The sequence below is a fragment of the Dendropsophus ebraccatus genome, chromosome 10 (assembly GCF_027789765.1).
Source record: "Dendropsophus ebraccatus isolate aDenEbr1 chromosome 10, aDenEbr1.pat, whole genome shotgun sequence".
Lineage (NCBI taxonomy): Eukaryota > Metazoa > Chordata > Amphibia > Anura > Hylidae > Dendropsophus > Dendropsophus ebraccatus.
The window spans coordinates 46,280,729-46,424,907 of NC_091463.1; the positions used below are offsets into that span (position 1 = coordinate 46,280,729).

General features: G+C 45.3%; 5 protein-coding genes across 6 annotated transcripts in view; 3 read left to right on the forward strand and 2 right to left on the reverse strand.

Moving 5' to 3' along the window:
• Positions 1-2,003: 2,003 nt before the first annotated feature.
• LOC138766406 (cis-aconitate decarboxylase-like) lies at positions 2,004-6,638 on the forward strand. The gene is made up of 6 exons (XM_069943988.1): positions 2,004-2,024; positions 3,264-3,318; positions 3,489-3,676; positions 3,907-4,011; positions 5,421-5,626; positions 5,717-6,638. Exons 1-6 carry the CDS (start codon positions 2,004-2,006, stop codon positions 6,636-6,638), a joined length of 1,497 nt encoding a protein of 498 aa, XP_069800089.1.
• Positions 6,639-21,293: 14,655 nt separating this feature from the next.
• ATP7A (ATPase copper transporting alpha) lies at positions 21,294-82,024 on the reverse strand. 2 transcript variants are annotated; one of them, XM_069986248.1, is made up of 23 exons: positions 81,897-82,024; positions 63,325-63,457; positions 54,965-55,439; positions 53,308-54,051; positions 50,777-50,977; positions 47,513-47,676; positions 44,670-44,831; positions 44,514-44,590; positions 40,036-40,258; positions 39,583-39,816; positions 37,247-37,338; positions 36,283-36,410; positions 35,077-35,231; positions 33,099-33,233; positions 31,465-31,659; positions 31,003-31,185; positions 29,184-29,391; positions 28,827-28,970; positions 28,597-28,739; positions 27,706-27,909; positions 27,263-27,380; positions 25,879-25,981; positions 21,294-23,514 (listed from the first exon to the last, which is right to left on the reverse strand). In XM_069986248.1, exons 2-23 carry the CDS (start codon positions 63,442-63,444, stop codon positions 23,238-23,240), a joined length of 4,485 nt encoding a protein of 1,494 aa, XP_069842349.1. In that variant the 5' UTR covers positions 63,445-63,457; positions 81,897-82,024; the 3' UTR covers positions 21,294-23,237. The 2 variants fall into 2 exon arrangements, with proteins under 2 accessions (XP_069842349.1, XP_069842350.1); XM_069986249.1 differs by lacking the exon at positions 31,465-31,659.
• On the forward strand, positions 70,420-81,350 carry LOC138766407 (trichohyalin-like). The gene is made up of 4 exons (XM_069943989.1): positions 70,420-70,482; positions 70,640-70,736; positions 75,996-77,569; positions 80,841-81,350. Exons 1-4 carry the CDS (start codon positions 70,420-70,422, stop codon positions 81,348-81,350), a joined length of 2,244 nt encoding a protein of 747 aa, XP_069800090.1.
• Positions 82,025-124,044: 42,020 nt separating the features above from the next.
• COX7B (cytochrome c oxidase subunit 7B) lies at positions 124,045-130,535 on the reverse strand. The gene is made up of 3 exons (XM_069986235.1): positions 130,425-130,535; positions 129,067-129,191; positions 124,045-124,227 (listed from the first exon to the last, which is right to left on the reverse strand). The coding sequence occupies exons 1-3, from the start codon at positions 130,459-130,461 to the stop codon at positions 124,150-124,152; spliced, it is 240 nt and encodes a 79-aa protein (XP_069842336.1). The 5' UTR covers positions 130,462-130,535; the 3' UTR covers positions 124,045-124,149.
• An 11,542-nt stretch (positions 130,536-142,077) lies between these two features.
• The window catches only part of MAGT1 (magnesium transporter 1), a 14,683-nt gene continuing 12,581 nt past the window's right edge, over positions 142,078-144,179 (forward strand). The window contains exon 1 of the mRNA XM_069943710.1: positions 142,078-142,225. Within this exon, the coding sequence (XP_069799811.1) occupies positions 142,139-142,225 (87 nt within the window). The 5' untranslated portion in view covers positions 142,078-142,138. The remainder of the gene's footprint in view (positions 142,226-144,179) is intronic.

Here is a 144,179-nt window from a genome sequence, read left to right on the forward strand (position 1 = left end):
AAAAAAAAAAGTAGAAATAGAAATGAATATTAATTAATTGTATTATAACATTTGGGTAACAATTTTTCCCCTCTTTTGCTTCTCCCCCTCATAAAACTATGCCAATTCAGATAACTTCACAAACACCTTTCCTGTTCTTTGTAAACTTGAAAGTCACAACGTACCTGAAACATTTTGACTGGTCTCTGTCTGAGTGTTCATACCGTGACCGATCTCCCCTCTCAGTGTCTATAATACTTGGATAGCCCCAGGAACTTGTATTTGGTCATGTGACACAGCTAAGAGTTAGAGCGCTAATCATGTACTTCTCTTGGCTCATTCTCCTGATCACTCAGACCTCAATCAAATCTATAACATATCAAAAGCTTTTTATGACGGGTTTGCTTTTTTGCAGTACATATGGCCAAACTGCAGTCCATGCTCCCTCTGTGCTGATATTTGGTCTTTACTTTTCTCTGTTCACTCATGCAAGGAAAGACACCTGTTTTTTGCATATTCAATTTTTTTTAAGGGGGCAATGTATCAATGGAGGCTCTTGAATTAGTACTCCATTGGATTTTTTTTTTGCTGATTTCCCTGAGATCAGTCATTGTTGTGTTTTGTTGCTCTACTAATGCAGGACAAATGTTCCACAACACTGTGATCTTAAGGCGAATTCGATTTTAACTAGAAATCACAGTGTTCTATCACCTTCACCATTTTTGTGCTGCGTTTCTATGTCCTGATATTAATTAGAATAGTAGGCTGTTTTACTAAAATGTACTAAAATATTTAGGAATTCATTTAATTTTATGCAGATACATTGAAAATAGCTCTCAAATAATTCAATTCCCTGTGATGAGGTCAGTCATTGTTGTGTTTTGTTGCTGTACTACACATTGCCCCTGAAAGCCGGAATCCTACTTCACACTGACAAGAGGCAATACCCCGAAACAGCTGTGGATGGATACCTGGTTTTGGTGAAAAAAGGTCCAGCCTTGTACTTCCCTATTTGTGTCCCAATACTCGCAACAGAGTGGGACTTAATAGACTATGTATCAGGGTGGTTTGGTGATCTGATCTCCCCACTGGCAACAAGTTTCCTTCCCAGCAGGGATATCTGGCTACTCCCTTGTTTTGAGACTCACAACTGAGGCTCTACGGACCCCTGTTTTTTGCATGATGAATGTGGACACCCAACAGCTGTACACTTGTGCAGTGCAGACTTTTGCCGCTCTGTGCACGCTCAGGAATGGCTCTCAATCAGTGCCAAGGCATTGGTACTGTTTGTGAGCGCGCAAAGAACTGGGGCTTTCTGTGTTTGGTCTCTTTTTTTGAACAAAGACCAATGATTGGCACAGGAGGAGCATGAACAGCAGTTTGACTAGAGACAACTAGTGGCAAAAAGGTATCATGTTCATTAAAACATAACTTTTTTTTAAAGTGTATATTGCAAAACTGCTTGAGATCACGACCCCTGTTGACTTTTTTTTTTTAAATGTGACATTGCCTCTTTAAGTGTTACATATTATTTACACAATGGAATATATTTGACCACTTAATCTGAGCAGCATTTAAACTTATATATAACCCATATTAGGAAACTTAGATACAAAGCTGGATATCCATTATCCAATCTACTTAGTATTAGCTACAACAGATTTATTAAGGGACTTTGGATATTTATGGGGCATCTGAGGCATGATATACTGTATGGCTTGTTGTATCAGATTATGACATTTAGGAAAAGCTGAATTCTCAGAAACAGAAACCTATGAGATAATGAATAAGGTGACGTGCTCAAGGATGAAAGCTTCTTATGATGTCAGTTACATTTACTTCCTACAAAAATTCCCACAATAATGCCTAACTTGCTTCCTGGGTGTAAGTAACTCCTCCTATATCCTTCTTAGCTACAAATATTTGGACTAAATATATATATATATATCACTGAACAGAACAAAAGACTAGACAGCGATACACCACCTCAAAATTCACAACTCAGAATACCCCGTGTGCTCAAGATGCTTTCCAAACTTGGCCATGTAAGATTTTTTTAAAATTCAATTATTTTTACTAACACTTTTTGTGCATGTAAATATACTGAAAAATAGTTTAACTTTCAGAGTTAATTTGTTGCTGAATTTCAGTTGTATTTGTTGCAGTTGTATTATATATGCATGTAAGGTATTTTAGTATTCTGATCTCTATTTTTAATACTCAACCTTAAAATCCTTCTCTTGCTTAACTAAAAGGAATATGTGTTCACCGCATGAGCAAATTATTATTATTATTATTATTATTATTAATGCAGGACAAATGTTCGACAACACTGTGGTCTTAAGGCGAATTCGATTTTAACTAAAAATCACAGTGTTCTATCACCTTCACCATTTTTGTGCTGCGTTTCTATGTCCTGATATTAATTAGAATAGTAGGCTGTTTTACTAAAATGTACAAAAATGTTTAGGAATTCATTTCATTTTATGCAGATACATTGAAAATAGCTCTCAAATAATTCAATTCCCTGTGAAGTTGTTAGTGGTTAAATAGCAATTTACAAATGCAGTTTTCTGATTTACAACAAAAAATATTTAGAAGCTTCTCTTGTTATACATATTGCATTGTTTTATTTCAATGTTAGAAATTTGTATAATATCCCTTTCATATTGCGACGTGGAGAATAATTCACTAAAGCAAAAGTACATTTCATGAAAGTCAAGTACCCTCTAGTGGTTGTATTATGTAGTGCACCCTATTAAAGCTTTTCAGAATAATACTTTGATGGCAAATCCAATAAATTTCCTGTATTTATTACACAGCTAGTCAAGACTTATACCGCACATAAAATAAATGCAATGCAGGATCTGAAACTCGCCTAACATGTCCACTTTTTTAGATACTTGCATTTCTCATAAAATAACAATTTTGGAGCAATGTGCCCTAGAACTCAGTTATCATGTTCTCTGATTCTGCTGGTGGAGATTTCAGCTACAATTGACACCTGTATGTGTGTTTGTAAGTTGTGATAAATGTGTTGCATGCTGAGGCCACACCCACTTCCCCACCCCCTTTGTGAGTACGGTGACGACCATGTGAAAAGCCACACATTTTTGCACAAACACCTTGATAAACTCTTCCTCCATAGTTGTATGTGAATTATAAGTATTATAATTATTTCATAAAAGTAGAGCAGACAGCTTCTTGAGTACATTTTATATTTAATGTAACATATAAATGAACGTACTGTAACTATTCTAGTTACAATGTTTCTTTTCTTCTAGAAATCCAAGACATTTCATGAACTCTCAAGACATATTCACAAGTCAGCCATAAAAGGTAAGTCATACCGACCTAATAGGTGCCTAGAACTGTATAAAAGCCGTATATAACAAGGAGAGACTGCTGGTAATCCACAGACTAACCGCATACAATGTAATAGACTGTGTATCAAGCACAAATGATATACTGTATATCACTATTTATTCATGCAATATCTTTATTTTTAGTGGTTATTGGAAACCAGGCAGAGGACACAGTAACCAACAGCTTTGCATCATTTATCAGCGGGGCTCGCCCCGACCATCTGTCTGATGTTGTCCGCCACAGAAGTAAACGCATGATATTGGACAGTATAGGTGTGGGACTGGTCGGCAGCACAACACACGTCTTTAACATTGTGCTAAAATACTGCCAGGTAAAGTAGTTACAATGTTCTGAGACTGGATACACTTAGTGAACATTAGAAGCTTATACTGAATAAGTAGTAAATCAGAATCAATAAAATTCTAATAAAATGATTATGTATATGTTTGTTCCCAAGACAAGTATGGACTAGTTCTATCCTTGTAATTGATAACCTTGGATTATTGTATTTCATCAATATTGTATTGGTAATATTGCTGTTTTTATTATCCATTGTTTTAGAATCTGCATTTCTCAGCATATGGTAGCTCTGCCTTCTGTTCGGTCTATGGCAAAAAAGGCTTGAAGCTCTCTCCCACCCTTGCAGCTTATGCCAATGGTGTTGCAGTAAGTATATATTAAAAATATACACAGTTATGCTGATGATTTATTGCTGTACCTTAGTGATTCTTCCTCTTCCCTTTCTAATGCAATGTCCATAATAAATGACTTCGGGACTTATTCAGGCCTTACTGTAAATTGGGACAATTCAGTGATTATGCCCATAGACTCAGAGGATAGTTTGCAGCTGGGTCCTACCGTCCCACTGCGGTGTGTCCACACCTTTAAATACCTGGGAGTTACTATTTCTAGGGATGTTAGGGCCTATGAAAAACTGAATATGACGCCCCTGATATATAAATTTCAGCAAAAGCTAGCTGTCTGGCGCAAATTGCCTTTGTCTGTGGTGGGAAGGGCGAATTTGGTGAAGATGATTTGGATGCCGCAATTACTATATATTTTACATAACTCTCCTGTGTGGCTTCCATCTCGTCTTTTCCATAAGATACATGCTCTTTTTCGCACCCTGATCTGGGGATCCCAGCATCCACGCATCAAATTAGACACATTACAGCGGTCCAAGACTGACGGGGGTTTGGCGATCCCTAATGCTGCCATGTACTTCCTGGCAGCTCAACTACAACACCTGAAGGGATGGGAGCTGGATGACGGAGGGGACCAAAATAAAGTACTGATTAGGCATCACCTACACTCTGACTACCTGTTTGAAACTCTGAAGGCCAAAAGGATACTACTGCTCTCCCCACAAATACCAACATTATTGCTCATCCATAAGATGTGGTGGAAACTTAGAGATCTATATGGTATCACCGGGTATACACCGTACACCTCCCTCTGGGACACTCCGTGGTTAGGGGACTTACACTTCCTGGAGGGATTTGCCACCTGGAGAGATGCCGGGATTCGGAAAATAATGCAGTTATATGATGGAGGGCAGTTGAAGCGTTTTGATCAATTACAGAGCCAATTTGTTCTGCCCCATACTCAATTTTACAAATATGATTGGAGGGTGTACCCTCCAGGGTTTTTGCGGTTGTACGGGGATAAAATCTGTTTTGTGAAAAAGTTTTTTCAATAAAAATTATTCTGATTCAAAAAAAAAAAATATACACAGTAATAGTAAATCTAAATATAATAATTAGGGATGAGCAAATTTACAGTAAAAACAAAGCGAACCATTTTGCTAGTCTTGGTGGCCCACTAACTTAGAACTCCGTCCTGCTCCGCTCCGTGTGCTTGTAAAAGCTGAATCCAGTCCTGAGAAAATTCTCCCAGCTTCCCAAGACTGGATCCAGCTTTTCCAGGCACATGGAGCGGAGCAGGACGGAGTTCAAAGGCAGCAGGCTGACAAACCAACCACTGAGCCTGGCAAAGCGCTTTGCTATCACTGTAAATTTTCTCATCCGTAATGATCACTATAAATTAGACATCATTTGATTTCCTTATTCACACAGACACACTCCATGGACTTTGATGACACATGGCACCCTGCCACTCATCCATCAGGTGCAGTGCTTCCAGCTATCCTGGCACTCTCTCAGCTGCTTTTGCATGATAGGAGAGTCACCGGAGAAGATCTCCTGACAGCTTTCAATGTGGGGATTGAAATACAAGGAAGACTCATGAGTTTCTCTAGTGAAGCAAAGAATATTCCTAAAAAGTGAGTATAATGACTGTTGCTGAAGAAAATTCTATTATATTATAATTATAAATAGAAAATAATTGCTCCAATAATGTTTTCTTAAAACAGGTTTCATCCACCTTCTGTTGTTGGCACCATGGGAAGCGCAGCAGCATCAGCTAAACTTCTTTCATTAGACAAAGATCAATGCACGCACGCCCTGGCGATTGCAGCCTCTCTTGCTGGTGCTCCAATGGCAAATGCTGCAACTCTTGCTAAACCATTACACATTGGTAATGCAACTAGGTTAGGCCTTGAAGCTGCCATTTTGGCTGCTAATGGCATGGAGGCCAATTCTCTAATACTTGATGATGTGCCAGGCTGTTCCGGTTTTAGCGCTTTTTATGGTGACTATCAGCCAAAGGCTCTCCCCTCAGCAGGAAAGCAATATGAGTTTCTTCTTGAGAAGCAAGACATTGCTTTCAAGTCTTTCCCAGCACATTTAGGAATGCACTGGGTAGCTGATGCCGCAGTCTCTGTAAGAAGCAGGTTTGAAGAGCAATATGGCACATTTGACCCATCCACCATCCAGGCTATTGTTCTCAGAATTCCAGTTTCTAAATACATTAATAGACCCTATCCTGATTCAGAGCATCAAGCTCGTCACTCCTTCCAGTTTAACGCCTGCACCGCACTGTTGGATGGTGAAGTTAACATCCAGTCATTCCATGAAGACAGAATGTTTCGCAACGACATCCAGAATCTCCTGAACAAAGTGGTGGTGGAGCACCCCCAGGACAATGAAGCCAACTTTGACAAGATGTATGGAGAAGTCTCCCTGCTGCTAAAAAATGGAGATGCGATTGTTGGCAAATGTGACACTTTTTATGGGCACTGGAGAAAACCTTTAAGCCGAGAATCTCTGTTAAAGAAATTTGTGTCCAATGCTGGACATGTCCTTCAAGAAGACCAAATTCAGGGTGTAATCCAAACAGTGGAAAATCTAGAAAGTGTCTCTGACAGCTCACAGTTATCTCTTCTGCTCCAGTAAATCTAGAAACTCCTATTTATTTATTCGCTTTATTCTGTAGCTGAAAAGGGAAAAGGGAAAACATTACTGAGCCAAATGCAACAAACTTAAAGTGACTGTCACCCCTTGACCGCTTACCGAGCTGCGGCACTGTTAAATAGATATTAATAAAAGCATTCAACTTTGTTTCCTGTGTCTTTCATAAAAAATGTCTTTATTTTGTCTGTGAATAGTGTCAAAGAGGTAGGGCCTATTGTTCTCTGGGCCCTAGCACCACTATACTCCCCTGTACTATATGCTTTGTGTGTGCCACTGATCATGCAAAGGGTCAGGCATACAACACAGTAAGGAATATCAGTGCTGGGGCCCAGGAAACGATAAGCTCCACCTCTGACACTACTCACAAGACAGAGACAATTTTTATTGAATATTAATACACAGACACGAAGCAAACATGTTTTCTGAATGCCTTCATTAAAATCTATCCAGCAGTGCCACCAGCTTGGTAGGCAGTCGGGGGGTGACAAACTCACCTTAATGTTTTAAGCAAGATTCTGGTCTAAAATGTGTGCAGGGCTGGTTTGGGGGTGAATAAACCCTGGACAGCAGTAAAATTGCCCCCAACACCAACAGTGAAAGTATTTTATATGCATTATTGATCAGCTATCATATGCAAATATATGTGTAATCCTTCCACAAGGATTATACATAAGTGTTATATGTACGTGTGTGTGCGTGTTAAGTATTATATGTTTCAGATATGAATATCTATGCTTATTTATATGTAAGTGTATTCACAGTTGTCAGTAGAGCTGCTAGACCAGGGTGCATATCAGTCGTTTACTAAAACTTGCCTGAGGATGGTGACAAGTCTGATTATCTTCTATGGGGCCTATTGCCCTTGTCTAGTAAACTGCACCTAGCTATGGTTTTTTATATCACAGTTTTGAAGACAGAACTTGAAGTATACTGTACCTGTCAGCACGGCCCCTGCTGGATCAGCAGTAAATTCCTTTCTTCATCCGGAGGTTCATGGATACAACCATTTAATAAGACTCTACAGTGTGTAGACACTCTGGCTGAGATTCGATAGAGTTCAATGAGATTGGCCGCTGTGATTAAACAACAGCTGTTGTTGCAAACCTGGTTTAATGAAAATATACTGTGTGTGAATGAGGCCTAAGTGTGCAGAACTGTATGTTCTATGGCTAAAACAATAAAAAGAACTTGACAGAACCTAGACAGATTCCACCTTAATTCAATCATGTACATTGTTTTGAGTTATTCAATAAAATATTCTTCATACAATATATAATACAGTCTTCACTCTTTTTGTCAATCCCCAATTATAAACTTATTTTCTGACAACTGTAGTCATTGTAAATACTGTGACACTTAACATTAACTATGTTTGAGAGAGTTGTCTGACAATCCTGGTCAAAGTAGATCTGACCACTGAGGTTACCTTCCCCTCACCCTTCTTTGTTTTGAATGGGGCATTGGGTCACATGTGAGCTGGTGATCCATTTATTGTCTATGGAGCTGCCAGAACCTGGTACAATGCTGGTCTACCTTTATGTTAGAGATAATCTAAAGTAAACAGTTATCCAAAACATTGCTAACGACTATGGCTCAAATGAGAATGACTGACACAGTTAGCCAATATCAGGTCAGTTATGTCAAAAAGGTATAAACTGCTATAGAACACTAGATGTCCAAAAATGAAATCAATCGGGCAGCTTCAATACACATGACTCAATTTCTAAAGGTAAAATTGGCTATAGCAATAAAAAAACAAAAATGCTGAGTGTTAGATTGGTAGTAGATTACTTGTAGCAATGTGCCAGCAACTTACCTCCTCACTGCTAAACGCCAAGGCCTGCTGTGAGAGTAGCAGCAGCCCCATGACATCACTTCCCCTGACGTCACTTGACTGACATCACCTGACCCACATCAGGAGCTGTTAACCCTCATAGCACCAGGGCCTATAGCGGGCAGTGGGAGAATGTGGAGGAATGTTTATGTGACAACATTGGATAACGGTCTGGAATATTCATAGAATCCATTTGCTTTAAATGAGACGTGTAAAAAGTGTTTATAAAATTAGATTATAAAATGTGTATACAAAAGATATATATAATCTTTGTCTATAAAGTAAATAAAGTACATATAAATAATTAAAAGGCTTGCTAGAATATAATAGTGGCCTGCTAATTTGATTAAAATACAATTGTGAGGTGCACTGGAAAAGGTACAATACAAAAAAAAAACTATAAAAAAATTATATAAAAAAAATAATTAAAAATTATATACATTTTTTTCCTTCCTCCTTTTTTCTTCTCCCTCCTTCCATCCCCCCTTCTCTTCTATATAACAAAATAGCATAAAGATTTATTAGGATAAGTGTTATCTATAGGCCTTTGGGACAAACTGAGGACTATGATAACATGTTGATGGATGAAATTACTAAAATGTCACTAAAGGGGGACATTGTAGCTATAGGTGACTTCAACATGCCACATGTGGATTGGAATATCCCTTGTGCACTTACATGTAAAGCCAAGAATATAATAGTGACCCTTACAGGGACATCTCTAAAACAGCTTGTGAGGTCACCAACCAAAGGAGAGAACATTCTAGATTTAGTATTTACTAATGGGGGTCAGGTGTCAGAAGTTAGTGTGAAAGGTTCCAGTGATCACAATTGTTTATGGTTTGACATACAAACTGACTACGTGCAATCTTATACTGCAACCAGAGTATTAGATTTTAGAAAGACAGATTTTCTGGTAATGAGGGGCAGGGGCGGACCTACCGCCGTAGCAGCCGTAGCGGCCGCTACGGGGCCCCTGGCACCAGGGGGCCCGTGGCCTGGGCCCCCCAGAGCTGACTGTCTGAAGCACCCGGGGGCCGAGCGGGCCTCCCGGGTGTTAAGTGTCGTGATTGACAGCGCGAGAAACCATAGGCTTCCCGCGCTGTCAATCACTCTTGTGACCGCAAGCAGCGTTTTGCTTGCGATCACAAGAGTTTCCGCCTGATGAGCAGCTCCCTGCCGAAGTCCCGGGCAGCGCCATCATTGAGCGCCGCGGCGGCTGGGACTTCCGGTTTGCGTTCCCTGTACAGGAAGTCCCAGCCACCGGGGCGCAGCCTGAGCTCAGTGATGGCGCTGCCTGGGACTTCAGCATGGAGCGGCTTATTGGTCGGAGGAAGAGAGAAGAGGAGACCGGCGACCGACGGGGGAGCGTGTGGTTAGGTGAGTTGTATTTTGTTTATTTTTATCAGAGGGGAACACTGGGGGCTATATGGGGGCTGAGGATGCACAACACTGGGGGCTATATGGGGGCTGAGGATGCACAATACTGGGGGCTATGTGGGGGCTGGGGATGCACAATACTGGGGGCTAAATAGGGGGATGCACAATACTGGGGGCTATATGGGGGCTGAGGATGCACAACACTGGGGGCTATATGGGGGCTGGGGATGCACAATACTGGGGGCTAAATAGGGGGATGCACAATACTGGGGGCTATGTGGGGGCTGAGGATGCACAACACTGGGGGCTATGTGGGGAAGGGGATGCACAATACTGGGGGCTATGTGGGGGCTGGGGATGCACAATACTGGGGGCTATGTGGGGGCTGGGGATGCACAATACTGGGGGCTATGTGGGGGCTGGGGATGCACAATACTGGGGGCTATATGGGGGCTGGGAATGGACAATACTGGGGGCTATGTGGGGGCTGGGGATGCACAATACTGGGGGCTATGTGGGGGCTGGGGATGCACAATACTGGGGGCTATGTGGGGGCTGGGGATGCACAATACTGGGGGCTATGTGGGGGCTGGGGATGCACAATACTGGGGGCTATATGGGGGCTGGGGATGGACAATACTGGGGGCTATGTGGGGGATGAGGATGCACAATACTGGGGGCTATGTGGGGGCTGGGGATGCACAATACTGGGGGCTATGTGGGGGCTGGGGATGCACAATACTGGGGGCTATGTGGGGGCTGGGGATGCACAATACTGGGGGCTATGTGGGGGCTGGGGATGCACAATACTGGGGGCTATGTGGGGGCTGGGGATGCACAATACTGGGGGCTATATGGGGGCTGGGGATGGACAATACTGGGGGCTATGTGGGGGATGGGGATGCACAATACTGGGGGCTATGTGGGGGGATGCACAATACTAGGGGCTATATGGGGGATGGGGATGCACAATACTGGGGGCTAGGTGGGGGCTGGGGATGCATAATACTGGGGGCTATGTGGGATGGGGATGGACAACACTGGAAGCTATACGGGGGGGGGGGGCTGGACATCATAAGGGGGCTTTATGGGGGCTGGACAACATAAGGGGGCTATATGGGGGAGTGGACAACATACAGGGTCATCTCTAAGAGGACTACACAGAAGTAATCTCGGCTCTACAGCTGTTGCAAAACTACAGCTTTAGCTGTCCAGGCATGTTGGGAGTTGTAGTTTTGCAACAGCTGGAGAGTCGAGGTTCCCTACCCCTGATATAGGTGATGCACATGGGGCCATCTATACGGAGCACTGAACATGGGGCAATCTATAAGCTGTCTACACAGAGGGGGGCATATACTATAAGGGATATATATATATATATATATATATATATATATATATATATATATATATATATATATATGTTCCTATACAAGGAGTCAGGGCTACTCACTGAAAGAGGGTACAAAGGGGCCATTACAGATGTGCAGTTTGTATACAGATGAGGATGGTGTCAGTGTGAGGAGCCTAATATGTCTGTCTGGCAGATTCTGTGGATTCGTGGCTCCGAGAAGTTCTCATAACGGCCCAGGACAGATGGAGAAGATGATGAAAAGGGAAGAACTCCGATCAGAGAAGACGTCCCCTGTGAGTCACCTGATGTAACTACACTGTAATTTATATGGAGTACAGAACCTGTGTAGATCTGGGTGTGTTGATGGCGTAGTGGTCAGTCAGGGGTGGGGGTGGATTTGGGGTAGGGGGGGCCCCAATCAAAGGTTTGCTATGGGGCCCAGCCATTTCTAGTTACGCCCCTGATGAGGGGTATTTATATAATGACATAAAAGGGTGGGATAAAACTTTGGAAGTGAGCGAAGTAAGTATATAGTCTTGAAAATGCCAGGCTAACCTCTTAAGGACACATGATGTACCCGTACGTCATGTGTCGGCTGTAGGCATTCAGAGAGTGGTTGAGCCTCCACCCTGCTCTGAATCCCGCTGCTCCAAGATGCTATGTCCAGCCAGGGACTGCGGCTATTAGCGGGCGTGGGGTGATTGCCGCGCCTGCTAATGAATACAGTTAAATGCAGCTGTCATAACTGACTAACTTATAGCCCCTCCGTTGTGGTCTAGTGGTGGTATTGCCCCCCCGCGATGTGATCACAGAGGGGTGATCCATTCATCTTACCTGGCTGGCCTCAGCGTCGGAATGACGCTGATCCTGGCTCAGTACTCAATAGTTCTGGGCTGAGTAATACAGCACTGATCTAATTGATTAGTGCTGTATTAAGTACAGTATACTACACTGATCTTAAAGGAGACCTGTCACCCCCCCTGTGCCAGGGTGACAGGCTCCCGACCTCCAGCTAGATCCCCCTATACTTACCTGATCCCGCTGAGTCCCGTTGCCGGAGCTGGTCCTGGGACGGAGATATCTCGGCGAGAGGCCGGCGCGCGCGCGCTCTGGAGAGAGGTCCAGCGTCCATAGAGAATGAATGGAGCCGGACTCATCTCTGATGTGCGCGCACGGCTCCATTAATTCTCTATGGACGCCGGACCTCTCTCCAGAGCGCGCGCTCCGGCTTCAGACCGGGATATCTCCGTCCCGGGACCGGCTCCGGCTGCGGGACTCGGCAGGATCAGGTACGTATAATGGGATCTAGCTGGGGGTCGGGAGCCTGTCACCCCGGCACAGGGGTGACAGGTTCTCTTTAATGAAAGATCAGTGTAGTTGTATTAGAAGTCTCCCAGGTTGACTTCTAATTAATGTTAAAAAAGTTTTTAATAATAAAAAATCTCCTCCCCTAATAAAAGTTTGAATCACCCCCCTTTAAAGAAAAAACATATTTGGTATCGCCGCGTGCATATTCACCCAAACTATTAAATTTTCACATTCCTGATCATACACGGTAAGCGGTGCAAAAAAATTCCCAAGTACAAAATTTCACATTTTTGGTCACATCAAGTCCAGAAAAATTGTAATAAAAAGCAAACAAAAAGTCACATATACGCAAGCAAGGTACAGATAGAAAGTACAGATCATGGCATAAAAATGACACCTCACACTGCCCCATTGTTAGGAGCTGAGCTGTGCGTTAAACTTCCGGAATGTGCAATTGCTGAGGGCACGCCGACAGTGTCCCTAGCTGCCAACTGGGTTGCTAGGGGTGCAGCGGCGTCTTCAGTTTCTGCTACGGCCGGGGCCGACCTGCCCCCAGCTGAGTAGCACAGCTCCCCTGAGTATCCTCCCCTTTCTTCCATGCCTTGCCTGTGATAGTTTACTAGTGTGTTTTGACCTAGTGCTCCTTCCTGCATTAGTGCACTTGGTGTTCTGATTTATGGCTTTTGGACTTCGACTACTCTACTGGGTTACGTTTTGTACTGTGCTGCCCTCTTGTTGCTGACTTGGACCTCTGACCTTGCTGTATTGTGTTGCATTTGTCTTGTCTGTCTTTCTGTGTTCACACTTAGTAAGGTTAGGGACTGTCCGAGGGAGTTGTCTGCTGCCATTAGGGCTTTGAGGCAAGTAGGCAGGGACAGCAGGGCGGGGGAAAGCTTCAGGGCGTCACCTGTCTTATATCTTCTTGGTCCCGCATCCTGACATCCATAGATCAAAAAATATAAAAATAGTCATAGAGCAATTTTAAGGAACATTTACATTTTTGTAAAAGATTTTAATTAATAAAAATCCCTTCCCCTAATAAACGTCTGAATCACCCCCCTTTCCCCATTTTATCAATAACTATGAACTATTAAATGATCACATTCCTGATCTCGCATGGTAAACAGAGTAAGTGCAAAAAATTTCCAAAATGCAAAATTGTGCATTTCTGGCCACATGAAATCCTGAAAATTTGTAATAAAAAGCAATCAAAAAGTCACATATACACAAGCAAGGTGCCAATACAAAGTACAGATCATGGTACCTTTCATTTTTCAAAGAGTCTGTGATGAATGAAAGGTGGAATCTGATTGGTTGCTAGGGGCAACTGGGCCTGTTCTACTTTACACCAGTTTAATTAATCTCCCCCTTAGTTTGTATTTACCGGCAGGCTCGGACTGGACCACCGGGGGGCCGGGGGATCCCCCGGTGGGCCCGCCCCCCTTTGAAGGGCCCTGTGCTGGAGGTGGGCCTCCTGTTAAGCCTCTCCCTATAATCGGGAGATCAAGGGGCCCTCAGCTGCCTTTCATGGTCCTCTAGTGATAGAAGAACGGCAGCAGGACCCCTTCTTTCTCTCCACTAGTGTAAACTCATGCCCCCCCCCCCCTCCCCCTTGCTCTGAAGTGGTTTGGTCCGGTCCTAATCCACCCCCGGATTGGCTCTCTTCCTACCTGTCACTAGAGGCTCCCTCTGTCCCCACAGGAAACAAACCCTCACATGTGGCAGCAGGAAGAGGCAGAAAGCTGCACAGGGAAGCAGCAGCAGGGCCCCCTTCATCCCTCCTGCAGTCATGTCTCCCCCCCTCCTGCTGCTCTGTGCTGTCGGTGCCGGGGAGAAGGGGTAGAGGCTGCAGGCTGCACAGAAGAAGGTGGGGATGGAGACTAATGGAGGCCCTGGAGTTTCCTGCATATAGTCAGTGTGAGTTTCTGTATATTTGTGTATCCTTGTCATCTGTGTAGAGGGTCTATCTGTGTGTGTGTAGTGTGGCTATATGTGTGTGTAGTGTGGCTATCTGCGTATGTGTGTGTAGTGTGGCTATCTGTGTGTGTGTGTCTGTGTAGTGTGGCTATCTCTGTGTGTGTGTGTCTGTGTAGTGTGGCTATCTGTGTGTCTGTGTAGTGTGGCTATTTAAGTGTCTGTGTAGTGTGGCTATCTGTGTGTGTGTGTGTAGTGTGGCTGTGTGTGTCTGTGTAGTGTGGCTATCTGTGTGTGTCTGTGTAGTGTGGCTATCTGTGTGTGTGTGTGTGTGTGTGTGTAGTGTGGCTATCTGTGTGTGTGTGTAGTGTGGCTATCTGTGTGTGTGTGTGTGTGTGTAGTGTGGCTATCTGTGTGTGTCTGTGTACTTTGGCTATATGTGTTTGTAGTGTGGCTATCTGTGTGTGTAGTGTGGCTATCTGTGTGTGTCTGTGTACTTTGGCTATATGTGTGTGTTGTGTGGCTGTGTGTGTAGTGTGGCTATCTGTGTGTCTGTGTAGTGTGGCTATCTGCGTATGTGTGTAGTGTGGCTATCTGTGTGTGTAGTGTGGCTATCTGTGTGTGTGTGTGTGTGTGTGTGTGTGTAGTGTGGCTATCTCTGTGTGTGTGTGTGTGTGTAGTGTGGGTATCTGTGTGTGTGTCTGTGTAGTGTGGCTGTGTGTGTAGTGTGGCTATCTGTGTGTGTGTGTCTGTGTAGTGTGGCTGTGTGTGTGTAGTGTGGCTATCTGTGTGTGTGTGTGTGTAGTGTGGCTGTGTGTGTGTGTGTAGTGTGGCTATCTGTGTGTGTGTGTGTGTGTGTGTGTGTCTGTGTAGTGTGGCTGTGTGTGTGTAGTGTGGCTATCTGTGTGTGTGTGTAGTGTGGCTATCTGTGTGTGTGTGTGTGTAGTGTGGCTATGTGTGTGTGTGTCTGTGTAGTGTGGCTATCTGTGTGTGTAGTGTGGCTATCTGTGTTTGTGTGTGTCTGTGTAGTGTGTGTCTGTGTAGTGTGGCTATCTGCGAGTGTCTGTGTAGTGTGGCTATCTGTGTGTGTGTGTTTGTGTGTGTGTGTGTAGTGTGGCTATCTGTGTGTGTGTAGTGTGGCTATCTGTCTGTGTGTGTGTGTGTGTAGTGTGGCTATCTGTGTGTGTGTAGTGTGGTTATCTGTGTGTGTAGTGTGGCTATCTGTGTTTGTGTACGTCTGTGTAGTGTGGCTATCTGTGTGTGTCTGTGTAGTGTGGCTATCTGTGTTTGTGTGTGTCTGTGTAGTGTGGCAATCTGTGTTTGTGTGTGTCTGTGTAGTGTGACTATCTGTGTCTGTAGTGTGGCTATCTGGGTGTGTCTGTGTAGTGTGGCTATCTGTGTGTGTCTGTGTAGTGTGTGTGTCTGTGTAGTGTGGCTACCTGTGTATGTAGTGTGGCTACTTGTGTGTGTAGTGTGGCTACCTGTGTATGTAATGTGGCTGTGTGTGTGTGTAGTGTGGCTACCTGTGTGTGTAGTGTGGCTATCTGCGTGTGTAGTGTGGCTATCTGCGTGTGTAGTGTGGCTATCTGCATGTGTTGATATTGGACAAATACGGCTGATAATTGTTTCGTGCAATAGGGCCTTAAGAGCCGGGTAGTGCCCTTGAAGTATGTGTCTGTGTGTGTTTGTTTGATTAGATGTATGTATGTAAGGTGTGTGTGTGTATCTGTGTTTGATTAGATGTATGTATGTAAGGTGTGTGTGTATCTGTGTGTATCTCAGTATGTGTACATGTGTACAATGTCAGATTAGTCCTTAATCCGAATGTACTATCAGATTTATGTAAAAAAAATTAGTATACTGTACTAACATGAAAGGTTTGGCATCGGTTATGTACAGTATATGTATGTAGGGTGGGCCCCTAGAATAAATTTCCCTGGTGGGCCCAGGGACCCCAGTCCGACACTGTTTACCGGTGTCTTATGCTGCACATTTTGGCATGCAATTGCTTATTACCAACATGGTGCGCAGTGAACATTCTGTTGTTATTTGTATTCACTTGCTTGAAAAAGGATCCTATGGATGGATCTGAAACGTTGCTGTGTATATCCATGAATTAATAAATCACTGTTTACTTTTACTATTTTGGGAGTGCTGCAGTCGTATCCTTATCGTGGAATATCTGCATTACACCGGTGGACCCAGGTGGGACAGCTAGCACCGTTATACAGTTACTTCACTGAGTGCTGCGGACTTATCTTGTATATACATGCCTTTATATATAATGTTTCTTATGTGCTCCTAGGTATATATAATCTCCCACCAGCTACGTTAGATGTTATTAACCAGGCGATTACGTTTGACACAGAATACCCGGAGGCTAGATGTATAGGTTTGGGGACTTTAATATGGCCCCTTCCCCTGACTTGGACAGGTATACAGGGCAAACTCCTCCAGTGGGAAAGATTCCCGGGCAGAGTATTACTTCCCCATTAGCAGCTGTTATGCTTGAGGTGGGTTGGCTTGATGTATACAGAGTACGGTACCCAAGCAGACATATGTATTCTTACTACTTTGTGGGGTGTGGATCCCTACCACAAATTGATTTGGTGTATTGCAATTCTATGCTGCATCCCCATATTTTTGTTATGTCTTATGAATAGAAGGCAATCTCAGACCACACCCCTCTATTGGTATCTATCTCTCTAGCCTCCCCGGTCGTCCCTTGCAGGTGGAGGGTTCATCCTTTCTGGCTGCAGTTAATTGGGCCTATGGGCCAGATACCGGACCAGTTGAACAAGTTCCTACAGCTTCATAGAGAGTATGATAACCCCTTACTGTTGTGGGACATCTTAAAGTTGTACTTGAGGGGTTGTTTGAGATCCACTATTTCCTATATTAAGCAGGAGACCATCCTAAGGGAACATGAGTTGGCAGCTATGTGTGCAGAGCTTGAGGATATTTACATTCGAGATCCCTCAGACAGTAATAGGTCTCTGTGGTTAACAACAGGGAGAGAATACATGCATCATTTAAATGATAAAATGAATAGGAAAATTTTCTTCATGAAACAAAGGTCTTTTGAACATGGGAATCAATTAACACACCTAGTGCATCACAACTTGGCTACCCCACCTATATTGAAAATGCAGTCAGAGGGACGTCAGATATTATTAGATTCTGTGCACATAGCGGGCAGATTCTCTCAATTCTATATGGATCTCTATGCTACACAGGTGGAGTACACTGATGAGGACCTAGTTGATTACTTAGTATTTTGGAATCAATATTCACAGATACAGTGGGGAAAAAAAAGTATTTAGTCAGTCACAAATAGTGCAAGTTCTCCCACTTAAAAAGATGACAGGCATCTGTTATTGACACCATACGTAGACCTCAACTATGAGAGACAAAATGAGAAAACAAATCCCGAAAATCACATTGTCTGATTTTGTAAGAATTTATTTGCAAATTATGGTGGAAAATAAGTATTTAGTCAGTAACAAAATTTCATCTCAATACTTTGTTATATATTCTTTGTTGGCAATGACAGAGGTCAAACGTTTTCTGTAATTCTTTACAAGGTTGGCACACACTGTTGTTGGTATGTTGGCCCATTCCTCCATGCAGATCTCCTCTAGAGCAGTGATGTTTTGGGGCCGTTGCTTGTCAACACGGACTTTCAACTCCCTCCAAAGGTTTTCTATAGGGTTGAGATCTGGAGACTGGCTAGGCCACTCCAGGACCTTGAAATGCTTCTTACGAAGCCACTCCTTCGTTGCCCTGGTGGTGTGCTTTGGATCATTGCCATGTTGAAAGACCCAGCCACGTTTCATCTTCAATGCCCTTGCTGATGGAAGGAGGTTTGCACTCAAAATCTCACGATACATGGCCCCATTCATTCTTTCATGTACCCGGATCAGTCGTCCTGGACCCTTTGCAGAGAAACAGCCCCAAAGCATGATGTTTACACCCCCATGCTTTACAGTAGGTATGGTGTTTGATTGATGCAACTCAGTATTCTTTTTCCTCCAAACACGGCAAGTTGTGTTTCTACCAAACAGTTCCACTTTGGTTTCATCAGACCATAGGACATTCTACCAATACTCTTCTGGATCATCCAAATACATTGGTCCCAGCTCTCTGCAGTTCATTCACTAGGTCCCCCCGCGTGGTTCTGGGATTTTTGCTCACCGTTCTTGTGATTATTTTGACTGCACGGGGTGAGATTTTGCGTGAAGGCCCAGATCGAGGGAAATTATCAGTGGTCTTGTATGTCTTCCATTTTCTAATTATTGCTCCCACAGTTGGTTTTCTTCACTCCAAGCTGGTTGCCTATTGCAGATTCAGTCTTCCCAGCCTGGTGCAGGGCTACAATTTTGTTTCTGGTGTCATTTGACAGCTCTTTGGTCTTCACCATAGTTGAAGTTGAAGTTCACCATAGAGTTTGGAGTCTGACTGTTTGAGGGTGTGCACAGGTGTCTTTTTATACTGATAACAAGTTTAAACAGGTGCCATTACTACAGGTAATAAGTGGAGGAAAGAGGAGACTCTTAAAGAAGAAGTTACAGGTCTGTGATAGCCAGAAATCTTGATTGTTTGTAGGTGACCAAACACTTATTTTCCACTAGGGATGGTCCGAACCGAGTTCCGTTTGGGTTCGTACGAACATAAACCCTCGGTAATGATTCCCGCTGTCTGCCCGCTCCGAGGAGCGGGCGGATCCAGCGGGAGGACCGTCTGGAAAACTGGGATACAGCCATAGCCTGTATCCCAGTTTTCCAGACATTCCTCCCGCTGGATCCGCCCGCTCCACGGAGCAGGCAGACAGCGGGAATCTGCTGCCGAGCGTTCGGGTTCATACGAACCCGAACCTCGGCAGGTTTGGACCATCCCTATTTTCCACCATAATTTGCAAATAAATTCTTACAAAATCAGACAATGTGATTTTCGGGATTTGTTTTCTCATTTTTCTCTCATAGTTGAGGTCTACCTATGATGTAAATTACGCCTCTCATCTTTTTAAGTGGGAGAACTTGCACTATTGGTGACTGACCAAATAATTTTTTTCCCCACTGTATGTAGCTTTGGACCTGAGTAATAATGTTTTGTCTCTTATTACTATTTTTTTTTCTATTTATAAAGGAGAAACTGGCCACATGAATTTGATCAAAATGATCATTCTCCCTAAGTGTCTAACTCCTTCAGCACTCTTCTGTTCCGGTCTCTATGTCCTTTTTTAGGAATATCACATCCTTGTTAACACCCTTCATATGGGGAAACTCCAGGGCAAAGTTACGACTCAACATCTTACAGCATCCCAAAGATAAGGCTGGTTATGCCCTGCCTGATATACATTAATACTACTTAACTGGGCAGCCTAAACTGCTACAGTCATGGGTCTCCTCAGATCCACTTCCTAATAAGAGAATATCACTACCTTCTAAGTATCCATTAATAGGGGTCATGAACTCTCAGGGTCCTAGAGGGTTAGTCTCTACTATTTATACTCACCTTGTTACAATAAAAGTAGGTAGTTCTCCTCTTCCAGCGTGAGCCTATTGGAAAGTATGTATTCTCTCTCTTACAACTGGGGATTGGCAGGAAGTCCTATCTTCCCACACTTTAGTATCCCCCGGCAGCCAATCATAAAATGACTCAATTATACATTATTCATTATAGTTATATTACCCCTATTCGGTTGCTTCGGATGGGAGTGTCATTGCTGTTATACCCCTAAAGCAGACTTCTTATCTGGTGTTGTCCATATATTGCTTCCTTCTGGAAGGATGTTCTTGGTTTACTCTCTGAAGTCATCACTAGGCTTGATCGAACAGTGGAAAAAGCTAGGTTCGATTGAACTCGAACCTAGCTGGACCTTCCACATTTAATTGCTGATGCCTTCCCGGTCTGTGTGGACAGAGAAGACATCCTGGGGACCGCCTGGAATTCAGGGATTCAGCCTGTGTAACAGCAATTAAATGTGGAAGGTCCGGCTAGGTTGAGTTCGATCGAACCTAGCTTTTTCCGCTGTTCAATCAAGCCTAGTCATTACCAGGAATGTCCAACTGGAACCTCTGGTGTGTTTATTTGGTATCATCTCAGAAGAATTCTGGTTGCACCATGAGAGGATTTTCCTTAGAGAGATGCTGTTTCTTGCAAGGAAAACCATAGCCCTCTGCTGGATGGACCACACTCCCCGACACTATCCCAATGGAAGAAAATAGTTAATTCCATTGTCCTGTATGAAAAGGTGGTTTATAAAAATAGGGATCACCCTCAGAAATTTGATAAAGTCTGGCAAGTGTGGTGTGAACACCCTTTTTCCGCATATATGGTACAAGGTAATAGGTCACAGACTCTATTTTAGCTCTAGCTGCCTTTTACCTTCTGTCCCCTTCTCCTTACCTTGTAGATTGTAAGCCCTTAAAGGCAGGGTCCTCTATGCCTATGTACCAGTCTGCCATTTACCTAATCCATGTAATCCATGTTTGGAGTTTGCAATGTTCTGTTTGTCACCCCCTATTTCTTGTATAGCAATCTGGAATCAAAGGGGTTTAAAAATAAATAATAATGGGGTTTCACTTACTTTTCAGGTGTGTGCTGTTGCCTTTAAAGTTTTCATCTAAAGATCGGATTTTTGTCTCTCCGGTTCTGGTGGTTTTATGTAGACGTGCATACAGACATAGGTCTGAGAGATGTAAAAACTGCACACATCTAAGTTTTATTTTTAGGAGATTTCCTGCATATAACTTTTAGCCTGGGTCATGCTTTTAGCCATAATTAACATTTTGTATACATTTGTAAACATTACAAAAAAATTGGACACAAAATTGCATGAAAGTGGTTGTATGTATAAAATGGTATTTTAATAATAATTTAATGTGCCAGGTGTCGACTTTCAGAAAATGTGTTGGTATGGGAGGGTTAGGATGGGAAAATGAAAGCAAGGAAAAATCACTGAACACTCATTTTGGCCTACAATTTCCCATTTTATACTATGTAAAATGAGGAAATTAGTTTTTCTTAAATCAAAAACAAAAGCATGGTCCTTTATATAATGCAAATGAAATAAAGTACAGTACATGTACATGTCTAACAAAAAAGAAAAACATAAAAACAATAAATATATTTTACAACCATCACTGCTATAATTCCACACCATTCCAAAATACGGGATGTGCTGTAGTTACTGTTCATTCAATGAAGAACATAAAGAGATTATACATTAAACTGTATAAAAATCCTTTTATTGTGTTTTATGAGCACTTAATCGGTTATGCAGAGAGCAGAAAAGGTCCTACCTGTTCTGCTCTACGGTGCGCCACGTCCTCCCTTTGGCTGCCTCAGAAGGTATCTAAGATGAGGGGTGGGTGCATATTGTGGGTGATATTCAACAGCTTCTCTATGTTACCGTTGTTGCAGTGAAATTGTACAATGGAAATTTTGAACAGGCGTGGTTTTCCCTGCATGCAATGCTCACAACATGCACCTGTTCCCCTCTTATCTCAGAGCACAGGTGAGCGGAACAGGTAGGATCTTCTCTGCTCTCTGAATAACCCCTTTAGGAGGGAGAGGTGTTTTTATGCAGGTTTTTAAGGCCAAGGCTAGGAGTGGATATTACAGCGAAGGGAGATATATAGGAATCTACCTCTGATTTTGTATTCCGGTCATGGCTTTGGCTGCAAAAACAGCATAAAAAAGGCTGTGCAAACCCCACCCCCCCATATGACTGCAGGCAAAATAAAAAATCCATCATAAATACACATTTCACTCTCATGGCCAACTTAAGATTTTTGGCAGTCAAGGAAGTTAACACTTTAAATATCTTATTCTTATAGCAAATTATAGGGGGCAAAAGCTTTGTCTCTCCAGCTTTAACCACTAAAATCCACGTAGAAACAAGGTATTCGGAAATAGCATGACCCGTTTGAAACACATCGGGGGATTTTATGTAGAAGTTCCAGGAGTTTTCTTTTATATAAGGAATTTAGTGGCAAGCTGCAGATAGTATGTTAAATGCTGCATACATGAAAACAGAAAACATATTAGACTACAGCCTCTTTTTTGTGATAAATTAGGTCAAAATAATCCTCCTTGGCATGAACCTATTTTTTTCACTCTATAATATCTTCGTAGTTCCTGGGAACTGATCAGGGTCTTTGCATAAACAGGTTTCAGGCAAATTTTGGGGGATCTTCTACAGAATGTGGAAAAAATAACTTTATCCACCATATATGTCATCTGACAAGGTGTAGATAAAGAATTGTGTAGGCACGAACAGCAGAATCATCATTGACTTTGCAAAATAAATGAAAACATCTTACTGTTTTCTGAAAATCTCAACAGTGATTGTGAACATAGATATTCAATTTAGGTCTGGTAGATAGAAACCACCCCAGTGACCCAACATCTGGCATTGCATGTGCAATCCCCCATTTAATAGGGGAATGTAAAGGATGAGATACTGCCCATTAACAATCATAACATAAGTAGGTTCTAATGTAAGGACATCATTATCAAGTGTCTTATGAATCTATAATAATAGTCTCAAGGCAATAAGGCACAAAAGCTTGCAAGTCCACTGCTTTAACCTTGCTACCACAAGGTGTCACTGCATTGTATTGATATGTTAGCTACAAAAGGCTCATTGGTACGTCACTATTGTGACAAGCGTCCTTGGCCCACCAAGTCCATCCACGCTAACTCTTAGGTATATTTTTTCCATTTATCTGTATTTACCAGATAGAATGATTTTTCAGTACATGTGTAGCCAGAATATTTTAGTGCTTCACAGAAAGGTATCTTCTTCTCCTCTTGGGTCTTCTAGAAGTAGTGTATGGTTGTCGGGATCATTTAGTGGAACACTGTGCTGAGAATGTTTGTCAGAAAGAAAGGAGTTGAGGGAAGCACGGCTGTAGTTCACAAAGCGGTCCAACATGCTAAGCTTGGGAGAGTTTTTCCGATTTTCTGAGATACCAATGTGAACGCTAATTTCTGATGGGGACTTTTGTCTCAGTTGACCTTGGGCTCTCAATTCCAGTTTTTCTTGACTTGGCTTTCGGTACCTGCAGAATAGACATGTATTTATTTGATTTTGCGAGCAGCACCCAGCATTCCCTGTGTATACAATGGCCTATAGGGAACCATTTAGGCTATGTTTACACTGAATAAATGTGGCGGCATGTCAATTCTTTGAGCGGAGACACGCAAGCCCTCTCATAGACAGGCTATGGCACACAGAATTTTGTGGCAGAGAGATCCGCCACATTTACTCAGTGTGAACTTACCCTTATGGAGAAAGTACTACTTTTTCCAGGAAGCATTGCCTATAAGACACCAGCTGCATATGTGGAAGGAGAATCAGTAATTCAAAGAAATGCTTTAAACTTTAAAGGCATCTCACTAGAGATGAGCGAACTTCGAGCATGCTCAAGTCCATCCGAACCCGAACTTCCGGCATTTGATTAGCGGTGGCTGCTGAACTTGAAGAAAGCCCTAAGGCTATGTGGAAAACATGGATATAGTCATTGGCTGTATCCATGTTTTCCAGACAACCTTAGAGCTTTATCCAAGCTCAGCAGCCCCCGCTAATCAAATGTCGAACGTTCGGGTGGACTCGAACCCGGTTCGCTCATCTCTACATTTCACCCATCCTACTCTGCAATAAAGGTAAGTGACTCTGTGCTTGGCTGATATGCTTAGTCATGTCTCAAGGCTCTATAATAAGTGCTGCGAAATCCGTTGGCGCTATACAAATAAATATTATTATTAAAATAAGTAAAACATTTGCTAACTACTGGATAAGAGGCACTAGTTAGAGTTTTCTTCCTTGTGCAGGGAGGTGTTATGTTATCAGAAATCCGGATTGGGTGAATGGGGAAAGAGCCTCATTTAAAGGGGTTATCCAGCGCTACTAAAACATTGCCGCTTTCTTTCAGAGAAAACACGACTCTTGTCTCCAGTTCAGGTGTGGTTTGCAATTAAGCTCCATTCACTTCAATGGAACTGAGCAGTAAAGAAAAGCCCAAGCTGGAGACAAGAGTGGGGCTGTCTCTGGAAGAAAGTGCAAAAGAAGATTCCGTAGAGCCTCATCAAGAAGTCTTGAAACACAGGACTAGCCAGATATCCCTCCGGGAAGGACCCAGCTAAGGGGTGGCTCCTGTAAGGAAACCACCAAAACTGCCATATTAAGTGGCCTTATAAGTCAATGTAATGACAAGGGAAAAACCAAGGCCAGGTAACCATCCACATACAGCTGTTTCGGGGTGTTGCCCCTCATCAGTGTGGAGCAGGATTCTGGCTAGGTGGGAGCAATGCCTAGTAGAGCCATAAGAGAAACAGATCACTGATCTCAGGGAGACCAGCCAAACAACAACATTGCTGGTTGCTAGTGAAAGCACTCAAAGCAGTGAAGTCCTAGGTGCATTGCCCCCTGGGAAACATAAATATGCAAAAGAAGAGCCTGTGGAGCCTCAGCCGGCAGTGTTGTCTTTTGGCTGGTCTCCCTGAGATCAGTGATCCGTTTCTCTTATGGCTCTACTAGGCATTGCTCCTACCTAGCCAGAATCCTGCTCCACACTGATAAGGGGCAACACCCTGAAACAGCTGTATGTGGATGGTTACTTGGTCTTGGTTTTTCCCTTGTTATTACATTGACTTATAGGTCCACTTAATATGGTGGTTTTGGTTGTTTCCTTACAGGAGCCACCCCTTGGCTGGGTCCTTCCCGGAGGGATATCTGGCTAGTCCTGTGTTTCGAGACTCTTTGATAAAGCTCCACGGGCTCTTCTTTTGCATATTTATGTTTCCAAGGGGGCAATGCACCTAGGACTTCACTGCTTTGAGCGATTTCACTAGCAGCCGGCACTGGATAACCCCTTTAAGACTGGCATATGAGTATGCTAGTATTTATAAATATCCCTCAAAAGATAACCACATAAAGGAGGAGACTACATGCGGTGTCCAGTGATTTACTTGTATCACTTTTACTTCTCATGTGCTAAAGGGGCTGCCTGGGCAAGGGATATTTTGGCTATATGCCCAGGGAGGGGATGATTTAAAACAACATTCTACATTCACCTCCCTGGCTCCTGCGCTGCCACCACACTGCAATGTCCCGCTGTGCAACCAAGATGTTCTCAGCCAACAAGCAGCTAAGGGGCCTATGACGTCACAACCCCAGAGTTGGGAAGTAGCTGCACAGCGCAGATAATACTTTATGATATCGGTGGCAGCACTGGAGCCAGGGAGGCGAGAGTAGGTTATTGTTTTATAGTCACCACCTCCCCAGGCCCATAACTAAAAAAAAATCCCTGCCCGGACAACGCCTTTAATGTTAAGGTAGATGAATAACATAAAAACCATGTGAACAGCAAAGTATTTAATTACAAACATCTTTAATAGCAACTTGGAGATGAAACATTACTTACAGTTTAAGTAGCAGGGAGGAGAAAACAACAGAGACTGAAGAAGCAGCCATAGCTGCAGATCCCATCCAGGGCTGCAAAATCAAACCAACTGGCATGAAGACTCCTGCAACAACAATGGTCATAGAAGCATAAGTAATAAATGACTATGTATTATCATGAGTATTAGAATACCTGCAATAATGCCTAAGTCAAACTCAAAGTGTAAATGTACAGTTATCTGCTTGTAGTGTCCATTTAATAAAAAAAAAGTCCTTTGGTACTGCACATCATAACAATAGCCAATAAAGTCCTGGAGAACTCTTTAGGATCCATGTAAAGCCATGTAAAAAATCCGGGAAAGCCAGATAGCTTTATCACAAATGGGAGGCCTTCTGTCTTCATATTATTACTCTCACAGGCAAACCTGCACTCTACCATCAGACTTTACATTAGTAACTTTGTAAGGGCTATAGCATAACTCTCTTTCTCATAGTATTGCATACAAATGTAAAATATATACCATCTGGCATTATGCACACCTGCTGTAGAGTCCTCCCAAATTATACATTGGGGTTGTTGTATGCTGCTTCAGTCAATTTTTTAAACACATAACCTGGGCTTTGTAGGACGATCACTGAGCCAGTGGCTCTCCTCCACACACTCAGAACAGCCATTGGTTACCTAGGTGATGGCTTGATATATACATAAAATCAGTATTACATAGCCTCAGTTCAGTATATGATTACTTTAGAGGGAATGTGTCACCATAAAAATTGGCATCATGTTATAGAGCAAGAGAAGCTAAGCAGAATAATATACAGGGTAAGTTGGAAGTTTTAGGACACCCTTTTATTTCAGTAACAAAAGGTTAAATTGCATATCTGAATACCCCAGCAAGTAATAGGTAAGGGGTATCTTTTAGGCTTTGTCTGGAACATTCCTGCCATCTTGAAAGCCACCATACTGGATCAAGGGCAATGGGAAGGTGGTTATATAGCATATAAAAGATGACCAGGATGGTCTCAGACACCAACAAAGATTTGCAATATTTCTTGTGGTTCTAAAGTTATCAACACAGAAAGTTGCAACAGCAACCAGGAATGTTCCCTGTAATGCACAGCTATATGACAAGTTCAATGTCTAGTCCCTGGTGCTGAATGCAGAGCTGGACTGAACACAAAGCAACTTTCTGTGTTGATTTGTCCGTGTGTCAAGTTATAATGAATCTTTTCCAACAAAGACATAGATGAATCTGCCCAGTCCTTCCTGGACTATAACCTTATGCTAATTGATTAGATAGAATTTACATGGTGAGCTAGTCACACTATGCTTGGCTTATAGGGAATAACAGCATTTCTTGTCCACCTGTTTGTAAATAGTGAATCTCCTTTATACATCTACATACCTGCAGCTATAGGGATACCGATGAGATTGTAAATCAGGGCAAAAACAAAATTTATTCTTATTCTTCTCACAGTCTTCCGTGATAGGTCAATGCTGGCGACAACATCCAGGAGATTATTCTGAATGAGATCGACAAGAGGAAGATATTTAGTGACCTCTCACTGACATATATGTGGCTTCTATTAGTGTGTGCACATCTATTAGCCTGCAATAATTTCTTGCCTAGCATTAACACAAATAGATGTACAGTGGATTAAACCACAGATAACTATAGAAAGACATAACAAACAATAACAAACAGACCAACTGCTGCTGACAATTGGCTACATGGTGGTGAGAACAGGGTGAATGGTAGCCTAGGAACCATATTCTCTGCCCAGCTGTGTAATTTAAAATTATGTACAATTGTTAGTTATGAGGGAATATGGAATATGTGAAACTTACTCGAATCAGCACCACATCAGCAGCTTCAATGGCGACATCTGTGCCAGTCCCTATGGCAATTCCCACACTGGCCATTGCCAAAGCAGGAGAGTCATTTATTCCATCTCCCACCATTGCCACTCGTGTACCTTGATCTTGCAGCTGCTTTACCTTGGCAACTTTATGAGATGGCAGAACCTCAGCAAACACTTTGGTTATTCCAACCTTGGAAATAAAGGGTAAAATGTATATATCATCTAGGTTTATTTTTAAGCAGAAGTCCGGCGAAAATTTTTATTAAAGTATTACATTGCTCCCCAAAAGTTATACGAATTACAAATATACACTTATGACGGGAAATGCTTATAAAGTGCTTTTTTCCCTGCACTTACTACTGCATCAAGTCTTCACTTTCTGGATAAAATGGTGATGTCATGACCCGACTCCCAGAGCTGTGCGGCCTGTGGCTGCTGGAGAGGATGATGGCAGAGGGATGCTCAGTGTCCCTCCAGTGCCCTGTGTCCCTCAGTGTCCCCCTGCCATCATCCTCTCCAGCAGCCACAGCCCGCACAGCTCTGGGAGTCAGGTCGTGACATGACCATTTTATCCAGGAAGTGACATCACCATTTTATCCAGGAAGTGAAGCCTTGATGCAGTAGTAAGCGCAGGGAAAAAACACTTTATGTGCATTTCCCGTAATAAGTGTGTATTGGTGATTTGTATAACTTTTGGGGGGGTAATACAATACTTTAATAAAACATTTTGCTGGACTTCTCCTTTAATCAATTAGAAACATGCAGAAAATACCTCATCCAGAAATACAACCTATAACTGAAATTACATTTTGCCAATAACAATAACAATGGGCAGACAGGGCCCATTCCCTAGTGGCATATGGGTTAATAAGATTACCTGGGAGGCAATGGTTTTTGCCGTTTTGCTGTTGTCTCCAGTCATTAATACTACATCCAATCCCATTGAACGCAAAGTATAAACTGCTAATGCTGCTTCTGGCTTCACAGTGTCAGCTATAGCTATTAATCCACAAAGGACACCTGAAAGAAAGCACAATGTCCATGACTGTACCATAAACACATCTGTTAGAATCAATATGCTCTATCACCACAGCTTATGTTGTTTACCATCAACAGCAACCAGGACAGCTGTTCGACCTTTTCGCTCATGTTCGGTCATAAGTACGTCAGTCTCATTTGTCATACAAAGGAAATTTCGATTCATCCATTCCCGATTCCCAATAAGAACAGAATATGTCTGATGTGAAGAACCTGCACAAGGCAAGATGTAAAAGGTTAAGGAACCAAATAATCCAATATGAGTTTAACTCATATAAGTGTCCAATTATTCAATATCAGATTTCTCTTTGGCTACATTCTCATCACTTCACATTGTCTACATATTGCCATTATAGTAGGCGGACGCTTTTAGAGGGAATGAAAAGAACTTGTAGTTTTATGGGCAACAATAATATGTGCACTCACTTGCTTTCTGTGAATCAGCAAAAGAATGAATATCAGAGTCCTCATGTTTTCCATCAATGTGTACAAGCAGAGCATTTTTGCTATTGTTTATGCATGTTGTTTGGTTGGTGTTAAAAAGGTGTTCAATGTTACTGACTTTGCATCTGATCCCACATCCAGGTACTGCCTGGAAATCAGAACAAGTGCCCAGGATGTCTGTGTTAAGGACCTGTTCAAAGAAACAGTGGTTATGCGACACTAAAGTTGACCATTCAAGTGAGATAAAACCCCAAACACTTCAAAACATCTGCCACAGACTTTTATTGCATGCAAAACAATAAATATGTAATGTACATTTTGGTAATAATAAATAGAGCAAATGTGTGAATTGTACCTTACATAGGGCACTTCCAATAAATCCATTAAAGGGAACTAATCAGCGCCTAATAGTGGTCTCCTTGCTGTCAATCATCCCCAGCAGAGCGTGCTGACAGGGAGAGAGCAGTGACCAGTCCCGGGTGACTCTCTACCTAAATAACTAGTTGCCGCCCTTCTCCTGCCCTTGCACGTAATAATAAAACTACTCTTTCCCTGATCTAAAGCTACCGCTACAGACACAGCTGTTATGCTGGTGGATCTACACAGTAGATCTTTAGGGTGCAGCTGGGAACCATATCAGCACAATTGTGCTGACTGCTTCACTTTAAACAATTTAAAACTATAACTTAGGCCCCCTTCACACGGCCATAAAATCAATCCGAATTTCTAATCAGGAAATCTGGACGTATTTACGGACCCATAAGATGGCATGGACACCCTTGAGGATTTTAAGTTAAGAGTGTCTGTTCCGGAAAATAGGTCAGGATTTTATAGATTCTGTCCTATCTTCCTGCACATCAGGAAAGCTTTCGGAATTCCTGATCGGTTGCTAGCAGGGTTCCCTTTAAGCTGCACGGCCGCACAGCTTGAAAGAAGGACCAGTTTACTGCCACCAAGTGCTCACTCAGCCCGGGATCTCGGAGCGGCAGCTGACAAAGCTCACTGTATCCTCCTCCGGACACAGATACAGTTGTAGAATGGCAGAGCGGGCGCTGCTAGTACCCGCCCCACCATTCATTCTCATAGACTGCAGGAACCTCTGTCCTGCAGCCTATGAGTAGCAGGAACAAGCTTCCCTGGGCTGGCGTGATAATATGACTTCATCACGCCTGCCCAGGGAGCCCGTCCCACTGCTGGAAAGAGGTCAGGAGCTGCATGGGATGTGTTAGGTGTTTTTTTTTTCTTTTTGGTATTTTTTGGGTCTGAAAATCCGTCCGGATTTCCCGATTAGAAATGTGGACAAATTTTCCGGCCGTGAGAAGAGGGCCTTATTTGGGCAATGGTCTTCCAATATGTTCTCTCTGCTGATTTGTCATCAGTTGTGCAAGGTTTCAAATGAGAGAACAAGATGTTTGTGAGCCTAATAGGATGTGTTCATACATTGCAGTTTCAATGCAGTACGGCTGTGGTTTTGCAGCAAATTGTCTTTCTTTGACCCATTCACTGCCTAGGATGTATGAATTACAAGGGCTTAAAGTTTGAGAAATGGAAAAGAGAGAACACAGTGTGCATTTTACCTATCCTTAAATATGAATTTTATGTTATGTTTTAGGTTTGATGCCAGATTGCAGGGAGGAGCGTAAACTGCTGAGCAGTACTTTAACAATGTGTCAGGTGTCTACTGTCAAAATATACTTTAGAATACAAAATAGGAATTACTTTATTTATAATTTAGGTTTTATTTAACTGTCAGCTAAAGGGTTACACACTATTTGTGCAATCAAAGCTTATGGACTCTTACCTCTTTACAATGCTTGGTGACTGCTGCTCCAAGGGGGTGTTCACTGTTGCTCTCTGCAGTCCCCACAATGGCCAGTAGCTTGTTTGAGGGCATCCTGTTGCTTTCAACTAAAAGCTTCACTTGCATAACAATAGGAGAACCATGTGTGATTGTCCCAGTCTTATCAAACACAACCGTTCGTACCTGAGAAAACAGGAAATCTGTATTTTTAAGTGACAGTAATCAGAAACAATATTTCAAGCACATAGCAGGTGTAACAAGGGACTGAACAGATCCATTTCCACTGTAGATAATGAAAGAAATGTAGGGAACCCAAGCAAAGAGATTTATGCCATGTACTTGGTATATTTCATACTGCATAGTGACCAATATATAAGGCCAGGTACAACACAGCTGAACTTAGTTATCTGTCTAGAGCAAGGTGTACATTTTTACACAGATTGGTATTATAAAATAGCTTACTTTATGTGCCATTTCCAGGGGTTCACCTCCTTTAATCAGTATGCCATTCTGCGCACCAACCCCTGTACCAACCATAACTGCAGTTGGTGTCGCCAAACCAAGTGAACAAGGGCAAGCTATACACAACACTGTGATGGCCGCTTGAAAAGCAAAGCGGACAATTACTTCTCCTTTTGAAATACTCTTGTTGTACCCCTGTGAAAAGAACTATGTGATAAATTACTGAAAGAAGACTAAGCTCTAAAATAAAATGTAAGAAGAAAAGTCCCTCAATATAACAGCAATACTAATAATTATTTCAAAAGAGAAATCTGCGGAAAACTAAAATTTTCCAGCAGGCAGGGGCGGGAGGAACCTAATAAATAATCCCTGCTAACCTCTCCCTGTGCCCCCAAAGTGCAGTGTCACAGGCTTCCGAACGCCCAATGGAACTCATTTTCCCTTAAGTTCTGATATCGTTATAACTTGGAGGAAAAAGACCCAAGCAGGTTGATGGCTTCCCCGCTCAGCCAATCAGTGACTGCAGCAGGGTCCTTCTCCAATCACTGACTGGCTTAATGGGCAGTCCATCAGTCAAGTTGTGAACATAACTGAAAAAGGAGATGCAGGAGCCCAGCAGAAGTCCTCGAATGGTAAGGCAGCGGGCGGAGGCATGGGGAGAGGTAGCACTTGTTTATTATGTTCCTGTCTGCCCCGCCTGGTGGAAAACTTTCATTTTCCCCAGACTTCTTAAAAGTAATAAGTGTCCACAGAAATCATAGAAGAGGGCAAAGATCAGAATAGTGTGGTGTGACCGGTATATGTAACCACGCTATAGCTTAAATTACAATAAATGCATTAGATTTAGGATGTGACAGATAATGTTAGTTGAACTACATTTATTATACACTGCAGTATACACATTAATGGATGCATATCTGTATGTGTACTGCATCCATGCACCAGACAGACCTAAAACAAAAAAACATGGTCTATATAACCGTGGATTAGAAAGTCTGATAACGTGCCCAAGCCACACGGAGAGGAGGTGCATTACCTCCTGTGATGCGGCGTCTCCCCGCTTTCTCTCTCTCTCTCTCTTTTCCCGCTGCAGTACAACTGTTCAGCGGGAGAGGAGAGACACAGCGGGGGGATGCCATATCACAGGAGGCGCATGGACTCCCTTTCGAGAGGCTCTGGCACCTGAAGGAAGGGGGGAGTGTTTTGGGGCGAGTTATGGGGTCCTTGGGGGGGGGGGGTTGTCAGTCACACTACAAGTGCCAGCAGCCCCGTCCTATGTGCCGTGAACAGGGCTGCTGGCACTTCTAATGGGGGTAGTTAGGAGGTTTTGGGGGAGATGGGTTTTATATACAGTGGACCTATAAAACGCATCCCCTGAAGCGAGCTGGGGTATAAAATGCACAGCGGAGCGCTTCTCCTAGCTCTGTTTAATGATGGGTCTCACCACTCAGACATTCACTGATCAAAAACTAGCGCATCAAAAGATCTTTTTAAAGTTACAGTACTCTTTTAAACACGGAGAGAGCAAAACATGAGCAGAAAGTGTGGATGACATCAACAGCCAGAAGATGTTGCTTTATTTTCCATTTAGATAGCAAAAAACAAGATAACATAAAGATATAGCTCATACTTACAGGAAAATACTTTTCCACTATTTCAAAGTCTCGGTAGCCAATAACAATCCAGACAAACAGGGTGACAACAGAAACTATGACAATGAAAGGAACAAAGTAACCACTGAGTTTATCAGCAAATTGCTGTATTGGAGCCTGAAAGAGAAAACATGGATAACACTCATACATAGGAAATATAGATATTAATATATAATTATAGATATTAATATATCAATATATAATTGAAGTGAATGAAAAAGATGTTCCTAACAATTGGTGAATGGACAATGTTACCGATCCACAAGAAGGGTAGTGGAGAAGAGGCTAGTGACTGCTGCCCGGTAAGTGTGACATCTATTGTGTTTAAAGAAGCAGTTCCCCAAAAAAATATTATTCCCCCCCCCCCCGGTAGCAGCTGGCACGTATACTCACCACAGCTGATCGGTGTCCCGCAGCCCGGCTTCGTTACGGTCCCGTGGCGCATTCTCCAAGGAAGCCCGTGACTTCCGGCATCCAATTACAAGGCAGAGAAGAGGAGTCACTGCAGAAGCTGAAGTGAGTGCGCGTGACTATATGTGCCAGCTGATACCGGGGGGGGGGGGGGGGGGGGGGGGTTGGGCAATAATATTTTTTTGTGAACTGCTTCTTTAATGTTATTAATTCCATACAGTGAATGGTGTATACCAGGGGTGGGGAACCTTTTCCATGTCGAGGGCCGGTCGGGCATTAATAAAATCATTCGAGGGCGCATACCGTGTGCGGCAGTTAGTAGCGTGGGTTTGCAGCACCCGGGGCAAGGCAAAGTATTGTTCCCCTAGTGCCCCTGCTATTGTAGTTAACCCCCCCAGTGATGCCTCTGGTAGGCCTAGTTAACCCCCATCAGGCATGTCCCTGGTGGCCTAGTTAACCCCCATCAGGCATGTCCCTGGTGGCCTAGTTAACCCCCATCAGGCATGTTCCTGGTGGCCTAGTTAACCCCCATCAGGCATGTCCCTGGTGGCCTAGTTAACCCCCATCAGGCATGTCCCTGGTGGCCTAGTTAACCCCCATCAGGCATGTCCCTGGTGGCCTAGTTAACCCCCATCAGGCATGTCCCTGGTGGCCTAGTTAACCCCCATCAGGCATGTCCCTGGTGGCCTAGTTAACCCCAAATAAAAAAAATAAACATCCCACTCACCTTACCTCCGCTCCCACGCTGCCCATGTCCTCTTCTGTCCCAGGTCCTCTGTGCCGGTCTTCTCCTGCAGGCGGCGCGCGATGAAATGACGTCATCGCGTGCAGCCCGCAGGAGACTAAAGACACGCGCCGCTCTGCTGGGGAAGAAGCCGGCATAGACAGCATCCTCCTGTGTCCGGCAGCTGTCACAGACACCGGAGGATGCTGTGTATGCCGGCTCCTTCCTCCTCCAGAGCGGCGCGCATCACAGGGGAACTGCGGGCCGCATCGGGAGGTCTCAGGGGCCGGATGCGGCCCGCGGGCCGGAGGTTCCCCACCCCTGGTGTATACAGTATTAATACCAGCTGCCAGAATTGCATTTTTGGGCACATCACATCCCAAAAAAAATTTAAATAAAAATTTGTGCCATCTGCACAAATATTCAGATTCACAATATATTCTATAGAAACATGCAGAGTGGCATTACAAAGAAAAAACAAGCAAACACATGGCTTTGTAGGCGGTCGTAGATACAAAAAGATCACAATTTTGACGTCTGTGACCTATGATATATTTAATGTCATACATCATACAATGTGCTTCTGCTAGGGTTTACCCCTTTTACAACTGCTCACTTGTTCGGTTTCTATTACTGAAAATTTATAAGTAGGTGATAACCCAACATTACAGAATTGACAATATGATCATAATTCATCCAGAAGGTAATGAATACTTAACTGGCAACCAATGTTCATGTATGCGAAGAAGGGGTACAGTCCACTGATAAACTGGCTTCAAATTGAATATTTTGGGGACTAAGAAAAGTGCTTATACAAGTAATTACCTTAGAGGTCTGTGCTTCTTCCACTAGTTTAACTATTTGTGAGAGGGTAGTATCTGAACCAACATGAGTGGCAGAGATAAGTAAGGAGCCATTATGGTTAATTGAGCCAGCGATAACACTGCTTCCTGGTTTCTTAGTCACAGGCATCGCCTCACCTAGAAAAGCACATGGGGTAGATTTAGATCACACAGTAAATGCTGCAGAGCAGGTTATGTACATTTTGTCCCACAAGGGCACATAATAAAAAGTCACATCAATGTGGTTCCACAATCTACTGTAAGTAGGTTAATGCAATGACTACTATTTTCAGTAGTTCACACAAATTAACACTGTGTAACATTCTAGTTATTGTGCAATTATAGTTTTGTTATAATAAACTCTCAGAGTAGATCTACTGCAGCCCCCTCCATGATGCACAGATATTTCTCTCTATCTCAGGGGACAGGATCAGTCCCCTGCCCCCAGCTCAGCTGTTTGCCAGCAGTACTTACATAGTCTTTTTTTCCCCCACTTCTTTAGCCAATTACAGAACGGCCCTCCTACCCTTTGCTATGCCATGATGGGTTAGTGCTGTAGTAGAGTGCCCTGCTTAGACTGAAAAGGATACCACTGTGCTGGATGATTTTTTAAAATACAGTACTATAGATGGTATGTGGAGGGAGAATGGAGGGAGAAGGGGTTATTGACGTACTGGATTTGCAAGATGGTTTGTGAGCAGAAATAAAAAGAGTAGCAAAAAAGATTTACATTACAAAAGCAGCCCTGTTTTAAGCAGCAAACTCCTGATATTGATGATAAGGATGAAGCTGCCAAACTAAGGAGAGGAGTGAGAGAGGATTACATTCAGGAGGCAGCACAGTGTACATAGTAGGAACGCCAGTATTTTCACAAGGAAGAGGAAGACTTTTATGTACCTGTCAGGCTAGGCTAGAAAAATTGAGAGCATTGCCAAGCTCAGGACACAGAATGCAAGTGAAACTGCCTTCCATATTGAAAAGAGGACTTCGGTGAACTGATATAAGCAGCAAACCAATGTAAGCAGCAAACCAAGTTTACAGAATATCTCAGGGATATTTTCAGCATTTCCATACACATACTATAGTCAGACTGTCCTAACAAAATCTCCAAGGTGTACTGGGGACTCAATTATGGCCATAACATTCATTAAACAACAACTAGAGACTTCTCCACAGTGTCAACAAGTACCTGTAATGAGAGATTCATCCACCGTGCTGTGGCCTTCAATAACTCGCCCATCCACTGGAAACTTTCCACCAGGTACCACTTTCACAATATCGCCTCTCTGAACCAATTCTACATCAACTTGCTCCTCACTGTGATAGAAGAAATTTCCATTAGTCTGAAGGAATAATACTCATTGCAAGAAGGTCATTGCAAATAATTGAGTAAATAAATAATTAGGTGCTATAATAAATAGGGTCTGCCTTTCACATAACATTGGACTAAAATTAATTCACATAACACAAGTGGCCATTTAAGTTGAACAGTTAATTTAGTGAACACTGGTGTAGCGATGAGGGTCTCAATGGTTGCCATTGCAACCAGGCCCACGGGCCCACCAAACCCCCTCACTACATGTCACTCTGCAGTTCTCCTGAAAATGACAACTGGTTCGGAAGAACTGTGGCAAGGAGCTCTATTACTATTCAACTGTATCAGCACATCACTGATACAATTCAACAGCCCAGTAGAAGAAGGAGGGGAGGCCTGTGCATTTAGACCTGACCAGAAAAGGTCGGAGCACTGGAGCACAGCAGGATCCAGGTACAACTACAATTTTGCACCAGGGCCCACAAGCTTTTAGCTATGCCCCTGAATGAACAAATGAACACATTGTTTTAAGATTCAGATATGCTAAATCAATATAAAATACAATGTGGACAGACAAATATGGCAGAGATATACCCTGATATGGGATGTGCTAGACTAAAAAAAGAAAAGTACTGAAGTATGGGGCTCTATGTGGCCATTCTGCAGACATCTGTCAGTAATGGCAAATGTAAATTTAACAGCTAAATGTTATATTAATTGTAAAACACTTTTCCAATCTGAAAATTATACTGATATCATGTTCAGACACCCCCCCCCCTTCCCAAAAAAACAACAACAAAAAAAAACAACATATATTAGCAAGTCCCAAGAATGTTACTTTAAGACAGAGTTGTCAGGCCCCAGGGTTACAATGGTAGCTTCAGTTGCTTGCAGTGAAATGAGTCGTGCCAGGGCTTCAGATGTTTTGCTCTGGAAAATATTTTACCACATTAGGATTTTTTTTTACATCATAATTGAAGAAGATCAATCTGAAAGGAGCCTAAATGTGTATTCCTCTGCAACTTTATTGCAAATTTTCTAAAGTGACACAAGAAACATGGAGGGGGGATGTAAGGACTTATCAAAGGTTTTCACCTTTTTACCCATTATTTTTTACACCAGTCATGCCAGTTTTTAAAACATGGGCAGCACAGTGTAAAGGGGATGCATATACCAAATACATAGCCCAAAAGGACACATCTATATTCCATCCAGCTAGGTATGTTGACAATTAACCCGCACAATATAACAATATATTTGCTAGATGGTTTCTATGTACAGTGGAGCCTTGGATTACGAGCATAATTCGTTCTGGGATTTTGCTTGTAATCCAAATCCACTCTTAAACCAAAGCAAATTTTCCCATAAGAAATCACTGATATGCAGACAATTGGTTCCACACCCCAAAAATAATGATTTTATATTTTGAATAACATGTAAGACAAATGAAACAAACATTTATAAACAGCTGAATATGTAATATTATAGGTTACTGTGCAGTATAGCAATCCGCATGTGGAGTAAAATGTATAATTAGTGCATAAACCTGAAACACAGCAGCAGTTTGTAGATACAGGGTGGAACTGCAGATCCCTATAATGCAGTAGCCTAGTACAACAGGCTAGAATAGAGAAGCAGGACTGCTGTCAGAGGTCTGTGTGGTCACATGAAAGCAATGAAGAAGGGGTGTGTGCTCAGCATGGACTCATCAGGACTGACAGAGACTGCAGGGAGCATGAAGGACTGAGCAGTACAGATGTGGGTACATACATGCAGCACTCTCTGTCCGGGAAGAGAAGGGTTACAGCTATGAAAAGATTACCTCCACAGTCCTGTCCCCTGATGTAAGCCCCAGCCTGAAGTGGATCTGCTATGATTTGGAAGGCAAGGGAGACTTCCTGGGTCAGAGTACAGTGCTGTAGACCCCGCTATATAGACAATGTCCCTCCCCAACTCGCGCTCCCACCTAGTACAGGGAGCTCTTAAACCAAAACAATGCTCTTAAACCAAGTCACAATTTTGAAAAACTGTGAGCTCTTAAACCAAAACGCTCTTAAACCAAGTTACTCTTAAACCAAGGTACCACTGTATTTCAATTGTTTTAAATATGTCTGTCTCATCTGGGATTACATTAATAAACATAAATAAATGATACTTTGGATGCTTGTTAATTATCTCATTGTGGGTACACATCTTTCCTCTATTTTGATTTGAAATCGTACAGCCTAGTATACCAGAGATATATTGCACCCTTCTATTAAACCCCTTCAAGACAGATCCCTTTGATGCACAAAAGTCTAGGTCAGATTAACGCAATGTTCCTCCCCACCTTCTAAGAGCCATAGCGCTTTTATTTTTCCACCTACAGGGCTGGTTGGGGTGTCATTTTTTGCGCCATGATCTCTAGTTTTTATTAATATCATATTGGTGTAACAGAAAAATTTTGATTGCTTTTTATAAAAATTTTTGTTTTAAGGTTTTTTTTTTAAATACTTTTAAAAACTTTTTATTACACTTAAAAAAAAACAACTTTTATTAACTGTAAAATATGCAATCATTAGATTGCATATACTGATCTATGCTATGCCATAGCATAGCATAGATCAGTGTTATCAGCGATGTATAGGGCCTGCCTGAGAGCAGACTCTCTACATGGATCGCCCATCTGACAGGACGGTGGTATGGAGCTTACCCCCGCCTGTCGGCACATGCGATCGGGGCCCCACAACCCATCACTCAGTGACAGATCCTTGATCTGTCACTGAGCACCTTAAAAAGCTATCACTGCTATCTACAGCGATCACAGCGTTTAAGGGGTTAATAAGAGTCAGCTATGGGATCGCAGCTGACTCATTACCTCCGGCCCCGAACACTGATGTGAGCGGGATCACTTTCACTGCAGTGGTCCCACTCACATCAGGAAGCGCACGGGGTATGTGCAGTAGGAACGTATATATACAGATTACTGACTGGAAGGGGTTAAAGTGGTGCCCACTATCTATACAAATTGTTGGGCCTATTACAAACTATGGACAAATTCACAAACACATAAAGCGTAATCCCAAATGTGCACCAAAGCTAGAACTTTACAGGAGTGAGTGCGCCTATGGCTGCAAAAAGGCCCCTCAACACTATGATAAATGTATAATCCTATCTTACATCATTACCGCTTACCTTGGCGACATGCTCAAGCCACCGACCCAACGCAATGAAGACAAAGAGCATTGGTGGGGTGTCAAAGAAGGTAATTGGGTTTACTTTGGCTTTTTCACACATTGCAACCAGAAGGATAACAAATGAATAAATAAAAGCTATGGAGGTGGCTAGAACGATAAGTACATCCATATTAGCAGTCCTATGCTTCAAGGCTTTGTATGCTTGAATGTAGAAGTACCATCCACCTAAAAACTAAAAGATTGACAGATTAAAAAAAAAAAAAAGCAGCGTGTAAACAGTATACAGAAAGGACGTAATATGTCAGGAGAGTAGACATAGATTTGCATTATGAAAAAGCTATTGAATGTATAGAAGGCGGCCAAAGTGAAAGAGGGAAAAAAATAGTCTGTAATTCCTTATATAAACTAGGAAATATTGATGATGGATGTGTTTAGTCTTGCAGTCATTTACCTGTACAGGAACACACAACAGGAAGGACAGCAGGTTCATGATTGACAAGCCTGGCATGATCTGATATTCCAGGACCATAGTAGGGTGATAAGTTGATATATCATCCATAGTCATGTTGTGGTGGTGAGGCATATTGTGACTGCTATCCATGAACATCATGTAGATCATTAATCCCATTACAGGAATGCAGAAGATCAAACTAATCAGAAATGATCGCTTCCACCTTGAAAAGAGAACACCACAGATCACATGTTATATGAATGGCGTTCTTTATGTACATATGAAGAAAACATTTTAGTCCAACTGCTGGGGCTCCCTATGACATATAAGACATATAAGTCTCTTTAAAGAATGGAAACTGTAGAATGTCTCACCGTGACTCCATTCATTTACTATGGGCGCTGCTGGTCCAATGTTTGGTTATCTCTGTGGCTCCAATAGAGAATGAATAAACCAGTGGTACACAAGCGTGACCTGCTGGTCAATTCTAGCCTGAGACTCTGGTTCCAATATCCACATTATACAGTACATAACACATTGCCGACATATATAACCAATAGGCTAGATAAATGTAGTGTAAACCCAGTATAATATGCAGCAATTTTTATCAAGAACACTGCAAAAAACTATCTTTTTAGGCTGGGTTCACACTATGTATATTTCAGTCAGTATTGTGGTCCTCATATTGCAACCAAAACCAGGAGTGGATTGAAAATACAGAAAGGATCTGTTCACATAATGTTGAAATTGAGTGGATGGCCGCCATTTAATGGCAAATATTTGCTGTTATTTTAAAACAACGGCTGTTGTATTGAAATAATGGCTGTTATTTACTGTTATATGGTGGCCATCCACTCAATTACAACATTGTGTGAACAGAGCTTTCTGTGTTTTTAATCCACTCCTGGTTTTGGTTGCAATATGAGGACCACAATACTGACTGAAATATACGTAGTGTGAACCCAGCCTAAGGCTGGGTTCACACTATGTATATTTGAGGCTGTATTTGGTCCTCATGTCAGGTCCTCATAGCAACCAAAACCAGGAGTGGATTGAAAACACAGAAAGGCTCTGTTCACATAATGTTGAAATTGAGTGGATGGCCGTCATATAACAGTAAAGAACTGCCATTATTCCAATACAACAGCCGTTGTTTTAAAATAACAGCAAATATTTACCATTATATGGCGGCCATCCACTCAATTTCAACATTATGTAAACAGATCCTTTCTGTGTTTTTAATCCACTCCTGGTTTTGGTTGCTATACAGCCTTAAATATACAGCCTCAAATATACGTAGTGTGAACCCAGCCTTAGGCTGGGTTCACACTATGTATATTTGAGGCTGTATTTGTGAGGCTGTATAGCAACCAAAACCAGGAGTGGATTGAAAACACAGAAAGGCTCTGTTCACATAATGTTGTAATTGAGTGGATGGCCATCATTTAATGGCAAATATTTGCTGTTATTTTAAAACAACGGCTGTGGTATTGAAATAATGGCCGTTATTTACTGTTATATGGCGGCCATCCACTCAATTTCAACATTGTGTGAACAGATCCTTTCTGTGTTTTCAATCCACTCCTGGTTTTGGTTGCTATGAGGACCTGACATGAGGACCAAATACTGCCTGAAATATACATAGTGTGAACCCAGCCCCCAAGTGTAAACAGTGAATCATAGTTAAAGCCTGCCTGCACAGGTCTGGTACCTCTAAAGCCGGCATTTAGCTATCACCACCAGGTGGTGACTGACTGAAAAGATATCATAGAGAAACAAAGTCTTGATTGACTGGGGTTGGAGCATTCAGACCCTGACCAATCTCTAAAAAAGCAGGGAGAAAAGCCTGCAGCTCAGCACATCTGTTCCTGCTCTCTGTGCACATGACCGTGACAGTATCATAAGCTTAGCAGAAAGTGTATTCTTTCCAGTCTGACACGTCACTTTCTGCTGCCACCTCTGTCCGTGACAGGAACTGTCAAGAGCAGTAGCAAATCCTTACAGAATACCTCTCCTGCTCCAGACAGTTCCTGACACGGAAAGAGATGTCAGCAGAGAGCACTGTGTCAGACTGGAAAGAATACACCAGCTTCTGCAGGACATACAGCAGCTGATAAGTACTGGAAGCATTGAGATTTTTAAATAGAAGTAATTTAACAAATCTGTATAACTTTCTAAAACCATTTGAATGGAAAACTATTCTATTTCAATTAAAGTAGAAGTCTGGCGTTTTCTAAAAGCCAGCAGGCTACTTGATTTCAAGAAAGAACTTACCTCTCCTTGCGCCCGCAGTGAGTGGCTGCTGGACCCCCACCTGGTGTCCAAGTCCCAACCTGGCTGATGGAGTGGCCGCTCAGCCAGTTGTTGACTGGGACGGAGCGCCGCTCCAGTCACTGATTGGCTGAGTGGCCAGTGTATCAGCCGGGACAGGCATTTTCCCCCTGGGTCGCGATATCACCACAACTCGAGAAAAAGTGACTTCCGTTAGGGGACCCGCGGCCGCTCCAGCAAAGGTAAGTTCTTACTAGAAATCAATTTCCTGCTCCCCCTGCAGGCTGCCAGCTTTTAGAAGATGATAGACTTCTCCTTTAATGCAAAGAGCAGCAACTGAAGCATCGGATGATTGACTGGGGTCCTTCTCCTGTACTTTTGGCAAACTGATGATTATGGCAGGCATTTTCCCTGGAGCAGCCTCTGCACTTTTGATGAATGGCAGTACATGTAATACAGGGGTCACTCCAGTCCACCAGAAAGAGAGGGGAAGGGGGTGTCGCCCATCTATTATGTCACTATGCCCTAACATACAACCTCTTTGTTTTTTATACAGGGAAGTTTGGGAACACATTGCTTCTCCTGGCTTCCAGAACCAGACATTTTGTTTACTATTTCACCTACTAGTTTAGCTGAGCTACAATAATGCACTGTAATATGTAGGGCTTAATGCTGGGGTTTCCTACATTTAGGCCACTGGATGTAATTGATCTTTTATCGCTAAACTTCAGATCACTAAACTCAACATCACGATTTTAGGCTGAAATTGATGAACTCTTGTGAACTATGTAACTCTATATTTACAATTAGAATGTCAGTTAGTCTTGAGTTGTTCTTCAGGAATAAACTCAATGTCACATGACGTGCGTGCGTGCGTGTGTAAGCGCAAGAGTGGAGGAGGGTGCAGAGGGAATGTCACATGAATGATACATTTCACAGCACTAATCCATGAGGTCTATTGTGCTGGTATACGTATGTATTAGAAAATGTTCTCTACATATAGAGAACACAGCTGGGGATGAGAAATGACAATGAGTTCCTTTGTATATATATTATACTTGTATGTACACAGCACAACTGTATTCTATTCTGATGCTACACATTAAAGTGATACTGTCAGCCCAGTTTTCCTGTGAGCTTTTATCATTGTTACACAGTGCCACTAAGGCAGGGCTTAGCATGCACTAAGATATGGGGTTTAATGGATGCTAAACCCTGTCTCAGTGTCACTATCCAACAACGATATAAGCACAAAGGATGTGGGGTGACAGTATCCGTTTAAATATTGTGAGAAAAATCAACTGTACAAGGCAGCTAAGTAACAGCTTCAGGTTCTCGTATATTACTGACAGACAAGGATTACACATACACAATTTCTCATAGATTGTCAGTATAACCTTTTTTACATAATCTGTAAATTTATGTTTTCTAGGGCTCCTTGGGGCTGCACCCAACTTCTTCAGCCACCACTAATCAATTGCAGAGAGTTTGGATTTGGACGAACACAAGCACGCTCGAGGGTCGCTCATTTCTACACTGGAGAAAAGCTATAACAATATATACTGCACAAATACTCACTCTTTCAGCACTTATCTGGTTAATGGAAATTCATAGGTATGCCAAATGTAATCCCCTGAACACTAGTCCGCTAGGACATGTACATTTCAATGTTAACATTTTTTTCCTTGCTTGTGCTGTTGATTTTCAATATAAGAAGCAGATCTGACGTTTATTGACAGGGTTGTGTACTTATAAGCCTTTCCTTTCCATGTTATTCTGTCAAAACCAAGACTGAGGACCAACAAAAGGAAAGATGACTAACCAGACATGTGGAAAGTGTCCCAATGTCTTTGCTGTGAGACGACACAATTAAACCACTTAAAGGGAATCTTTAGTACAGTTAGAACCATGGTTAGATACAATAGTGTGATAAAGCCTGTTTTACTATGTGTGGCTGATTCCTGAACGTAATAAATCAATGTGGATTATTGCATTCGGAGGGTTAAATGACAAATCAGAGCCTCCTCTGTTCTCCACCATTAGCAGAGTTGCTGCGGCCATGTATTACTGCCATTGCCTTTCTCTTGATCGCTGTATGATCAGCAGGAAAAGTGTGCTCTGACTGCTCTTATCCTTCAGGGAATCCCTGACTATGTTCCAAAGAACAATGACAAACAACAATTTCTATTATATTCATGTCTACATACCTCTGTATTTCTGTCCTATGATCCAGATGACTTCCAGATCGGTCCTTTTTCACTAAAGATGTACTAAATCCTAAGTCCTGAAAAATGGTTAAAAGTGAATATGTTTCATAGGCAATAGAGTGCAGATTTTTTACTAAAATATTAATTGACACTTACATTAATAATCTTCATGAGGTCTCTGGGCCCGATGATCTCTGGGTCATATTTAATGTGAGCTTTATTTGTTGCAAGAGCCACAGAGCTGTACTGAACTCCTTTAGTTTTCATCAGACATGATTCTATTTTATGGACACAGGATGCACAGGTCATCCCTCTAACCTAAAGATAAAAAAAAGTGTAAAAATAAAAACAAACAATTTTATTAAAAGGTTCATCATAGATATATGCTATATTATATTCTGCTAATGGAGGGGACTTCTCCTTCCTAGATTACTATATACAATGCCTCATCCTAGCACTTGGAGACCTTATGGTATCCACAAAACAATGGCCATCAATCAATTTAATTGCTCTACAGGGTAGGATTCGAATATATTCAGAAGATGCATGCTCCCTGACCTTCTATACACCAAGACAGGGAGAAAGCTATCAGTTAGTTAGGCATGAGGGTGGGGAATCCTTACAAGTCCTCCAGATAGGCCATCGGTATCAGACTGATAGGGGTCCAACTCCTGGCACCCCCGCCAAATAGTTGTTTGATGGGGTTAAAACCCTTGAGCAAGTGGTCAAGCCTCTTCAATGTTTATGAATCCTTGAAACGTAGCAGAGGCCATCAAAGAAGAATTAAAAAATTACAGGGGGTGGGGCAAACATAATTTAAAAAAAAAGTATAGTTACTGTTATGTTATGTCCCCCTTTCCACCCAAACTGATTTTTCTTTTCTCCCCTCTGGATTTCTCCTTAAAGCGTAACTGTCATATTTTTTTTTATTGCAGAAATCAGTAGTATAAGCGATTTTAAGAAACTCTGTAATAGGTTTCATCAGCCAAAAAAGCCTCCTTCTGTACTCAAGAAGCAATCTCCCAGCCTCCCCCCCTGACTTCTTATCTGTGCATTATCAGGCAAACACGTCTTCATTACAGAGAAGCCAGTGAAGACGGGTTCTGCTCTCTCCATTCTATCCTTATGGAGGGGGGAGGGGCTGGAGAGATGAGGGAGCAGGAAGAGGTGACATGAAGGTCAGCTGTTTGTAGACTCTCTGGGCACCTAAACCGCAGGATTCTGGGGTCAGAAAGGTCAGTGCTTATCTATGAACTTACTGAGAGAAGATTGCAGGGTGTTGTGCTTTGCAAGACTGCTCCGTGCTCAGTCACTCCTAACAGCCCCTCCCCTCTCCATAGCCACATAATGGAGACAGAAATCCTGCTGCTTCTGAGTGAGGGGGGAGGCTGGGAGATTGCTTTTTCAGTCCAGAAGGAAACTCTTTTGGTTTATAAAACCTATTACAGAGTTTCTTAAAATCGCTTGAACTGTTGATATGTAATGTTTTAAAAAAAATGGCCCTGGAATGACAGTTACGCTTTAACCCTTTAAGGACGGGGCCCATTTTCGTTTTTGCGTTTTCGTTTTTTCCTCCTTTTTAAAAGGCCATAGCACTTGCATTTTTCCACCTAAAAACCCACATGAGCCCTTAATTTTTTGCGTCACTAATTGTACTTTGCAAAGACACGCTGAATTTTTGCATTTGGTACACTACGAAACCAGAAAACAATTCAATGTGTGGTGAAATTGAAAAAAAAAGCGCATTTCTTTTATTTGGGGGAACTGTGTTTTTACGCCATTCGCCCTGGGGTAAAACTGACTTGTTATGCATGTTCCTCAAGTCGTTACGATTAAAACGATATATAACATGTATAACTTATATTGTATCTGATGGCCTATAAAAAATTCAAACCATTGTTAACAAATATACGTTCCTTAAAATCGCTCCATTCCCAGGCTTATAACGCTTTTATTCTTGGGTCTATGGGGCTGTATCAGATGTCAGTTTTTGCGCCATGATGTGTTCTTTCTATCGGTACCTTGATTGCAACTTTTTGATCGCTTTTTATTAAATTTTTTCTGGATTTGATGCGACCAAAAATGCGCAATTTTGCACTCTGGGATTTTTTGCGCTGACACCGTTTACCGTGCGAGATCAGGAATGTGATTAATTAATAGTTCGGGCGATTACGCACGCGGCGATACCAAACATGTTTATTTATTTGTTTACTTTTATTTAAAACCTGGGAAAAGGGGGGTGATTCAGACTTTTATTAGGGGAGGGGGCTTTTTACTATAAACAACACGAGTCGGGGACGGCGCCATCTTGGATGAGTCCCCGGCCGGCATCAGACAGGACAACGTCCCGGAGGAGCGATCTCCCCCACTAGACCCCAGGGAAAGGTTGCCTCCGATTAGCTAATTAGCGGGCACGGCGATCAGACCGTGCCCGCTAATAGCGTCGGTCCCGTCGGCACCCGGGACCGCGGCGCTTCAAAGCGGGGTCGCCGCGCGGCCCCGCTTTGAAGTGCTAATGAGGACATATGACGTACGGGTACGTCGTATGTCCTTAAGAGGTTAAAGAGGATGTACCATCAGGTACACTCTCTTTAAAATCACACATGAATCGTACGGCACCGGCACGGGGAAGCCGATGCCTTGTTCCTTTTTTTGAACCACGGCCAGGTTCCCGTGTATGGCGCCATTCAATTCATGGTTACTGGGCCGGAAGTGAAGCACTGGAGGCGGGCCGTTCTGCCCCAGTGGGAGGAAACCCCCGCCCCTCCATGACGCGGCTCCAATGAACGCGGCACCGACTTTCCCATGCCGGCACCGGACTTTCCAAAGATTAACTAGAAATAAGAGAATACTACTGTCAATCAATGCTTTCCAAAAATGTGAAAGTAAATAACCCGTTCATCAGGTTACAATACATATGGAATGTGTATTGTAACCTGATGAACGGGTTATTTAGTATTCCATAGTCCCATCAGAACAGATCGGCTTAGTTTGCTTACCACCAGCTCCAGGACACCATTTCCTTCATCATAGTCATCTAGGACAGTTGCCTCAAAGCCCAGTTCCTGGATGAGCTCAGCAATGCCTGAGGGCTGTATAATCATTGGGTTATATCTCACTTCAGCTTTTCCTGCCATTAAAGCTACTAAGACAGAATGTATACCTAAAAGGAAAAAAAAATGTAGTGCCACATCAACTAGACATCATGTCTCATGTGCATCTATGATTCAAACGATACAAAAACTTCACATTATACAGAGTAACTTTTATAAATGACCCTAGCCATCTACCTATGAATTCTGCAGTTACAAAATAATGCAGTCATGTATGGACATAAAGGATTAAAAAAAAAAAGTGTCCATTTACTTCAGAATATCTTTTGACATGTCACAGGAACAAATCAAACGTTTTCATTCATTAGGATTAGGGAGTGTTCAGATTGCCAACAATCTTTGAAACAAACCAAAGAAGTGAACAGTAATTTGCTTAAAGTGACACGGTCACCCCCATTTTTCATTTTTCCATCTTTAAAAACGTTTAAATCACTAATTTTGCTCTTTCCATACCTTATTTTACATGTTTAATCATGGTGCTGGTTGATGAGAAAACTGAACTTTGATGAGCTTGTTATTGCGCTACTGGGCGGGGCTTAGCCTCTGAAGCGCCACATCGTTCTGTCCACTACACCGCCGTTGACCCCGCCCCCTTGGCTACATCATCTCTCCAGGCGCTGAGTTAGTGCGCAGGCGCAGTGCAAGTAGCACGGCCGCACTGCGTCTGTGCACTAGCTCAGCGCCTCGCTGCTGGCTGTGAGGAGACTTTCACAGCCGCAGCGAGAGCTCAGGGGGCATCAGGACACTGACGGACATTCAGACAGCCACACCATTCATTCTAATGGAGCCGCGTCATACAGGGGAGGGAATTCCCTCCCACTGGGGGCGTCCCAGCCTACCTCCAGTGCTTGAGCACCGGCCAGTTCCGGAGCATAGAACAGCACCGTGCACGGGAACCGGGCCGCGGTCCGAAAAAAGTCCGCGGCACCGGCTTCCCCATGACGGCGCCGTTCGTTCCGTCAGTTCAGATTAAGGCCATGTTCACACGCTGTGAACACCCGGCCGTTCCGTGACCCCGCTTCACTGTGTGCTATGGGAAGCTCTGATGCGGGCGCGCGCTGATGCACCTGCATCAGTGCTCCGCGGCCGTAAAGATCACCCAGCCGGTACTTAAGTGCGCCCGCAGCAGAGATTCCCATAGCACACAGTGAAGCGAGCGGCCGGAGCCGCTCGCTTCACTGTGTGAACTGACAGGGCTTTCTGCGGCTGGAATTCACTGAATTCCGGCCGCAGAAAACTGACATGTCAGTTTTTTCCGGCACCGCATGGGATCCCGGTCGAAGCGCATACAATGTGTGTATGCTCCGGCCGGGATCCCATTGAAAATAAGCCTATGTTACACACCGCAAAACTACGGCCGTAGTTCTGCGGCGCGAACTACGGCTGTAGTTTTACGTAGTGGTACATCATCTTTAACGCTGCGAAATCGCAGCTTAATCCGCAGCGGATCCCTCCCCTGTGAATTTCAATGTGATTACAAACTGGCTGCGGGATTGTCATCCCGCTGCCATTATGTAAGTGTCGGCCCCATTAACCCCCGCCGCTCTGTATAATACCGGCACCATGATCCGGTCACGTCTGAGGCTCCCGGAGGTACGGCGCAACCAATCAGTGACTGTCATGGGGCCGTGCACTGATTGGCTGTGCGGGACCTCCGGGAGTCGGGAGCCTCAGACGCGGCCGGATCGTGGTGCGGATATTGTATTATTCGGAGCGGCGGAGGTTAATGGGGATGGGACTTACATACTGGCAGCGGGATGTCAATTCCGCAGCCAGTATGTAATCACATTAGAATTCAGAGGAGGGATCCGCTAGGGATTTAGCTGAGAGTTTACAGTGTTAAATCCGCAGCGGATACGCCCCTGTGAATTTACCCTAAAAGCAACTTTGTAGCTTCATTGTGCTGGGAGAATTAATCTGAGGTCAAGTTGCATATGAACTCACTGTGATTACAAAGTTGCTACACAGTTAGAGACTCAGCTGTCTGGGAAGGAAGGGGGAGGAGGGAAACAGAGAGAAAAGCTCACACAAAGCTTTTGTATCATCAGCACAAAATAGCATCTCAGAACTGGGAGAAGGAGACTATAATAGATAATAACGAGAATAAATAATGACGAGTATGGGAAGATTTGTAAGATTCACCATGGGCAGTAACATATGTCCCTTCCTGTGCTGGCAATGTCCCCCTTCCCTCCCTTACTACCTCCAATCTCTCTGCCCAGCCATGCCGCCCGGTCCCGTGCAGGAGGGTGAGCGCTCCTTATCTGCCGCTCATCCCACTGCACCTCCTTCTAAGAAGCTGCCCATGCTCTCCCATCCTCTATGAGCCCCTGCAGTTCCATACCTCCCTGCACGGTCCCAAGCAGGAGCGCTCATCCCGCCACCCGGTCCCGTTGGGGTGAGCTCTCCTGCGCCTCCTCCCGTCCTCTGTTTAACCCTGCAATCCCCGCTGTGGCACAGCACTCACCCCGCCTCTTGGTCCTGTTCGGGGTGAGCGCTCCTGCAACTCCTCTTGTCTCCTCTGTTCTCCTCCTCCTCCCGTCATTCTGCCCCGCTATGCCTCAGCGCTTATCCCGCTGCTCGGTCCCGTCATGGTGAGCGCTCCTGCACAGGATCGAGCAGCGGCATGAGTGCTGAGGCAAAAGCGGGGCAAGGGGCTGCAGAATGACGGGAGGAGGAGGAGAACAGAGGGGAGAAGAGAAGGTGCAGGAGCGCTCACCTCGAACAGGACCAAGCGGCAGGGTGAGCGCTGAGTCACAGTGGGGATAGCAGGGGCACAAAGAGGACCAGAGGAGGCGCAGGAGCGTCTATTCTTAGTCTATACTTTTACATGCACCCCCTGCTGGACCCTGCCGGAAAACATACACTTGAGACGTGACATCACTTTTTTTAGATAAATTGAGCCTGCCTGAACTACTAAACTGAGGGAAATAGCACTTTATGTGCATTTCCCATAAATAAAGTTTATTAGTGATTTGTTTAACTTTCCATATGTAATAAAATATAAAAGAAATATATATTTTGCCCGGAGTACCCCTTTACGGATTTGCTCCCCCTCCTTTAAATGAACCGTGCTAGTGACAACCATTTATAACAGGTTTTTAGATTTCTAGAAATGTTAATGTAATCTGCATCAGGGGCCACACTGACCGTCTTCTCTGCGGAGATTTCTTTCTATGTTGGCTACACAGGATGCACACGTCATACCGGAGACCTGAAGGAAACATTTGTTGGTTGTTCTGGTTTCCTGATTGCTGTGCTCGGGGGACTCCTTGCTGAAGCCTTCTTTTGGGTGAAAAGAATTGCGTTGAGGTTTGTATGCAGGTTCCAAAGTAATTTCAGGTAACAGGCCTAATGTAAGATGAAGAAAAATAGTCTATATCAAGCAAAGGAGTTATGTTACATACTAAGGCCACGTTCACATGCTGTAAGACAGCGAGCGTTCTGTGACACACCCGTTTCACAGAACAGCCGCTGTCTGTAAAGTACCATGGCTGGTACTGCAGTACTGTCCGGATGAACTTAATTTCTTTTGAATTGGAATGCAGGCACATTTGGGTGTGCCTGCGTTCCAATTACCCATTGCAGACAATGTAAAGTGTGGCCAGAGCCGCACTTTACATTGTCTGCACTGTCAATTTCATTTTTTTATTGAAATTGACTTGAGTGCAGCCCCATGAAATCCCGGCCAGAGTGTATACTGTGTGTATACACTCCGTCCGGGATTCCATAGAAAACAATGTTATTTGATTTTCCACTAAATAGCGGCCATTGTTGCAATTCTGCAACAAGGGCCGTTAGTTAGTTAAAAAATACATTGTGTGAACGTGGCCTAAGGCATTAAAATATTTATATTCTGGTTATCTAAAGTGGGATAAGAAAGGACCCTCACCATACATGAGAAGAATAAGGAAATATCTAATCAGAAAATTACTTCTTGTTTAAATTATGTTTTTATGTTAAACATATTTTTAAAGAAATTTTGGTGATTTTTTTGTTTTGAAGTTTCAATTTTTCTCACTATATTATAACATAATCCTGAAATCTTGCAGTTTTTATTCTCACCACTGGGGCCAAAACTAAGCAGACACTTCCTGTTCTGTCTGTGGTGACAGGAGGAGGCTGTTGTAAAGTGTTGTACAGCATTACAGCAACATGGGACACCAGTAGATAGAGGACACAACAGCTGCTCCCTGTGAAATAACCGCTTCAAAGTTCACAGAGCGCGCTCACTTAAAGGGGTAGGGCGGCGGTAAACAATTATTCACAGAATAACACACATTACAAAGTTATACAACTTTGTAATGTATGTTATGTCTGTGAATGGCCCCCTTCCCCGTGTCCCACCACCCCCACCCGTGTACCCGGAAGTGTGGTGCACTATACATACCTGTCACGTGCCGACTAGTCTCCGATCTTCAGTCAGCGGTGTCGTCTTCGGCTGAATCCCTCCGAGCGTCCTGAGTGCCGGCCGCCCTCTGCCCAGTCATCGGCTGCTCAGCCGCGATTGGCTGAGCATAACTGTGCTCAGCCAATCGTGGCTGAGCAGCCGATGACGCGGCCGCGTCATTAGCTGCTCAGCCGCGATTGGCTGAGCCAAACCGTGCTCAGCCAATCGCGGTTGAGCATCTGATGACGCTGAAGAGGGCGGCCGGCACTCAGGACGCTCGGAGGGATTCGGCCGGGCCGTCCGAAGACGACATCGCAGACTGAAGATCGGAGACAAGTCGGCACGTGACAGGTATGTATAGCACACCACACTTCCGGGTACACGGGTGGGGGTGGTGGGACATGGGGAAGGGGGCCATTCACAGACATAACATACATTACAAAGTTGTATAACTTTGTAATGTGTGTTATTCTGTGAATAATTAATCTCAAGGAGGACAGAGTGATCTTGCTGTAAAGCATGTCACTAAATGCTGTGAAAAAAACTGCTCCGGCAAGATGGCAGACCCCAATACAATGTACAAAAATTAAAATAAAAAAAAAATTACAGTCAGCAAAAGAGAAACAGATTAGAATAAAAGACCATGTTTTAGTACCTGACTAAATTAAGAAAATGTAGGTGATACATGCCCTTTAAGTAAAGGCTAGAGCAGGCAGAAAACCCAAAGTGCTAAAAAAGGATTGACAATAATGGCAAAATACGTTAAAGCCTCAGGCCTTATTCACATGTCCTTCCATATTCGAGTTAGAGCACATTGTTGTCTATTGGGCTATTCACACGATCAGGACGCAAACCAATGCTGGAAAAAAAAAACATGTCCTAGTGCGGGAAATCAATGGGATCCGCCATTTTATTACAGATTGTAACCTGTTTGGCTTCCGTAATTCCATATTTCCTTAAAAAAGAATACGAATGAGTTATAATTGATATGTAATTGATATGTTGGGGGAAAAAAAAGGATTTACAGAAATATGGACGCACTACATATGCCCAATTGTACGGGTGGATAATGGGAGGAATCTACGGACTTGAAAAAAAATACTGAACGTGTGCATAAGGCCCCAGACAAGCTCTAATAGCAGAGCGCTGATGTGACTGATCAATGCAATACAATAGCATAGCATTGATCTGTATAAGCAAATTAGTCTCCTAAGGGGACTTAAAAAGTATAAAAAAATATTTTAAATAAATGTATGCCCCAATGCCCCCTAGGTAAAGCATGTATACCTACCAGCTAGTGAGGCATCAAATCCCATATCCTCTATGGCTGCACGGATGGCTTCAGGGCTGGTAACACCTGGGTCATATTCTATTGTTCCATTTTTGTTTGCCAGGGATACACTGATAGATTTTACACCTGGCTTCTGAGAGATGAAACCCTCAATAGATTGCACACAAGAATTGCAAGTCATCCCTTCTATGTTCACTACAGCAACTTTAGATGTTATTCCCTGATGTGTCTGGTCAGAAAACATTTGCTCTGCATTACTGGTTCCTGAAGAGCCCTGAACAATGGAAGGGTTAATGCATTCCTGGCCATTGCAAAGTCTAACTCTGAAAGTGCCTGGTGACAGAGATTCTATAGCCCTACATAGTGCATCTGAAGTAAGAACATTTGGGTTATAAGTGATCATTGCCAATTTCTTTTCCAATGATACTTCAACACTGGACACCCCAGGATGGGAAGAAATGTTACTCTCAATGTTCACAACACATGATTTGCAGTGCATGCCATCCACCTGGAAAACAGCTCTGGTTACGTCACTAAGAGACTTTGGTCTTGAGTTTGCTACATCTCCAATACCATTAGTCTGAGTATTAGTCAAGCGTCCAATATCAATGATTCCCAGCTTTGGAAGAGGTTTGTTCTTAATTGATGCTGTAAAACCAGCTTCTTCTATTTGGCTCCTGATTTCTGTGGCAGTAATGAGGTGGGGTTGGTAGATTATATGAGCTTCCTGACTGTCCAGGGACACTGCCAAAAAGAGAAGAGATACATCAGTCCTCAATGCCTAAAACGTCGTCACATAGAATCTGAAAATAATGGCATTTTGTATGTGCGCTGTCTGAATTCTGCTCACTTTGGTTAGAGTTCAGACTGGTTGACAACAGAGGAACCTTAGGAAGGCTGGAGACACTTGGCTTCAGCTACCACACACCTCATCTAAAGCTGGAAGTCTATACGGTCATTTTCACACTGCATTGTGCAGTGTGCATCTAAGGTATACATCTGAAGGATATATACATTATATATCTGACTGACCATGTAGCATGTGTATGGAATAGTGCTGCAGATTGTACTAATCCACAAAGCAGAAAAATGTATAAGGTATACTATATTGTACCAGCTCTTCAGAGGCCAAAAAAACTGGTGTCCATAATGTACAAGGGATCTACAGAAGCACATTCTAGTCATAACGGTATTATCCAATGGTAGTCTACCGTTTTTTGCAGATTGTAATCCCATATTTTTATGCTTTTCTATTGTCCCACACTTTCAAACTTTTCAGAGCATAACAAATCATTTTCATTGATCTTCAATTACTATATAAATGCAATACTTACATGGCTAATGTATAGAATATAAAACATCTAAGGCTAATGTAAAATAAACCATTTAGGGGTATGTGACCTCTTTAAAAAATTCAGCCATGAGGAATGTCCAAGTAACTTTTGCATTTGAAAAATAGGAAGGAGATGAGTTAATAACACCACACATGTTGTAAACAAGATGAAGCCATCATGCTACAAAAATACATTGCAGCATAGTGATACCAACATTACAGCACATAAAAAAAAAATCTGTAATAATATGGTACAATAAGGAGGATTTTACTAGACAGATATAAGTACTTACTGGAGAAATAGGATGCAGGACATATTATTACCTTTAATACGTTGAACGCCTTTGAGTTTCCCAATCTTGCCTTCTATAGTACTGGTACAGGAATGACAGGTCATACCTTCCACCTTCATTTTCACCAGGACATCTCCAGTCTGATTGTCCTGGGAAGCTGAGGATTTTTTATTGGTACCCATTGTTTCTAGAGCGAGTCCTGGAAATTGCTGAATTATATTGTCAGTATTCAGGGCTATGGAGGGTATGAACGTCACACTGACTGCACCGTCAGGAGAGCTGGTGGCGTCCAGGACTCCTTTCAGCTGTAGGAGGTCAGTACAGATGTTCTCTGTAGAGTGCTCGGATGATGTGTAGAGAGAGGTGCTCTCTGTAGGTACAGGCTGAGGGTTGGAGGTGACAGGTGTGCTCTCAAATCCCATCTCCTCAATAGCTTCCTGCAGAGCATCTGTTGTCTGTAGTGTAGGGTCATAAATAACCGCAGCACTCCTACCTTCCAGCGATACCTGAAATGTAAACAGAGATGGCATATAGTGCCAAGCAAAACAGAGGAGCAAAATGCCAGCCGAAAATCCGGATAGGATACATGAGATGAACAGCACACGCAACCAGTTCTGTCACATTGAAGAGGAAAAAAAAAACTTCCTGTGGATTTAGAGTGTACCTATCACTTTACAGATTTCTGGCCTAGTATTGTCTAAATATGTTCCCAATGTCAGGTGTCTTGATACGTCAAAGCTTCCAATCTCAATCTCACATCCGCAGCAAAGGCTGGGTTTACATTTATCCGGTAAACTGCGTAGCACTGCTTTAAGCAGAACCCATTCAGATCCATAATAAATCTAACTGAAGCCTGAGTGATGGCTACTCATCAGGAATAACCCAGGTGACAAGCCCCGTTATCTGCAATTTATTGCTCCAATGCATCTAAAGAGAACTTTCTTATGCTACGTTTACACGAAACGATAATTAGCCTGATCGTACGATTAACGATGTCGGAGTAACGGGGTTTTTTTTCATAACGATCAGCGTTTAGATGGTACGATATATCGTACGGAAAATTCGTTTTGCGATCGCTTAAGCCTATCTCATCCATTACTTAAATCGGCGAACGACTGTTCACACGGAACGATCTGCGAATTTTTTGCAAACAATCAACGACAATTTGAGAACATGTTCAAGATCAAAATGAACGATTTCTCGCTCGTCGTTTGATCGTTCACTGCGTTTACACGATTATCGTTCGAATTCGATCGTTATGGCGCAAATTCACACGACAATCAGTAACTGTAAACGCAGCATTAGGGTCCATTTACACAGTAAGATTATTTGACAGATTATCTACCAAAGATTTGAAGCCAAAGCCCGAAACAGACTATAAACAGAGATTAAGTCATAAAGGAAAGCCTGAAATTTCTCCTCTTTTCAAATCCATTCCTGGCTTTGGCTTCAAATCTGGCACATAATCTGTCACATAATCTTTCTGTGTAAATGGACCCTAAATAGTCTTCATTACTATCCGATTGTATTGTATATACATCTCCTGTGCAGCCCTACAATGCAAAGCCTGGGTGTAGTATGTTCCATATGTTTCCCTAGGCCTCATTTACTGACCTACAGACCAATCACTGTACAGTTTCCGCAAAATGGTTTGTAATGTTTGTACAGAGTATAATATTGTAGACACATGAAAGTTATCCACCACCCACAGAAGGAGGCAGCCCTCCCATAGACAGCGATTTTCGCAGAGAAAAAAAAACAAACTAAAATCAATATGTCAACTGCTATTCACATTCCTGTTGGAGAATGTTAGCCAACTATAATATGTGGCTAGGGTACTGGCAAATTCCAATCATATCTTAGATCCTACAGACGAAATGTTAAAAAAATTTTACTGGTTTTATCAGCTGCTGTATGTCCTGCAGGAAGTGGTGTATTCTTAACAGTCTGACAGTGCTCTCTGCTGCCACCTCTGTCCATGTCAGGAACTGTCCAGAGCAGTAGCAAATCCCCCTTGGATCTCTCCTGCTCTGGATAGTTCCTGTCTCAGCTAGAGGTGGCAGCAGAGAGCACTGTATCAGACTGGAAAGAAAACAACACTTCCTGCAGGACATACAGCAGCTAATGAGTTCTGTAAAATTTGGGATTTTTAAATAGAAGTAAATAACAAATCTATATTCACAATTTACTTTCTGACCCCAGTTGATTTGAAAATACATTTTGCTGGAGTACCCCTTTATGTATCATATTGAAGTTTTCTTTTTTATTGTTTGTAGATGCTGAAAATGATTTGTGGAGCTTAAAGAGAAAAAAAAAGTATAAAATATGTAGCATTACAATAACACAAAACAAGAATAATTGGAGCAATGAGAACATCCAATTCCTTGTTAATATGTCGGTTAAAGGTAATTTAATTCTTATTGTCTCTGACATTTGTCTCCAGCATGCCCTGCGGGGGAAATCGGACTGCAATTACCAGGAAGCTGCTTCTGCTAGAACAATGGGAATTACATTAGAAGCAAATCAAAGCAGTGAAATAGCAAGCAAAAGCAACAGCGACAATGTCTATGTGACTTCACTATGAAAAGACTAAACCGTATCAGAACCGCTCAGAACTTAGCAGTCATATTGTCCAAAGTTCTGTATAAGCAGCTATCTGATGCCATGTGTGAAGGGAATTTGGAGATAGCAGATAACTGAGAAATGACAGGAGGTCCAATCACTGGGGCCCCCGCTAACTTCAGTATGTGGGCCCCAAAATCCCAGCTGCATTCAGCGGAAATCACATATGCAGGTTGTGATGAACTTTTTAAACCACATGTAGATGCAAACGCAGATGACCCAACAGAACTGCTTGTATAAGCTCTCATTATCTCTCACTTAAGGCCGTGGAATAGAAGGCAACGATCAGCCAACATCGTTCATGTCGGCTGATCGTTGCAGTCGTTTGTCTGCTGCCGTCACTCTGTGGAATAGGAGAAGCGGCAGCAGACGCTGCTGTATGCTATGGGCTGCATGGACGATCGAGCGATTACCCGGGCAGCCCCCGCCCGCAGCTCCCCCCGACCCTTCTCGGACTTACCCACTCGCTGCTGCCACGTGGAATAGCGGCAGCAGTGAGCAGGGAGCGAGGCGCAAACAAGCGCTGAGAACGCTCGTTTGCTCCTCAAGTCGGCCCGTGGAATAGGGCCTTTAGACTGCTGCAACAGCCTGGCCTTCCATCTAACACCCATGCTCCCCTCCAGACTATCCTCAACTCTGCTGCCTGACTAATTCACCTCTTTTGCGAAAGAATTTTTTTAAAAATTTTTGCATAACTTACAAGTATACTAACAACCAGGCACAATCCGCCCCGGCATTGAAAGCAGGAACACACCATCCGTCAATACAAATTATAGAATGAGCCAGTGTAACCAAGGAGAGATTCAGGGTGGCTAGCAGTGGGTGTAGTTCCAGAGGAAGGATTACCTGCCACAAGGGCACAAATCTATACGGGCAGGTAGTGGAATGTATCCAGATTTTCTTGAATTTCCATTCCATCACTATTATTTTTTTGGCGCAAAATAAAAGAAATCTGATGAATAATCTGTATTATTTGTTGTGCGTGATTTCATTAATAATGCCTAACAGACAGACAGAAGGGGTAAAAACAAACGGAAACTCAAAGTGGTCACACAGAAATGACAGAACTGAACGCCAGAAGGCCATACTGTGTGTAGGAAGGTTCCGACGTCAATCTGGCACTTAAAACACGTATCTGAGGACATCACCCCCATCTTCCTGAGTCTCACCGGAGTGAATTATGCTCTCTGCAAGAAACAGTACTGAATCAATTGGTCCCTTGCATTGACCACCATAGGGTAATAAGAATGCACTACCTCCTTCCACTGCAGATCATTCAGTGTCGGGATGTCAACCAACCACTTCTCAAAGGCTTTCTGAAATGGAGACTGATCATAAGGGCATAACATTAAATAACTTTGGGTCAGGGGTTTGGTGAGGTCTGTAGAAGCCAACAGCTTCTCGGCCGGTGTGAATTCCAGGGGGACCGTGAGGCTAGGTTCACACTGCGTTTTCAGCATCCGTTTAAAGCATCCGTTTTTTGCAAAAAACGCATGAAAAACGGATTGCAAAAAACGGATTCATTTGTGTGCATCCGTTTTTTTATTGACTTCCATTATAAAAAAAACGGATCCGTTTTTTTTTGGCGGACCAAACGGACCAAAAAACGTTGCTAACCCTATTTTTCTGGACGTTAAAAAAAACGGATCCGTTAAACGGATGCTGAAAACGCACTGTGAACCCAGCCTGAGGCTGCCAAACTGTGTCTGAATTGAGTAGGGCTAAAAAAGTGGAAAGGGCGCCATAGGGTGATAACGTAAACAACAGATTGTAGGTCGAACAAGCTGATAATAAAAATGCTCACCTGATGGTGTTGTGCTAAGAACACAACACACTGTTAATCAGTGAAGAGAGAGGTAGTAGCCGTAGCAGCCAGGCTCCAAGGGTAGATGCCGAGATCCCAAGCCAGGAGATCAGGGAATGGAGAATGGTAGATGAAGTGTCGGATCCTCGGGGTAGGCGGGGACCACAGGAGCCAGAATGACAGCGCTTCACGGCTTCAGGTTTAATGAAGTAAAACGATGAATTTTAATGGTCTCATAAACAACGCGTTTCGAGGCATAGATTGCCCCTTTGTCAAGTATGACATGATGTCTCTCCTACTTGACAAAGGGGCAATCTATGCCTCGAAACGCGTTGTTTATGAGACCATTAAAATTCATCGTTTTACTTCATTAAACCTGAAGCCGTGAAGCGCCGTCATTCTGGCTCCTGTGGTCCCCGCCTACCCCGAGGATCCGACACTTCATCTACCAAACTGTGTCTGAATGGCGTGTCGCAACTGCAGGTAGTGAAAAAAGGCTGTACGAGGTACCTCATATCATTCACACATGGTGGAAAAGGGGTGGAACACCTTTGCTGCAGAACACAGGTGAAACTAGTAACAAACTCCATGTTTATCCCACAGAGCCGCACCTGGGAGACCTATGAGCTCGGGCAAATGCGGTTTCAACTATAGGGGAGTATGCAGAGAAAAAGAAGGCGAGGACATCGGTTTAGGCACCAACGACCACATCCTCTGGACCATTGCCAACGGAGTAGGCCAAGATGAGGAGGGGGTTATGTATAAAGAGTTGTAGTTAAACCTTCATATGAACCAACCAATACCCAGCCAAGGCTACCGCTGCGTTACTAAGATCCAAATGAAACCACCAGTTAGCATATACCAACTGAGATGCCAGAAAGTAATGGTACATATGTTGGGCTGCCAAACCCCCTTGGTGCTTAGGCGCTTGGAGGTGAGCATACCCAATTCTAGGAGCCTTGCCAGTAGAAGGATCTCAGAATCCTGTCCAGATTGGTAATAAAATGTTTAGGGGAAATCACGGGGGATGCGTGGAACAAATAAATAAATTTAGGGAGGAAGATCATTTTAAAGATATTAATTCTGCCTAGCAGTGATAAGCTGTCTCCATTTTTGTAAATGGAGGTCCGTTGACACCAACAGAGGCGTTAAGTTCAGGGACATGTAGCTATCAACTGAGGCTGTGACCTCTACGCCCAAGTAACTGAATTGACGGGCCACCAACAACTGTTCCGGCAAATTAACGGGCAGGGGGAGGGATTGTGCCAGAGGCATAAGGATGGACTGGATAAATTACCAACGTGGTTAATAAGTGTCATCAGGGCTCAGAGGGAGGGACCTGTGTCTGCAAGGTACACAAGAGCATCTTCGGCATACAATGACACTTTTTCACTTTTTCAATAATAGACCCCTGCTGAAGGCCTTGGACGGAGGGCGAGGCACGGATGGCTGCCGCCAGGGGCTCGATAGCTAGGGCAAAAAGTAAGGGTGATGAATTTTATTGCATTTCAACAACAACAAAAGCGCCAAGTACTGTGAAAATAGGAAGTAGAATAAGCAAGGTAACATATGAGGAGCATGAAAAGAAACAGGTACTTTAAAGGACAACTCCGGCGGAAAATTTTTTTGGCTTATTTAACACACATTACAAAGTTATATAACTTTGTAATGTGGTTAAATACCCGGTCTGGCCCCCTTCCCCCACTTTCCGACCCCCGACCCCCCACCCCGGAAGTTAAAGAATATATACATTACCTATTACGGTCGTCACGGTCCTCTTCTCTGGTGTCGGGTGATGTCAGAGCTGGGGGCGGTCCGGGTCTTCTTCCTCCTCGGCGTCTTCATTGAGAGTGAATGGGAGAGAAAAGGCTGCTGGTGCACATGCGCACCAGCAGCCTTTTCATTGGCTGGAGCGCATCACATGGCTTCCAGCTTGCTCAGCCCTGATTGGCTGAGCTTGCTGGAAGCCATGTGATGCGCTCCAGCCAATGAAAAGGCTGCCGGTGCGCAAGCGCGCTGGCAGCCTTTTCTCTCTCATGGACCCGGAAGAAGGAGACATCGCTGGACGGCGGACGCAGGTGACGGTGAGGCGGCCGGCGGCCGAATGGAGTGGCGATCGTCACCGGAGGGATGGTGAGTATGGTGTCTGTGTGTGTTTGTGTTTTTTTTTTTTGGGGGGGTCCCGCCGGAGTTGTCCTTTAACCTACTTTCCTCCAGAAAGGTACCAGCTTAGGGAAACTCCAGAAAGTGTGTAGGAGTGCGCAGTCCTCCCCGCAGCTCCCTTCAGCATAGTGGCGATACGTCAGGAAAGATCTGGGTTAATACTTTATACCCAGCTTCTTGCACACGGGAAGAGATGGAGGAAAAGTAAGGGTGAGAACCTTTGAAGTCTGAGATGCAGAGAACCCAAGTCCGCTTCCCAAGCAGCAACATATGTGTGAAAGCTATCAGTAAAGTTTTGGCTTTGCTTTATTGAACACATCAGAATTTATTACAAAATTTAGTAATTTTTTATCAGGACCACTCAGTGTCCTGTTGGCAGGATGTCAGCCAACTACAGATATTACACAGTATAAGGACGGATCTGCGATTATATACAGTACAATTTTAAAGCCAATAGGTTTTTATGTGCTTATTCACACATCCGCATGTGGATCTATGCTTGTACCCATTCACATCGGCGTGCACATCCGCCAGCTCCATAGTGACCATTCTATGGCCGGGCCGATTCTGCTGTCCGCTGAAAGAATTGACATGTCATTTCTTTTGGCGGAAGGTGGAATCCACCCGCCCATAGGATGGGATGGGCGGAGATGCGCACCACCGTGAACAGGTATGAGTGACGGAATCCGCCGGAACTTATCCGTGCGGATTCTGTAGTGTGAACCCACCCTTATACAACATTTTCCCTGCAGCAAACCTCAGCAAGTAAAATGACATGCAGGCTGTGCTTTTTCCAAGAAAACGCAGCTTGCTAGAGATGCTGGGAGTGGGGTGGCTGCACCTTGAAAGGGGTTGTAACCGTTCAGACAACACCTTTTCCTTTATTTAAAAAATGATGTTATATGAAAGAATACAAACATGGGATCAGGTGTAGATTTGTGCATGGCTTCCGCATGCAAGTGTTGTTTAGCAAGGTCTCCCAGGTCTGCCTGGAAGAAACATGTCACCAGCAATGCTAACGTAACAATGGCTACAAATAAAATAAAGACACAGCTAAACCACTGTGACTACTATGCCAGGTATAGCAGCTCTTCAGCAGAAGGATCCTGGCATGTCTGATACTAATTTGCTTTTACTACCAATAGGCTGTATCCATGTTTTCCAGGACGCTCTAGGGCTGCATCCACCACTATCAACTGCTGCAAGCTCGGGTTTGGATGAAACCCCAGCATGCTCGAGTTGTGCTTACCTCTTGTAAAAGAAACAATTTCATCTCAACATTAGTTATTCCAGGAGGATAGGTTTCTCTTCAGTAGGGGTCTGTACTCAACTATCTTCAGGAATCCCACTGAGAGTAAATGGAGCAGCAGCCGAACATGTTCTCTGCCTTTCCTTTCACTCAGGACAAGAAAGCAATCACTCACTAAAAAACTTGCAAACATATCTATATGTAGACCCCACTGATCCAATACATTCCCTTATCCCGTGGGATCACTCCTTTAGTGATGTAATCAAATATTTAAAAAAAAATTGTGGGTGGCTGCTACACTACACGACCCTACAGGGGATAGTGGCAGTGCAGAGGGAGATCGATGTACTCTGCTGAGACAAAATAGAAAGGACAGTGCATGCACTATACCACTGCTCAAGGAACACGGGGCTTTATATTGCAAAACTACTTATTTCTAAAGTTTATTTTAGTATACTAATTATAGACAAAAAAAACAGCACTGAAAAAAAAACACCACAAATATGCAGAAGAACCGCTGTGGAAGTAAAACGACTAGTATATAAAAACTAACCTGAATACTGTGAACTCCATTGATGCTGCCGATCCTTTGCTCGATGGTCTGGACACATGAGTTACAGGTCATCCCCTCCACAGGGATGACAGCCAGCAGTGCCCGGGACTCCATCTCCATCCAGCGTCAATCACTAAAAGGGAAATAATGTTTAGAGGAGGAGACAAAGAAGGCAAAGCAGGGAATAACCTAAAGAAGACTATGACATTACATCAAGCAGAATTATTCCTGGCACAAGTACCTATATGTATACAGCTACAATAATATATCCTAAGAAGCAGTGTCTGACACTGCTAACTGGAGACACAATGTACCAAGCAGTGTTCTCTGAAGAGATCCTATAGTAACAGTCCTGGCTATTGATGTCACCACTGCCCTCCAGCTACTGTGGAATAAAGGCTAATCTCATTTTATCTATGCTCATACGTGCTTTGGTTACCTCTGATCTGCAACTCTGTGTCCAAAACGTAATTGGCCATTCATAAGAGCAGTCAATCTTACGTACCCGTTTATGGTAGATGCACATCAGAAAATAGCCTTCCGCTGGTGGTATACGTCTGCTGGGGCGGCAGTGTACACCACAGCGTACAGCTGCTTTATCCACTCAATTTAATGTGCCAAATGTAGCCTAAAAGGGACTCTGCCAGACACTTCTTGTCATCTCTATCACATATCTATTACAGTATCACAATTGTTTCCTTCTATGAGTCACCTAACCAGAGAGCACAGCAGGTCAAATAACCTTCTTATCGCTGTCCTGCATATTCTGCAAACACAAATCCAATCTCTGTCATCATGGCATAGGCTTTAAGTTGTAGTGTAGGATCCACCCCATTCTTTACCATAAAGACATATATGCAAAGCAGTTCTTCTTTAAGAGGTAGGTTTTCCTTCAAGACAATGGGGGAGATCTATCAAACATGGTGTAAAGAGAAACTGGCTCAGTTGCCACTAGTAACCAATCAGATTCCACCTTTAATTCATCACAGACTCTTTTGAAAATGAAAGGTGGAATCTGATTGGTTGCTAGGGCCAACTAAGACAATTCTACTTTACACCATGTTTGATAAATCTCCCCCAATGTTTATACTCTGTTACATGACTGGGAATAAGCCAGTCTAGTACTTCTGTAGAAGCAGAAGTTACTTATCTGCGGACAGCTGTTCCATAGTTCCTGACGCTCATGAGTACATAGCAGATTGATGCTGGCTGCAGAAAGACCTAAGTCCAGGGACCAAAGACGTAAGAACAAGTGTTGACTTTTGATCAATGCCTGTGCAGGGCCGGCTTTACTAAGAGCCGTGTGCTTCTTAGTAAATCCATCCAGGAAATGAGGTGGGGGGGGGGAAGGTGTACACCAGGCTTGGTAAATGTCCCCCATAGTGTTGAATACAATGCACACCAGTTAGGCTCCACAATGCTGTCATCGCACCTTATGCATCCTGTAGAATGCAGAGCTTAGTGGGAATAGGACTAGGTGAGTATTACTTTTTACCTATATTTCTGTGGTGCTTGTTATGTGGTCATTATGGTGTAAAAGGGGCATCCTACAGCAAGTGGGGGCACAACATGGGCAACCTACTGTGTGAGTGGACACTACAAGGGCATCCTACTGTGTGTGTGCGCATGGGAGGAAAGAAAAAAAGACAGGGAAAGTCCTGTTAGGTTTTAGGATCAAAGTATAGATGTAGGTGGATTGTCACCTTGTTGCCCCTTGGGTTTTGTGTGATAGCCCTAATAGGCCGAGGGTGCCGTTCGTCATGGAGGGGGCTGCCAGCCAGATGATCGAGGTGTTGGGATGCTCCCATAGAGGGGGCCCATTTCAAGAGGCAAAATAAGTGGAAAAAAAAGTCTGGAAGGTATCCTGTCACTGCCACAGAAAATGCTCCAAGTGTTAGAGTCCTAAAAATACTTATAGACTTTACTGGCATATAAAACCAATGTAAAACAGAAAAATAATTTAAAAAAAAAGTAGACAAAACACTGACGTGTTTCGGTAAACAAATATCCCTTTATCAGATTGCATGTATACACTGCTGTGTTTGTTTCCTTAAACATGTCATTGCTTTATCCACTTGTTTTTATTGTTTTAATATTCCGTTTTACTCTGGTTCTATATGCCAATAAAGCCTATACGTATTTTTACAACTCACAACCATTTGGAGCATTCTCTGTGGCAGCGCCAGGATACCTTCCAGACCACTTTCTTCTTATTTTTTTAGTGTGTGTGGGCATTATAGGGATACTATTGTGTGTGGGGGCACTATAGATGCATTATATTGTGTGTTGGATACTCAAGGCATAATACGGTGTGTAGGCGATCTATTGGGAAATTACACAGTAAGAGGCACTATAGTAAGTATATAGCATAATAAGGCTGGGAAATGAATGAGAACTAACCAAAACGTAATGTTATGGAATGCACATAGGGAATGTGGCATAAAAAGGACATGGTCTATAAAATAGTTAATCATGATTGTGATTTAGGTCATACGCACCCAGCCCTGCTAGTGATAACATGTTTGCCAAGCATTTCTACATCCCAGAAGACCAATAGAAGTAATAAGTAAATGGTCACCTGGCTACAAAATGGCTTTTAATGCAGGGCTCCAGACTAAAAAATTTACCTAGGAGCCATTGGCTCCTAACCTGAAAAATTTAGGCGCCAAATAGAATATTTGGTCGCCAACATTTTAAAACATGTAAAATTAATGTTATGTTAAATGGGACTTACTGTGTGCAGAGGCCACAGCAGCATCCTCCTTTAGATTCTTTCTTTTCTTAGGCCCCGTTCCCACTGAGGAAAGGTAGCGGAATTCCGCGACAGAATTGTCCGCCGCGGAATGCCGTTAGCCTCCCGCTCATAATGGGAGTCTATGGGAGGCGCGCGCTCCTGCCCTGTCCGCGCTGAAGAATGAACATGTTCATTCTTCAGCTCGTATAGAGCAGGAGCGCGCGCCTCCCATAGACTCCCATTATGAGCGGGAGGCTAACGGCATTCCGCAGCGGACAATTCCGTCGCGGAATTCCGCTACCTTTCCTCAGTGGGAACGGGGCCTTAGTTTGAAAACGTTCAACATGGAAACTTGCAACTTGACAACCATATACAGTCTGACTCAGTACTTCAGCCTCACTTGGCTAGCCTTTTAATGAGGCTTACTCTTCTGAACTTGAACTTAAAAGCTTGCAACTTGACAACAATATACAGTCCACTAGAATGTGTGAGGTGGTCTACAAGTCAGGTTCTGAGTCAGTGTATATACATACAGACACTGAGGGAAGTGGTACTGTGCAGTGTATATACATACAGACACTGAGGGAAGTGGTACTGTGCAGTGTATATACACACACACACTGAGGGAAGTGGTACTGTGCAGTGTATATACATACAGACACTGAGGGAAGTGGTACTGTGCAGTGTATATACATACAGACACTGAGGGAAGTGGTACTGTGCAGTGTATACATACAGACACTGAGGGAAGTGGTACTGTGCAGTGTATACATACAGACACTGAGGGAAGTGGTACTGTGCAGTGTATACATACAGACACTGAGGGAAGTAGTACTGTGCAGTGTATACATACAGACACTGAGGGAAGTGGTACTGTGCAGTGTATACATACAGACACTGAGGGAAGTGGTACTGTGCAGTCTATACATACAGACACTGAGGGAAGTGGTACTGTGCAGTCTATACATACAGACACTGAGGGAAGTGGTACTGTGCAGTGTATACATACAGACACTGAGGGAAGTGGTACTGTGCAGTGTATATACACACACACACTGAGGGAAGTGGTACTGTGCAGTGTATATACACAAACACACTGAGGGAAGTGGTACTGTGCAGTGTATATACACACACACACTGAGGGAAGTGGTACTGTGCAGTGTATATACACACACACACTGAGGGAAGTGGTACTGTGCAGTGTATATACACACACACACTGAGGGAAGTGGTACTGTGCAGTCTATACATACACCCCCCCCCCCCCCCGCACGGACTACCGCACCTGGCCGCCATCACAACAGACACTACCAATCAGCTGCCCAGGCCGCGGTCCCCCCACACAGATTAGTGGCCGGCCGCCACCCCTGCCGTCCCTCCGGTTGTACTCACCCACTATCCACAATCTTGGTGCCGCTGGGGTGCACTTGAAGAACCGCCGGGTGAGCAGAGGCAGGAGAGAGGCGCTGGAGGAGTGTGGCGCCTCTGAGGCCGTCCGTCCAATGAATGAAGGATGTGCGGGATGACGTCACTGGAGAAGCGTCCGTCAATCCAGCACGTCCATCATTCATTGGACGGACAGCCGCAGAGGCGCCACGTGCTTCGGTGCAGCGTGCGGAAGTCCTTAAAGAGACAGCCGCCGCCGGGGCCAGTCGCAAATGGCGCCCAGATTAATAAATCTGGGCGCCATTTGCAAGATATCAGTCGCATTGGCGACCATTTTGGTCGCCATCTGGAGCCCTGTAATGGACAGCTGGAATGAATACTGAAGTTGACCTATGCATTTGCAAAGTCTTCCAGCTTTCCAGGAAATGCAATGGTTGTGCCAGCTGTCAATGGTTTGGACCGTGCAAGTAACAGTAACCCTTACACAAATAACACACCCTGACGAAAAGTAAATGAACCTTGATATGTTAAAAGAATTTTCTACACAAAGAGTCCATACTCTCGCAGTTCCCTTCCTGGCTTTAACCCAGTTAACCTTTACAAGACACTCCAATCTTTCTCTGAAGTTGCGATATTTGCCTTAGAGGTCACACTTCCTTACAAAGCAGCCTGAATGTGAAAATGTCATCTGTGTCCACAGCTTCATAATAGTCCACGAGTATGGCTGCCGGCCAATGAGGCGGTGGTAAATAACGAGGTTTGTGGTTGCTTATTACAAGACTAGGCTGTAAAGAGGCTTATTTCTTATCTAGAATAAACACATTTACTTCAGTATAAATTACCAGTAATCTGCAAAAATTCTCCACCAGAAGGGAACTGGCTGAAATAACTTCCCTAACCTTCCCTGTGTGACAGTGCACTTGGGTCACGTTGCCCCGCACATGACATAAGAGGAACAGACCATCAAATGATCAGGGCGCCTCGAGCCCAAGTGTTATGAATGAGAACCCTTGTTATAGTGCGATTACAGGTTATGACATCTCTTTCAAATAAATCATTATAATTCCTTAATAAGTCACCTAATAAATGTGAATAAAATATGCCAGACATCCATGCTAAGAGCCTCATAGTTAAGCTACAATGCAATTTTATATTAATGAAATATTCAGTATTTGGGTTTACCTAGGTGCCCGCAGTGTGCTGCCGCATACTAGAGTTTGTTGCCTATCACTATAGACACGGATATTTGGGGGGAAAGAGTATTTTGCCATTTTATTATATAGCTACCTTCATCCATCCTTTCTTTTCTAGACAAGTAAGGACAAGTGATGACACCGTGTGTTATATCATTGGAATGCATTCTACTTCAGATAGCACTGCAGGTTATTGGGTCAATATGGGCTAATTGGTGACAAATCGTGGCCACAGAAATGAGGTCAGGGCTGGAAGTGGCATTCTACTCTTCTGATGGGGACATTAGATGAGCCGCAAAGTAGGTGACTCTATAGATTCATTTTCAAGATCTGATGACAACAAACAAGAGGATGGTTGGTAATGTTCAGTATATGGGGTAGGGTTCTTTACATTCTAGGAGCACCCCCCACCCACCCCGCAGACTCAGCACCAAATCCTACCTTCTATCTGATTGAATGGAAGGGCTTGCGCGCCTTCACTCTTTGCGCCTCTCTGCTCAAAAAATTGACATGTCAATTCTTTGAGCCAAGAGGCGCAGAGAACGGAGGCTCTCTTCTCCACATGGAATTTCAGCACCAATTCCGTAGTGTGAATGGGCCTTAAAGAGGCTTCTGCATAAATCATTTATGTTAAAAAGGAAAATATAAACTCACTACCTCCTATCCTTCCCATTCTACCTGCAGAAGCAATGGTGAGTAACAAAATCATATTCACACTTGTGTTACTTGGTGACAGCTTTCTCAGCCGGTAATGCCTGCTGGGTTTTGGGGGGGCCCCTTGGGTTTGGTCCTATGACATTGGGGTTGCAGGGCTATTCTATGGCCCCCCTTCCCTGCTTGTGCACGCTTTGCAGGGTTGGCGGTCACTGACCGACACAGTGGTGAGTTAGTGTAGGGACTCATGTGAACCAGGAGACCGGCATGTGGTACACGGGGCAATATGGTTTGATCAAATTATATACCAACATCCTGGCATTGGTTTTTAAATGTAGCCGAGAGGCATTAGTGTCAGCCATAGGTGTGATGTGCAACAGCTCCTTTTTCTCCATGTCGTATAAACTCACTAGTATTTACCTGCCGCAATCCCAACCAACAATGCAGTTTAGAGCCTCCTGTTCTGCATCAGGATGCATAAGATATTACTGCCGCAGCCAACCACTGGCTGCGGTGTTGCCCCGCCTCAGGCAGTGATTGGCTGGCCTGGTATTTCCTATTATCCTATCCTCTATTTGGCACTAAAAATACTGCTCCTATATACATTTGTATACATGTAATTACATGGAAGTTTATACAGTACTACAGTACATAGATTTCATGGATCCTCCCTATAGATAAAGGTGGACACAGGTATGCAACCTATGTGGATACACTGCATTCACTGATTTAAATATAACAAGAAATCATTCTTCATTCTGTAAGACATAGTGGTATTCTAGTTTCGGAAATTACTATGACTCTTTGTAGAATGAAATGTTGCACAATTTAATATATGTTCTGCATTAATTCTATACAGTTTTAAAGACCTTTGCTTGCGGTCATAGGTTGCTGTAGCTGGATACATAGGTGGCGATTCCAGTGCTGGTCTTCTTGTTATGCTGCTCAGCACCATTTTTCAGTAATTTCATAAAAAGAAAATATGTACATAAATCCATTGGTTCATATGTCCTCCTTCCTTTGTATATCGATATATGCGCAAGTAGTGATGTCTCTCTGTTCTCTCCAGATCTCGCACATGTGCAGTAACAGCCCTATGTCCACATATGAACATGCATAAGTGGGAGTATGTACGAGCTGGTGGGCAGGACGGTGTACTATGGTGCCGAGGAATACCCTCAGCACGCCAAGGTTAATTTGCATATTCCCTTTTTATTATATTATTCAAAAATGGTGCAGAGGAGCAAAGTAAGAACAGCAGCACCGGAATCACAAACTATCCTGCTACATGTACCTATAAGCTGGTTCATATGTCGTGTTCCTTTAATCTGTCCTTGTCATATGATAGACGTACAGGTGCAGGCCTAAACACAGAAGTTATCATAGATCTACTCAGTCAAGCGCCTGGTGCTCACAAGACCAGGACAGAGTCTCATCAATTACAAGTAAATAATGAAGGCTCCTTGGCTGTCGGCAGAGATCAGGAAAGTTTTAAGAAAGTAAAACAGACGTATATTCAAAAACCATATAACTTTCATTACACAAAGAAAGACATTTATTCACCGAATTTTACCGTAGAATAAATACCCCAGGTCCTGAACCTAAGAATTTAGCCCATATCTTGTCTACGACCCATCTGGTACATGGGTACTGAATTACAGCAGAAAGTTAGAAAAACAAGGAAGATGGACAATACACAGAGATGGGAGACTACACAGGGTAACCTCCCTGCAGGTCTTCCTCATTAAACAGAACAAACCAGTCCTTCCTTGTTTCCTCCATAAGTAAATATCAGTAATGGAATAATACATATTTACTGTACTCCCAATCATTGGCAACCAGCGAACTTGTGGGCCAGGAGCAGGGATATAACTCACCCCCGGGCATAGCACTTCATGGGAGTCCTGGCTTGACAGCCCATTTAATTTTTAGCCTTACTGTGATTTTTGGTTCTGCAAGCAGCAGCACACATGCAGTGGGCACAGAGTGGGCACGGTTATCTGTGTTCATGTCGCAGGAATGAGATTTGCAGACAGGATTTGGAAAAGGAGGGACAGGGAATGGAAGAGGGCCAAAGAAGTCTATCAGCCCACATCACATCACTGACACTTCCTCTTTGACAGGAGAAAAACACAATTTTTTTTTAAAATCTGGACTCATGGCCAGCTCCACCAAAGGTTACACTGGCCAACAGATGGGTAACATAACCTGATCTAGAGCTGACAGATTACCTTTAAAGTAATCATGTGACAAGGGGCAGAAGAGCTTAACTATTCCCCTTTGTATCAGCAATTGGCGGGGGTCTTAGCACCCAAACTCTGCCGATTAAAACCTTGGACATGGCACCGTAAACTGTTAAAAGGAGAGGTATGCTTTATTCTAATATTCCTGTACACAAAAATAATATGAACAGGCACAGGACACTATGTCTCTTCTATATGGAAAAAGGATGGTACATTTTGGCTCCTAATGCGGTAATGTATGCCAGTAGCACCAGGATGCCTCCAGCAGTGCTTCCTCCTGGGTGAAGTGACTAAGTAATGTGCACAGGGAAGCTTAAAGGGGTAGTGCGGCGTTTAACAATTATTTACTGAATAACACACATTACAAAGTTATACAACTTTGTAATGTGTGTTATTTAAGTGAATGGCCCCCTTCCCAGTGTTTCCCCCACCCCGAAAGTGTGGTGCAGTATACTTACTCAATTGCTGGCGACCTTAGCCACCATCTTGGGTCGACAACTTCATCTCTGGGAGGCCGGCCGGACTGAGCAGCGGCCGAGCAGCTGATGACGCTGCAGAGGGGGGCCGGCGTGAGGGACGGCTGGAGCGGTCCGTCCGGCCTCCTGAAGATGATGTTGTCTACCCAAGATGGCGGCCGGGTTGGACAGCAATTGAGTAAGTATAATGCACCACACTTCCGGGGTGGGGGGAACATGGGGAAGTGGGCCATTCACTTAAATAACACACATTACAAAGTTGTATAATTTTGTAATGTGTGTTATTTAGTGAATAAATGTTAAATGCCGCACTACCCCTTTAAAGTGTAACTTTCATTTCAGGTGACTTTTCATGATAAGTTGCCTGTGTATAATGAGGAGCAGAGCTATTCCCATTTTATCACTAATACATGGCACCCCCCCCCCCCTCTTTTGCCTAATAAAACCTTCATTTATGTAAGGTATTAATAATATAGCCACAGTGTAAAAAAAGATTAACTATATTTATACTTTAACATAATTATATATAAATGGAGTAGAAGTATAAATCCTCCAGGGTAGGAGTGGAAATTAGAGATGACTGAACTTACAGTAAGTTCAGGTTCACACCATAGGCTGTATCCATGTTTTCCAGGCAGCCCTTGGGCTGCATCCATCTTCTCCAGTCACTGGGGTTCAAATACCAAGCGCTCAGGTTACTGTAAGTTCGCTCATCTCTAGTGGAAACCACCTACCTACATCTGCTCCCCCTTTATCTCCACAGCAAGAAGAAACTGCAGCTTCACCGCCCTCCTCTCCCCAAGATAACACCCGGCTGATCTGTAGTAGGTATTGGTGTGGATACTGCTGGACTGGACAAAGCAAGAATAGTGTCCTTTGTTTTTCTTTACACACACACAGAGCTGGGTGTCTTTTGTTTTCAATTAAAGAACCCCCTTAATATATATATCTATTCATATATTTATATGTACTTATGACCTATGCAAGGAAAATCTGACGTACATTTTGAAGCAGTCAGCAGAATACTTTGTAAAAGCTAGTTGTGTTTGTTACTAATTGACTATGTACTTTGTCTGATCATCCATCATCCCAACTCCTTGTTCTCCATATTCTTTACTAAAAATAACCATAAAAGAGACAGTTTTAACATGTTTGAGGATGCTACCATTATAAGAGAACAGCTTGTCAAATATTTACTAAAGAGGGGCAATGAAATAATGATACCAGCCACCAGCCATACCATGTACGTGAACCATAAAGTCTGCTGACAACAAAGGCTGATTCATGGGACCCAATAAAACATGTCTTCCCTGTTGAACTCAAAATTGCACAAGCTCTGCTAGTAAATTATTGAAACTGATGAAGCCGTAATAAGAAAGTGTGCAACACAAACCAGACAACTATCTGATGATAGAATAAGTCTAGAAACATATGGGTCAACAGCGCTGAGGAAGCCACACAAAATAGGAACAGGCCTATGTCAAATCCTAATCCTGTCAGACAGCCATAGTGGGTGTGGAGAGAATATATATAAATCCCATAACCTGAAAGGGTGTGGAGGGATGGAGGTGAGACATGTCAGAGAGATGAGAAATAAGAGTTTACATGTACAAAGACAAATCAGGTTTACAGGCAGAGGGCGTCTTCTGTAGATGGAGGAACAGATACAGAGGGACCATAGGATTCACCTGACTATGGAGAATAAAGAGCTATTCATACTCATGAATCACTTCTCTGGTGGTCTGGGATAATGAGGGGCTTTAATATTACAAGTTAACATCCCCTTCAAATAAATTATCTGGTTTTATACAAGGTTTTTCCAGAAAATACAAATACATGAAAACAAAGCAACAAATGCCATGTGATAGAGTACACAACTTCAGGACGTCTTCACCACACTGGGAGTGATGGATAAGGTGCTCTGCCACCATGGCTACACAGTGGAGAGAGTGCTTGAGGCCAAAATGCTTCAGAGAGAAACCATCTCTCCAAGTCAGCCAATGAAGAGAGAGAATTTATCCTAGAAGAGGCCCACACCCAGCCTAGGGAGCTACTAACACATCAAGTGGTCAGAAGGCAGAAGCTTATAAACAGAACCCACAGTTTGCTCAGGCTACTGTGTACCCAAGCTAACCAAATTGTCAGGATGGCCGCTTATGAAGTTCAGGAAGACTGACTCCACCCAGAAGCTTTGATTTAGTAAGAAGTAATCTGCCCAATCTAGGCCTAGAGGAGGACCAAATAACAGGGCTGAACGCTTCTCTGTAATGTGCTAAAGTAGTAGGTCGATAAGTGTGGGAGGTTGTTCATGAGTCATGTGTCCAAACCAGGAGAAGATTTTATATCAGCAGCACATGTATTTATATTGAGGTCCCACTGAGGGTTCCAAAAACTTCAATAAAGAAGTAAAAACTTGCACACAATAATCTTTAACTATGAATTTAAAATATATAATTTTTTTTATTTGCACATCTGCACCTGGATTTACAGCTGCACATGTAGACGAAATCTGCATAAACCACATGATTTAGTGTAGCTTTGCCATTGCGGACTTACATAAAGTTACTCTAGCATATAATTACTAATTGATTACATTCAGTCCATTATATTCAATAGGCTCACTGCCAATATGCCCCAGCATACAATAGAATATCTCTCTGACAGGTTGACCACTTATACCTCCAACAACAAGATAAGCGAGATGTAAAGAGAGCCTGCACTGTATGTTTTCACGTATATCTAATAATTTCTGATTCCCACTCCAGGGCTGGGCCCCAGCCATCATCATTCTCCTTGGAAGTAGAGATTAGGAATGCAGGACGCACATAACAAGACACACCTCAAGCCTCAACAATAAATCCAAGGAGAGGAGAAAAACACGGACCGGCACTAATACTGACACGTACTGCGTTTTCGGCACACTAGACTGACCTCGTGGGAGGTTGGAGTTGTATAATGAAGATATAGGCGGTGCTCTGCTCACAGCAAACAGTCCATAAATCAATACGGCATGAAGAAAGTGAAATAGCGGCACTCACCCGGCTTCTCTTCAATCTTTATTGGGGTTCTTATTACAAAGCAATCCACTAGGACATCACATAGGTGAGGGAGGACGCATGGGGGTGCATAAAACACCTCAAGCCTCTGTGACTGACAAATGCAAATACACAGAGTGTGAAGATCCTGTAAACATGTCCGCAATGCATCTTTTCAAGCAGAACACCTAGGAACAGACTTTATTCGCTTGTCTTTAATCATGAGCAGAAAGTCCCATTTCAGATAATAGGTAGAAGCTGATGTTAGACATATTAGAGTCCATGTCAATAAGAAAAACTTTTGACACGCTGCAGAGACATGTCGAAAGTTCTCATCTGCCAGGATGTAAGTGTCTCCCACTGAGCTCTAGATATAGTTGGGAGAAGCATGCAGCTGAGCACTTCTCTCCCCACATCCTTGCAATCCATAGATCCCCATCGCTTTATAACAGAGCTGGACTTGTGTACTGAGACGGAGGTCAAAGTGAGCAGTGGAGAGACTTAAGGACCTATTACACTGGACGGTTATTGTGTAGAAAACCGCTACATCGTTCATATTTAAGCGATAATCTTCTTGTGTAATTGAACACTTGAAAAATTGTTCATGTGTCGTTGACAATTAATTGATTTAGGTCTGACCCTAACATTATTGTTGTTTGCTGTTCAGTGTAATTCCACATTGTTCATTCTTTTGCCGGAATCAGATGGAGTAAACGATCGTAGTAACGATTGTAACGAGTGTAATATGGTGAACAATTTCAGGTTAACGTTTAGGATGGTTCATCGTTAATAGTTAAAAATCGCTACATCTAATAGGACTCTTAAAACACTGACTTACAATGTGTGAACCCAGCCGGAAGGAAAAGTCACACTGCTCATTGTCCACTTGGCCCAAAGCTCCACAGTGTGTACAATGGCAGCGGGGCCTGTCAGCTGAGGCTGGCATACAGAAGAGGAAGGACGCCGGCTACAGAAGAGGAAGGACGCCAGCTACAGGGAAGGACGCCGGCTACAGAAGAGAAAGGACGCCGGCTACAGAAGAGAAAGGACGCCGGCTACAGAAGAGAAAGGACGCCGGCTACAGAAGAGGAAGGACGCCAGCTACAGGGAAGGACGCCGGCTACAGAAGAGAAAGGACGCCGGCTACAGAAGAGGAAGGACGCCGGCTACAGAAGAGGAAGGACGCCGGCTACAGAAGAGAAAGGACGCCGGCTACAGAAGAGAAAGGACGCCGGCTACAGAAGAGGAAGGACGCCGGCTACAGAAGAGGAAGGACGCCGGCTACAGAAGAGGAAGGACGCCGGCTACAGAAGAGGAAGGACGCCGGCTACAGAAGAGAAAGGACGCCGGCTACAGAAGAGAAAGGACGCCGGCTACAGAAGAGGAAGGACGCCGGCTACAGAAGAGAAAGGACGCCGGCTACAGAAGAGAAAGGACGCCGGCTACAGAAGAGGAAGGACGCCGGCTACAGAAGAGTAAGGACGCCGGCTACAGAAGAGTAAGGACGCCGGCTACAGAAGAGAAAGGACGCCGGCTACAGAAGAGGAAGGACGCCGGCTACAGAAGAGGAAGGACGCCGGCTACAGAAGAGGAAGGACGCCGGCTACAGAAGAGAAAGGACGCCGGCTACAGAAGAGAAAGGACGCCGGCTACAGAAGAGAAAGGACGCCGGCTACAGAAGAGAAAGGACGCCGGCTACAGAAGAGGAAGGACGCCGGCTACAGGGAAGGACGCCGGCTACAGAAGAGAAAGGACGCCGGCTACAGAAGAGGAAGGACGCCGGCTACAGAAGAGAAAGGACGCCGGCTACAGAAGAGAAAGGACGCCGGCTACAGAAGAGAAAGGACGCCGGCTACAGAAGAGAAAGGACGCCGGCTACAGAAGAGGAAGGACGCCAGCTACAGGGAAGGACGCCGGCTACAGAAGAGAAAGGACGCCGGCTACAGAAGAGGAAGGACGCCGGCTACAGAAGAGGAAGGACGCCGGCTACAGAAGAGAAAGGACGCCGGCTACAGAAGAGAAAGGACGCCGGCTACAGAAGAGAAAGGACGCCGGCTACAGAAGAGAAAGGACGCCGGCTACAGAAGAGGAAGGACGCCAGCTACAGGGAAGGACGCCGGCTACAGAAGAGAAAGGACGCCGGCTACAGAAGAGGAAGGACGCCGGCTACAGAAGAGGAAGGACGCCGGCTACAGAAGAGAAAGGACGCCGGCTACAGAAGAGGAAGGACGCCAGCTACAGGGAAGGACGCCGGCTACAGAAGAGAAAGGACGCCGGCTACAGAAGAGGAAGGACGCCGGCTACAGAAGAGCAAGGATGCCGGCTACAGAAGAGGAAGGACGCCGGCTACAGAAGAGGAAGGACGCCGGCTACAGAAGAGCAAGGATGCCGGCTACAGAAGAGGAAGGACGCCGGCTACAGAGCTACAGAAGAGGAGGGACGCCGGCTACAGAAGAGCAAGGATGCCGGCTACAGAAGAGGAAGGACGCCGGCTACAGAGCTACAGAAGAGGAGGGACGCCGGTGTAACGCCTGGAGTAGTGGATCCACTGGACCGGCACCAGCGATGTCACAAACCTCACCAGGGAGCGGAGTCTAAGGGGCCGCTGGTTTTCACCAGAGCCCGCCGCAAGGCGGGATGGACTTGCTGCGGCAGGCGACCCCCAGGTCGCTACCCCTGGCTTGGTTGCTGGTGTCGGCAGGCGAGGCGTGGCAGGAGATGGCACAGGCAATGGTCTGCAGGTGAGAGCGCACGTGACAGGCTGGACACGGGAACAGGTGGAGTGACAGGGAAACAGGAACCAGGAACAGGGACTTGGGACCAGGTAACGGACAGGACTCAGGAACAGGGACTTGGGACCAGGTAACGGACAGGACACAGGAACAACAGGGAGCTGGGCCAAACGCTATGGGAAGCATGTAGAGGCTCCAACACTAAGGACAGGGCATGCTGGGATTTATAGGGGAGTGATTGGGTGCAACTACCAATTAGGAGCGCACTGCCCCTTTAAATCTGAGACAGCCGGCGCGCGCGCGCCCTAGGAGGCGGGGACGCGCGCGCCGGCCGGCACAGCGGGAGACAGGAGCGTGGAGAGGTGAGGCGCCCCCCGGGGCCGAGGTGACAGCAGCGCCGGGTCCCCGACTATGGACACCGGCTGCTGCATAGGGCAGGTAGCGGTCGCGGCGGCGGCCCGGAACGCGGGACGCCGCCGCGGCCGTAACAGTACCCCCCCCCTTTGGCCTCCCCCTCTTTCTTGCCTGCAAATGGCACAGGAAGCCACAAAGTCTTTGACATCTTGGGATAGGCTGGGCCACCAGTAGTGGCGAGAGATCCGTTGGCCGGTCTTACGGACTCCCGGGTGCCCGGCCTCCAACGAGGAATGTCCCCAGTTCAAAATACCTCTTCGAAGCGCAGGGTGAACATGAGTCTTTCCGGGGGGTACTCTCTGAAGAGTGGAGGTGACGACTGGTACTAGGCGATCAGGCGGTATAACGTGGCAAGGGACCTTCTGTAAGTTCTTCCGGTGGTGAGAGGACACGACCTTAGTCTTGGGTACGGGGAGAGGGTACACCTCGGCAGAGAAGGCATCCGCCGAGTCTTGGTCTTCTGCCGGTAGGCCGGATAGAGGCTTGGCCGGGACAGGAAATGACAAAATACACTTGGTCTGAGGTGACTTGAGACACTGGTGGGAACAGTCCTGACCCCAACTGAGAATCTCCCCGGTTCTCCAGTCCAGCTGAGGGGCATGTTCTTGTAGCCACGGGAGTCCCAGGAGGACCGCGGGGGAAGAATGGGGCAGAACGTAGAAGGATATCTCTTCTTGATGTGAAGGACCCACCTGGAGGACTAAAGATGCGGTCTGGTAGTACACACGGTCGGTAAGAATTTCGCCCGTGACCGAGGAGATAGTCAGGGGCCTGGCTAGTCGGGTCACGGGTAGCCGCCATCTTTGGACCAATGTTGCCGCAATAAAACTGCCTGCTGAGCCAGAATCGAGGAAGGCAGTAGTCTGATGATTTTGTCCTGAGGGAGTCCGGATGGAAACAGGCATAGACAGACTTGGAATGGTGGCATTCGCACCTAGGGACACCTGTCCCACCGGACCTAGGTGCGAGCGTCCTCCGGATGTTTGGGGACGTAGGGAACATCCCAGCCGGAAGTGATCGGAACCACCGCAATAGAGACAGAGATTCTGCTCCAGGCGCCGGATTCTTTCATCAGGCGTCAGGTGAGCCCGTTCCACCTGCATAGGAATCTCAGGAGAGGGCTGGGACATCGAAAGGTCAGGATTCTGGAAAACCGGCGCCAGCTGGGGGTGGCGACGGGAATGGGTTAGTAAATGTTCATGCCGAACCTCCTCCTCCCTCTCCGAAAAACGAGTATCAACTCGGGTGGCCAGTAGAATGAGTTCGTTCAGGGAGGTTGGCAGGTCTCGGGCAGCGAGCACGTCTCTCACTCGACTAGACAGGCCCTTCTTGAAGGTGGCCAACAGGGCGGCCTCGTTCCAGTCCAATTCAGCTGCCAGGGTGCGGAACTGGATGGCGTAGTCACCGACAGAGGAGCTGCCTTGAGAGAGGTTGAGGAGAGCAGTCTCGGCCGAAGAAGCACGGGCAGGTTCCTCAAAGACGGAGCGAAACTCGAATAGGAAGGCCCGGAGATTGGCAGCAACAGGATCATCACGGTCCCACAGTGGCGTGGCCCAGGCCAGGGCTCTACCCTCTAATAGGCTGATGATGAAAGCCACTTTAGAGCGCTCGGTGGAAAACTGACTACTCAAAAGTTCAATGTGCATGGTGCACTGAGTCAGGAATCCTCTGCACAACTTAGAGTCCCCAGAGTACTTGCTTGGGAGAGCCAGTCGGAGTGAAGAAGCAGCGTCAGGAGATGGTGTGCGCTGGGCAGTAGTCTGCTGCTGTAAGGCGGCAGTGAGTTGCTGGATCTGCTGTGACTGTTTCTGGATTTGTTGAGCCTGTTGCGCGACCACTCTGGCGACGTCACGGAGATCTGGCACCTCGCCGGGATCCATGGTTGGAGCCTACTGTAACGCCTGGAGTAGTGGATCCACTGGACCGGCACCAGCGATGTCACAAACCTCACCAGGGAGCGGAGTCTAAGGGGCCGCTGGTTTTCACCAGAGCCCGCCGCAAGGCGGGATGGACTTGCTGCGGCAGGCGACCCCCAGGTCGCTACCCCTGGCTTGGTTGCTGGTGTCGGCAGGCGAGGCGTGGCAGGAGATGGCACAGGCAATGGTCTGCAGGTGAGAGCGCACGTGACAGGCTGGACACGGGAACAGGTGGAGTGACAGGGAAACAGGAACCAGGAACAGGGACTTGGGACCAGGTAACGGACAGGACTCAGGAACAGGGACTTGGGACCAGGTAACGGACAGGACACAGGAACAACAGGGAGCTGGGCCAAACGCTATGGGAAGCATGTAGAGGCTCCAACACTAAGGACAGGGCATGCTGGGATTTATAGGGGAGTGATTGGGTGCAACTACCAATTAGGAGCGCACTGCCCCTTTAAATCTGAGACAGCCGGCGCGCGCGCGCCCGAGGAGGCGGGGACGCGCGCGCCGGCCGGCACAGCGGGAGACAGGAGCGTGGAGAGGTGAGGCGCCCCCCGGGGCCGAGGTGACAGCAGCGCCGGGTCCCCGACTATGGACACCGGCTGCTGCATAGGGCAGGTAGCGGTCGCGGCGGCGGCCCCGAACGCGGGACGCCGCCGCGGCCGTAACAGCCGGCTACAGAAGAGGAAGGACGCCGGCTACAGAAGAGAAAGGACGCCGGCTACAGAAGAGAAAGGACGCCGGCTACAGAAGAGGAAGGACGCCGGCTACAGAAGAGGAAGGACGCCGGCTACAGAAGAGGAAGGACGCCGGCTACAGAAGAGGAAGGACGCCGGCTACAGAAGAGGAAGGACGCCGGCTACAGAAGAGGAAGGACGCCGGCTACAGAAGAGGAAGGGCGCCGGCTACAGAAGAGGAGGGACGCCGGCTACAGAAGAGGAGGGACGCCGGCTACAGAAGAGGAGGGACGCCGGCTACAGAAGAGGAGGGACGCCGGCTACAGAAGAGGAGGGACGCCGGCTACAGAAGAGGAGGGACGCCGGCTACAGAAGAGGAGGGACGCCGGCTACAGAAGAGGAAGGACGCCGGCTACAGAAGAGAAAGGACGCCGGCTACAGAAGAGGAAGGACGCCGGCTACAGAAGAGGAAGGACGCCGGCTACAGAAGAGAAAGGACGCCGGCTACAGAAGAGGAAGGACGCCGGCTACAGAAGAGGAAGGCCGGCTGCCAGGAGTGAATGTACCATTACATACGGTCATCAGACTACTGCCACAGAGTGATACTTGGCAGCAGAAACCAGGCGTGTACGGCATGACTGGCAAATTATGGGCGATCGGTTGTCACTACAGCTCAGTAACTCCATCGGTCCCATAGAGTGACAGTGTGTGGCTAACCTCTGCTCCATACACATAGGACCCCGGTGATCGGCGGGGCCGCACACACTTATCACTGACACAGTCACTGCAGATACCAATAGGACCGGTGCTCTCCAGTAACATGGACAGATGACTGAGGTGACAGACACATGGACATAATTGGTGATGATAGGATAACATGAGTCATTACTATACATGGCTGAACTCTCCATAGACAGTAATAGGGAACTGGCAGTACATACAGCGGATACATGGATAAGGAAAGCATGGTGCCCTGGCATGGGCAGATAGTACCCACTACACTGCAAGAGAACAGATCAGTGCCATGTCTCCCAGAGGAACAGCATAGGAAGGGGCCCCTGATGGATGACCCCAGACAGAAGCAGCAGTACCCAGAGGTTACCTACCGGGCTCAGAGCACACAGCAGCTCCGGGGGCACCGTGCCCATCTCCTCCTGCTACTTCTCACTCACATTCACATCCCACAGCCGCGCTGTCACTTTGTGCCAGGGAGATACTCAGATCCGGGATAGGTGAGATCTCGCGAGAAAAGCAGTCACATGACCGAGCTTCCTGTCTCCCTGGCAACGTGAAAATAAGGCGGGGCTAAAGTCCTCGCCACATGACGATGGAATGTTCTTGTGACTTGTGGTGTAGCAGCCCTAATGGTCATGTGCTATACACGTTGTGCTGCTGGTCATGTGCTATACACGTTGTGCTGCTAGTAGCAGGGTTCCCCCTGCTGTGCAGGTCGGTGTCCCCGAGCCTTCTGCTGTTATAGAACTACAGCTCGACTCTCAGGCATGCTGGGAGTTGTAGTACTGCAACAGCTAGAGGTCTACAGCCTGGGGAACACAGTTATGGATGAATCTCACTGATACACAGCTGTCCCATACAGGGGTTGCAGCTCATCCCTCCATATCTACCTATGTGCAGATGCAGTCAGGACTTCTGCCTGAGCTTCCATGTATCATTCTCCATTAGTAAGTTACTGGTGATCCGCCCCGCCATGTCTGCTTTTCTGGAGTCTCAGGACGTGCCCTTGTCTCCTGGGTAGTGCCCAGTATTGGCATGTACCTGCTGTGCCAAACTTAAGAGCACCGGGGCAAATTAGGCCACATGCAAATAGTAAATCCCCCCATTGTGTATAATATGGTCAGCTTACATATGGCGGGGAGACATTGTATCGGTCACTAGAAAAAGGCTGAGATCCGGGACCACCACCAACCAGAAGAACAAGTGGGAGCAGCACTGTCAGGCCCGCTTCACACAAAGAAAATCTATCAGGATTTCTTATCAGGAAATCCAGATGGTTATAACTGTATGTGCACCTTATCAGGAGCGCATGCAGTTAAATGTAGCACAGTTTGATAGGATGGGGAGCCATTGGCTCCCCGCCCTGTCAATCACTCTTCTGACTGGAGACAATAAAACCTCACGTGCAAGCATGGCCATAGCTATGAGATGAGATAGAGATCTGGAGGTGATCACCAGGGAGGAAAAAGGTTTCTTTAATATTGCAGACTATAGAGCTCACTTTCTGTGTGTAGTACAAACTAACAAATAAGACTTTTGCAAAAACTATGGCACAAATGTAACAGAACAGCCATGAAGGGGGAGATCATGCAAAATCAGAGATTGGGCTGTCAAGCTCTGTAACGTCTGGCACAAAATAAAATTATATTTCTTCTGCTTTGATCCAGCCACACTGACACTCCAAGGCAACAGTTAACCTTACATGTCTGTGTTCTCCGGATGCTATGCAGCTGTACATAATAGCCTATAACAGTTACCTATATAAAATTACTGGCGTGTATTCTGGTTCTATCCAAATGTTGTTGTCTGTTTGCAAGTTGTCATCTCCTTCTGACTTAGGGTGCTATTTGACCCTACCTAGCCCTTCTGGGTACCACACTTAGTAATTCATGTTCTACAGTGCTGTGTCTACTCCTGCCAGTCTTATGTCCATGTTTATTGCCCTTGTCTGGTAATTGTTGTTTTACAGTTCTTTGTTCACATCTGCAAACCATGTGTAGATGCCTGCCAGCCCTGTGCTCATGTTTCCACATTTCAGTCCTACTGCTGACAACCAGGTTAAAGTTCTCCTTCTATTAACCATGTTCCAGTCCTGCTGCTGGTGACCATGTTCCAGTCCTGCTGCTGGTGACCATGTTCCAGTCCTGCTGCTGGTGACCATGTTCCAGTCCTGCTGCTGGTGACCATGTTCCAGTCCTGCTGCTGGTGACCATGTTCCAGTCCTGCTGCTGGTGACCATGTTCCAGTTCTACTAGTAACCATGTTTCAGTTCTCCTACTAGTAACCATCTTCCAGTCCTGCTGATGACGACCCAATGTCTTACCCATGTCCCTAGTGTCCATGCTCCTGTCAAGTCCTGTAATCCCTGCTGCATCCAGTTATCAAATGGTGGCTATTCTGGGGATATGGTGCCATAGACTTTATACGTCAGTCTGACTGGTCTAGTCGCTGGTGAGATACAGCTGGAAAGTGATTACATTGTGCACAGCTTTTAAAGGGAACCAGTCAGCATGATTGTGCTGATATGGTTACCTTCAGCATCCTACCGAGCTATTGTGCAGCTCGCGGAACGTACTGGCTGTCACTGCAGCAGTAGCTTTAGTAAGCAGAAAAATAAGTTTTTTTTCTGCCGCGCGATGTAGGGAGAGATGTGGCAATTAGTCATCTGGGTTGGGAGCTGCCTGTGACTAGTCACGGCTCTCTGCCTTTCAGCGCGCTGTGCGGGCATGATTGACAGGCAGAGAGGCCAATAACGCGTCTCTGCCTGTCAATAATCCCCATACTGCGCGCCAATAGGGAGGGAAGACTGTCTACTGTTAGTTTAGACCAACTATTAGTTCGCTTAAAGTGCATAAGAAGTTTGCAGCCAGATTTTGGCACTGAAAATTTTCAGCAAGTGCTAGGGTGACACAGTACAGTGGTACCTCAGTTCTCAAACTTAAAGGGAACCTGTCAACCCCCGTGCCGGGGTGACAGGCTTCCGACCCCCCGCTACAGCGTCCTATATTCACCTGGATCCGGTCGGGTCACAGAGATCTCAGCCGCTGCAGCCCGGCGTGCATGCTGAGAGATGAGTCCAACGCTCATAGAGAATGACGGAGAGTCCAGCGCTCCGTCATTCTCTATGAGCGTTGGACTCATCTCTCAACGCGCGCGCCGGGCTGCAGCGGCTGAGATCTCCACGACCCGACCGGATCCAGAAGCGGGACCCGGCAGGATCAGGTGAGTATAGGGGGCTGTAGCAGGGGGTCGGGAGCCTGTCACCCCTTTAATTGGTTCCAGAAGGTAGTTTGAGAACCGAGCAGTTCGAGTACCGAGGTACCACTGTACTAACAAATAGGGGAAATAATATATATGCAGTGTAGACATAAACAAATGATCAGGTACATAAACATTATAATCCCCCCACACACACACACACTGCTCACCTAGCAGCTGCTGGTTCCCTGTTCTCCCGGTGGTTCCGATTCCCCCACCCGACCTTCAGCAGCTCCCGCACCCTTCTCTAGGCTGCTAGCGCCGATGCTCCAGGGTCAGCGGCCCTCTGCACCACAGCTGCCGGCTCTTGCTTCTCCCCGCTGCCTCTTCCGACTCCTGAAGCTGCGGGGATGACCCCAGCCACCCCGTCTGCTAGGTAAGCGGTTGGGGGGGGGGGGCGGCAGCAATGGAAATCCCAGCTCTGTGTTCCCTGCAGCAGAGTAAGAAAGGCAGGAGCGGGCGGCTGTTTAAACTTGTTGCATGCTCCTGATTCTCTCAGTTATGGGGAACACCCTATAAAGAGGCAGGGATTGCCGTCATAATGATGTGAACCTCCGCTCCTCTAACCTTGGTGTTTCCAAAATCCTCAATATCTGTCTACTGAACAATAGTTCAGCTGACCATTATCTCCCTGATTTTTTTTTGATACCGAGTAACCAGCAAAATTTCAAGGGGAAATATTGTTCGAATACCGAATTGTTTGAACACCAGGAACTAGAAACATAGAAACATAAACATAAAAGATTGTCGGCAGAAAAAGACCACTGGGTCAATCTAGTCTGCCCTTTTAGTATTTTCTTTCTTATTATCTTTGCAAAGATTGTATGTTTATCCCAGGCCTGTTTAAATTCTGTTATTGTAGATTTACCAACCACCTCTGCTGAAAGTTTGTTTCAGGTAGGGCTGGTAGGGCTTTGTTTCAGGACGGCTGGGAGGGAGGCGCGCTGCTCGCATCCTCCAGCTAATGAAACAGCCTGAGGAGGGAGAGCAGCCAGCAGCGTCCACCCGCCCCCATAGCAGGACATATACACTCTCTCCCTCCTGGCTGCACATGGAGTTCCCCGGAGGAGGCTGCAGGGACTGAAGGATTCGGTGATATGCCCTCCGACCTGCAGGGGGAGCAGTGGCGCTCCGGGCAAGCTGCTCCTCCTGCAGGTCAGAGCGGGACCGCAGCCGCCCGCCCCCATAACAACCACCCACCGCCCCGTAATGAGGGGAAAACGAGGACAGGCTGAGGGGTCGCAGGTCACTTGGAAGAGGACGAGCGTGACCATGACGCGTCCTATGGCGGGTGAGTGCAGCTGTGACTGACAGCCCGGACATAGGACACAGCCAGCAGAGCTCCAGCTTCTGTGTGAGGGGGTGTGGGACTACAGATGCTATGTCTTCCACTCTGTGCGGAGGCTACAGGACAGAGAAGAGAGGTGCGAGGATCACAATAGGGAACCCGTATCATCACCTCTGTATAATACATCACCTGCAAAAAAAACAAGCCCTTCGACCTGCTCTACTACTACCCCCAATACTGCTTTACTACTACCCCCATACTCCTCTACTACTACCCCCAATACTGCTCCTAATACTGCTCTACTACTACCCCCAATACGGCTCTACTACTACCCCCACTACTGCTCTACTACTACCACCCCAATACTGCTCTACTACTACCCCCAATACTGCTCTACTACTACCACCCCAATACTGCTCTACTACTACCCCCAATACTGCTCTACTACTACCCCCACTACTGCTCTACTACTACCCCCAATACTGCTCTACTACTACCCCCACTACTGCTCTACTACTACCCCCACTACTGCTCTACTACTACCCCCAATACTGCTCTACTACTACCTCCAATACTGCTCTACTACTACCACCCCAATACTGCTCTACTACTACCCCCAATACTGCTCTACTACTACCACCCCAATACTGCTCTACTACTACCCCCAATACTGCTCTACTACTACCCCCACTACTGCTCTACTACTACCCCCAATACTGCTCTACTACTACCTCCAATACTGCTCTACTACTACCACCCCAATACTGCTCTACTACTACCCCCAATACTGCTCTACTACTACCCCCACTACTGCTCTACTACTACCCCCAATACTGCTCTACTACTACCTCCAATACTGCTCTACTACTACCACCCCAATACCGCTCTACTACTACCCCAATACTGCTCTACTACTACCCCCACTACTGCTCTACTACTACCCCCAATACTGCTCTACTACTACCCCCAATACTGCTCTACTACTACCCCCAATACTGCTCTACTACTACCCCCACTACTGCTCTACTACTACCCCCAATACTGCTCTACTACTACCTCCAATACTGCTCTACTACTACCACCCCAATACTGCTCTACTACTACCCCAATACGGCTCTACTACTACCCCCACTACTGCTCTACTACTACCACCCCACTACTGCTCTACTACTACCACCCCAATACTGCTCTACTACTACCACCCCAATACTGCTCTACTACTACCCCCAATACTGCTCTACTACTACCCCCACTACTGCTCTACTACTACCCCCACTACTTCTCTACTACTACCCCCAATACTGCTCTACTACTACCTCCAATACTGCTCTACTACTACCCCAATACTGCTCTACTACTACCCCCACTACTGCTCTACTACTACCCCCAATACTGCTCTACTACTACCCCCAATACTGCTCTACTACTACCACCCCAATACTGCTCTACTACTACCCCCAATACTGCTCTACTACTACCCCCACTACTGCTCTACTACTACCCCCACTACTGCTCTACTACTACCCCCAATACTGCTCTACTACTACCTCCAATACTGCTCTACTACTACCACCCCAATACTGCTCTACTACTACCCCCAATACTGCTCTACTACTACCCCCACTACTGCTCTACTACTACCCCCAATACTGCTCTACTACTACCTCCAATACTGCTCTACTACTACCACCCCAATACCGCTCTACTACTACCCCAATACTGCTCTACTACTACCCCCACTACTGCTCTACTACTACCCCCAATACTGCTCTACTACTACCCCCAATACTGCTCTACTACTACCCCCAATACTGCTCTACTACTACCCCCACTACTGCTCTACTACTACCCCCAATACTGCTCTACTACTACCTCCAATACTGCTCTACTACTACCACCCCAATACTGCTCTACTACTACCCCAATACGGCTCTACTACTACCCCCACTACTGCTCTACTACTACCACCCCACTACTGCTCTACTACTACCACCCCAATACTGCTCTACTACTACCACCCCAATACTGCTCTACTACTACCCCCAATACTGCTCTACTACTACCCCCACTACTGCTCTACTACTACCCCCCACTACTTCTCTACTACTACCCCCAATACTGCTCTACTACTACCTCCAATACTGCTCTACTACTACCCCAATACTGCTCTACTACTACCCCCACTACTGCTCTACTACTACCCCCAATACTGCTCTACTACTACCCCCAATACTGCTCTACTACTACCACCCCAATACTGCTCTACTACTACCCCCAATACTGCTCTACTACTACCCCCAATACTGCTCTACTACTACCCCCACTACTGCTCTACTACTACCCCCAATACTGCTCTACTACTACCTCCAATACTGCTCTACTACTACCACCCCAATACTGCTCTACTACTACCCCAATACTGCTCTACTACTACCCCCACTACTGCTCTACTACTACCCCCAATACTGCTCTACTACTACCCCCAATACTGCTCTACTACTACCACCCCAATACTGCTCTACTACTACCCCCACTACTGCTCTACTACTACCCCCAATACTGCTCTACTACTACCCCCAATACTGCTCCTAATACTGCTCTACTACCCCAATACTGCTCTACTACTACCCCCACTACTGCTCTACTACTACCCCCAATACTGCTCTACTACTACCCCCACTACTGCTCTACTACTACCCCCAATACTGCTCTACTACTACCCCTACTACTGCTCTACTACTACCCCCAATACTGCTCCTAATACTGCTCTACTACTACCCCCACTACTGCTCTACTACTACCCCCACTACTGCTCTACTACTACCCCAATACTGCTCCTAATACTGCTCTACTACTACCCCCACTACTGCTCTACTACTACCCCCACTACTACTCTACTACTACCCCAATACTGCTCCTAATACTGCTCTACTACTACCCCCAATACTGCTCTACTACTACCCCCACTACTGCTCTACTACTACCCCCACTACGGCTCTACTACTACCACCCCAATACTGCTCTACTACTACCCCCACTACTGCTCTACTACTACCCCCACTACTGCTCTACTACTACCCAATACTGCTCCTAATACTGCTCTACTACTACCCCCAATACTGCTCTGCTACTACCCCCAATACTGCTCTACTACTACCCCCAATACTGCTCTACTACTACCCCCAATACTGCTCTACTACTACCCCCACTACTGCTGTAATACTACTCCCAATACTGCTCCTAATACTGCTCTACTACTACCCCCAATACTGCTCTACTACTACCCCCACTACTGCTCTACTACTACCCCCAATACTGCTCTACTACTACCCCCAATACTGCTCTACTACTACCCCCAATACTGCTCTACTACTACCACCCCAATACTGCTCTACTACTACCCCCAATATTGCTCCTAATACTGCTCTACTACTACCACCAATACTGCTCTACTACAACCACACTACTGCTCTACTACTGTCCCAATACTGCTCTACTACTACCCCCACTACTGCTCTACTACCCCAATACTACTCCCACTACCATTGCTACCACTACTCCCCACTCCTGATACTACTACTCCCAAAACTGCTACTACTACTACTCACACTACTACTACACCCCTCTTTTTCTATGCTTCTACTGTTACTACACCCCTTATCCACTATGCCTTTACTTCTACACCCATCATAATTAGCAAAAAAAAAAAAATCGAGATTTAAATCGAGAATCGAGAAAAAAAATAAAAAAATCAAGATTTTATTTTTTGGCCATATCGCCCAGCCCTAGTTCCAGGTATCTACTACTTTTTCAGTAAAATAATATTTTCTCACATTCCTTCTGATCTTTCCCCCAACTTACCTCTCACTGCGTCCTCTTGTTCTTGAGCTCAGTTTTTTTTTTACTAAAAACACTCCACTCTTGAACCTTATTTAGTCCTTTAACATACTTAAAGGTTTTAATCATGTCCCCCCTTTCCCTTCTTTCCTCCAGACTATACAGATTCAAATCCTTAAAGGGAACCAATCACTTAAAAAACGCATGTAAAGCTATGGGAATGTGCTGTAGCAGCACCCAGCACACTTCCCAAACATGCTTTTATACCCCCCGTCCCTGCAATGTACAAGCCAAAAACGTACTTTATAAACTCGGTGCCCTGTATGTAAATTACCCCCAAGTAGTCCTCTGGGCGGGGAGCTGCGGGCAAGTAGTCACGGTCCCTGGGCATTCTGCAGTGCTAATCACGTCCCTCTGGGCGTGATTAGCCTGCATAATTGTGGCGGCGTCATCGGAGGCGCGCTGTCTCTAACGTTAGCACGCCTACGTTCTTGCTGTGCCGCTCATGCGCAGTACAGCGGGTCCGGTCTGCGCAGGTGCAAAATAGCCTTGAACTCATTGCCGGATCTCCAGCAATGAGTTTGAGGCTTTCTGCACGTGCGCAGTACGGCACAGACCGGACCCGCTGTACTGTGCATGAGCGGCACAGCAAGAACGTAGGCGTGCTGACGTTAGAGACAGTGCGCCTCCGATGACGCCGCCACAATTATGCAGGCTAATCACGCCCAGAGGGGCGTGATTAGCACTGCAGAACGCCCAGGGACCGTGACTACTTGCCCGCAGCTCCGCGCCCAAAGGACTACTTGGGGGTAATTTACATACAGAGCGCCGAGTTTATGAAGTACGTTTTTGGCTTGTACATTGCAGGGACGGGGGTATAAAAGCATGTTTGGGAAGTGTGCTGGGTGCTGCTACAGCACATTCCCATAGCTTTACATGCGTTTTTTAAGTGATTGGTTCCCTTTAAGTCTTTCCTGATATGGTTTATGCCTCACACCCTCCACGATTTTGTAGCCCATCTTTGGACCCGTTCTATTTTATCAATGTCCTTTTTAGATGAGGTCTCCAGAACTGGACACAGTATTCCAGATGTGGCCTCACCAGAGCTCTATACAGCGGGATCACAATCTCCTTCTTCCTACTTGTTATACCTCTAGCTATATACCCCAGCATACTATTTGCTTTCCCCACCGCCTGGTTGCACTGATTACTGTAAACAATACAGACAGGAGCATACCTAAAAGGGCCATTAGCCCTAATACAAACATTTGGTTAGGGTCATCACTCCAACTATTTAGTATTAGGCCGCCCCCATATAGTATAAGGTCACCTTTGTGCAGCCTCAATGTAGCATGAGGCTCTTCTGCGCAGTAGGTTCAAATTCAGTAGATGCTGCTACCTCCCAACCTCACTAGGTAGCACAACTACAAAATACAGAACTGAGGGTCCATTTACACAGAAAGATTATCTGACAGATTATCTGCCAAAGATTTGAAGACAAAGCCAGAAACAGACTATAAACAGGGAACAGGTCATAAAGGAAAGCCTGAGATTTCTCTTCTTTTCAAATCCATTCCTGGCTTTGGCTTCAAATCTTTGGCAGATAATCTGTCAGGTAATCTTTTTGTGTAAATGGACCCTAAGATTAGGGCCCTATTCCACTGGACGATTATCGTTTGCATATCATTAACGATTAACGATCGCAAACGACCACTATTGCGAAAGACCTGAAAACGTTCACTCATTTCCATTGAACGATAATCGTTACTTATGATCGTAATTGCGATCGTTTTTTCTTCGCTATTTATTCGCTATTGCATTCGTATCTATTGCGAACGACCGAACGATGTCTTATTCAACGCGAACGATTTGCGAACGAGCAACGATAAAAATAGGTCCAGGTCTTATAAAGCGATCAACGATTTCTCGTTCGGTCGTTAATCGTTAACTGCATTTCAACCGAACGATTATCGTTTAGATTCGAACGATTTAACGATAATCTGAACGATAATCGTCCAGTGGAATAGGGCCCTAAGACTCATAAAATGGAAATGGATTTTTGGTGATTTCAAAACTGGGGCAGACAGTACTTCTACGCAGTTCTACTGCATGTACATTTTTTACCTGATGTTAAAGTTTCCTGCAGATTAGCTAAAGACCAGTGTGTGAATTTGGGTATTTGTCTCTCTGGTGATTTTTTAGGCAGAATAAATGTAATGTGTTCAGATAAAGTAATGGAAAAGTGAGAGGCAACAAGGTCAATGGTATCTTGTTAATTCCAAGGTGTGACTTATGTGTGCAAACTCATTATTCAAACAATTGATTACTGCACTTTGGGTACATAATATCAGCAATGTGAAGGTAGGACTGACACTGAACTAGCAAACACCTATTGTGCTTTATGCCTTATAGAGAAAATGATAATTCTGGAAAATATAGTATATTATATATTATATAAATATAATATATAATAATAATCCCTTATTGACAAGGCCAATTTTCATTTTTACACTTTTGTGTTTTCCTTGTGTTTAAAAATCCATAGCACTTTCATTTTTTCTCCTACAGACCCACATGAGCTTTTATTTTTTTGCAACACCAATTATAAATTGTAGTGACATGCTTAATTTTATAAATATTCAGCAAAACTGAAAAATCAATTATTAAGGAGGTGAAATTGAAAAAAAAACAAACAAGACTATTTTTCACATTTTTGGTGAGTTTCGTGTTTATGCCGTTCTCCATGTGGTAAAACTGACATGGTATCTATGTTCCCCAAGTCAGTACGGCTACAACAGCAATTTATGTAACTTTTATTTTACTGCTTTTAAAAAATTGAAACGTTTTAAAAAACTAAACGTGTTTAAAATTGCTCTATTACAATCCTTATCACGTTTTTATTTTTAGGGCTTTAGAGATGCCGTCATAATCTGTACTTTTTATCGGTAACACATTCGAATATATGCAACTTTTTGATCCCTTTTTATATAAGTTTTTCTGAGCTGTGATGTGACCTAATATCAACAATTTTGCACTTTGATGGGTTTTTGCACTTAGGCTGATTACTAGGCAATAATTTAATAGTTCGGGCTATTCTGCACACAGTGATAGCAAATATGTTTATTTTTTTCATATTGGAAAAATAGGAAAAGGGGGAGATTTAAACTTTTTTTTTTATACACATTTGTAGACCCCTTAGGGGGCTGTAGTGAGCAATATCATGAGTGCTCATATGGATCAATGCAGTACATATGTACTGCATTGATCCATTGAATCTGAACTCGATTATTAATGGATGCTGAAGGCAGCCAGGGACGCATAGAAGAGGAACCAGGCTACTTGTATAATGGATCGGCTACCAATCTTGCTGTGGGGGCCGATTCAGCCACTGGACCAATAATGACACCTATGAAAAGCTATTTAAATGCTGCTGTCAGTTTTAACAGTGCCATTTAAATGAATAAGTAGCTGGCACAGAGGATTGCTCCATGCCGGCTACTAGCGGTGGCCCCCAATTACTGATATCAGGCAGGGGTCGTCTGGTGACCGTCTTACCAGCACCATGACACAACTATACGTCCAGGTGCTGGAAGTGGTTAAAATGCCATATGAGGTCTTATTTAGTACTTAATACTTATGAGTACTTATTGTACTTTGTAACAACATGCTTAATTTTTTCATAAAATATGCGGCGAAACACAAAAAAAAAATATTTAGGGCAATTTGAGAAAACACCTGTTTTGCTAATTTAAGGGGGGGGTTATATTCGCAGTTATATTTAAGCTCATGGTAAACTATAACTACATACAGTTGGGTCATTATTTAGACTCACCGCCAGCTTCTGCTGTCCAAAAGTGTAGCCATGGCCCACAAGCTCCACATGGCCAGGGGACTTCACATGTGCGTCACTGTCATCTGGTCACTAAGTGAAGGTGCCTAGTGCCAGGCGGAGAAACTAGTCAGACAAGTGGCATAAAACAAGAAGAGGCAACCCATAGAGAGAGCTGCCACAAAAGGGGCACAACCATAGTGACACTGCCAGGAGCTGCACTGTGTCAGGGTCACTGTGTACCATGTGCTGCAGTGCTGTCCCAGACATAGAGCAGATCTGCCTCTGCACAGTAAATGCTTACGCAGTTTTAGTCTTGTTAACTGATTAATATATGAGTAGGAGGACTGCACTCAAAAGATGAAATAGCTAGCTGTTGGCACGTGTGAACACAGACTGCAGAGGGCACCATTGCAAAGTATGTGCCTGGGTCCCCCAAAACCTAATCACACCCTCACTCTTCTCCCTCTTATAAGTGATTACACTGCTGTTGCATCCAGTCACTCACAAGGGTCATCTTCTTTCAATTAATCTCAGGTGACATATTCTCTGATCAGAGTCATTCATCTTTTCTTCTCCATCCGGCCTAGGCCACCATGAAGACTTCTTCCAGCCACAACTCGTCACCACATAATCTTCCAGATAAACATTTAAGGCTCTTTGCTTCACCACCATCATCATTTCTATACAAGCTTCTCTTCTGTATTGCTCCACACAGTAATATTGCCCACTTATTGCCCTATATAATAGGCCCCTATATAGGGTATATAGGCCCCTTATATACCACTATATAGTAGTTAGCCACCCTCTGTGCTTCCATATAGGATTTAGATCATTATGTCCCTATGTGCCCCTATACAGTGTTAGCCACCCTGTGTGCCCTAGTATAGTAGTTAGACCCACTATGCGCCCAAAACAGTTTATATAGCTCCCCTGCTGTGCACACATATAGTATACAGGTTCACCTCCTATGTCTTAAAGGGGTGTTCCACTCAAACATAACTTCATATGTTGCTGCCCACAGTGAGGCTAACAAATCATCCCATACTTATTATTATTATACTTTCTATAGAAGGCTCTATAGTGTTCCTTTCCCAGCTTGGAGCTGCTGTTTTCTGCTGAATACACAAAAATCTTTGTGTGAGCTGTTCTCTCTGTCTCCCTCTCCTACCCCCACCCTTCTGAGAAGGCTGATGTAAACAAGTCCTTATCTGCAAGTTTGTAATGGGAGGATTAATCACAGTGAGTTCATCAGCAAGTTGCAGATTAACCCTTCCAGCATTACAAAAAAACTACAAAGTTGCAGATAAACATTAACATTAGCTGTCACGGAAGGGGAGGGGGGAAGTGGGGAAGACAGAGAGAAAAGCTCACACAGTGAGTTTTTTGTGTCTTCAGCAAAAAGCAGCAGCTCAGAACTGGGAGAAGTAGACTGAATAGATAATAACAAGTGTGGAATGAATTGTTAGTCTCACTATGGGCAGCAACATATGAAAAGTTATGTTTGAGCAGAATACCCCTTTAATGTAATATAGGCCCTTTCTGTCCTCCTATTTGGTTTAAAGTCCACCTTTGTGCCCCCCATATGGCATACATAGGCCTTATCTGTGCCCCCATATGGTATATATAGCCAATTTGTGATCCCATATAATATACAGGCCCTTTCTGTACCCTTATACAGTGTATATAGACCCCCTCTGTGCCCCCATTGTTAGGAATTTACCTGTTGGGACCTTGGCGCAGTCCTCAGGTTGTAAGTTACAACCGAGGCTGCACTTTTGGCCATGAATTGTATATATCCTTTGTTTAGATTCTGAGCTGTGTCTGAACTGTGTCCTAGGGTCCTATTCCACGGGCCGAGCAGGGCCCGATCAACGATGTAAACAAGCGCTGATCTGCTAGACCGGCGCTCGTTTACTGGGCCTATTCCACGGCCCCGATGATCATTAAGCGAGGGCTGCAGGGACATCGTTACTGCTGCTGAAATCGTTGGTCGCCGCCATGCACTGCTATTCTACCGTAGTGATGTGCTGGTCGCGAACAATGATTTTAGGTCTCAACCTAAATGAACGATCAGCTGATAACACGATCATTGGCTGATCGTTCTCTCTATTCCATGGAGCGATAATTGTCTGAATCTGGCTAATTGTTTTCCCTGCCCCACCTGTATCTGTTCTGCTATGTTTCCTCTGGTCATGTTATGGTTAACCTGGTCTTGCCTCAGTGATTGAGAGCCGGTGCCTCCAATCGCCTTCTGGACCAGATTCCTGGCCTCCTATTTAAAGCGACTCTGTACCCACAATCTGCCCCTCATTTATCAGAGCAGGGGTATATACTATGGGGGCATATATCAGAGCAGGGGTATATACTATGGGTGCATATATCAGAGCAGGGGTATATGCTATGAGGGCATATATCAGAGCAGGGGTATATACTATAGGAGCATATATCAGAGCAGGGGTATACACTATGGGGGCATATATTAGAGCAGGGGTATATGGTATGAGGGCATATATCAGAGCAGGGGTATATACTATGAGGGCATATATCAGAGCAGGGATATATGCTATGTGGGCATATATCAGAGCAGGGGTATACACTATGGGGGCATATATTGGAGCAGGGGTATATACTATGGTGGCATATATCAGAGCAGGGGTATATACTATGGGGGCATATATCAGAGCAGGGGTATATACTATGGGGGCATATGTCAGAGCAGGGGTATATGCTATGAGGGCATATATCAGAGCAGGGGTATATACTATGAGGGCATATATCAGAGTAGGGGTATATAATATAGGGGCATATATCAGAGCAGGGGTATACACTATGGGGGCATATATCAGAGCAGGGGTATACACTATTGGGGCATATATCAGAGCAGAGGTATATGCTATGAGGGCTTATATCAGAGCAGAGGTATATACTATGAGGGCATATATCAGAGCAGGGGTATACACTATGGGGGCATATATGAGAGCAGGGGTATATGCTATGAGGGCATATATCAGAGCAGGGGTATATACTATGAGGGCATATATCAGAGCAGGGGTATATGCCATGTGGGCTTTTTCATTTAATGAAATGCAAATTAATTATTTTAAAAAATAATATATTTTTTAATCTATTTAACCCCTAGACGACCCTGGGCGTATAGTTACGCCATGGAAGTCTGTCCCCAGACGACCCAGGGCGTAACTGTACGCCCAGGGCATTCCGCAGTTGCAGGGGTTAATGCGACCATATAAAGTAAAGATGGCTGCTGATTATTTCAGCAGCTATCTTTTGCTTACCTGCAGCCGCGGAATTGTGTCCCCCACGCCATCACGATCACTGTGATTGGCTGGCAAATTAAGGGCAGCCAATCACAGCGATTCTGATGCATTGTGGGCCGATATGATGTTGATAAATGCCTGGGGCCTTGTCCCACGTGACCCCCGCCCCCCGATCGCCCGGATTGGCTGTTTGCCGGTAACCGGCCAATCACGGGCTAAAATCTAAAATAATGATCCCTGCCTGCTCGCCCTCCTTTTCGTCAGGATCGGTGAGCAGAGAGGGTGTACGTGAGTCCCGTGTGCCCCGTTGCTCCCCCGGTACTGCCCCGTTGCTGCCCGGTGCCCTCAGCAGGGAGATCGTGTTAGCAGCACACTCTGTGCTGCTACCACTCCCCCTGCTTGTGATCCGCCTCCGCCCCGCCCCCTCTCTTGTGCCATCCGCCCCCACCTTCTCCCTTGTGCCATCAGCCCCCACCTCCTCCCTTGTGCCATCTGCCCCCACCTCCTCCCTTGTGCCATCCACCCTCACCTCCTCCCTTGTGCCATCCGCCCTCACCTCCTCCCTTGTGCCATCCGCCCCCACCTCCTCCCTTGTGCCATCCACCCTAACCTCCTCCCTTGTGCCATCCACCCTCACCTCCTCACTTGTGCCATCCGCCCCCACCTCCTCCCTTGTGCCATCCGCCCTACCTCCTCCCTTGTGCCATCAGCCCCCACCTCCTCCCTTGTGCCATCCGCCCTTACCTCCTCCCTTGTGCCATCTGCCCCCACCTCCTCCCTTGTGCCATCGCCCTCACCTCCTCCCTTGTGCCATCCGCCCCACCTCCTCCCTTGTGCCATCCGCCCCACCTCCTCCCTTGTGCCATCCGCCCCCACCTCCTCACTTGTGCCATCCGCCCCTACCTTCTCCCTTGTGCCATCTTCTCCAACCTTTGTGCCATCCGGCCCCACCCCTGTGCCATCTGCCGCCCTGTGCTATCTTCACCCCTGTGCCATCTGCCCCCTGTGCCATCTGCCCCCTGTGACATCCGCCACCTGTGACATCCACCCCCTTCATCCTCCATCAGCCTTTCCCCCCCCGTCATCCTCCTCTTCCCCCCGTCATCCTCCTCTTTTCCCCCCCTGTCATCCTCCTCTTCCCCCCTGTCATCCTCCTCTTTCCCCCCTGTCATCCTCCTCTTTCCCCCCGTCATCCTCCTCTTTACCCCCCCTGTCATCCTCCTCTTCCCCCCCTGTCATCCTCCTCCCCCCCCCCCTTTCATCCTCCTCTTCTCCCCCCTGTCATTCTCCTCTTCTCCCCTGTGCCCTCCCACTGTTGTATATATCCTAGGGAAATATATCTCCATTGACGAATCCCTTGTCAGCTTCAAGGGGAGAGTCCAATTTCGCCAGTACCTGCCAAGTAAGAGGGCAAGGTACGGCATCAAACTCTACAAACTCTGTGAGAGTACCTCAGGATACACTTACAGATTTAGAGTTTATGAAGGGAGGGACACCCACATCCAACCTCCAGAAAGTCCCCCCACTCTGGAAGTTAGTGGGAAGCTTGTGTGGGAACTGATGTTCCCACTACTGGATTAAAGGTTACCACCTCTACGTGGATAACTTTTATACCAGTCTCCCTCTGTTCAAATCCCTCAGAGCCCGAGCTACTGTAGCTTGCGGCACTGTGAGGAAAAACCAGAGAGGTCTTCCGAGTCACCCTGTGGCAGAAGTACTGCGACAGGGTGTCTTCAAGGCCCATTGTAGCGACAACATGTTATTAGTCAAATATAAGGACAAACGCGATGTCCTTATTTTGACTACTATCCATGGTCCTGGCACGAACGAGCACTCAAACCCGATTGTATTTTGGACTACAATCGGTATATGGGAGGAGTTGATCTTTCAGATCAAGTCCTCAAGCCATATAGTGCTCTGCGAAAAACAAACATCTGGTACAAACGGCAATGTACAACGCTTTTGTACTTTACCGTTGTGCCGGCCACCCTGGGAAATACCTCCAGTTTCAGGAGGCAGTTGTCAAGGCCCTGATTTTTTGTAGAGGAGAAGGAGGAGGGCCTAGTACTTCTGCAGCTGCAACTGGAGGTCCCCGTATCGTGCCAGGAAAGCACTTTCCTGGTGAAGTCCCTCACACTGGCAAGAAGGGCAAAAGCCAGAAAAAGTGTTGTGTGTGCTACAAAAGGGGGTTTAGAAAGGACACGTGTTATCAGTGTGATACCTGTCCTGATAAACCAGGCCTCTGCATGAAAGAATGCTTCAAGACGTACCATACGTCTATGGAGTATTAATTCCCAATTTTCAAAATTCCCAAATTTGTCCTTTCCAATTCGGGTCACTGGCCACTAGAGATGAGCGGACCCTCGGACTTTTGGTCTCTCTCTCGTCATGCCTGTGATCCCGGCTGCATAGTTGCGCTCCCGCGAATATGCGGGCAGGATATTCCAGGTAATTCAACATTCCTGGCCACATATTCCCGGGAGCGCAACTATGCGGCCGAGATTACAGGCATGACGAGAGAGCGCTAATGCCATCAGACCAAAAGTCCGAACAGTTCACTCATCTCTACTGGCCACATGTAGGGTTTATTTTTATTAGATTTTATATAGGGGACATAGGGTCCATTTACACAGAAAGATTATCTGCCAAAGATTTTAAGCCAAAGCCAGGAATGGATTTGAAAGAGGAGAAATCTCAGGCTTTCCTTTATGACCTGATCTCTGTTTATAGTCTGTTTCCAGCTTTGGAAACAGACTATAAACAGAGATCAGGTCATAAAGGAAAGTCTGAGATTTCTCCTCTTTCAAATCCATTCCTGGCTTTGGCTTAAAATCTTTGGCAGATAATCTGTCAGATAATCTTTCTGTGTAAATAGACCCATACAAGGCATAATTAGTGGAGGGCAGACTTTCCATGTCGGCATCACATGCCGATGTGGAAAGTCATACTGGCCTGACAGTTGAGCTTCTATGTTTCAACTGTCAGCCAATGCCGTGCCTATCTCCTAATGTAGACCTCAAATACACATAGGCTTACAATTAGAGTCACATTTTGTTTTTGTTTTTTTCTAGAAGGGACATACACGGCATAATTAGGGCATGTTCACACTGAGCAAAATCGGGGGAATTCCAAAGTGGAGCTCCACTTGCCTCAGTGTCAAACAGTGTGTGTATGGGAGGGCTCGCGCATCTCAGCTCAAAGAATTTACATGTCAGTTCTTTGAGCGGAGGCGTGCAAGCCCTCCCATAGACACACTGGTTTACACTGGGGCAGGTGGAATGCCATGGTGGAGACCTCCGCAGTGGAATTCCAACGATTTTGCTCGGTGTGAACGCAACCTTTAGGGCCAGTTCACAATGAGTAAACACGGTGTAAATCCCACCGTGCTCAGTGTGCTGCTGTAAGTGAATGAGAGGGCGCACGCTGAGCGGAGAGGACAGGGAGCAGACCAGCAAGCACCCTCTCATTCACTTACAGCAGCACACTCAGCACGGTGGAGAGGTCCGCCACGGAATAACGCCGTGTTTACTCAGTGTGAACTGGCCCTTTAGTGGAGGGCAGACTTTCCATGACGGCATCAAATACCGACGTGGAGAGTCATACTGGCCTTACAGTTGAGCAGTGTGAAAATTGGGATTTCTAATTTTCAACCACTGCAGCACATTCAGTCCAGAAAAATAAATTTTTGAAATGCTCATGCACCCTACACCTCCTAAATACATTTCTTGGGTGGTGTAGTTTCTGTAATGGCGTCCTTTTGCTTGGGCATTTTTCTATTTATTTTCCTGAGAATGTCTGCAACTGTCAGCCAACTCCGTGCATGTCTAATTTATGTTTCTCTTTTAACTCTACTTATGTGCCTGTCACCAGTGAGGTCCTTGTAGCATGAGGGCTCAAAAGGGCATTCCGGCCTCAAAAGGGCACTCTGTCCTTTTGGAGGCTTGTCCTGTGCCCACATAGCAATTCATTTCCACACCTATATGCAGAGTGGATACCCCCCACAAGTGAGGTCCATATGCTCACTACACCCCTTGTTAAATTCCTTGAGGGGTGTAGTTTCCATAATGTGGTTATTTGTGGGGCATATCTACTGTCCTGGTAACCTGGGGGCTTTGTTAATTTAACATGGCTTCAATCATCCTTTCCGGCCTCAAGAGGGCACTCTGTCCTTTTGGAGGCTTGTCCTGTGTCCATGTAGTAATGTATGCCCACTTGTGGGGTATTTCCCCCTTTGGCGGAAATTGCTCTGCTCATTCCCCCTCCACCCCACTTTTAACCCCTTGATAAAATGAAAGATTTCAGGCTAGACCAACCTTTTAGTCTAAAAATTTTTATTTTTTATACTAAAATGTTGGTCTAGCCTAGAATCTACGAGGCTGAAGTTGGTTTCTTATTCGGCCAGTTTCTTATTCGGGGCTGAAGTTGGTTTCTTATTCAGCAGTTTCTTATTCAGAGGATTTTTCTTTTTCCTTTTTTAGCCATTATTTTTACAGAAAATTGATAATATTCATAACCTGCCCATAAGTGAGGTGCCCTGAGGAGATTGGTGATAAAAATGGCGAAAAAGACCCCAAGGTTGGCGTAAAAATGGGCATCAAAGTGAAAACTAAAATTGACTTCGGGCCACTGATCTCACACTGATAATACACAGAGAGGGATGCCCCGCATCACATCCAAGAGAGTCCAGCCTGGCCCAAAGTTGTTCTGGGTATACAAACTGGCATCAAAGTGGGCACATAAGCATTTTTTGCTATCTTGAATAGGTAATAGGTGTTTTCAAAGGGTTAAATGAGTTCGGGCCACTGATCTTACACTGCTAATACACAGAAAGGGATGCCTCGCATCATACCCATGAGAGTCCAGCCTGGCCCAAAGTGGTTCTGGGTATAAATACTGGCATCAAAGTGGTCATATGGGAATTTTTTTCTATTTTTAATAAGTAACAGCGGTTTTTAAAGGGTTAAATGAGTTCGGGCCACTGATATCACACTATGTACACACAGAGAGGGATGCCCCGCATCACATCCAAGAGAGTCCAGCCTGGCCCAAAGTGGTTCTGGGTATAAAAGCTGGCATCAAAGTGGGCAGACGGGCATTTTTTCCTATTTTGAATAAGTAACAGGTGTTTTCAAAGGGTTAAAGGAGTTTGGGCCACTGATCTCACACTGAAAATACACAAAGAGGGATGCCCCGCATCATATCCAAGAAAGTCCAGCCTGGCCCAAAGTGGTTCTGGGTATAAAAACTGGCATCAAAGTGGGCACATAGGCTTTTGTTGCTATGTTGAATAGGTAACAGGTGTTTTCAAAGGGTTAATTGAGTTCGGGCCACTGATCTCACACTGATAATACACAGAGAGGGATGCCCCGCATCATACCCAAGAGAGTCCAGCCTGGCTCAAAGTGGTTCTGGGTATAAAAACTGGCATCAATGTGGGCACATAGGCATTTTTTGCTATCTTGAATAAGTAACAGGTGTTTTCAAAGGGTTAAATGAGTTTGGGCCACTGATCCGTGCACACTATGTCCTGTCAGTGCACACTATGCAGTGAGCGGATCTGGCCGCACGCTTTATAGTGTGCTGTGGGGAGTTCTGATGCGCCCAAATCAGAACTCTGCGGCGCTGAAGATCATCCGGGATCAACCTTTCAGAGACCGGCCGTTCTGTGTCCCAGCCGGGTATATGGCAGCCTCCCAACTGTCCAACAGCAGATAAAGTAGGTAGAGATAAGGGTTGGGTGTGCTGGATTTTGCCACCCACTATTTTAGATAGATAGATAGATAGATAGATAGATAATCACAGTATATAGGTAGCACTATACCAGTAGTGGATCCGAGTGCCAGCAGGGACGTCTTTTACCAGGAGCCCGTTGAATATAGCAAGGAATTCCCCACAGCACAGCTTAGAATTCAAACGTTGTGATTTATTTCATATCCAAAGCAGCATATGCCTGAGAAAGGCGGCGGAGGCCGCCGCAGAAACGTCGCATCAGACTCACCTTGCTGTGTTGCACTGTTTATTGCTGCTTTGGATATGAAATAAATCACAACATTTGAATTCTAAGCTGTGCTGTGGGGAATTCCTTGATAGATATGCAGTGTCCCAGAACACGCTGTCTGTTTCTCACTGTCAGTTTATTTTTGCTGCTACAGCCATGCCTGTTCTAGAAACTATTTGCACTCCAACTGTGACTATATAGTCCCTATTACTCTCAGGTTCATGTATATTGTATATGTGTTTAACTTTGTGCAGTGGTATGCAAAGGCTGAGGATCACGTGACCATGCCCTGTAACCATGGTTCCTCCAATGGCCGTCGAGCTTTGGCCAGGAGTACCATATGACTTCCTGTTCTACCTCAGTCTTGCCCTCCACCTTCAGGAGACAAGTTGTGTGTTTGTGTCTCTCTTCACCTTCAGAAGAGTGGACCTGGTGCTCTGCTGTAACAGATCCTGGCTGTCCGTCTGCTCAAGTGCCTGGAGTATCCTCTCATCTGGGTGTCGTTCCTGTTATTCATCTCCTCATCAAGTCAAGATATTCACCGCAAGTACTCTAAGTCCACCCAGCATTCTATATTCTGTTGCTACCAGTTACCTCAGTTACAATAAAAGTGTAACCACCGCTGTTACTGAACCCTGGCATTGGTGTCCATTTACTGGTGCCTTGACTAGGTACAGTGAAGAATCGCATGCCCAATAGCAATTCTACCGCAGTATCCGCAGACCGGTCCCTCAGCTGTGCCATCCTCAGGCCCTATGCTGTGACAATCCTATACCCTGCAGCTGCCCGGGTTCCTGCCCGCTCACAACACCTGCACTGCGAAGTGACCCTCACGGGTCAGGGCATCGCTGATAGATAGCTAGATATTCTAGTATGCCAAAGTGCAGGGCCGTTTCTGCCATGAGGCAAAGTGAGCGCTTTGCCTCAGGCGGCAGATTCTCGGGTCCCTGAGGGGGCGGCAGCTGGACCTGTCATTTTAGTTAAGTCAGTCTGACAAGCTCACTGATTGTTGCTGTCTGTGCTGCTGGTGTGTGCAGAGGGGTGGCCGCCTCCTTATCTGCACTATGTGCTGTCCCTTCTCCCACCTGTGAGCTTAGAATAATCAAGTTCAGGACCTGTGTGAGTGGGCTCGGTGTCACACACACAGGTCCTGAACCTGATTTATGGTAGGAGGAGGGGAAGCTGTGTCTGCCGTCTCCTGACATGTCAGGACGTTCCTCACTGTACAGCAAAGTGCTGATGTCCCCCTCCCCCTCACTGACCACGCTGCTGCTGCTCCTGTCGTCCTCCTCCTCGTGGGCTGGTGCTGCTTTGGAGGCTGCTGGTGAGTTTTCATAGGGGTGCTGAGTGACTGGGAGGGATGGAGTCAGGGAGGTCAGCATGTAAAACTGAGGAGAAGATTTCCTCCTTTACTGCTCTGGCACAGCTTACACCCAGGCATGTCCCATAAGCCAGTCACTTAGTGTATGTTCATACTGGGAAAGTCAGGCTGTGTTCAGTTAACAGAGAATGGCGCCATCATTTATTGTCTGTCATTGTGGGTTATATTGTCATGTTTCAGGAGGGCTCTTGATCAGTTTTTAATGGCTCCCATGTAGCATTAGGATTTTCTGAGGGCATAATGTGTTTGGCACTAATTTTCTGGGGCACAGTCTTTTTCACTGTAATACTCAGAGGACACAGTATGTGTGTGTGTCACTCTTCAGGGGGCATAATGTGTGTGGCGCTATTTTATTCAGAGGGCACAGAATGTGGCAGCATAATACTTTGGGGGCACAGCATGTGATGCCAATATATTTAGGGGACGTGGTCTATGGCAGTATTCAGGGGGCACAACAACGTTCAGGGGACTAGTTGTGTGTGGCACTATAATAATAAGGGTGCACATTATGTGGCTGCATTGTATTCAGGGGGTACAGCATATGGCAGTATTATATTCAGGGGTCGCAGCGTATGGCAGTATTATAGTCAGTGGGCACAGTGTGTGGCACTACTACATTTACAGGCACAGTGTGTGGCAGTATTATTCATTATATTCTGTCCCTGCACAAAAGGTGCTGTGCTGTCAGAAGATGAACAAGAGGGGGCGCCATTCAAATTTTCGCCTCAGGCAGCAAAAAGGCCAGAATCGGCCTTGCCAAAGTGTCCAACTTTAAAATCAATTTTGCTAAATCGGAAGCCCTGAATATTTCCCTTGCAAAGTCAGCAGTTAGAGGTCTACAGTTAGCTTTTAGCTTTAAATGGGCCTCCGAATCTATTATATATTTGGGCATAGCCCTGAGTGCCAATCTTAGTAAACTTTATCAATGTAACTTTATACCGTTACTGGCTGCTATTCAAGCGGACTGTACGCGATTTTATATATCGCACATCTGCCGAACCAAGTAAACAGACCGGTCGTCTGTTTACTTGGTTCGGCAGATGTGCGATATATAAAATGAATATCCTCCCACGGTTGCTTTATTATTTCCAATGCCTCCCTATGCGCCTACCTGCAGCCTTCCTACAATCTCTGACGTCCTTGCAGACTAAGTTCATTTGGGGCAACAAACCCGCCAGAGTCCGACGGGAACTTTTACATCGCCCGAAGGAAAGAGAGGGGGGGGGGGGGTAGGCCTTCCAAATATACAGAAATATTACCTGGCAGCCAAACTCTCCCATGTCTTGGACTGTTGCTGCAATTTCTCTAAAAAACAATGGGTCGCAATTGAGCAATCATTTACTGATATTCCTCTGCGAGGCATACCCTGGCTCCCTGACACTTCCCTTACGTCCCTAAAATCTCACCCCACAATTGGCCCGGTGATCTGTGCGTGCTCGGAGAGGGTGATACGACAGAACGTCATCCCTCTAAATTCCACCCTAACTCCTATGTTGGGTAATCCAGATTTTGTCCCTAGCCTTAATGACCGTGTCTTTGCAGAATGGATAAATGGAGACAAGTTTCGCGCTCGAAACTTTATTGCTAACAGGGACTGGCTTACCGCCGCTGACCTTTCCGCTTTGTCTGAGCCTCGACCGCTGGGGCGTTGGAGGGTAGCTCAGCTCCGACACTTCCTGACATCTAGACCAAAACCGAACACACTCCTACCCAACTTGACGGATTTTGAAACGCTTTGTACTCTTTGGTTCTCTGAGGCACAACCTCTCTATCTCATATCAGCTGTTATTGACCCCGCCGGAGGAACCAGCTCCAGATTTTATGGTAAAATGGGAGGAGGAACTTTCCTTGACACTTACCCCTGAACAACGGACACGTATATATACGCTGACGCATAAGTCTTCCATCTGTTCTCGCTTTCAAGAGGCTGGGTACAAAATCCTGTCTAGATGGTACAGAGTTCCCTCCCGTCTACATGCTCTGATTCCGGAGGTAGACCCTACATGTTGGAGATGTGGCTCTGCTGAAGGAACGTTCCTCCACACATTTTGGGACTGCCCACGTCTTACTGCTTTTTGGACCGAGGTGATCCGAGTGATCCGCCTGGTCACTGACCTGACGACCCCTATGGGTCCGGCCCTTTTCCTACTCCACCACTGCGACATGTCGACTAAACATTATAAATGTTCTCTTCTGAGGTTCCTGGTCATGGCTGCTAGGGCTTGTGTCCCCCTTTACTGGAAACGAAAGGAACCACCTCCAATCTCTTTGTGGATTACTAAGATTAACGACCTCATGCACATGGAAGATCTTACCTCAAGTCTACAAGACAAGAACTCTCGTTTCACCAGCACTTAGCTGACTTGGTTGCAATTTCAGGAAACTGAGGTATACAAAGATCTCCTTCGTTCTTCATAAACCTAACTATGTAGTTTCTCAATGGCTTGAGGCCTTACCCTCCTTTGCCTGGACTTTCCTGCACACTGATGTGGTATGTCGCGCGCTCTCCGGCAGCACGTCTCTCTCCCCCCCCACCATTCTTTTTTCCCCGTGTTTGTCCTTTTTTTTTTCTTTTTCTTGCTCATACTTTCACTCTTTCTTCTCCTGACACCTATGGGTTCTCTTAGCGCCCTTCTCTTATATAAAAGGTGGGTTGGATGTGGCTAGGGGGGGGGGGGCGATTCTTTATCACCACCCACAACGGATACCATTCCGGTTTATACTGGTTTTGTGTGTTATAGGTTTGTAACTTACATGTTTGGAATGTTGTTTACTTATTATGCATTTATGAAGTGGTGGTGAGATGCGCTTTGTCGGCTGTATCTAATTCATTTGAACTTCATAAATAAAGAATTAAAAAAAAAAAAAAGATAGCTAGATATTCTTAGTAAATTCAATGGCACTCCAAAAGATAAGATGCAAAATTGGTGTTTTATTCCAGTGTCCAAAAAGGTATAACAGCACAGCAATCAAGGAGAGGCAACGTTTCTGTGGCCTCACGCCACCATTCAATCCAATACTAGTGAGCACATCACACATTTAAATACAGGTGGGTTGCACCCCATTGGTGCGGTCCAGTGTCAATCACAGTGATTAAAAACATAGAATCAGGTGTCAGAAGTGAAACAGATACTAAGGTGATATCTTTTAGGGTAAATTCACACAGGCGAATCCGCAGGAGTTTCAAGCTGCAAGTAATCCCGCACAAGATTCAGCTGTGATAATGATTCCTTTAGGTTTAGTGCGTTTTTAGCAGCATGTTTGGTTAGTGCGTATTAGCTGCGTATTAGCTGCGGGTTAGGCTAGGTTCACACTGCGTTTTCAGCATCCGTTTAACGGATCCGTTTTTTTTTAACGTCCAGAAAAATAGGGTCAGCAACGTTTTTTGGTCTGTTTTAGTCCACCAAAAAAACGGATCCGTTTTTTTTATAATGGAAGTCAATGGAAAAACGGATGCACACAAATGAATCCGTTTTTTGCAATCCGTTTTTCATGCGTTTTTTGCAAAAAACTGATGCGTTAAACGGATGCTGAAAACGCAGTGTGAACCTAGCCTTAGCTGCGAGTTAGCTGCGGATCCGCCCGTGTGAATTTACCCTTAAGGAGAAAACAAATGCATAAGTGACTGTGTTGTGCATTTGTATAGAAAAACAGATGCATAAGTGACTACGTTGTGCATTTGCATAAAAATATAGAAGTGCATGATACAAATAAATTCATAATGCAAGTGAAAAAGTGTTATCCATAAGTGTCCGTATAAACATTTTTTAGTGTCCATATTTTACAAAGAGTCCATTTCCTATATGGGGTATAGTCCATAAAAGTTCGCCTGAAAGAAGAAACAGTATATTGCACAATTCAAAGGATCCACTTCGGAACTGCGCTGGCCGCATCTGTTTTTCTATACAAATGCACAACACAGTCACTTATGCATTTGTTTTCTCCTTAAAAGATATCACCTTAGTATCTGTTTCACTTCTGACACCTGATTCTATGTTTTTAATCACTGTGATTGACACTGGACCGCACCAATGGGGTGCAACCCACCTGTATTTAAATGTGTGATGTGCTCACTAGTATTGGCTTGAAAATGGTGGCGTGAGGCCACAGAAACGTTGCCTCTCCTTGATTGCTGTGCTGTTATACCTTTTTGGACACTGGAATAAAACACCAATTTTGCATCTTATCTTTTGAATTTACTAAGAATATATAAGGAAGTCTGTGGTTGAGACTACAATAGGCACCCGTCTACACTGCTTTTTAGTGCTGCTGAACTACTTGTGTATATATATAGATAGGAGATAGATAGATGTGCCATTTCTGGAAGAAAGCAGCTATGTTTTTCTAACTTTAGATAACCCTTTTAATTTTTAGATGGTTCTATATGTGAAATGTAGAAGCTACTATAACTTCTCTCAATCCTTATTCACTAATGTAATAGAATATAGCCTTTGTTATTCAGAAAACATTGTCGTCTGCCAAGGTTTCCTATGGGTAACATAATCGGTTAGAGGCCCACTCAGACTCACTCGCCCCCCCCCCCCCTAGGCTGAACCCCTAGCTACGCCCCTGGCCCCCGAGTACGGAAATACCCCACATGTAGACTTAAAGTGCCAAGCGGGTGCAAGGAAAGCCTCGAAAGGGAAGGAGCACTTTTTTTGGAGCTGGATTTGGCGAGAATGGAGGACGGACACCATATTGACTTTACAAAGCGCCTGTGCTGCCAAAACAGTGGAAAATACCCACAAGTGACCCCATTATGGAAACTACACCCCTCAAGGAATCTAACAAGGGGTGTAGTAAGCATATGGACCCCACTGGTGGAAGGCACATAGGTGGAACAATGTGCTGGGAAAATGAAAAAATTCATTTTTTAATTTTTACAACCCATTGTTCCACATTGTGCCTGCCACCAATAGGGTCCATATGCTCACTACACCCCTTGTTACGTTCCTTGAGGGGTGTAGTTTCCATAATGGGGTCACTTGTGGGAGGTTTCTACTGTTTTGGCAGCACTGGGCCTTTGTAAAGGCAACATGGCCTCGGTCCTCCAATCTGGCCAAATCCAGCTTCCAAAATCCAAACGGCGCTCCTTCCCTTTGGAGGCTTTCCTAGTGCCCACTTGGCATTTCACATCCACATGTGGGGTATTTCCTTACTTGTGGTGAATTTCTCTACATGTCTAGCAGGTTTTTTCTTTAACCCCTTGTGAAAATGAAAAATTTGAGGCTAGACTAACATTTTAGTTTAAAATATAAAATTTTTCATTTTCACAGCACATTGTTCCACATTTGTACCGGTCACCAGTGGGGTCCATAAGCTCACTATACCCCTTGTTACGTTCCTTGAGGGGTGTAGTTTCCATAATGGGGTCACTTTCTACTGTTTTGGCAGCATGGCCACGGTCCTCCAATCTGGCCAAATCCAGCTTCCAAAATCCAAACAGCCCTCCTTCCCTTTGGAGGCTTTCCTAGCACCCGCTTGGCACTTTATGTCCACATGTGGGGTATTTCTCTAAACTGCAGAAACGGGGCAATAAATTTTGTGGTGAATTTCTCTTTTAATAGGTTTTCTATTATGAGAGAAATTGGATTACAATATAATTTGTGCACAGAAAATTTAAATTTTAAATTTTCTTACACATTTAGCTTTTATTTCTGTGACTCAACTAAAGAGTTAAAAAACTTTTTGGGAGTGATTTTGAACAGTTTAGGCAGTGCAGTTTCTGAAATGGGGTGATTTGTGTGTGGGGGGGTTATTACATACAATCCCCTTAAATTCACTTCAAACCTCAACTGGTCCCTAACAAAATCTGATTTTGAAATTTTCTCGAAAATTTGGGAAATTGTTGCTAAACTTTTTAAGGGAACCAATCACATGAAAAATCGATATAAAGGCAATAATCTGTAATCACATGTATCTATATCAGCTGTCCCTGGCCCACGCACCCCAAAAACATACTTTGATCTTGTCCCCGCCGTATGCAAATCCCAGGAAGGTAGTCATGTTGGCGTTTGTTCAGATCAAGTAGTCACGGCCTCGGGGGGCGGGGTATTGCGGGGTAGCCCCTGTCACTGCTGCATCATCATAGGGGGCGGGGCCTGGACTGTAACGGAGATACAGCACAGCGGCTGCCTATCCTCCCTGCACTCTGTATGTGTGATCCGGCCTCTCATACAGGCTGCTGGTGCTGCTATACTTAGCGTCTCTGTATGAAAGGTCTTAGCCCAGCTGAAGCCAGCACAAGCCACAGCAGTGTTATTCTTTTGCTGGTGGCTACACAAGGGTTAAAATCCTTCATTCCAGGACGCTCTTCTCCCCCTCCCCCTCCTCTCCTTCCACATGTTCTTTTGTGCTGCTTCATCGTCCTGTGACAGCAGCGGCCCCCTCCTCTTCAATGACCCGTCCTCCTCCTGGCTGCAGCACTCTCTGTCTCTTATCTCCCTCTCTGACAGACCGGCACCTGAGGATGAAGGGGGAGGGGGGGATAGGAGCGTCCCGGAATGAAGGATTTTAACCCTTGTGGAGCCACCAGCACAAGAATAACACTGCTGTGGCTTGTGCTGGCTTCAGCTGGGCTAAGATCCTTCATACAGAGACGCTGAGTACAGCAGCAGCAGCCTGTATGAGAGGCCGGGTCACACATACAGAGTGCAGGGAGGATAGGCAGCCGCTGTGCTGTATCTCAGTTACAGTCCAGGCCCCGCCCCCTATGATGATGCAGCAGTGACAAGGGCTGTGTATGACGCCCATAGAGGCGTGATTACAGCGATACCCCGCCCCCAGAGGCCGTGACTACTTGATCTGAACAAATGCCCACATGACTACCTTCCTGGGATTTGCATACGGCGGGGACAAGATCGATGTATGATTTTGGGGTGTGTGGGGCAGGGACAGCTGCTATAGATATATGTGTGGGAAGTGTGTTAGAGGGGGTGTAAGCACAGATTATTGCCTTTATATCGATTTTTCATGTGATTGGTTCCCTTTAAGCTTTCTAGTGTTTTAAAAAATTTAAAGCAAGTTTAAAAAATGCTGCCAACATAAAGTAGACATATTGCTAATGTTAATTAGTGTCTAATTTATGTGGTATAACTATTTTCCTTACAGGCAGAATATTTCAAAGTTAGAAAAATGAAAATTTTCACAATTTTTCACATTATTTTGTGATTTCGCTATAAATATAGTATGCGCTATAAATATAAACTCATAATTACCAGTAATATAAAGTAGAATATGTCACGAGAAAACAATGTCAGAATCAGTAGGATATGTAAAAGCATCTAGACATTATTAATGGATGAAGTGAAACAGGTCAAATTCACAAAATTTGGCCTGCTCCACTGGGTCATTTTGGGCTTGGTCCTCAAGGGGTTAATCTCGAACAGTTGAAGTGTAGCTACAATAAAAATTACAGACCTCTGCATTCTTTGTAGGTGGGAAAGCTTGCAAAATCTGTGGTCAAATACTCCATACAGTGTATATGAGCCACCTCTGTAAGTGTTATGTATGACCTTTTTTTTTTTTTTTTTTAAAGGCAATTTTTTCATCTGTTCACACATGGTTTTATTTTGACATCCGTAAAGCGTTAAAAACAGCCATATTTCTAATAAATCAATTATTAATATGAAGAGCTACTCCCTAAAGACAAATCACTGGATAAAAAGAGGAACCCCCCCCCCAAATAAGGTGAAAATACAGGCGTATTTTAAAACCAACTGTAAAATTTGTTGAAAAGCAGACGTTTTTTATTATAAATTAATGCCCTTTTTTACAGTTATATAATACTACCAAAAAACGATACATATCCTCCATTATCATCCTGGGGGCGTGAACATGTGAACTTCTCCAAGCTTCTGTAACAACCCAATATTCTATCACATCAGGGCAGGGCCATTCTGGGTACTGATAGGGCCTCCCCTCTGCCACAGACCCTACTGGACACAGCATCTAGGAGTTGTATGATTGGGATCTGAGTTATCTTTGATATACTGGGTATATTTGCCATACATGTTTGGTGTTTGTCACAAAAAAAACATTTGTATAAATAAAGCCTTATAGCACCCCTCACCTTAGCCTGTGACATGATGTCAGCATACAGCTTGCTAGATCCCCATTATTTGTGTATAGTACAGTAGAGTGCTCAATTCTTTTGGTTTACCTTCAGCTCCATCTAGTGTTCCTTCATAAAATTACATTGGTTTAAATATCAGATCCACTAAGTGTTATATTTGTTTCTATCCGTATTTTTTTTTAAACGATATTTTATTAGTGGCTTATGTAATATTTGAACATACATATTGAAAATTCATTACATATTCAAAAAGAAAGTCGCTCACAGGCAACAAAGGATTGTATGTTTACAATATCATAGATACAATGAGCCTTTGTAATAACCTTAAAAGATATATTATCATATACAATACAACATAGTCTTACCAAAAACGTAAGTAGAAAAACAGTAATTTATAATATCACCTTAAAACATGGTATAGATGTCAGATATTCAAATATGCTACCAATAGAATGGAGAGAATTGTCTTTAACAGAGAAAGGGAAAAGCTTAAGATATTTGGAGTGCTCCCAGAGTTCCCTTTTGGGCGGCCATGCAATACCAATCAGTGTCCTTAAATTGATTAATGACAGAGTCTCTCTCTTCTATAGTAAAATCATGAATTAGAAATTGTGTCCATTTGGACATAAATGTTTTTGTTGATTTTTCTTTGTTGCGCAATACATCCAAAAGTTCCCAATGAAAGATCTCCTTCAGAGCGGAGATTACCTCAGAAATGTCTGGTAGAGTATCCAGTATCCAGTGTCTTAATAAACATTTTAGGGAAACTAATAGAGTTAAATGAATTCCTTTAGAAGTAAGTAATTTAGGAGAGGGAGTAGTAGAGTCTATATCAATAAAATGAAAAATATTAATAAGAGGGAGAAGTGGTATGGCATGGCCCCAAGTGGACAAAATATAGAGCCGCACAGAGTCCCAAAATTCCTGCACTCGCGTGCAGGCCCAGGCACAGTGAAACAAGTCTGCTTTAGGAAGTGAACATTTAGGGCAACTGTTTATGTGAGAAGTGTGGGAGTTGGAAAAAGGAATATTAAAGGCATATATAGCCTTGTGTATAAAGCGGAAATGTATTTCACGTAGAACCACATTGGGAGTGGCAGAATGCACTAGTTGAGATCCTCTCAATATTTGTTGGGTCAGATCCTCTGAAAAAATTACGGAGGACCATTTTTTGAAAAAAATTTGTCGAGATAAATTCTTTTGAGAGCGTGATCTAAGTTCTCCATATGTATGTGATAAAGAATTATGAACCGGTGGTGTTGGGAATAGATTATCAAATTCTATATCACTTTCTGCTTCTGCTATGTCCCGCACTCTGGAAGTAAGAAATTCAATTATAGAATCGTATTGAGGTAAATGAAATGAAGACAATTTAAATCGTGTTCTGACGATATCCTATGATAAGAAAGTGTTGGAATTAGTATCCAGCAGATCCCCAACAGAAGAAACATGTGCACTCTGCCACTCTGAGTAGTCCAATTTGTCTGAGTCAGGTGGGTAAAGTGGTGAATGCCACAGAGGAAATCTTTTCGATAGGCAAAAGGGTAAACCATATAATTTTCGTATCGCCTTCCATGTGGCAATGGTGTCTTTAACCCCTAGACGACCCTGGACGTAGGGTTACGTCATGGAAGTCTGTCCCCAGACGACCCATGACGTAACCTTACGTCATGGGTGTTATTCCCGCTATGAAGCGCGCTCCGGAGCGGAGCGCACTTCATAGGAGGTGGGGGCCGGCTGCAGTGAGCAGCCGGGACCTCACCGGTAATGACACGCTGCAGCGATTGCGCTGCCGCGTGTCATTAACCCCTTAAACGCCGCGATCGCGGCGCGACCGCAGCGTTTAAGTGTAAGTGACAGGGGGAGTCCCCTGTCACTTACCGATCGGGACCCCCGCAGTGTGACTGCGGGGGTCCCGATCGTTGAAACGGACTGCTGGAGGTCTCTCACCTGCCTCCATGTGGTCCGATCGGCGATCTGCTACACTGAGCCTGCACAGGCAGGCTCAATGAGCAGAGCGCCGATAACACTGATCAATGCTATGCCTATGGCATAGCATTCATCAGTGTATAAATCAAAGTACTGTATGTAAAAGTCCCCCAAAGGGACTTCAAAAGTGTAAAAAAAAAAAAGTTCAAAACACTAACACACTACCCCAAAACCCCTCCCCCAATAAAAGTCTAAATCACCCCCCTTTCCCATTATATAAATAAAACATATAAAAATGAATAAATAGATAAACATATAATATACCATAGCGTGCGTAATTGTCCGATCTATTAAAATATAACAAGCGTCATTGCGACCGGTAAACGGCGTACACGAAAAGAGGGGAAAAAGTGCGCAGATTACCGATTTTATGTTACATTATATATTAAAAAAAATCAATAAAAAGTGATCAAAACGTCCGATCTTCACAAATATGGTATTAATAAAAACTAGAGATCATGGCGGAAAAAATGACACCCCATACAGCCCCATAGGTGAAAAAATAAAACCGTTATAAGCGTCACAATAGGCCCATTTTATTAATATTTAATTGCCAAAAAAAAGGATTTCATAAAAAAAAATATATATAACATTAGAGAATCTGTGTAACCTGCATATGGTTGTGTTCAGACTGACCTATAGAATAATAGTGTCATGTCGCTGTTACCATATAGTGCATTACGTAGACACAGGAACCCCCCAAACGTTACCATATTGCATTCTTTCTTACGATTTCACCTATTTATATCTTCATAAATAATATATTTGGAATTCCATCATACATGTTATGGTAAAATGAATGACGCCATTACAAAGTACAACTATTCCTGTAAAAAACAAGCACTTAGATGGCTTGTAGATAGAAAACTGAGAGTGCTAGAGCTCTTAGAAGGGGAGGAGGGAAAAACGAAAGCACTAAGATCAAAATTTGCGCGGTCCACTGGGTCATTTTGGGCCTGGTCCTCAAAGGGTTAAAGATAACACTTCTCTTAATTTCTGGGGGTAGTTCTGGTAACTTAGCATGTAGCAGGGTGGGTTAAGGCCAAGGTGCTGCTAAAGCTTTCTCAATTAAAATATTGAAGAAATATGACGTGTCCATAATCCAATCTTTAGCATGGCGAAAGAGAGCGGCTAAATTATATAATCTAATATCTGGGCATTGAGCGCCACCTTTAGAAGTAGGGAGACAGAGAGTGGAATAGGCAATACGAGGTCTCTTTGATTGCCAAATAAATTTAGTGAAATATGATTGGAGTAGGGAAACGTCAGAATGTTTGAGTAAAAGGGGTATTGTTTGCATTGGATATAACAGTTTTCCAAAACACATCATTTTGATTAAGTGGGTATGTCCTAGAATTGACAATGGTAGAGATTCCCATCTCTGGAGATCTTGTTTTATTCTCTTAATTATAGGGCGATAGTTCAGGGAATATAGTGAGGAGGGAGTTCTGCCAATCTGGATTCCAAGATAAGTAATATAGGATTTAGCGATGGAGACCCCCGCAGGACCCGAAGTAAACCTCTTATGTGGAGTTAGGTAAAGAAGTTGACTTTTATGTATTCTATATGTATTGATTCTATACCCAGAGAAGGAACCAAAGAATTTTAAGGCATCTAATACTGCCGGAACATGTAGATCTGGGTTATCTAAATATATTAAAGTATCATCAGCAAAGCATGTAACTTTGATGATTTGGGAACCAACCCGTATGCCTGAGAAAAAGTCAGAAGAAATAAGATATCTAGCAAGAGGCTCATCGCCAAATTGAACAATAGAGGGGATAGGGGGCAACCCTGTCTGGTACCTTTTTGTAAGGGAAAGCTATCTGAAAGGAAACCCGGGGTATGAATTCTAGCTTTCGGAGATGTGTATATTGTGGAAATAAAATCTTTGAATTGACCTGTGATACCAAATTTTGTTAAGGTCATGTCCAGCCACTCCCAGCTGATATTATCAAAAGCCTTTTCGGCGTCAATTGCCAACAGACCTGGAGAGTGGCTGGAACGACCCCCAGATTGGACACCAGACTGGGCCGCTAGTACCATTCTTATATTAGTGACACCAGAATGTCCTTTTATAAAGCCAACTTGATGGCTGCCTATTAGTGATGGTAGGATGTCTGCCAATCTATTGGTCATAATCTTTGCCAACAATTTTAGGTCTACATTTATTAAAGAGATTGGCCTGTACGAATTAGGAGATGTCGGATCCTTCCCCTGTTTATGTAGTATTTTGATATATGCAGTATCTCCCGAGCGGAGCATGTGATGGTCAGCCAGAATAGTTTGGAAAGTAGAAAGAAGAATGGCGGAGATGACAGAAGACATAGATTTATAAAATTCCGCACTATAGCCATCAGGGCCTGGAGCTTTGTTATTTTTAAGTGTAGAGATAGTGGCAGTAATTTCCTCCAATGTGACTGGGGCGTTGAGAGAATCAAGAGAAGGGGTATCAAGAGACGGTAGAGTTAATGACTCTAGAAAGTTCTTACCAGCAGCTAGATCAAGCCTATCTTTGGAATATAGTGAGCGGTAAAAGTGTTGTAAAAGTTGTGATATGACTTTAGGATCTTTTTGTACATTACCCGCTGTATCTTTGAGAGCAGGGATATGTGTAGTAGGTCTACGTCCTTTAGCAAGGTTAGCTAACATTTTCCCTGATTTATTACCATAGCGGAATAAACGGGATATGTATTGATCTCTATATACAGCATTGAGTTTTTCCTGTGCAATTTCGAAAGCTTGTCTTGCTGCTGTCCATTTAGATTTATTGTCATCTGTAGGGGAAGACAGGAAAAGAGTGTATGTAGAGCGCAGATCTTGGGAAAGTTGAAGATAGTTTTTACGTGCTTCACGTTTCTGGGCAGCCACATAAGAAATTATTTGGCCCCTTAGAACTGCTTTTGCAGTCTCCCAGAAAAGTATTGGGGATTGTGTATGTTCAGCATTGTTAGAATAAAAGTCTGACCACCATTTTTTTAATAGTTTGATAAATGATTCATCATTAGCTAAATGAGAAGGAAATCTCCAAATAATATCGGATCCCTTCTGAAAAATATCTCTTAATTGTAAACTAACAGGGGAGTGATCCGAAATTACTAAATCATGAATTTCAGTCCGGTGACACTAAACAGTAGTCTATTCTTTTTTTTTTTTTTTATATTATTTCATTTTTTATTATAATTTTCAATTCCAAAATACAACAATTCACATAAAAACACAGACTCTTATCATATCATAAACAACCATCCCCCCCCCCTTCCCCCCAAACCCTCCCCCCCCAAAACAGTAGTCTATTCTTGACCAGGCAGTTTGGGAATGAGAGTAAAAAGAGTATTCTCTACCATCTGGGTGTAGATGACGGCAAGAATCAGATAGGGAGGTAGAATTAAGGAAGTTGGATAAAATATTATCTGATGAAGTATATACAGTAGGGGTCTTAGTTCTTTTTCTATCTTCAGTTGTATTAAGAACAGTATTTAGGTCTCCACCAACTATTTTAAGATTATTGTCATCTTGCAGAATGAGGTTTTCCAATTTTTTTAAAAAAATCAGGTCTTTGAGTGTTGGGACCATAAACGTTATATATGCTATATTTGCCCGCTGGAGTGTCAATAAGTAGATGACATATCCTGCCTTCATCATCTTGATATTGAGATAATACCGTACAGGCTAAATTTTTATGTGTAAGAATAACTACCCCGCCTTTACGGTTAATAGCTGGTGAACCATAAACAGCACCCACCCAAAAACGTTTGAGTCTGAAATAATCCAATTCAGTTAAATGTGTTTCTTGCAATAATACTATATCGGCCCTAAGTCTCTTAAGGTGTTTCAGTATAGAAGTCCTCTTAGATGGGGAACGTAGTCCCTTAACATTCCAAGTAATTAATTTCATAAAATATTAATAGAAGAGGAGGTGTTAAGAAGAGACCCTGGAAGCACAATAACATAGTGGGTAACCCTTTCAGGCAGAAAAAGAGGATAGCATGTAGCATTTTCAGACAAAGTAAAGGTGATATACCTAAGAATAAAACAGTTAACAATATAAACTAAGCGAATAAAGTGAGATGTGGACTTCACTTTTTTCGTATTGTCCAATGTTCGGAGCATTCGCAAACTCCTTATTATGGAGAAGAAATAAAGAGAAAGAAATAACTGGTGGAGAGGTCACATCAACCTCCGCTCCACTAAATGGGTATATATTAAAATTAAAGACATACACATCCCTACCCTCCTGAGAAATGTGTGAGTTGTCACAGGGAAGCAAATAAATAAAATAAAAGGAAGAGCCAGTATATAATGATTAGTACTTAAAGAAGTTGTACTTAAACCTAAAACCATACAAGGTGGAATTATACATATACATACATATACATGCACACACACATATACACACACACACACACACACACACACACACAAATGCATAACTACCTAGACTAAAGAAAATAATAATGTAGTAACAAGGTGTCCCTAATATAGTATTTAGTCAACATATATAGGGCTAAATAGAGAAAAAATACTCAGTTTTAATGAGCAGCATAGCGTCCAACAGAATAGAGATGGAGTTCATAATCATTCCATTTTTTCTACCGTGTCAGTAGGACTATCCAAACGTCGTCTCTTGTGCTTGTCTTGAATAAGTGGAGTGAGACCCTTTACATCTTTAGGGTGCCTTCACACCTACCGACTCGCAGCGTTAATAACGCTGCAAGTCGGCTAGGTCCTGGCAGATCACTGTCAGTACATACACGCAGCGGTCTGAACAACCGCTGCGTGTATGTAAATCTGCCGGCCACTTAACCCCTTCTGATGCCGGCCGGCCGCCTCCCGCTCAGCTCTGTATACATTACCTCCTCGCTCCACGGGGTCCCGGCGTCCTGCTCTCCCGCCCGGCCAATCAGTGGCTGCGGCAGGGCAACACACTGATTGGCCGGGCGCGAGAGCAGGACGCCGGGACCCCGTGGAGCGAGGAGGTAATGTATACAGAGCTGAGCGAGAGGCGGCCGGCAGGCATCAGAAGGGGTTAAGTGGCCGGCAGATTTACATACACGCAGCGGTCGTTCAGACCGCTGCGTGTATGTACTGACAGTGATCTGCCAGGACCTAGCCGACTTGCAGCGTTATTAACGCTGCGAGTCGGTAGGTGTGAAGGCACCCTTAAGGGAAGAAATGGCTTCCTCAGGAGAACTGTAAAGAGAGGCTGAACCATTCGATTTGAAAACTTTCAGTATGGCAGGATAAAGAAGAGCAAATCGTATTTGATTTTTTACCAATGTCGAGCAAATGTGTGCAAAAGCTTAACGTTTTTGAACCACTGCTGCGGAGTAGTCATTAAACATGAGGATTTTGTGGCCACGAATTGCAACATCAACTGTAGATTTTTTAAAGCTTTGTAAAATGTTGTTTTTATCATTATAATTCAGATACTTGACAATCACTTGTCTGGGTTTCTGTCCTTTTTTATTTGCATCTTGCTTTTGTTTGGCTGGTGGGGGTCCCACACGGTGAGCTCTTTCCACAGTAATGTGACCGGGGATACCCAAGGCTTGGGGAATTTCTAGAGAATATATAGCATGTAATTGCATGGCTGGAATGGATTCAGGTAAACCTATAATACGTAAATTGTTGCGCCTAGAGCGGTTTTCTAGATCATCAGTCTTTGTTTGCAATGAAGCTGTGACATTCATATTCTGTTGTAGTTTTATTTTTGTAGAATGTATTTCATCTTCTAACAAGCTGACTCTCTCCTGAAGTTCAGTAATCTGTGAGGTGTGCGTTGCTATATCTCCCTGTATGGTTGCTAGGGAGGAAACTATAGTGGCCTCAAGAGGATTTTATGTCATTTAATATCATTTTGGACACTTGAATTGCCAGTGCCTTGCAAGACATATTTAGTCCTGGTATTATGGTGTCACAGAGGTCCGGCACTGGGGTTTGTGAGGTATGTGTTTCCTCTGTGTGTGCCTCAGCAGCAGCACCTCGTGTCGGTGCCATCTTAGGTGTCCCTGTGACAGAGCTGTGAGGTAAATGAAGGAGGGCTTATGGGGAGGTGTATAACTGGTTTCCCGCTTAATGAAGTGGTGCCTCCGACTCCTCTGCACTTAGAGAAGTCAGAGATGTGGTCCGGCAGGGCCGGTAATGTCAGGAGTCAGAGCGGGGAGCGATATTATGAGCGGAGGGTGGAGGAGCTCACTCACACTGCTGCCATCCCATACGCGCCGCAAGTGGAAGTCCGTTTCTATGCGTATTTAGCGGATAGATTATTATTAACCACACTTTCATTTTTGCGAATTAGGAAAAAAATACTGATGCAAATTTGCTGATTGCTATTAACTCAAACTTGTGTTAATTGTGTTAATAGACCCTTAGGGCCCTATTACATGGGATGATTATCGTGCAAAAAATCATTAAAGGAGAAGTCCAACCAAAATTAATTTTTTATAGGTTATTACTTATATATAGTGCACCCCTGCTGGACATTCCATTGGAATTACAATGGATGTGTGTATGTAATGTATTGTACTTTGCGATTGAATACATTTATGGAATACTTTGGGGAGCAAGTGTCCTTGCTCCCCAAAGTATCTCACAAGTGTATTCAATAAATACATTTGCTGGGCACCGAGCAGGGAGGGAGAGGAGTACCATCTACCTCCCCCCTCCTTGCTCGGTGCTGGGAACATATACACAGTACTACTCCCCCATTGTCTGCAGATAATGGGGGGAGTAGTACCTGTGCTATGTTATCGCCACCGCCGCTCACAGAGGTGCCCCCTCCTCCTCCTTGAAACACTATCGTCGCTCTGACTCCCCGCCGCCACTCACACTATCCAGCCATCCGCCGCTCTCTGCTCCTGCAGGCCGGCCGCGTCAGCCCTCACCCACCCCGGCCTGGGACACCAGGAAGCACCAGGAGCCGGGGTGGGTGAGGGCTGACGCGGCCGGCCTGCAGGAGCAGAGAGCGGCGGATGGCCGGATAGTGTGAGTGGCGGCGGGGAGTCAGCGCGACCATAGTGTTTCAAGGAGGAGGAGGGGGCACCTCCGAGCAGCGGCGGCGGCGCGGGCGGCCATAAGATAGCACAGGTACTACTCCCCCATTATCTGCAGATAATGGGGGAGTAGTACTGTGTATATGTTCCCAGCACCGAGAAAGGAGGGGGGAGGTAGGTGGCACTTCTCTCCCTCCCTGCTCGGTGCCCAGCAAATGTATTTATTGAATACATTTATGGGATACTTTGGGAAGCAAGGACACTTGCATCCCGAAGTATTCCATAAATGTATTCAATTGCAAAGTACAGTACATTACATACACACATCCATTGTAATTCCAATGGAGTGTCCAGCAGGGGCACACAATATATTATATATATATAGAAGTCAATGGTACTCATTGAGTTCTATATATATAGAGCGCCCCCTGCTGGACACTCCATTCCATTACACTCTTCGTCGTGACGTCACTGGTTCTGAGAATTCTAACACTTCCTGATACACTAAATTAAGGGAGTATATATAGCAGTATATGAGCAATTCCCATAATTAATGTACATTAGAAAATTGTATAACTTTCCATAAGTAATAACATAAAAAATAAATTTTGGCCGGACTTCTCTTTTAAATCATTTAAATTCAATCATTCTGTGTGATTGCAGGCAACGATCGAAAAATCGTTTGTATGTTGTTGATTTAGATCTGAACCTAAAATTATCATTAATCTTTCGCTGTAATTCCATGTTTGTTTGCTCAAGTTCTGCATCTTTTCACTAATCGTTTAGTGTAATTGCACATTGTTCTGCTGGGATCAGAAGAAATAAAATGATCATAGTAACGATCGCAATAATGATTGTAGTAACGATCCTAAGGGTCCATTTACACAGAAAGATTATCCAGAGATTTGAAGCCAAAGCCAGAAACAGACTATAAACAGAGATCCATTCCTGGTTTGGGCTTCAAATCTTTGGCAGACAATCTGTCAGAATCTCTGTGTAAATGGACCCTAATGCTGCGTTTACACGAAACGATAGTTGGCCCGATCGTACAATTAACGATGTCGGAGTAACGATTCTTTTTTTTCATAACAATTAGTGTTAAGACGGTACGATATATCATACGTAAAAATCGTTTTGCGATAGTTTTAAGATCGCCCACCCGCAGCCCGGCCCCCCACTCATCCGCAGCCCAGCCCCACGGTCAACCGCAGCCCCCTGCGCCGCTCCGAGCATTGATTGGCTGAGGAGGGGAGCCGGGAATTTCAAACGGCACCTCTTCAGCCAATCAATGCACTGAAGAAGGGGAGTCGGGGATTTCAAACACCTGCTACGCCGAGCAGGTAAGGTATGCTCGTGGCGGGGGCGATGGCAGGGGGGGCGATCGGGGCGGCGGCAGGGGTGGCAATCGGGGCGGTGGCAGGGGGGCTGCGGATGAGCGGGGGGCCGGGCTTTCGCGCGACGACTGTTTACACGGAATGATTCGCAATTTTTTTGCAAACAACGATTTAAGAACAAGTTAAAAGATCAAAATAAACGATTTCTCGCTCGTCGTTCAATCATTCGCTGCGTTTACACGTACGATTATCATTCAAATTCGATCGTTATCGTGCAAATTCGCACGATAATTGTTTCGTGCAGACACAGCATACCTAACAATCGTCCTGTGTAATATGGTGAATGATTTCAGGTTATGATAAACAATCTCATTTGCAATTGTTTATCGTTAAAAATCGATAGTGTAATAGTACCTGTACAGATATGTGCCGCGCTGTAATGACAGCTCTGCGCGGCTGATTCATTACAGCGCAGTGCATATGAATACAGTTCCCCCGCTTCCAGTATCTTTTCACAGATGCTGCCCATGTGGGGAAGAGTCCGTTACAGGCATTCCAGCAGCCTAAGCCCCTATTCCACAGGCCGGCTTGAGAAGCAAACGAGCGCTCTCAGCGGTTGTTTGCCCCTCGCTCGCTGCCGCCGCTATTCCACGCGGCAGCAGCGAACTGTTGAGTCTGGGGCTGCTTGGGTCATTGCTAGATCGTCCGGGCAGCCCATAGCATACAACAGTGTCTTCTGCAGACGCTCCTATTCCACGGAGTGACGGCAGTGATCGTTGCTGTATCAGTCGCTTGTTTTTAAACATGTTGAAAAACAAACGACTGCATCGATCAACCGAAATGAATGATATCGGCTGATCATTGCCTTTTATTCCACGGGACGATTATCAGCCGTAACGGCCGATATTGGCCAAATAGGGCCGATAATTGTTCAGTGGAATAGGGCCTTAAGTGTTAGCTGGGAGTGAGTGAGTCAGTTCCCAGCTCTCATCTTTCCAAGCACCCTTTGATGACCGGTCTATGCAGCAGCTCATGCCATCAATGAACAACAACCACCCAATTTGCCGGTCACCATTACACAAATAAATTGCTTCACTTCCTGTCTGGTTAGCATGGCTGGTTGCACTGGCAACAATCATGTCTTTTAGGTTTCACTTGCTGCATGGTGGTGGTTAAACCTTTTTTTCTGTACTTGTTGTACACATGCTTGCAATACAGAGATTTGGGGGGCGGGAAGGAACAATAAATAAAAACAGGGTTACACTTTGTTCCACATTTATTACAGCAGGAACCTCATCACCACTGAGGCTGTAGATAAGGTATATACACAAAGCATATGCTTGTTATAAGAGGCAAGTCTGTTCTATTGGTCCTTCCATTCCTTTGGAGTAAGTTTGCCAACCGGAGACAGGTTCCAGCAGATTCCAGTTTGCGTGATCACCTGAAATAGGAATATACATAAATATAACATCCAAATGAACATGGGGCAATACCTATATATTACTCTGCATTAACTGCAAAATGACAAGAGAACTTCATGCAGCCATTGTATTATGCATTTAGATGTAAGTCCATTTATGTCTCCCAGCTTATATCATCTATGAGGTACAAAGTACTAGCTTTATCATTCATCATGAGGCAACAAGTGCATCAGAATTAAAGTTTTGGAGGAGTCTCCTGATTTACAGGTTCTCACATCCCCCCAAGACCGATAAATGCTTCATACAAGTATCACATTCACACAAACTAAAGCAAATGCCGCAAACGAAAGCTATATTAGAGGTTGTCTGTATGAAACCCTGCAGAGCTGTCACAGCAACTGTTTTACAAATTACTTCTATTTAAAGGGGTTGTCCGGCGATAAAAAATTATTCACAGAATAACACACATTACAAAGTTACAACTTTGTAATGTATGTTATGTCTGTGAATGGCCCCCTTCCCCGTGTTTCCCCCCACCCACGCTAGACCCGGAAGTGTGGTGCATTATACTCACCGCATGTCGTGTCGTCCACGGTCTCCGATCGTCAGCAGTGACGTCTTCTTCGTGAGTCCGGCGGATCTTCCCGAGTGCCGGCCGCCCTCTGCAGCGTCATCCGAAGCTCAGCCGCGATTGGCTGAGCATAACTGTGCTCAGCCAATCGCGGCTGAGCGGCTGATGACGCGGCCACGTCATCAGCTGCTCAGCCACGATTGGCTGAGCACAGTTATGCTCAGCCAATCGCGGCTGAGCTTCGGATGACGCTGCAGAGGGCGGCCAGCACTCGGGAAGATCCGCTGGCCTCCCGAAGAAGACGTCACTGCTGAGGATCGGAGACCGTGGTCGGCACGTGACAGGTAATGTATAGCGCACCACACTTCCGGGTACACGGGTGGGGGTGGTGGGACACGGGGAAGGGGGCCATTCACAGACATAACATACATTACAAAGTTGTATAACTTTGTAATGTGTGTTATTCTGTGAATAATTTTTTTCGCCGGACAACCCCTTTAAAGAAACTTAAGCCTTCCGGTACTTATCGGCTGCTGTATACCCTGCAGGAAGTGGTGTATTCTTTCCAGTCTGACAGTGCTCTCTGCTGCCACCTTTGCTATTTTTACAGAATCATGGCAAGGATATTGCTATTTTACAGAAATTGCGCAATTTGGGTTAAATCAACGCTAATTAAATTGTACATGTGAATATAGCCTATAATATATAATGCTGGGTAGCAGTTAGGGATGGTCCTAACTTGCCGAGGTTCGGGTTTGTATGAACCCGAATGCTCGGCATCAGATTCCCGCTGTCTGCCTGCTCCGTGCAGTGGGTGGATACAGCGGGAGGACCGCCTGGAAAACTGGGATACAGCCATAGGCTATATCCCAGTTTTCCAGGTGGCCCTCCCGCTGAATCCACCCGCTGCACGGAGCGGGCAGACAGCGGGAATCATTTCCGATAGTTCGGGTTCGTACGAACCCGAACCGAACAAGGTTAGGACCATCCCTAGTAGCAATATCAGACAGGTACACACAGATCACAACTTTATTACTTGTGGGAAAACAGCTTTGAACGTGCACTTGTCCAGCCCTTTCTAATCCAAGAAGCTGGATTGGTGCTGCAAATGATGTCTGCCTATTGGCTGGAGCTGTCTGAGAGCAGACCACCACGTCAGGTGACTTGGTGATGTAAACAAAGGGGCTTGGCTTGCATTGCTGATGTATGTAAAGGGCTTTATTCTTTACAGCAAGCCACACCCACAGAGCGAGATAGGCCCAGCCTACGGAGATAGATGTGGATCCCCTTATCTTCGTCTCGTGCAGTAGGGGGAGCTCATGGACCTGGAGACGATACGGATCCGACGGAGGGACGGTTTTGGCACATCCTCGTTGCAATTGAACTGCAAGTAAAGGCCCTATTCCACGAACGATTATCGTCCAATAATCATTCAGTAAAATAGAAGGCAACAATCAGCCGATATCGTTCATGTCGGCTGATCGTTTCAGTTTGTTTTTCAACACGTTGAAGAACAAAGACTAATATACCAACAATCTGCTGCCGTCACTCCGTGGAATAGGAGCATCAGCAGCAGACGCTGCTGTATGCTATGGGCTGCCCGGACGATCTAGCGATCACCCTCCCTGGACTCACCCGCTCGCTGCTGCCGCGTGGAATAGCGGCGGTAGTGAGCTGGAAACTAGGAGCAAATGAGCGCTGAGATCGCTTATTTGCTCTTCAAAGTCGCCCGTGGAATAGGGGCTTAAGACAAAACAGCACCAATTTGCTGACAGAAATTAGGACCAGGGCTGTGGAGTCGGTAAGCCGCAGCTCCGACTCCAAAATTTTATCAGGACCGACTCAGACTCCTGCTCCTTCATAAATGGCCAGTCAGATACCAGGGGAGTTATTTATCACACTGGTTCAGCAGCTTTTCCCTAATGTCCTACATGATCCTGGGGCGATATCTGAGTGAATAAAGGAATACTGTATATAAAGCAGCTTCTCCTGTGTGTGCAGAGGATTCACCCAGTCTCCATGTCCTGAACAACTCAGAACTAGACTAGATGAAGCAGGTGTATTTTTCTGCTGACAGTCTTCTATGTTTCTAACTAATATTCACCATACACAAAGAAACACTGCTAACAATGCCAGATCCCTGTGATATAGAGGGGTCAACCATACTGATAGAGTCACACATAGTGATGTGGAGGGTCACTGTGGGGGCAAGCAATAGCACACACACTCACAGAGCCTGCTGCAGCCATAACACACACACACACACAGCCTGCTGCAGCCATAACACACACACACACACAGCCTGCTGCAGCCATAACACACACACACAGCCTGCTGCAGCCATAACACACACACACACACACACAGCCTGCTGCAGCCATAACACACACACACACACAGCCTGCTGCAGCCATAACACACACAGCCTGCTGCAGCCATAACACACACAGCCTGCTGCAGCCATAACACACACACACACACAGCCTGCTGCAGCCATAACACACACACACACACAGCCTGCTGCAGCCACAGCACACACACACACACACACAGCCTGCTGCAGCCACAGCACACACACACACACACACAGCCTGCTGCAGCCACAGCACACACACACACACACACAGCCTGCTGCAGCCACAGCACACACACACACACACAGCCTGCTGCAGCCACAGCACACACACACACACACACAGCCTGCTGCAGCCACAGCACACACACACAGCCTGCTGCAGCCACAGCACACACACACAGCCTGCTGCAGCCACAGCACACACACACAGCCTGCTGCAGCCACAGCACACACACACAGCCTGCTGCAGCCACAGCACACACACACAGCCTGCTGCAGCCACAGCACACACACACAGCCTGCTGCAGCCACAGCACACACACACAGCCTGCTGCAGCCACAGCACACACACACAGCCTGCTGCAGCCACAGCACACACACACAGCCTGCTGCAGCCACAGCACACACACACAGCCTGCTGCAGCCACAGCACACACACACAGCCTGCTGCAGCCACAGCACACACACACAGCCTGCTGCAGCCACAGCACACACACACAGCCTGCTGCAGCCATAGCACACACACACAGCCTGCTGCAGCCATAGCACACACACACAGCCTGCTGCAGCCATAGCACACACACACACAGCCTGCTGCAGCCATAGCACACACACACAGCCTGCTGCAGCCATAGCACACACACACAGCCTGCTGCAGCCATAGCACACACACACAGCCTGCTGCAGCCATAGCGCACACACACACAGCCTGCTGCAGCCATAGCGCGCACACACACACAGCCTGCTGCAGCCATAGCACACACACACAGCCTGCTGCAGCCATAGCACACACACACACAGAGCCTGCTGCAGCCATAGCACACACACACACAGAGCCTGCTGCAGCCATAGCACACACACATACATATATACACACACACACACACACAGAGCCTGCTGCAGCCATAGCACACACACACACACACACAGAGCCTGCTGCAGCCATAGCACACACACATACATATATACACACACACACACACACACACACACGCTGCCATAGAACACTGAAGAAAACCACACAATCTTCTACCAGAGAGAAAACACCATGCTGAGGACTGAGGTTACTGCTACACTACTTAGGTCTTCTCCTCCTCCTCTATATTACACAGGATATCTTCATATTACACTACTGCTGAAATACAATCATCCAGCATCCAGGAAATGAACAGCACAGATCTCCCCCCACACAATGGACTCTTCCAGCTCAGAAACAAACTGCCAAATAGTGGCTGACAACTTTTCCCCGACCACCCTTATCGAATAGGGCCAGTGATCTATTAGAATGTTGCTCATAAAATATATTGATGAGCAAAACTTATATAAAATTTATATCAAAACTCAATTCTAAATTGTTTAAAGATTTTTTTAAACCTGGAGTCGGAGTCGGTACATTTTTTTCCCCGACTCCAGCCAAAACTAGCTCAGACTCTGACTCCACAGCCCTGATTAGGACCCATGCATTTACAAGTCTGTACAGGGCAGTGATCCTTGCCGTCTTAGATCACTATTATTGCAGTGGTCTGTGAACACCTGGCCATTATGGATGCACATCTGCGGTGCCTCAAGATGAAACACACACACAAGGCTACACATGAAGGACAAACGTAACATTACAGGCCATGTAAATCCATAAACAGTGATACACGTGACTAAAGTGTGCTGGGCATTATATTGTATCTTAGACATCCCATTATAAACTACAATACTTACATATCCCCAGATAGAGACGCAGAACAACGCTCCAGATGCCAGGATGAGGTTTCCATACTTGTCATGAAAGTCAGGACCTGCTTTGTGATGTGCCTGCCTGGACACCGATCTCTGCACGCCACGGGCTACAAGACCAGAGAAACAGATCAGCACAACAACATTACCAGCCAATTCCTCAGCCCACCTCGTACACCGCAAGCTCCCTGGTATACAAGGTCAGATCATAGGGAAGGAGGGCACCTCACTACTGTCATTGTTAGACTGAAATATGGCTAAAAATAACACATCTTGGGCCATGTTTACATGATGCAGCGTCAGGACTCGACTGACTATGAATGGGATAGCCGGCCGCTCCGAGAACAGTCCCTGCTGCACAATGACCATCAAGGAGCTCAGAGTATGTGGTAACTACATTATGTGTGCAGATCTCACAATGAGAAGTCAAAGATCTGTGACAGAACACAATATATGTCACATAGTATCATAAAAATCTATAACGCAAACTGTGACAATGTTTGTAAAGCCTGGAGTACTGGCCAAGCCTTGCTGAGGAGACAGAGAAGGTGACCTCTAGTGTCTGCTGTACAAGATCCTAGAGGCAGCCTGAAGGGATTCAGCCTCCTGGTCACATGGAGATGGGGAGACTAGTCACACTGGCTCATAATAAGACGGTCCAGGACACCAACAGCAACCAATCACAGCACAGCTTTCATCTTACCACAACTTCATAATACATGTAAGTGAAGCTGTGATGATAACAATAATAATTACTACTAGGACATTGCTATCTCCATCACATAATGCAATGGGGGCGATGTCAGCACAATCACATCACACACTACTAGGCAGACAGGACGGATGTCCATGGCAACCAAAGACATCTTCTCAAATATAGAAGATAGGGATTATAGACAGGTTGTCACACAAAGGTCACGGACCCCGCATGCCGGGTCACCAGGAGGTAGCACGACCCGCATAGGACATTGACCCGACCAAGCCGGCTGCGCTGTCCCCCCACTACACAGGTCAGACCGCAGACACAGAGCGCCCACACCGCAGGAGCACGGAGCAGCCCTGAGTGTGAGCGGAGGAGCACGGAGCAGCCCTGAGTGTGAGCGGAGGAGCACGGAGCAGCCCTGAGTGTGAGCGGAGGAGCACGGAGCAGCCCTGAGTGTGAGCGGAGGAGCACGGAGCAGCCCTGAGTGTGAGCGGAGGAGCACGGAGCAGCCCTGAGTGTGAGCGGAGGAGCACGGAGCAGCCCTGAGTGTGAGCGGAGGAGCACGGAGCAGCCCTGAGTGTGAGCGGAGGAGCACGGAGCAGCCCTGAGTGTGAGCGGAGGAGCACCAGACCCCGCTTACCGGCCAGTGACAGCGCGGACCTCGCCAGAGGAAACATGCCTCTACCTCCGCTGTACCCTTGAAGCAATGTAGGAAAACAAAATGGCCGTTCAGGATATCCGGTCTTGGACACGCCCCATTATGCATTATGACGGCACAATTCAGTACGTGCGGGACAGTGCGAGAGCAATGTATGCTGGGACTTGTAGTCCAGCTTCTGACGTTAGATGTCATTCAGGTGCAGCAGATCACATAAGTATATATATATATATATATATATATATATATATATATATATATATATACACACGTCACCTACAGGGGTCATGACCCCTAAACAGCTGGGAGTGCTGCAAAAAGCCTCTGCTTGTGTTAGGTCGCACTCCCTGACCAGCACCCATCCAGGGCCGTCTTAACAGCATTATGGGCCCCTGGGCAGAGGTGCGAATTGCCCCCCCCCCCCCCCCAGCGGCCACCGCCATCAAAGCCCCCTTATCTGGTAAGGTATATTGCCTATGATAGTGATTGTCATATATGTTGCACACATACAGTATATCACTATTACAGGCAATATACCTTACCACCTATTTATCCACCATATAGATACAGGTATAAAGGTGGAGCAGTAGGTAGGTGGTTATATAGCCTATAATAATGATATATGTGTACAAATATATATATATGGGGTACAGGTATATGTGGGGTATACAGGTGGTGGGTAAAAGCCTAATTAATATATATTGGTGCCCCTCTCTATATATGAGACATGTTGCTGTCCCTCTGCATATACGCCATGTTGTCTCCCTGTATACTGTATAATACAGGGAGTCTGTGTATACTGTATTATACAGTATACAGGGAAACAACACGGCTTATATATAGAGAAGGGCAAAACAACATGTCTCATATATACAGAGGGGCAACAACATGACTATTATATATGAGAACCATGTTGTCTCCCTGTATGTATACTGTATAATACAATATACAGGGAAACAACACGGCTTATATATAGAGAAGGGCAAAACAACATGTCTCATATATACAGAGGGGCAACAACATGACTATTATATATGTTGTTGTTGCCCGTCTGTATATATGAGACATGTTGTTTTGCCCTTCTCTATATATATGAACCATGTTGTTTCCCTGTATATTGTATTATACAGTATACATACAGGGAAACAACATGGTTCTCATATATAATAGTCATGTTGTTGCCCCTCTGTATATATGAGACATGTTGTTTTGCCCTTCTCTATATATAAGCCATGTTGTTTACCTTTATATTGTATTATACAGTATACATACAGGGAGACAACATGGTTCTCATATATAATAGTCATGTTGTTGCCCTTCTCTATATATAAGCCATGTTGTTTCCCTTTATATTGTATTATACAGTATATAGGAAGACAACAATGGAGAGATATATACACTCAGGAGGAGGATAAGTATATAATACACTGCTGTATACACTGAATGGAGATTATATACACACTCATACAGGAGGAAGATAAGTATATAATACACTGAATGGAGATTATATACACACTCAGGAGGAGTATAAGTATATAATACACTGCTGTATACACTGGAGAGATATATACACTCAGGAGGAGGATAAGTATATAATACACTGCTGTATACACTGAATGGAGATTATATACACACTCATACAGGAGGAAGATAAGTATATAATACACTGAATGGAGATTATATACACACTCAGGAGGAGTATAAGTATATAATACACTGCTGTATACACTGGAGAGATATATACACTCAGGAGGAGGATAAGTATATAATACACTGCTGTATACACTGAATGGAGATTATATACACACTCATACAGGAGGAAGATAAGTATATAATACACTGAATGGAGATTATATACACACTCAGGAGGAGTATAAGTATATAATACACTGCTGTATACACTGGAGAGATATATACACTCAGGAGGAGGATAAGTATATAATACACTGCTGTATACACTGAATGGAGATATATATACACACTCAGGAGGAGGATAAGTATATAATACATTGCTGTATACACTGAATGGAGATATATATACACACTCAGGAGGAGGATAAGTATATAATACACTGCTGTATACACTGAATGGAGAGATATATACACTCAGGAGGAGTATAAGTATATAATACACTGCTGTATACACTGGAGAGATATATACACTCAGGAGGAGTATAAGTATATAATACACTGCTGTATACACTGGAGAGATATATACACTCAGGAGGAGGATAAGTATATAATACACTGCTGTATACACTGAATGGAGATATATACACACTCAGAGGAGTTACACCCCCGATCCCCCCTCCCTCCCTCCCTGTTTACCAGTTTACCAGTTCACCCAGGGCCCTGTCTGCATCCCTGCAGAGAGCACTCCCATGATTAACCCCTTCCCTGCCAGCTAGCCTCCCCCATCTGGTATCAGCACATACTCACTCAGGCTTTGTGCTTCAGGCCTCCAGCTTTTCCTATCTCTCAGGGCTCTGCTGGTGACGTCACTCTCCTGCTCCGCACGGGAATGCAGGGGGTGAGAGAGACCTCTAGTGACCGGAAGCAGAATGCAGCTTCCGGCCACAAGAGCGAGCTGTACACAGCCCATATCTGCTCATCAAGAGCACTCCCAGTTAAAGGGCCAGGGAACATGTCACAGGGCAGGGGCCCCCTAGGACGCAAGGGCCCCCGGGCAGCCGCCTACCATGCCCAATGGGTAAGACGGCCCTGCACCCATCAGCTTGTTATCCTGTGGGAGGTGATAACCCAGTGACACGGACCAGGTGGTGTTTTTCTGCAGACAACCATCTAGGTTTCTATAGAACACTACATTACAGCAGACCTATTGAACAGTGGTCTTAGGACTGCGGCTGCCACCACTTCCTTGCAGGACTTGTCTGGGAGTGACAGCCCACACAGCCAATCACTCACTGAGACGGGACAGCACTGCACACAGGGAACATCGGAGACGCCGCAACAGGACACTACAGCTACACCCTGACAGTCATTGTGATGTAATATCATCTATCAGACGATTAGTCACTGTAGAAATGCTCTAGTCCAGTCATGTCAAACTCTGGCCTGCGGGCCAAATCTGGCCTGTGGTGCCATTATTTTTGGCCCGCCAGGCAATTCAGAGTTTGAATTACATCTGGCCCGCCATGGCTACTATAAACAAGACTATGGGGAGGGCTGGCTACTATATAAGAGACTATGGAAAGGGCCGGCTACTATATGAGACTACAGGGGAGGGCTGGCTACTATATAAGACAATGGGGGAGGGCTGGCTACTATATGAGACTACAGGGGAGGGCTGGTTACTATATAAGAGATTATGGGGGAGGGCTGGCTACTATAAACAAGACTATGGGGAGGGCTGGCTACTATATGAGACTATGGAAAGGGCCGGCTACTATGTGAGACTACAGGGGAGGGCTGGCTACTATATGAGACTACAGGGGAGGGCTGGCTACTATATGAGACTACAGGGGAGGGCTGGCTACTATATGAGACTATGGGGGAGGGCTGGCTACTATATGAGATTATGGGGAGGGCTGGCTACTATATGAGACTACAGGGGAGGGCTGGTTACTATTAGAGATGAGCGAACCTGCCGAGGTTCGAGTTCGTATGAACCTGAACTCTCGGCTTCTGACTGCTGCTGTCTGCCCGCTCCGTGATCAGGGTGGATACAGCCGGGGGACCGCCTGGAAAACTGGGATACAGCCATAGGCTGTATCCCAGTTTTCCAGGCGGTCCTCCGGCTGTATCCACCCTCTCCACGGAGCGGGCAGACAGCGGCAGTCAGAAGCCGAGAGTTCATGTTCATATGAACTCGAACCTTGGCAGGTTCGCTCATCTCTTGTTACTATATAAGAGACTATGGGGGAGGGCTGGCTACTATATGATACTACAGGGGAGGGCTGGCTACTATATAAGAGACTATGGGGGAGGGCTGGTTACTATATGAGACTATGGGGAAGGACTGGCTACTATATAAGAGACTATTGGGGAGGGCTGACTACGATATAAGACTATTTGGGAGGGCTGGCTACTATATAAGAGACTATGGAGGAGGGCTGGCTACTATATAAGACTACAGGGGAGGGCTGGTTACTATATATGAGATTATGGGGGAGGGCTGGCTACTATATAAGAGACTATTGGGGAGGGCTGGCTACTATATGAGACTACAGGGGAGGGCTGGTTACTATATAAGAGACTATTGGGGAGGGCTGGCTACTACAACTACACTACAGCTACACCCTGACAGTCATTGCGATGTAATATCATCTATCAGACGATTAGTCACTGTAGAAATGCTCTAGTCCAGTCATGTCAAACTCTGCTCTGCGGGCCAAATCTGGCCTGTGGTGCCATTATTTTTGGCCCGCCAGGCAATTCAGAGTTTGAATTACATCTGGCCCGCCATGGCTACTATAAACAAGACTATGGGGGAGGGTTGGCTACTATATGAGACTATGGAAAGGGCCGGCTACTATATGAGACTACAGGAGAGGGCTGGTTACTATATAAGAGATTATGGGGGAGGGCTAGCTACTATATGAGACTACAGGGGAGGGCTGGTTACTATTAGAGATGAGCGAACCTGCCGAGGTTCGAGTTCGTATGAACCTGAACTCTCGGCTTCTGACTGCCGCTGTCTGCCCGCTCTGTGATCAGGGTGGATACAGCCGGGGGACCGCCTGGAAAACAGGGATACAGCCATAGGCTGTATCCCAGTTTTCCAGGCGGTCCTCCGGCTGTATCCACCCTCTCCACGGAGCGGGCAGACAGCGGCAGTCAGAAGCCGAGAGTTCATGTTCATATGAACTCGAACCTTGGCAGGTTCGCTCATCTCTTGTTAATATATAAGAGACTATGGGGGAGGACTGGCTACTATATAAGAGACTATTGGGGAGGGCTGACTACGATATAAGACTATTTGGGAGGGCTGGCTACTATATAAGAGACTATGGGGGAGGGCTGGCTACTATATAAGACTACAGGGGAGGGCTGGTTACTATATAAGAGATTATGGGGGAGGGCTGGCTACTATATAAGAGACTATTGGGGAGGGCTGGCTACTATATGAGACTAAAGGGGAGGGCTGGTTACTATATAAGAGACTATTGGGGAGGGCTGGCTACTATATGAGACTACAGGGGAGGGCTGGTTACTATATAAGAGACTATGGGGGAGGGCTGGCTTCTATATAAGAGACTATAGGGGAGGGCTGGCTTCTATATAAGAGACTATGGGGTAGGGCTGACTGCGATATGAGACTACAGGGGAGGACTGGCTACTATATAAGACTATAGGGGAGGGCTGGCTACTATATGAGACTACAGGGGAGGGCTGGTTACTATATAAGAGATTATGGGGGAGGGCTGGCTACTATATAAGAGACTATGGGGGAGGGCTGGCTACTATATAAGAGACTATGGGGGAGGGCTGACTACGATATGAGACTACAGGGGAGGGCTGGCTACTATATAAGAGACTATGGGGGAGGGCTGACTACGATATGAGACTACAGGGGAGGGCTGGTTACTATATAAGAGACTATGGGGGAGGGCTGGCTACTATATAAGGAAAAATGGGGGAGGGCTGGCTACGAGACTGTTGGGGAGGGCTGACTACTATATGAGACTACTGGGGGGGGGCTGGTTACTATATAAGACTATTGGGGATGACTGCCTACTATATAAGAGACTATGGGGGAGGCACTATTAAGAGGGCTGGTTAATATGCGGGGCAAATTTGGTTGGGTTGGCTACTAGATAGGACAATATTGGGGGGGTTGGCTATTACATGGGTTGAAGTTTAATCATGGCATAGCAATATATCATGTCATTTATCATAGTGCACAGTGGAGGGAGACGCACACCACTGATAGTGGCAGGAATGCCGCATGCTGATCTGACAGTGCCAGGACGGCGACATTCGTGCTTCAATAATTATCAAGGTTGGCCCATGACTTTGTACAATTTTTTTTATTTTGGCCCACTATGTATTTGAGTTTGACACCCCTGCTCTAGTCTATGGCAAATAAAGCACTTGTTGCCTCTTGTGTCACCCCCAGTCTGTAAGCTCTCGCGAGCAGGTCTCTAACGCTGTATCGTTTTTATTTTAATTTATTTATTGTATAATGTAATATAAATATAATCTGTATTTTAATTATAATTTTTTTTAAAGCGCTGGGGAATCTGTTGGCGCTATTCAAATAAATATAACTATTATTAATATTATCCTGGTTAAAAGTATTGGGCACCTACAGGAGCTTTTATGACTTCCCACTCTAAATCCATATGCAATAATATGGAGAGTTGGTTCCCCCTTTGCAGTGACACTATGTTCCAATGATCAGCGACAAGCTTTGTTTACTGTGCCAGCACTGGCGCAGGGTGTGAGCACCCCACCGATAAGTGAATCATGAGGTATCCACTCCTTTTTCCCACCAAGCCCTTTTAGGGTCCATTCACATGTATGGGATCTGCAGCAGATTAGAAGCTGCAGATATCAATGTAATTAAACGATTAAACACAACTTAAAATCTGTAGCATCAAATCTGTGACAGATCTAGGACGTGTTAATGAACCCTTAAAGGGATTTTCCCATGAAAAATACTCCTATTCACAGGATAGTTGACAGCTAGTGTTTGAGTTGACCTGGGGCGATCTGATTACAATGTTACAATGTTTAAAGGGGTTATCCAGCTCTACAAAAACATGGCCACTGTCTTCCAGAGACAGCCCCGCTCTTGTCTCCAGCTTGGGTGGGTTTTTACAGCTCAGTTCCATTGAAGTGAATAGAGCTTAAAGGGGTTATCCAGCGCTACAAAACATGGCCACTTTTCCCCCTCTCTTGTCTCCAGTTCAGGTGTGGTTTGCAATTAAGCTCCATTTACTTCAATGGAGCTGATTTTGAAACCCCACCCAATCTGGAGATAAGAGAGGGGGAAAAGTGGCCATGTTTTGTAGCGCTGGATAACCCCTTTAATTGCAAACTGCACCTGAACTGGAGACAAGAGTCGTGTTGTCTCTGAAAGAAAGTGACCATGTTTTTGTAGCACTGGATAACCCCATTTAAATACATGAATGGACAGTACAGAGATCTTTGTAGTGATCTTTTTACGCCTAGGTCTGTAACCATGACGAGGGGGAATCCTCTCCCTCTAGAGGAAAGAAGATTTCACCATCAGCACAGACGCGGATTCTTTATTGTACGAGCAGTGAGACTGTAGAACTCTCTGCCACATGGTGTTGTCATAGCTAATTCATTAAAGGGGTTATCCAGTGCTACAAAAACATGGCCACTTTCTTTCAAAGACAACATGACTCTTGTCTCCAGCTCAGGTGCGGTTTTCAATTAAGCTCCATTCACTTCAATGGAACTGAGCAGCAAAACCCCACCCAAGCTGGAGACAAGAGTGGGGCTGTCTCTGGAAGAAAGTGGCCATGTTTTTGTAGCACTGGATAACCCCTTTAAATAAGTTCAAAGGAGGCCTGGATGCTTTTCTTGAAAAATATAATATTACAAGTTATGGGCACTAGATTTTATGTGATACGTTGACCCAGGGATTATTCTTATTGCCATTTTGGAGTCTGGAAGGAATGTAGGGCAATGGGACTCTTGACTTCTATGAACTTTATTACCTATGTAAGGGTGCCATTACACAGAGAGATTTATCTGACAGATTTTTTAAGCCAAAGCCAGGAACAGACTATAAAAAAAAGAACAAGTCATAAAGGAAAGACTGAGATTTCTCCTCTTCTCAAATATATTCCTGGCTTTGGCTTCAGAAATCTGTCAGATTAATCTCTTTGTGTAAAGGCACCCTTACTATGTAAATTGTTTGGGTTCGGCAACATTCTTCGCCAATGGGCATTTGATTCCCTACAGCTTCAGAAGTTGGATGTCACCGTAAGGAGTCATGGAAAACATAGATACAGCCATAGGCAGTATATATCTTTTCCTGGCATCCAACTACTGCAGCTGTGGGGAATCAAATGCAGTGTGAATAACGTTGCAGAATGGTTTGACAGCTTCACTTAACTGTCAAGTTCTTAAAGGGAACCATATCAGCCCGATTGAACTGCTGTATAAAGCTCCTGTAGCAGCCATGGCACGTACCGGCCGCGGCTGCAGCAGGAGCTGTATAACCGAAAAAAAGGACTTTAATTCCCCGGGCGTGTGACAGGCGGTGGCAGGGAGGTAGTCATCTGGGCGGCTCCCTGCCCGTATCTAGTCATTGCTCTCCGCATGTCAGAGCGCTTAGAGTGGATGAATGACAGGCAGAGAGGTCCGTTATTGGCCTCTCTGCCTGTTAATCACCCCTCCCAGCACGCTGACAGGCAGAGCGCGGTGACTAGACACAGACGGGGAGCTGCCCAGATGACTACCTCCCTGCCGCTGCCTGTAACGTGCCCGGGGAATTAAATTCCTTTTTTTTTCCGGGTATACAGCTACCGCTGCAGCCGTGGCTGATACGTGCCCCGGCTGCTGCAGTAGCTGTATACAGCAGCTCAAGGAACCATATCACCCCTATTGGTTCCCTTAAGGGTATATTCACACGAACGAGATTCTCGCTGCGAGCCCGGCAGGTCCTGACAGTTCCCATACACTACATACTTGCTGCGGTTTAAACGACCGCAGCGAGTATGTAATTATACCGCCCTTAACCCCTTCTGCTCCCGCCCGGCTCCCCCGCTGTAAGCATACATTACCTGTCCTTGCTGCACGGGTCCGGCGTCCTGCTCTCCCGCCCGGCCAATCAGTGGCTGCAGCTGGGCAACACACTGATTGGCCGGACAGGAGAGCAGGACGCCGGGACCCCGTGCAGCAAGGACAGGTAAAGTATGCTTACAGCAGGGGAGCCGGGCGGGAGCAGAAGGGGTTAAGGGCGGTATAATTACATACTCGCTGCGGTCGTTTAGACCGCAGCAAGTATGTAGTGTATGGGAACTGCCAGGACCTGCCGGGCTCGCAGCGAGAATCTCGCTGCGAGCCCGTTTGTGTGAATATACCCTTAAGGAGAAAAGCCCCCAAACATTTCAGTTTTCTCTTCACCTCTGGGCCAAAAGAAAAGGATCAGGATCAATAGTAACACTTCGCCTAAGCTCAGCGAAAACCCAACCTACTCCTGGCGTCTACCTCTATGTCCTTCCACCAAAGAGCAGAAACCATACAGTGCGTGCACACTACGGAATAGGCCACTGCGGATTCCGTCGCTGGCCCATGTCCGCCTGTGCCAAAGACTCCATTCTAGACACAGACGGCTTCCGCCATCCGTCTAAACAATTGACATGTCGTGCTGTGTGCTGACGTGTGCTGCCGCGAGCAGGGGCCAACGACGGAATCCGCAGCGGCCTTTAAGCATGTATTCTGTAGTGTGCACACACCCTGAGGATGAGTAATGCCCCTATTCCACGAGTCGTTTGGAGGAGCAAACGAGCGCTATTAGCGCTCGTTTGCTCCTCGTTCCCCGCTCGCTGCCGCCGCTATTCAACGCGGCGTCAGCGAGCGGGTGAGTGCAGGAGGGGCGGCGGGGAGCTGCTGGGGGGGCTGCCAGGGGGATCGCTGATCGTCCGGCCAGCCCATAGGATATAGCAGCGCCTGCTGCCGATGCTCCTATTCAACGGAGCGACGGCAGCAGATCGCTGCTATATCAGTTGCTTGTTTTTCAACATGTTGAAAAACAAGCGACTGCAACGATCAGCCGACATGAACGATGTCGGCTGATCGTTGCACTCTATTCCACGGGACGAATATCGTTCATAGCGGCCGATATCGGCCGAATACGAACGATATTGCTCCTCTAAACGACCCGTGGAATAGGGCTATTGCGAAAGACCTGAAAACGTTCACTCATTTCCATGGAACGATAATCATTACTTATGATCGTAATTGCGATCGTTTCTTCTTCGCTATTTATTCGCTATTGCGTTCGTATCTATTGCGAACGACCGAACAATCTCTTATTCAATGCAAACGGTTTGGGAACGTTTTGCGAACGAGCAACGATAAAAATAGGTCGAGGTCTTATAAAGCGATCAACGATTTCTCGTTCGGTCGTTAACTGCATTTCAAACAAACGATTATCGTTTAGATTCGAACAATTTAACAATAATCTGAACGATAATCGTCCGGTGGAATAGGGCCCTAACTGGTGGAGGCTGAAACACTAAATGACTAGAGTGGTAGCCAGGGGTCCTGCCCTCCTCCCTGTATGACTGGAGTGGTAGCCAGGGGTCCTGCCCTCCTCCCTGTATGACTGGGGTGGTAGCCAGGGGTCCTGCCCTCCTCCCTGTGTGACTGGAGTGGTAGCCAGGGGTCCTGTGACTGGAGTGGTAGTCAGGGGTCCCCCCCCCCACCTCTCTGTGTGACTGGAGTGGTAGCCAGGGGTCCTGCCCCCTCCCTGTGTGACTGGAGTGGTAGTCAGGGGTCCTGTGACTGGAGTGGTAGTCAGGGGTCCTGTGACTGGGATGGTAGTCAGGGGTCCTGTGACTGGGATGGTAGTCAGGGGTCCTGTGACTGGAGTGGTAGCCAGGGGTCCTTGTGACTGGAGTGGTAGTCAGGGGTCCCGTGACTGGAGTGGTAGTCAGGGGTCCCGTGACTGGAGGGGTAGTCAGGGGTCCTGTGACTGGAGTGGTAGTCGGGTCCTGTGACTGGAGTGGTAGTCAGGGGTCCTGTGACTGGAATGGTAGTCAGGGGTCCTGTGACTGGAGTGGTAGTCAGGGGTCCTGTGACTGGAGTGGTAGTCAGGGGTCCTGTGACTGGAGTGGTAGTCAGGGGTCCTGTGACTGGGATGGTAGTCAGGGGTCCTGTGACTGGAGTGGTAGTCAGGGGTCCTGTGACTGGAGTGGTAGTCAGGGGTCCTGTGACTGGGATGGTAGTCAGGGGTCCTGTGACTGGAGTGGTAGTCAGGGGTCCTGTGACTGGAGTGGTAGTCAGGGGTCCTGTGACTGGGATGGTAGTCAGGGGTCCTGTGACTGGAGTGGTAGTCAGGGGTCCTGTGACTGGAGTGGTAGTCAGGGGTCCTGTGACTGGAATGGTAGTCAGGGGTCCTGTGACTGGACTGGTGGTCAGGGGTCCTGTGACTGGACTGGTGGTCAGGGGTCCTGTGACTGGACTGGTAGTCAGGGGTCCTGTGACTGGACTGGTGGTCAGGGGTCCTGTGACTGGACTGGTAGTCAGGCATACATCTTCTTGACTATCTGGGTATAGGTGATTGTGGGGGCCGCAGCATTCCCTATCACTGCTCTAGACCCTGGACCCCCATTCCCATTCCATTGCTTGCTTGTTACCCCCGATCAGACACTTTCCGCCACCTCGCCCGTCTGTAGGTGATGAGTGGATAAACCTTTTATGGGATTTATCCAGTTTTCGGTTCTGAATGAATCCAATGACATGGAGGAGACTCCGCGCAGCCGCACTCCCGCACCCGCACACTATTGTCCGGCTCTGCAGGTGATCGCGTACGGATCCGCCGCCCGTGAATGAAGCTGTCACACTGGCTCCGCCCACTTTGTTGCTGACAAATAAGACCAGAACAGCTTGCCGCTCGCTGATTGGCTGCGCCGCACAATCTGCTCCAATCATGAGCGGCCACTGGTACATTCTCCTCCCCCACCATGGAAACGTTGTGACGAGGTGACACCTCCCGGGCTTCCTGGTCTGAGGAAAGTTTAGCCGGGGAGATGGCGGCGGCGGTGAAAGTATTGCTGGCCGGAGCGATCGTGCTGGCGCTGTGCGGGGGGCTCTCTGACGGCCAGAAGAAGAAGGAGGTGGGTGCGAAACAGCGGGACAGGGCGGCAATGGGCGCCTGCAGAGCAGCTGCACCGGCCTCGTGCTACAAAGCGCGGAAAGTGTTCCTGGAGGAGCCGCAGCTCTCCGGGGTCCAGTGTGTTCCTGCAGACTGTGCGGATCTGATGGCAGAGACAGGTCCTGGGGGAGAAGAGATCGCAGCTCTGCCATCACTCAGGGTGGGCGAGGACGGCAGGGTGGTCCTGTAGGCCCAGCGCCACTTCTCAGCTCCAGGAGCCCATAGGGGGACAGTGCTACAGCAGTCCCAGAGGTCAGACCCCCACCCCTCATATCCCAGCTGTATGTCACAGCTAGAGAGCCCTGGAAGACATAGATACAACCTGATCCATGGTTTCCAGGCAGCCCAGGGCGGCATCCAACTTCTCCATTCCCTGGGAATCCAATGCAGAGAGTACTTCATAAGGGTATGTTCACACTGAGTAAAACAGGCAGAATCCTGCCTGTCTCAGTGTCCCATAGTCCATCTATGCGAGAGCGCGCTGGATCCCGGCTGGAGCGTATACACATCGTATTGGGATCTCGTACGGGGCCGCAAATAACTGACATGTCAGTTTTCAGAAAGACCTGTTAGTTCACACAATGAAGCGAGCGGCTCTGGACGCTTGCTTCATTGTGTGCTGTGGGAGGTTCTCATGCGGGCGCGCGCTGGGGTCACGAAACGGCCGGTCTCTTACTGAATGTGAACATACCCTTATATTCTATGTCCAGTTCCAGTACTAATCTTTGTTTTTGACAAACCCTACAGCCACACATACAAAATATAATCCGTTTATTATTTGTCCAACATAAACTCATATTGTAGGGTATATGTTCTAAATATATGCTTATGGACAGTGATTTGTTAAGTGTCTATTGTAGGAGGTATATAGTTTTAATTGTACTAAAAGGTCCTATTCCAATAAAGTTGGGAGACTGGGTAAACTGTTCATAAATAGCCAAAAACACAATGCAGCAATTTGCAAATCCCTTGGGTCCGCATGGGTCTCCAAACTGCGGCCCTCCAGCTATTGCAAAATCACAATTCCCATTATGCCCGGGCAGTTAAAGCTTTGGATTTGGCTCTCCAGGCATGATGGGAAATGTAGTATTGCAACAGCTAAAGGGACGCAATTTGAAGACCCATTTCTTAAAGTGACTGTACCACCAGGCCTGGGCTGAAGCACTGGAGACGGGCCGACCCACCCTTAGTGGGAAGAAACCCCAACCTGTCCATGACGTGACTCCATTAGAATAAATGGAACCCTATCATAGAGGGGCGGGGTTTCCTCCCACTAAGGGTGGGTCGGCCCGCCTCTAGTGCTTCAGCCCAGGCCTGGTGGTACAGTCACTTTAAGGTGCGTTTACACGTAACGATTATCGTGCGAATTTGCGCGATAACGATCAAATTCGAACGATAATCGTACGTGTAAAAGCAGCGAACGATCAAACGACAAACGAGAAATCGTTCATTTTGATCTTTCAACATGTTATCAAATCGTCGTTCGGCGTTTGCAAAAAATTTGCAGATCGTTCCGTGTGATCAGTCGTTCGCTGATTTAACCAATGTGTGAGATAGGCTTAAGCGATCGCAAAACAAATTATCCGTACGATATATTGTACCGTCTAAACGCTGATCGTTATGAAAAAAAATTGTTACTCCGACATCGTTAATCGTACGATCGGGCCAATTATCGTTTTGTGTAAACGCACCTTTAGAGCCATATCCTTTTCACAATAGAACATAGAATCAGATATTGAAAGTGAGACATTTTATTACATCATGAAAAGGGGAATTCTGCTTATTTTAAACTTTTAATATGTTGCTGTCCTGGGAGAGAACATAGCAAACATGCTATTCTTACCTCTCTTCCCTCCCCCGGTGTCCTCCTACGATATCTCCGGGTTCCCAGCTGAACAATCCTCGATCCTGCCTCC

Bases quoted from the DNA above. Each gene is read 5' to 3' on its own strand.
- COX7B (XM_069986235.1), bottom strand. From the start codon at position 130,461: ATGTTTCCTCTGGCGAGGTCCGCGCTGTCACTGGCCG. The intron at 129,192-130,424 runs GTAAGCGGGGTC...CTGGTCTTGTAG, and splicing joins GTCCGCGCTGTCACTGGCCG to CCCGTGGCGTGCAGAGATCG. The intron at 124,228-129,066 runs GTAAGTATTGTA...TTCCTATTTCAG, and splicing joins GCGTCTCTATCTGGGGATAT to GTGATCACGCAAACTGGAAT.
- ATP7A (XM_069986248.1), bottom strand. From the start codon at position 63,444: ATGGAGATGGAGTCCCGGGCACTGCTGGCTGTCATCCCTGTGGAGGGG. The intron at 55,440-63,324 runs GTTAGTTTTTAT...TTTACATTTCAG, and splicing joins ATGGAGTTCACAGTATTCAG to GTATCGCTGGAAGGTAGGAG. The intron at 35,232-36,282 runs GTACTTGTTGAC...GTGCTTTTCTAG, and splicing joins GGATGAATCTCTCATTACAG to GTGAGGCGATGCCTGTGACT.
- LOC138766407 (XM_069943989.1), top strand. From the start codon at position 70,420: ATGTACGAGCTGGTGGGCAGGACGGTGTACTATGGTGCCGAGGAATAC. The intron at 70,483-70,639 runs GTTAATTTGCAT...GTCATATGATAG, and splicing joins AATACCCTCAGCACGCCAAG to ACGTACAGGTGCAGGCCTAA. The intron at 77,570-80,840 runs GTAACGCCTGGA...CGCCGGCTACAG, and splicing joins AGAAGAGGAGGGACGCCGGT to AAGAGAAAGGACGCCGGCTA.
- LOC138766406 (XM_069943988.1), top strand. From the start codon at position 2,004: ATGCTTTCCAAACTTGGCCAT. The intron at 3,319-3,488 runs GTAAGTCATACC...CTTTATTTTTAG, and splicing joins TCACAAGTCAGCCATAAAAG to TGGTTATTGGAAACCAGGCA. The intron at 3,677-3,906 runs GTAAAGTAGTTA...CCATTGTTTTAG, and splicing joins TTGTGCTAAAATACTGCCAG to AATCTGCATTTCTCAGCATA.